At 48.5% G+C, this 110,481-nt stretch overlaps 8 protein-coding genes across 10 annotated transcripts; 2 read left to right on the forward strand and 6 right to left on the reverse strand.

Annotated features, from left to right (window-relative positions):
- Positions 1-11,911: 11,911 nt before the first annotated feature.
- Positions 11,912-16,174, reverse strand: LOC142962625 (transmembrane protein 182-like). Its single transcript, XM_076103211.1, has 5 exons — positions 16,007-16,174; positions 14,600-14,723; positions 14,187-14,285; positions 12,992-13,129; positions 11,912-12,645 (listed from the first exon to the last, which is right to left on the reverse strand). The coding sequence occupies exons 1-5, from the start codon at positions 16,172-16,174 to the stop codon at positions 12,425-12,427; spliced, it is 750 nt and encodes a 249-aa protein (XP_075959326.1). The 3' UTR covers positions 11,912-12,424.
- Positions 16,175-16,848: 674 nt separating this feature from the next.
- Positions 16,849-22,350, reverse strand: LOC142963099 (sodium/hydrogen exchanger 2-like). The gene is made up of 13 exons (XM_076103805.1): positions 22,092-22,350; positions 21,125-21,347; positions 19,932-20,172; positions 19,598-19,848; positions 19,290-19,507; positions 18,976-19,172; positions 18,779-18,868; positions 18,380-18,450; positions 18,047-18,181; positions 17,752-17,848; positions 17,548-17,661; positions 17,248-17,311; positions 16,849-17,045 (listed from the first exon to the last, which is right to left on the reverse strand). Exons 1-13 carry the CDS (start codon positions 22,315-22,317, stop codon positions 16,849-16,851), a joined length of 2,124 nt encoding a protein of 707 aa, XP_075959920.1. The 5' UTR covers positions 22,318-22,350.
- A 28,139-nt stretch (positions 22,351-50,489) lies between these two features.
- On the reverse strand, positions 50,490-52,063 carry LOC142962396 (uncharacterized). The gene is made up of 2 exons (XM_076102843.1): positions 51,782-52,063; positions 50,490-51,580 (listed from the first exon to the last, which is right to left on the reverse strand). Exons 1-2 carry the CDS (start codon positions 51,948-51,950, stop codon positions 50,922-50,924), a joined length of 828 nt encoding a protein of 275 aa, XP_075958958.1. The 5' UTR covers positions 51,951-52,063; the 3' UTR covers positions 50,490-50,921.
- Positions 52,064-53,646: 1,583 nt separating this feature from the next.
- sh3bgrl (SH3 domain binding glutamate-rich protein like) lies at positions 53,647-63,053 on the reverse strand. The gene is made up of 4 exons (XM_076102844.1): positions 62,758-63,053; positions 56,392-56,577; positions 54,886-54,966; positions 53,647-54,501 (listed from the first exon to the last, which is right to left on the reverse strand). The coding sequence occupies exons 1-4, from the start codon at positions 62,800-62,802 to the stop codon at positions 54,466-54,468; spliced, it is 348 nt and encodes a 115-aa protein (XP_075958959.1). The 5' UTR covers positions 62,803-63,053; the 3' UTR covers positions 53,647-54,465.
- A 992-nt stretch (positions 63,054-64,045) lies between these two features.
- Positions 64,046-67,360, forward strand: hmgn6 (high mobility group nucleosome binding domain 6). Of its 3 annotated transcripts, none has more exons than XM_076102846.1 (6): positions 64,046-64,202; positions 65,160-65,192; positions 65,379-65,408; positions 66,056-66,130; positions 66,224-66,343; positions 66,442-67,360. In XM_076102846.1, exons 1-6 carry the CDS (start codon positions 64,188-64,190, stop codon positions 66,487-66,489), a joined length of 321 nt encoding a protein of 106 aa, XP_075958961.1. In that variant the 5' UTR covers positions 64,046-64,187; the 3' UTR covers positions 66,490-67,360. The 3 variants fall into 3 exon arrangements, with proteins under 3 accessions (XP_075958961.1, XP_075958963.1, XP_075958962.1); XM_076102848.1 differs by having other exon boundaries at positions 66,086-66,130; XM_076102847.1 differs by having other exon boundaries at positions 64,047-64,202; positions 66,083-66,130.
- A 2,793-nt stretch (positions 67,361-70,153) lies between these two features.
- On the reverse strand, positions 70,154-82,942 carry tent5d (terminal nucleotidyltransferase 5D). The gene is made up of 5 exons (XM_076103806.1): positions 82,889-82,942; positions 79,112-79,426; positions 78,468-78,767; positions 75,494-75,965; positions 70,154-70,248 (listed from the first exon to the last, which is right to left on the reverse strand). Exons 1-5 carry the CDS (start codon positions 82,940-82,942, stop codon positions 70,154-70,156), a joined length of 1,236 nt encoding a protein of 411 aa, XP_075959921.1.
- A 903-nt stretch (positions 82,943-83,845) lies between these two features.
- On the forward strand, positions 83,846-87,274 carry LOC142962799 (charged multivesicular body protein 1b-like). The gene is made up of 8 exons (XM_076103447.1): positions 83,846-83,970; positions 84,294-84,391; positions 84,509-84,655; positions 85,555-85,623; positions 85,716-85,823; positions 85,929-85,972; positions 86,140-86,212; positions 86,543-87,274. Exons 1-8 carry the CDS (start codon positions 83,955-83,957, stop codon positions 86,588-86,590), a joined length of 603 nt encoding a protein of 200 aa, XP_075959562.1. The 5' UTR covers positions 83,846-83,954; the 3' UTR covers positions 86,591-87,274.
- Positions 87,275-96,302: 9,028 nt separating this feature from the next.
- On the reverse strand, positions 96,303-102,419 carry tbx22 (T-box transcription factor 22). The gene is made up of 8 exons (XM_076103881.1): positions 102,194-102,419; positions 101,525-101,759; positions 100,154-100,255; positions 99,888-100,062; positions 98,203-98,367; positions 97,395-97,459; positions 97,087-97,172; positions 96,303-96,995 (listed from the first exon to the last, which is right to left on the reverse strand). Exons 1-8 carry the CDS (start codon positions 102,417-102,419, stop codon positions 96,454-96,456), a joined length of 1,596 nt encoding a protein of 531 aa, XP_075959996.1. The 3' UTR covers positions 96,303-96,453.
- Positions 102,420-110,481: the final 8,062 nt, after the last annotated feature.

The following is a 110,481-nucleotide window of genomic DNA, read 5'->3' on the forward strand; positions in this document are numbered from 1 at the left end:
CGGATGTTAAGCGGGGCACCTCCGAATGTACGGGGGTTAGCTCAACAGCTCAGACCTCCTGTACTCTTTCATGCGGTGACCTATGCAGACTTTGACCCTGTGTGGGTGAAACAGTCAAAGTCCTCGTGGACCCAGATGTCCCCTTGGCTTTTAAAACCGCACAGTCTCTCCTTTACTTTTTCTCCCCTCCTCTTCCTCGCTCGCTCTCCCTCTGGAGACTCAGTGATAACCAGGGTAGACGGGAGGAGGAAAGGGAGCGGAGGAAAGAGGGATGGAGGGATGGAGGGAGGAGGGGGAGCGGCGTTGAGAAGGAGTTGTGATGTCCCGACTCAGGGATATTTAATCCTCTCTGTGAGGGGCGAGCGTCTCTCTCCCTCTGTTTGGCTTTTGGGAGATCAAAGAGGCAGTTCAGATCCTGGCGAGATCGCTCGCTCTCTCCTCCTGAGTGGACCAGAGACTCACACACACACGCACACACACACACACGCTTAAGTACTCGGGGTGACTGGTCGGTGGTGGTAATGAGGCAGTGATTGATGGGATTTTATGCTTCTTTAAGGCACTGTCTTAAAACCACCAGTGTGTAAGTACGCTCCAAGTAAAATCAAATCTGTGTGCAGAAGAGAAACTTGTCTGGTTGATACAGAGAAGAAGACCCACATTTGGCTTCTATCAACAACGTCATGTGATTTCCTCTCGGGGTGAACTTTAGCTTCATCTCCGCAGAGTTAAATTAGTTTAAAAGTTAACTTCGTGCTCCGGCGTGCTCCCACTGTGACTCACAGGCCTCTTCTTTGGGCATGGACGTGATCAAACAAAGAACACCTGGAGCTGCAGTGAGTGCGTTGGTATTTGCATTCATCTGCAGCATATGAACGCACCAAGTGTAATTTGGTTTAAGGCCACGGACATAATGTTAATGTGGATGCATTTGAAAAAGCCATGCCCTTTGTCCCGCTCTGCCCCTCCACCCACACTATGTTGATAATTCATGCAGCAGAGACAGATCGTTTTGAAAGTGCTCTTTGAAATGAAAGCATTAAAAAAATGATGGCCTCGCATTGTGATGTCTTAGGGGAAAGTTGAGGTCGCATGACTGTTACGTGATTTCAGGCGTCTTATTGTCATGCAGTCCACTTTTGAGAAACCTGACACTCCGGTGCACTCCATTCTTAAGATGTGCCATAAAATAGAGGTGACCCTTTAGCCTGCTGGTCTAAGATGTGTAGCGTGTAATCACCTAATCATATGACTTTAACCTCTGCTCTCCATTTGCTCTCATCCTTGCTGTCTTCCCAGAGCTTCTTGCCTGGCAAAATGGCCTCCCCAAATATTCATAAATGGCATAAAGCTGCTGGACCACGGGCCTGATAGAAGGATTGTTAACATTTTTACATTTCTTGATACCTGCAAAACTAATGACAATCCATTTGGCCTCAGCTTTACTTTACGTTCAGTGCGACTGTTCAGTGCGAATGTTAGCATGCTAACATGCTAAACCAAGATGGTGAACATGGTATGTATGATATCTGCTAAACATCAGCAGGTTAACTTTGTTGTTGTGTGTATGTTAGCATGCTTACGTTCACATTTAGCCATAAGCACGGCCTCACAGAGCTGTAGACTATGAAGGCCAATTCATACTTTACGCTTCCACACGACCGCGAGGGTCCGCTTCGGTCCTAGTGATGTAAATTACGTCAACCGCCCATGTTGTGAGGGTCCGTGTGGTCACCAGGTGGAAACATCTGGTTATACCGATTAAACTTGCATTCTCTCTACTGGCAATCAGGGGGCGACTTTCCTAAGTGGAAGTCCCATGCATGTATGAAGGGAACAGCCTGTTCATTCCTATGAAAGTTGCTCAGTGGCGCATGAAGCAAAACAAATTTGACTTTCAGAGTATAAAATTGAGATACAATTACCCGGATCTTTTCCGGAGATCTTCTTGCATTATAGGCCCCAAAGAGCATGCGCACTAGCCTTTCCTTTAACTCCGCCTCCCAGCCCCCTTTCTCATTCCCATGAACGGAGGAAGGCGAATAACTCTGGAATCGGCTAGCAGTGCATTTTACAACTTTTAAAACTAATAACCAAATCCAGAGTTATTTTCCTTCCTTTGTTCATGTGAATGAGCCCCAGGCTGGACCGAGTGCTGGGAGGCGGAGTTAAGGGAAATGCCAGTGCGCTTACTTTATGGGCCCCATAATACAGAAGATCGCTGGAAGAGGTCTGGCTATACTTTCATCTGAATTCTATATTTAGAGGTCAAACGTTGTTTTTCTTCAAGCGCCACTGAGCAACTTTCATAGGAATGAACGGGGCGCCGCCTCCAAAGTGTAACCAAGGCTTTAGTCTTGTTGAAGCACGAAGGTGTGGTCAAGGCAGAACTCCTTCAGGTGACATCTTTGTAAATGGTCCTCTATGTGTTCTGGTTCCCTGCAACGTAACATTTAGCTTAAACACAATAGGGTGAACTTGTTTTGTTCATTCTAATGTCAAGAATTACACTCTCATGGGAGAACACTTGCTCAGTAATCCAATATGGATGAAGCTCAAAACTGATCAAAGCTGATCAGTTTCATCCATAGGCTGATAGGTGGTGGTCTGTAACGTCAGGTGGTAAATCCTACAGACTTGGCTCAGAATTAAATATGTTAAACAACTCTGTGAACGTACTCATCAGAGGAGCAACGCCTCATTGTCGGATGCAATGAATATTTTTCTCATCTAATGCCTGAAATGAGTTTCACCCCCATTGCAGCCTCGCCATGTGTTTATAATATTACTTAAAAGATATTCTCTGAGTCATGAAGTGCAGTACATTTCAGCGCTTTCTGTTTCATCACCCTGGAGGAGTTTGTTAACAGTGGGAGCTATAAACCGTATAGCAGGCGATAACAAAAGTGATGATTCCAATGTTTCCTTTCTATTTGTATTTTAATTTTACACCAATCCCCTGAAATACACACACACACACACACACACACACACACACACACACACACACACACACACGTGCACTTACACACACACAGACACAAATGTAAACCCACGGCTCCCCTGCCACTCGGCTTCTGAGGTTTGCAGGTCTCAGATAGGAAGCCTCTGAAATGGAAAAGAGATAAGAGTAAATAAACAAACAAATACAATAAAACCGAATTTGTGCTGGTTGAGTGCGCACAGAGGGAGAGGGGGAGAGGGAAGCGGAGGGATGGCGCTCCGCGAGGCCCGACGACGAGCCCCACAAAGACGCATTCTCAGTAAAGCAAAGCAAGGTAAATGCCTAAGTGAATTCGTGCAACTTCCATTTATTCAGTGAAATCTGTTGAGACTGTGCACTGATAGAGAGACACCATTTGGCTCTCTAACAATGGAGCTATCGGTTACTGCCCCTGTGTTCCCCTCGATATGATCTCTGTCCATTTTATACAACTGCATTGCCCGAAGAAGAAAAAAAAAGAAAAGGATTTTGATTTCCATCACAATGGTGTTATATGGTGGTGTCAGCTAATTCTCAATGGCATAACAAGCTTTCTTTCTTTCCTCTATCGATACCTTAGCAGGAGGAGAGGCGCTAAACCAAATGTTGTGAGCAGACAGTGGGCCCTTTAAAGCGGTGCCACGTGCTTTGATGCGCGCTCACACCAACGCGCCACTCCAACGGCCTTTCTTCCTAGATGTTGCTTAATTACACTATCATAGTCTGTTAATTACCTTATCAGTGCCGCATGAATCCCATGGTCAGTGTCTGAACGCCATGTATCAAAGTAAAGTGAGCCTCTTTCATCTGGTTTTTTTGGGAGGGTGGTTGGTGGTGATGGTGGTGGTGGTGGCACACAGAGAGCAGGCCCTTCAACAATGTGTTAGACAGAGATTAAAACCATAGAAATAGTAAAGATTGCTTTGGAAATGGTCCCACGTTAAATCACAGTAGGTGCTATTTTTTAGGTGGTCAAAATAGTCAGTAGCAATCTATAAAAAAAAGTGTATTCTACATAAACTATTAGCATTTTCTTATTTTTCTCAAATACAGATGTGCAATGAGGATTGTCTGTTGATGTTGCTCAATGTCAAGTTTATACTTGATCACGTGACGAGACGATACGACATACTGTTAGTTCAGGCACAAAATCTGTCAAGGCCGACCAGCTGAGCACATCTGCAAGCCCAGCGCTCCGCCATAGCATAAAAATAAAGGACAAAAGAGAAAAGAACAGGAGGGTGGACTATCGTGCACTAGGGCCCCCGACAACATAGCTTGCATTGGGGCCTGTCGTACTTATCTTTCGCCACTGTGTCAGTGTAGCACCTCTGGCTGCAGCGCGGGTTGCCAGATACTGTTTGTTCGCTCAGTACAGTCTTTAGCTTTGGTCTCTGTATGAAACCTAGCGACCGCACAGTGACAACAAGACTAGAGAGAAATAATTACCTCACTAAACAACACAAATGGTCGTTTTGGACTTTTCCTTTTGTGTATTGTTTCCACAATCACATAACAGGCTTATTACTGAGCTTTAGAGCAATTGCTCTATTTTTCATTCAACTCAGCTATCTGCTTTCAGGTCTCCTACTAACCTGGCTAACCCTTTCCTTGCTCCAGATAAGAGATGTATCTTTTTTATAACATATTTCCCAAATTGTATGACTTAAACCGTTTACACAGTCACTGACATTCTGCGATAGATTCCCTGTTGCAAAGCAGCAGAACTAAACAGCGTCCATCCAAGTCAAAGAGCAGAGCAGTCGTAGGCGTTTGTGTGAGAGAATCAACTCCAAGCAAATATAACATCTGAATTCACGGTATCTTCTCAGAAATCCATCACCCTCCTATGGTGGTTTGGAATCACGTGGCGACGGCCAACACGTCTCAACTGGCATCTGTATGTTTACCTTGAGAGCGTCTGATGTGTTGCGTATGTGTGGATTTTTATCTCCACGCACAACTCTGGTCGGATGTGGAGACGATAATTAAGAAATAATTGGAGGGGCTAGCTCGAGAGATGTTTCTCAAGCGTGGAAGATGCCTGCCTAAATGTTAATTCCACTCAGAATATGTTAACGTATGCACAGATGTTAATGTAGACTCCAACGTTGGGGCTGTTGTGTTGTGCACCTCAGTGCTTTTTTTCCCAGCGCGCACGTGTTCTCCCCCCTCAGCTCTGCCAGCAGCCTACTGGATCTGTCTACTTGGGGAAAATTTCCATTTTGCAGCTAACTCCGCAGCCTTTTGATGGATACGTCTTGCCGACTTTTATCTCTCGGTGCGTCTGCAAACTAATTAATATTTTTTTCTCACTCGCTCTCTCTCTCTCTTTCTCTCTCTCTCTCTCTCTCTCTCTCTCTCTCTCTCTCTCTCTCTCTCTCTCCCCCCTTCAGGCAAATATTTGTTTCCTCAGAAGTGAGCGTGGGCAAACCTTCCTCATAGCTCCATATGCTGCCAGCTGCCAATCAAGTGGGCTGGAACCCTGAAACTAATCGCAACCCCCTCCTCTCTCCTCTGTCTCCTCTTCCTCTCCTTCAGCAGAAATGAAAGAAGTTGGGGGGGGGGGGGGGGGTTAAAGGAAAATAAAGACAAACAGTGGAGAAGAAGGAAAGCAATGGTTGAGACACAAGCCCAAAGCAGTGTCTCGAGCCACGCTTCCTGCCTGTCTGCGTGCTAAGCTCTTTGTTTTTATTTTACCTCAAATGGATTGTACTGTATCTGTACTGGATTTGGTTTGTTTGTCAGCTACAAGAGTGAACAGTGCATGTAAACAGTGACTTGTGTGCATGTGTGTGTGTCCTAGCCAGGTATTAGTGTGTGTGTGTGTGTGTGTGTGTGTGTGTGTGTGTGCCACAAACACAGCGACTGGACAAAAACAGCTTTACATCCCCCTACAGATCAGCAGCAGGTTGAATGAACAAAAAAAGATGAATGTTGTGTGCTTTATATCAATTAGGCTGCATTTACTGGAGACATCTCTGCCACAGCCGCTGACCTCTAAACCCCAACACACACATGCGCTCTGTGTTGGCTTGGGGGGGACATTTAATTCCTGTATGCTGACCCTAACTTAGCTGATACATAGTTTTACATAATGTCTGCACTGTGCCAGGGTCGGCTGGGCCAACTGTCACCGTAAGACAACATTTCCAAAACCTCTTTTACCCACTTTTTATAGATGGGCCTTATCTATAATGTGAGACGAGACACTTTGTGCGTAAATAAACTTTCCTGACCATTTTTACTGCCATTTCCACATCACCTTATATTATGTTGAATAGAGAAAGCAGCTATTTCAAAGAGATATACATTTGATAAATCACAACTTTGTTTTACGCATGTGCTATTAAAAACATGATGCACATGTTAAATGCTTAATAAATGAGACCAAATGAATTAATTTAAGTGGAATTAACAGGTTCTCTCAGTGTTTTCATTTCCTCCCATCAGCTAAATGTGCAATGTTCGAGATTTTTGGAGCATTTCTATTGCCTCTGAATGGCTCTCGCAGCTAACGGTGCTAACAACGCTAACAGTGCAAACAACGGCAAAGGTGCTGACAGTGTTTACCTGAGGGGGAAGCGGAGGGCGGCTGCTACGCTTCCACACCGCCGCCGTCAGTTTTGACAGACTTACCAGCTGTAATCGCGCGGAGCTGCGGCCGTGAGCTAGTAAGTGGTGCTGCAACAAAAAGAAGAAGCTTGAATTACAACACGCGCAGAGGGACAGCGTAAACTGCACTCTGTTGCTCTATAATCAATGTAAATATAGCATTAGTGTGTGCAATGGGCTCTTTGTTGGGGAGAACTATTTGTCTATATTAGATAGTGTCCATATATAGAGATATGGGGGACATCACACAACTAACATCTGATCACGAACTGTGGACTCAGGGACCACAAGGTCAGCATCTTAGTCTTCAAACCCTGCAAATCACTTTTCAGGGACTTTTTAGACATGACTAAGTTTTAGGTTAGGTCGACTGCTTGTCCAATTTAGTTTGTTCTCCAAAATGGCTCCAGAGATCAGAGATGTGACACAACATCAACCAGTGAGAGGACCAATGACGCACACTTTGGGACGGTCTCTCCTCAAACGCAGTCCTGGTGTTGTACTCGACTGCACACACCAGAAGGTGTAAACAAAGGTAAAGCAAAACTATGTACTGTTTTAAACAATCATTCAAATAGCAGCACTTACTGTCAGTGCAGTGGGTGCCAATACATCCAAAATGTACAGCAGCACCTTGCCATCGCTGTGGTCCTCTTTGGCACCGCTGCCATCTGAACCTCACCAGTCTATAAAATGTAAAGACGCTGTTTTCATTTACTTTACCTCCAGTATGTATTCTCTCAAGACTGCACAACAGTATATTCTACCTTTCCTGTTTTTCAGATACAACATCTTGTGAATGTGCTTATCTATTCAGTTTGAACAAAGTGGTTGACACACAGGAATGTTTGCACAGAGTAAATTACATAATGTCCTCCACTAATAAGTTGACTATTGTATCATGCTTAGTAGAGCCTGCATGTTGTATATATGGCAACCACTGACACACACACACACACACACACACACATCTTTACCGTTTCCCTCCTGCTATCATCAGACGTGTGTAAGTGATCCTGTCTTTGTGAGGTTAATTGAAGGCAGGAGCTCTGACTGTCTGAGACATAATCTGTCTGCATGAACAGTGTGTGTGTGTGTGTGTGTGTGTGTGTGTTGCGAGGGGGGGTTGGAAGGGAGGGCTGTCTCTAATAAGAGCACACTAGTTATTTATACACAAATAGAAAAAGAAACACACAGAAACTCGTCTTTATCCCTCCACCTGCTCCCTCTCTACCACAACCACCCCAAATACAGATTAGGAGTGTGTGTGTGTGTGTGTGTGTATTCCGGGGGGGTCTTGGGGTCGTTCCTGGGGATTTGGAGTGTACAAAAGACACAAAAAAAGCAAGAGTGATGCCATAAGGCCTGCTATTCTCTCATATCAGCTCTTATTATCAGTCATTTTTTTTGACAGGAGAAAAACCTTTATCTGTGTCCGTCTGGCCGTCTCACACACACACACACACACACACACACACACACACACACATACACACACGCACACACACCATGCTTGGGGCTCACACACAAACACACAGAGCAGGTAATAGGCTCACCAGTAGAGTGAGGGGGTTAGAGAAAGAAAGGAAAGAGCTCTCACCAAGTGTATCCCCCTCTTTGACTGGATTAGAGCCCACCAGTATTCAGGCCAGGTGCTCCGGAGGACACGAGGGGTGAGGGGTCCGCGTAGGGTTAATTTGCCCTACCTAGCGTGAGACCACATCCTGCTGCTTGCCGTCTGACACCTCACATACACGGGACCTTTAGCAAATACTGGAAATTAGCAGCGAATAATGGCGCCATGCCTGGAAATACAGATCTGCGCATTACACATCCAAGCACATACATACGACACGCACTCATTAGCCCTAATCAACAAGACGTATGCTCTTTGGGTTCCTTGGGTCTGTTGGGGTTAATTTGCAAACCATTTATTACTTTATTATCGTGTCATGTCTTTATTGACGTGGCGCTCACGATGCCATATGCATAATATTATAACGCCCGTAATTGCTGACACTTCAACTGCAAGATTATTCCTTCCTTAAATGAAGTGATAGTGTGTTTCCATTGTTGTGGATGACAGGGGAGGAGACATAAGAGTTAATTAACTATGATTAGGAAGAGCCACAGTCACTGAACAAGCCGGGGTTCTAGCTCAATACTCGGCTCAGTAATTGCTTCCTTTCCTTTCCTTCACGTTCCTTTCCTTCTACACTCACATGCTCCCTCGTATTCTTTACCCTTGTGTCCCTCCATGCACGGGAGATGTGCCTTTTTGAAGAGGAGAGCTGGAGAGCCCTCTGCTGGCTGATTGGGGGAATTCGGCCTCAGCCATGAATTAAGTGAAGTGGACCGACTGTTAATCGGGAGCATGTTTGAGAAAAATGCAATTTGCATGGATTAACAGCCATCACAAGCACTTGGTCATCAATCCATCCTCCAGATGTAAGGGCTTTGTGGGTTAGACTCAGCAAAGTTACCCAGAAAACTGAGTAAAGCATGTGTCTTGGAACGGGCCGGGGCCTGGACCGTGACCGTTTTCTGTGACTGGTATCAGGTAATGGCCATGGGCGGATTATGAGACAATGGGCCCCTGGACCTAGATATGCAAAAGGCCCCACCGCCTCTCAGACACAGAGACTTTAAAGATCTTAAAAATGTTGTTGCTGTTTTGGGTCTCTCTGTAGCCATTGTGTGTCTCTTTGTTTGGTGTTTAATGTCTCTTTTTGTTCACTTTGTGTTTCTTTGTTGCTGTGTCATGTCTCTTTGTGGTTGTTTTTATGTTTCTTTGTGGTCAATTTGAGTCTTATCCTGGTTGGTATACGTGTCTCTTTTGAGTGACATTTTGTAGGTGAAGACCAGGGGGCCCCTGACACTTTGGGCCCCTGGGCCTGTGCCCTGTAGGCCTGTTCAGAGAGCCAGCATTGCCTGGCCAGTCGTACACTGATAAACGTCCCATCTCCATTAAAGAGCAACGCACAGCTGCCTCCTTAATCTTTGCAATGGGAAGCGTCGGGGACTGTCAGCCATGCAGCGGATAAGACGGTCCCAAACTAGGCTTGTGAGTTAGGAGGAATGTCAGTGACAAGCACACCACTGGCATCTCATTTACCACTGCTGGCCTATCAGTGGCTATGCGTCATAGGCTTGGACTTAGCTGCTGCCAGTCGCTGTCAGTAGTCTTATTTTGGCACTTGTACGACTTCGTAAAGAAACAAAGCATTAAACAGTAACACCCCCCCCCCCCCCTTTTTTTTACTGTTACACTTCCACTGCCGCCTCACATGCTTTCACAGCTTACATCCCAACTGAAATTTCCAATTCCCTTTTCAGTGTCTCAGCAGCAACTGACACGACAACTCCTTTTAGTGTTGACAATTCAACTGTCACTGAAACTCCTTTTAGTGCTTGTACTCCAACTGACACTTTACATCCTTTGAGGTGTTAACTGTCCCTTTTGTACCAATAAAAGTATAAAACTGTTGTTCAACTGAAGTGAGCTCATATATACTGCAATCAGAAAATGTGGCCTTTTTTCCAATTGCAATTGTTCCGTCTCTTGTTTAAAAAAAAAAAAAAAAAAGAGATCCTAATCTTTGTTACTGTTCAGCCAGAAGATGCTGATAAAAGAAAATGAAAATCACAAAAACTTGTTTTTCTCTTTTAGCAGTATCTAGCCATCAAGATAGTTCAACTTTAGGAGCAGAGGTTTAGAGACACTTCTGTAGTCACCTCAGAACAACAGAGGTCAAAGGGATTGCTTTGGTGGCGTTGAGCAATATGAAAAGCAGTGACGTGATCTTTCCATAAACAATGTTCTGGTTACAGTAATACAGATCTTGCTGTCAACAGATAGGGACACAAATGTTATACTTCAATACTTTAAATGAAAATAGTTTGCAGCGATAAGTAAGCGAGTTATTGGAGGACATGCTGCTGTTGACATATTAAACGTCATTTAAATGAACCACAAACCACATTTCATTTCGCTCCATTGTTTTGAGATCAGAGACAGATAGAGAGAAAATGATCCCTCTCCTTGCAGTTTTTTTTCTGTATCTTTAAATGTAAACAGATTAATCTCTCAATCAACTTGCAAATGTCAGATTTTTCAGGTTGAGTTACAGATGTTATTATTTTTGTCTCTATTTTATCTTTCTACTTGGCAACTTTTTTCCGTTTCTTTCTTTCGGGTTCTTCAGAACAGGAGTGGAGTGTTTTCTCGTGGTTGAAATGCTATTTGATTACAACTGAACTCAAACATTAGAATTCCCAGCTTAAAAGATGAGATGAGAAGTTATTCTTTTAGAGGTTTATAGACATATATTTATTGTTTTGTTTACTGAAACACAAACTATTCAACAAACACAAAAAATGAAAGCACACTTTATCACGAAAGCCTCGTTGAGATTAAAACTGTTCAAGTGTCCAAGCCAAGGAAGGCAGCAATCAAGCTGTGGCAGACAAATGACACGAAATGTTCTATATGTCATATATCTGTCATGCTTATCGTGAATTATCATTACAGACATAAGAAAAACATGCTAACTTACCAACAAACAATCGTGTAAAAGACTACAACGTACCAAAATGAGAGGGTATCGGCTGACATCACAGGTAGACTCAGCTGACCTTTAGCACTTGGTGGCTATGGTGCTACATGACAGCATCGCACTGTGAGGTACACTGTCTCAACATAGGTTAGATCTATTTCAATAATTAACACTGGCGTGTTCAGGACAGTTTGATCACAGCATGTGTGTGTGTCTATGTGATTGAACGTGTGTTTTTATGTGTTTGATCAGTGAGGTCTTTGAAGCACCCCCCCGCCCCCCCCCTTAGCACCTCCTGCTCCACAGTAAAGCAGATGAAAGCTGATATGTGCGATTGAGAGTCCACACGCTTGTTTCCACCCGCTGCCCATTCAGACCAATGAAAAAGCAGGATGATGTAATGGTGTAGCGGTTACGATACAATGACAAGTCTGCGCTTCCTATTTAAGGGCGTGGGTCCATTTGTCTGTGTCAATAGATTATCGTATAAATACCGTAAAGTTTGCGTGAACACGTAGGGTGGGACAGAGAAACAGAACAGAGCAAGCGTCAGGATTTCAATGGGGGACTGAAATGTGATTGGGGTGAAGGAGGCAGGTGGCTGGCCTGCTGTACACCAACCAAAACCCACAAACAGCTGTTCATTTCTCAAAGCCCCCTTGTGCCCCCCTACAAGCACCAATTCTCTCTCTGCCTGCCTGCCCCCCCCCCCCCCTCCATCCTCAATGCAAACCCACCGTTTCTGTCTCCAGTCCATCAGGCCATTCTTCCCTCCCACCTCACTCCGCTGCAGCTAGCCTACTTTGATCGTGTGCCAAAATCAGGACAGGGGACACAGCTGGTTCACTCATACAGCTCTCACCTTGCGCTCTATGGACTCACAATTTGTAGCGTTAATAACAAACAAAAAAACAACAAACGTAAATCTGTTGAATGGCAGTCGGATGCCATTCCATATTGATTAAATAAAAAATAATCTTGGCACATCATTAATTGCTCCTTAATGCCGGTATCACACAAACCTATTGTGATAATATTATTCTATAGCAATTAGTGATTTTTATGGAAATAAAGCAAAGAAAGTTACAGAAAACTGAAAACCAGTGTCTCTGACTGTCTCTCTTCACATCCAAAGGGTGGTGCTGTTATATTGATCGTGGCGTTCCAGCCAGTATTTACATGCCACAAGTGTGCTGCTGAGTCCCAGTGCGGGACACAGAAGAAAAAAAAAAGGTCAGTCCTCTCTTCCCCTACAGGCCAGACGGCACGCTCACTTGCTGGCACACAGCGCCCGGCCCACCAGCATGAAGACCATCCCAGAGACGAGCTCCAGAGGCACGCCGGCAGCCGCCACCATGAACGACAGGCCGTAGAGCACGGAAACCTGCGCGCGGGGACACGCCTCTCCTCGCTCCTGCAGGACGTAGCGCTTCACGTCCATCACCTCCATCCACAGCACGTAGAGCAGCAGCGTGAACAGGAACAGGCAGGCTGGGGAGTGACATGAGGAGTATCAGGGACAGACAGATAGAGGCTATCACTGCTGCCGAGTAACACCAGAGGAATGCAGCTCCGACTCATCTCCACTGTTACCACGGCAGCAGTGTTTGAACCCTGCTGTTGTTATAGCGACACTACTGCGCCGGGACATCTGCTGCCCCGTGTGTCGGGTTTTGTGTGTCATGTGTCATGTGACGGGTACCAACAGCTGACAGCAGCAGTGGCTGCAACATGTGTTGGTGTCTGTGCGATCACCTACTCCCCTGAGAGCCTATTTCCAGCTGCAGATGAATACCGTGGTTCTAAACACCACACATGTACACAGACTATGTCTTACCAGCAGCGATGAGGAAAGCACCGCCCAGCTTGTACAGTTTGTGGCTGAAGAAGGGGACACCGCACACCAAGAGGAAGCCTCCAGTTAGAGCTGCCACCAGGCCGAGGATTATCAGCACGGTCCAGAAACCCCGAAACACTGCAAGCGATACAAACAGGCCGCCATCAGAGCAGTCACAGTTCTTGTTGGTGGATATAGCATGGGGCTTTGGATGCTGGCACATGGTTTTGATGCAAATTTGGGCAACCTAACGGGAGTGACATTCTGCATATAAACACATTGTTGGACATTTTGTGAAAGGTAAAGAGAACCTATCAGACCCTCTAAAGCTCACGAACTAACACATTATATCTCATTCGTTGAACACAGAGGTATATGCCGGACTATTTCTTGGTTGGGTGCGGTGACTTCTTTCAAATCAAACAAACACGATGTAACGTGTTAATTGGTGAGATTTGGAGGTGCTGATGGGTGGATTTTGTCACCTGTGGACAGAGACGGGCCAACTGTGTCTCCGTGCTTGCTGTGTTTTTGCTAAGCTAAGGTTGTAGCTACATATTTATATACATGAGAGTCGTGTCAGTCTTATTATCTAACTCTTGAAAAGAAAGTGAATACTTTTGGTGTACTTCCCAAGATCTCAAACTATTCCTTAAAAACACACGCAGTAGTTTTCTTAACTAGATTCTTATTTTTGGCAGTGTAGAGTCTTTAATTTGGGAATGTGTGCGTGCGTGTGTGTCAGTGTGTGTGTGTGTGTGGGTGGGTGGGGGGGGGGGGGGACTTTGACCCATGACCTCAGTATTTCTAAAATTCTAGCTAAGACCTTGACTTGTAAGGATAAGAAATAGGAAATATGAACACCATTTTATTTACATGCTCTTTGAAGCCATGACGATAAACAGCTTCTCACTGTTACTGTTTAAAGTTTGTGATTTGGGAACTTAAGCTTATTTTACTCTCATTCTTATCCTCACTTTAAACAGCCAAGTGTAAACTGAAAAATTGTGTTAAAACTGTAAGTTAGTCATAAATCTGTAATCAACTTGATAGAGATGTGGTGACTGTGGAGTCCATAGCATCCCTTTCATACCCATCAAACCATTCAGTCAGCCGTCATATATGGAAGTTGTACAGTTTGTTTTCCTTTAGTTTGTCACCTGATTGTAAAGACGTGAGAGAGAGAGAGCATTACCTGCTGAAGCATCATAACTTGGATGAGGAACCTGTCCAAGTGCAACGGGCAGAGGGAAGAGGTACCCATGGATGCACACCTTGGATTCTGGCTGGTTTGCTACATGATGAATAAAAAGGTAAAGAGAAAAGTCTTTTAGGTCTGAGGAAGGAAAAAAATAACAGAGTGAAAAAAAAAACAATGTAGAGAAATTTGGAGAAAAGCCCCAAAAAACACCCCACAAACCGAAATAAACGCTCACACATTCTTCGTGCTCTCCTCTATATTTTCTGTCAAATATCCAAATTATAGGCATTTTTCTTTCCTGCACTTGTTAGTATGACAAGCGGACCACACTGCTAAGTATGAGACATGCGACCGCATTGGACAAACTCCAACGAAAACCCTTTGCCTCCTTGGAAAGGCGTACGTACTGAAGAGAGTGGCCAGCGTTGCGTGCGCTGTGGGCTCCACCTGAAACACACATCGCCAGAAGAAGCCCTCGTGGTGCAGAGTGAGCGATGGAGGAGAAGCAGTGACAGCTTCCACTGACTGGATCTAAATGAGAGAGAGAGAGACACATCAGCACGTAAACAGAGAGAGATGGACACTCAGATGTCTGAAGCTGGAAGAACCTTAAATGTCTGTCAGCTTTGTCAACGCGTGTCTGTTAGCCGCTGTGTGTGTGTGTGTGCGATTCTGTGCGTCAGCTGTGCCACGGCGTCAAACGTGGTTCTGATTATGGCCCGCTCGTCCGTGAGGTTTTTTCGAGGGGGGAACTTATGAAACACGCATGAGCGATACTCTCCATTTGCTTGTCAGAAACATGATTGATGGCGCTGAATAACACAAGGCAGCTTTAATCATCCTCTTTTATTGAAAATAAATTGTGCTGTGTGGCGGGGGGGGGGGGGGGGGGGGGGGGGGATCAGCTTTTATAAATATACCCCTTACTTTGCATTTTGTGAACTTTCTCACAAATGTGGCATGGAAGAATAAACTGGGAAATTGAAGGGGCACTCCACCGAGTCCACACACGAGGATCAACTGACTGGTGGCGTACTACTACTGCCTGTGAAAACAGTTGTATGACGGCTCTTGAGGAGCGTTGTCAAGTCTGAGACATTCACCCCAATGATGTCATCAGACTGACAATCCCATCAGCCTCAGCTGTACTTTGTGTTTTGTGCTAATTAGCAAATGCTACCATGCTAAAACACTAAATTAATATATATCTTCTTAACCTCAGCGTGTTAGCAATTCCGTTGTGAGAATGTTAGCATGCTAATTTAGCATTCCGCTTAAAGCACCCATGTGCCCAATTACAGCCTAATGGAGAAATATAGATGTAAAAGCCTGCATTACAAAACGATGCTTTAAAGACATGGGTGTCTAGCAGACATGGATAAAAAGTTGCTATTGGATGCATTATGGGAAGTGTAGGATCCAGTGTTTTGGGAGCTGGACTGTACTTAAAGTCACTTAAGTCAAACTGAAAGTGACTGTGGGATGCCTTGATCTCTGCTGCATTGATTTGGTCCTTTCTCTTTTAAATCTGTTGCTCTTTGAGTCCTCCAACTTTAAAAAGAAGTTACCGAACTAAATTATTTTGGTACCTCTTTAAATATCCTATAGTGGCATCGCGTGCGGTGCACACAGCGTCTGAACAGATTCCACATTGGTCTTTTCGTGGTTCTCACATGTGATGCTGCGACTATTATTATATGCATTTGTTTAGTTGGACGTCACTGCCCGATTGTGACAGCGGTCAGGTTTGCGTTCACTGCATGGGTTGGTGTTAGTGAATATATACGATATGTGCACACATGTATCTGTCCTACCTCAGTCCCATTGGCATCTTTTGTCAGCGTTGTTTGCGTCGGCCATGTATACGGTCCACAGTCGTCACTGGCCACCAGCCAGTAGTCCGTACCAAAGGCGAGGAAGAAACACAGAGTCCCTACAAGCCCAAATATCCCCCCAGCCAAGGTCGCAGCTCCCACCCTCATAACTCCAGCCTAGAAGCGCCTTCACTGTGCTCTTTCCCCTCAGCTTTCAGTCTGCTTCAGGTCAGTTACTCCTCGGCTCCTCACTGGTGTCCACTCTGCCACTCTCTGCCCAGCCCCAGACCTAAAGAAAACAGTCGGCCTCTCCCAGCCACTCCCTGGCATGCTGGGAGCTGTGGGGGGGGGGGGGAAGAAGCTCCAGTAACCGAGGAGGTCAGGCGGGGGGGGATAGGAGTTATTTTAGGAAGCAGTAAGCCTGTCCTTGTCAAATTACCCGTGGGTGTGCTGTGCATTTATGAAGGAAACGAGGTGAGGAGGGATTGGTTTGTGTGTGTGCTCGTAATGTGGACAGCGAGTATCAGCATTTGTGACTTCGAGGTATTTCTGAGGTGGGTGTTACACTTTTGAGCGCCACTTTGAAAATGAATTAGAGCAGAGATGCAAATGACCCTCCAGCAAAGGTGCTCATGAGGTGAAACACGGAGCCGGCAAACACTCAAAATTATGAAACCAGAAGGGGAATTATTTCGTACATTTCAAAAGTTTTAATTGGAAAATATCCATGAAATTGAAAACTTTTAACAACCCAGTCTTGAAACCCACAACTCTATGGCTAAATGAATATGAGGTACTTATCACTTTTGAAATGACTGAATTCACTGGTTTGCATTTCTCCTTCATTGCTGCTTCTCGCTTTCCAGAACAAAGCTGAGTTGTTTCTTTGCCGTTCTACCCGCAGGGGCTTCTTGATGTTGCGGAGAGATGTGCTCCTCTCTGGCAGCGGGAGATTGTGGATCCACTGGTCTTCTGGTCTGAGCTGAAGGCGCTGGGACCGATGAGTCCAGGGGGACAGGCCTCGGGCTCATGGAGCACACTGCCAAGAGAGGAGAGGCTGCAAGTGAGCTCAAGGCCCACAAGGTGAAAGGTCAGGAGGTAGAGAGAGACGAGAGACGATCTTATGACGTGTCTATCTTCTGAGTGTTTGTAGTGAGTACTGGAAGCCTGAGAGGTGAAACAAAACTGCACATTTTGTCTAATATGTGTTTTTTTTTATGCATTTGTGTCTTTCACTTTACCTGTGTGAGACCTGCTGAGTCCTGCTCTCACTCTGCGTGAGCCGTTGAACTCTCCATCCTCCCCCTGTCACAGAAGTAAGATCACACTGTACGGTAATTGGTTGGTTTTGAAAAGATATCCTAAGACGATTAGAAAACATTTTTGTGAGACATTTCTGAGGATAAAATCATTCATGTTTTATAATTACCTAAAACTGGTAACAATATGGAGCATTTTGAAAGAATTTTTCCCCGTAATTAGTTGAAATGTTTGAGGAAATGAGACTGAATGACTTTTGTTTTCATGGATACGTGACCTACCTGTGTATTATTTGTGCTCCTCTCTCCCAGACTCTGGTGCCTGTGAAGAGGCTTCCTTGTTCTGCCCGCGGTGGCGTCCTGGTGCAAAGTGTGTCTGCTGTAAGCTGGTGTCTGCTGGGGTCACAACAAAGCAGTATAGGTGAAGAGTACTATAGCGCACGTTCACTGATCCCTTTTATCAAAACCCCAACGCTGTCAATTTACCTTGTTGTTGAAGCTTTGTAGGTTTCTGGAGAGAATACGCCTGATGCTGTCCATCTCCTCTGGTAAGAGGGGACGGCTGGGGGAGCGAGGGTCCACTCTAAAAGTGAGGCAAAAACTGTGTCGTAAAAACTGATATCTAATCAGTTTTCAGTGGCATGATTGGGGTTTTAAGTAGGAAGATGCCCTGGAATTAACGGGGTAGGCGGAGATATTCTGTAACATTTGACTTTCAAACAGATGCAGTCAACTCTTACGACGAGAGTCGCTGACACAAGGTAAAAATATATGTTCTCACAGTGGGGGTGCCTCCTCGTCTCCCCTCTGCTCCCTTCTCTCCAGCTCCTGGTGAACTCTGAGGATGCTGGAGTGAGCCTGGTGGTCCTCACGGATCAGGAAACGCCGAAGGTACTTCCTGTTGAACTGCTCAAACCTCACGCACACACAAAATAAATATCATTCATTATTCCTGAGTCCTGACTGGGAAATGATCAGGGACTTTTGCATGTGGTATTTTGCTGCCACCTCCTGGTCATTTCAGGTCCTATTTTTTGTGGGCGTGCAAAAACTTTCAGGATAAAACACATGCACACACACATACAAGGTGAAGAAAATGTGAAGAAAAACTAACTTGTCTTTCCAGTAGTGCTGCCCCCAGTAGCCGACCACGTCCTCTATGCCTGCCAGCAGGTGATCAATGAGCTACGAGGAGACACGATGTGAGCATCAGGCATAGATTTCTCTCGCCTCATATCATTTTAGATAATGTGCAAGTAATAGCAAATCATTTAATCTTGGTTTGTTAAAATGTTTTACATTGTTATACTGAAATGTCATATACAAAAAAATTACTATATTTTATAGTACTTTATTACTATAAAAACAGCTGATGTGTAAGTATGTGGCACCTGAATGATTATTTTGATGTCACCTACAATACAACACACTACTGATGCATTACCAGTGCTGTATTCCTTACGGACCATATTGCAGGCTCAGCACCTCGCTGTACCTCGCTGCCATTTCTCACCCTGCTGTGGATCTCCTCGCTGACAGAAGGCAAAGCTTTCTTCTTCCTCTTCACATCCAGCAGCTCTACTAGAGGCTTAATAGTCATCCCCTGGAAACCAGACAAAAACAACTCAACAAATAAAAGAACAAAAGCTTCTATCTGAAAAAAAAACCTTTGTCTTTCATCAAAATTCACAAGTGAAGTTATTCTCCCACCTGTACGAAGACAGTGAAGAGGATGACCACGATGGTGGTTGTGATGAAGAGTCTTTTCTTCGGGAAGTCGTCAATCAGGAAGACGAGGGAAAAGCAGATTGCCCCTCTCATGCCTCCGTAGGCAATAATGAACTGATCTCGAAAGGTCACGGTGTTCCTCCGGAGCGTGTTCACCACAGCAGTCAGCAGGAGAACACCTACAGAGGAAGTAACATTGGTTGATTCCTCTATCCTGACAACTGATAATCAAGCTTCTGGCCAAAAGCATCATTGGTACAAAAGTGAAATATTCAGCAAAGGTTTATTCATTCTACCTGTGGCCCTCCAGACGAGGCAGAGCAGCAGTGTGGAGCAGACGAAGGGCCAGCTCCACATGTGGACATCCTGTATTGTGGACACGCCCAGAAAGATGAAGATGAGGGTTTCACTCACGCTGCTCCACATCTTCAGGAAGTACTGGATGCTGGTGTTGCTGCGCTCGGACACATTAGCCTCCACATACTGCTTCATGGTCACAGCACAAGTCACAATGCTGCAGGAAAAGATGTAATTAAGATTTCACCAAGCTAAATGTTTTCAAAATCATGTTTTGGGGTGTAAGTTGACACTCGGCAGCACTCACGCCACGATACCGGAGAGGTGAAGCATCTCTGAGGTCAGGTAGGACAAGTAGGAGTAGAGGAAGACAAAGAGCGGGGCAATGACTTGGGCTCTGGAGGTGAACCGTGAGGTGAGGGCCGCCACCAGGCCGAAGAAGAGGCCTACAAACAGGCCCCCGAGGCCCACCACCAAAACCCTGCACCCTCCCAGCAACACATCCAGCCCCGACACTGACGGCAGGCGGAGGAAGGACTCAAACAGCCTGTAGAGCACCTGGGAGGAAGAGAGATGCATCATGCACAGTACAGAAGGTATTCTATTTTCTAGACCACCTGGTAAACCACCTCCGCCCTCACCACAGTAACGGCGTCGTTGAGCAGCGACTCTCCAAACACCAGGATGTGAAGCTGCTCGTTCACATGCATCTCCTGGAAGACGGAGAGCACGGCCACGGGGTCGACGGCAGCGATCAGAGAGCCGAACAGCAGGCAGTGGAGCAGAGAGATGTCTCCCAGAGAGCTCGGGGCCAGCAGACACACGGCGTACAGAGACAGGCCGATGCCCAACACGTTCCACAGGGTTCCCAGCACCGCGTACCTGGAGATGTGGGCACAATCAGCAGCTTCGTAGGAAAAAAGGGAAGGATACCGCTCGGCAAGGCGCTCAAGATAACATCAAAGAAACAACGATGACGAGAGTAGTGAAGACTGAACCGAAAGAGTAAAGCTGTGGGTCATAAAAACCAAAGCAATGATATGAAAGATGCAAAAACACTCCAGAGATAAGAGGAACTCCTGAGCAGAGTGATCATTTCTCTACTGTAAGTCACCCCTTTGGTAATGCTAAATGCTAACATACCCATGATAACCCGCTCACAATGACAATGTTAACATTTTGATGTTGTAAGTTTAGTGTGTTAACATGCCAATATGTGAAAATTAGTGCTAAACAAAAAGTACAGTTGAGGCTGTGAACTTTTATTGCTTTTATGGCTTTTATTGCTTTAAGCTCTCTCTTAAAGCTGGGTCCTCATTTGACGCTTCAAAAATGAAACAAGGTCGGAGTAGAGGCGTTTTTGGTACGTGCTCGGCCATTTAAAACAATAGGTGTACTTCAATACATGCGTGTCAGACACTTTCAGTGCGTTTGGGCCTTTTTTGATGTATAATTGTTGAGTATTGTTGTATAGCGTGTGCCATATACCACAGACTTGTGCCAAAGACAACTTTTAATTTTATGTGTACGATAAAGCATAAATAATCTGAGGCATTTTGACCCGGCAGTGACACTAGATGACAAATCGGGGATCAACAAAGAATTATCCTCTGGGATATTTGAATGTCGACACATTTTATTTTCATCTGCTTCTTTCAGGAATCATTGATGCTTTATTATTCAGATGGAAAATGTGTTGCGCATTCTTTACATATGTTGGATTTTTTTCCTGTACTAAAAAATAAAAAACTCAAATAATGTGTGAAAAAGGTATAAGACAAAGTGTATTCTTCCCATCTTGGAAACAGGCCCAGAACATTGAGTGTGTACCTACCAGAGGATGGTGCCGAGGTTCTCAAAGAACAGCCTCCCTGGCAGGAAGTATCCTGCGTCTAAGACGATGGGCGGGAGCAGAAAGAGGAAGAAAGCGTCAGCGCTGAGAGTCGGGGGAGCAGAGTGGCGAACGCCATAGATCACCCCTCCGACCAGGAGGCCCACCATGATGAGGAGACAGCTCTCTGGCACCACTGCTGGGAGGCGACCCGACCAGTGGAAACCTGGAGGTTAGAGACGGAGAAGATAAAAGGCGTCATGCTAATTGGATTCAACCCTGTTTGATTTTTTTGACTGAAAGCACAGATGTGGAGCTCCACCAAAAGCTAATACACACCATATAATATGCACACAGCGGGGTAGTAATGGGATGCTTAAATTAGCTTTATATATTCTATATATAAAGACGACTTCTGACCTGAATGCTGAATGACTTGGTGGGTTTCCTCCAGTAACTTCTAGGTCAACACAGTGTGCCGTGACCGACATTAAAAGCTATTGTACGAGGGAAAGCCTCGTCTTATATTGGTAGGAGAACAAACAATGATCCCATGTCTCTAGATTAGCTTGGCTATATTTTGTATCCATTGCTTATTAAGTGTTAATAAAAATAAACTGTCCTCTTTGAGCGTACCTTAAAGTAAGAACTCCTACCAGTTCTTTGACGTCTAAATGTGTGCCTGCTACGCACAATGTGCAGAGATTGGCAGGTCTGAGAAGGAGGTTCTCTTTGAGATTCTCTGTTTTTGTTTCCTGTGTGCTTTTATATTGTAAATGTGAAATTAAAAAATGATAATGATGTTGGTAAACCACTTGGATTACTGTACTCATACAGTAGTTGGTAAAGTAACTCCTACATGCCGTCACATAACTGTGAAGCAGCTTCAGACAACATCTAACCTCCTCTTATAGTCATCTTATCTGATGTTGGCTTCTCACGAATGAGCATTAGAGCAGTTGAAGCTCACCCAGCTTGGCCAGTGAGGCCAGCATGATCCACAGCACGATCTCAAAGGGAGCCTGCACGTGGTGATAGTCCACGCTGAAAACCCTGAGAGCCATGGGCAGATCCACGGACAGGCTGCCATCGCTGCCGTTGAAGCCCTGCGAGGGGGGCAGGTTCGTCAGGGCCAAACACGCAGGCCAAAACAGACCGGCGGAGAGCAGCGGAGAGAGAGTCCACAGGGCAGCCATCCTGCAGCCATGCTGGGACAAAAAGGGCGAGAGGGAGACGGGGGTTATGGAGATAGGGGGAGGGAGAGCAGCGTATACACACACACAAAACAAAAACTCCACAACTCATACAGCCGCTAATGTGCACAGGAATCCCTGAGCTAGCAATGATATCCAACCAGCAGAACAGGGCTCTACACGCACACCCGCTTAGGCGGAAACATCACTTCCTGAGTGGTTCAGAAGGACGATACATCGTCAGATTACAAATGTATACATAGTTGTAATCACTACAAAATATTTTGGGTTTACAGAAATGTTTATTTAAGGCCTCCAACAGGAAGGGCGGACTACGGACACACACACACACACACACACACTAAATCTCTATGAATGAAACCTACAGCATTCAGCAATGTATTTCAAACAACTTCTCTCCCTAGACCCTGGATTTGGATATGTAAAAACTCCACAAAGGAAAAAGAGTGGAGTCCTCTCCCAGGACAGACATTAAATAGGTGTTCCATACAGAATGGCAAACATTGTGCATGTGTTTGAACTGTGGGAGGAAGCAGGAGCAAATCCCTGAGGAAACATCCACCGGCACAGGGAAGAGAACACGCAAATTCCACATAGACGACTGTGCTAACCACTGAGTTACTGAGTACAGTTATGTATTTAAACACTCGTGAAATCCCCTGAAAGCAATACACACTCATATAAAGCTGACTGACGCTCAGGCCAAGTTCAGCCGTCCGCTTCTCACAGCGTTCGTCTTCCTTCTGTTTCAGCGCCTCTTTCTGGTTTCTCTGGACTTCCCGGTGAGCGTCCAGAAGTTTCAAAGGCTCGACTCGTTGGTTGAGTCTTGTAGGAAGCTACGCCAGTAGAAGAAGAGACCAGAGGAGAAGAATTATATGGTAGAACAGTAAAGTAGGAGTGTGTTTCACAGGGCAACATGATAGCTTAATGGTTTACTGCAGGGGAATGAAAAAGAATTAAAGCGATAAGAATAATTTTCAGTGGAATTTCTTACTTCTGGTGATGTCATTGCCCGACTGTTTCCTGTACTTTCTGGCGACCTTCCCCATGCAGCAGCTATGGGGTGATGTAGCAATTAATTTACCCAATTCAGAAAGCATCTCCGAATGGTCTCATCTTTTTTTTTGGCTCCTTGAGTTCATCCATCTTCTCCTTGGCAAAAACTGCAATATCTTCAACTTCATCCAGCTCTTCAGTCTGGATGATGTTTGGTCACCTTTTCCGCAGACTTTGCAGTTCCTGCATATGTTCTTCTGTCTCAGTTCCTTCCACCTGTGGCAGCGCTGTGCACATGTGTTTCTGTGCATCACCTCTGATTTCTACTTCTTTCATCTTCCTCTCCCTCTCAGCCTTCCTCACTTTAGAGAGCCCACTGGGTCTGATCATCTTCTCACTGGGGTTCACCCCTTTTGTGGAGACGGCACCACGGCCCTCTGGTCTCGGCCACTAAATGTGTGCTGTGAGAACAAACCTCCCGATTGTCGATGAAGTCGCTGTGTAACAGATCCAATTCATGATGGACTTGTGTGGAAGAATCTCCTGGATTGACTTCCTGGCTGAGCGGCGTTTCTCTTCCTCCTAGATAGAAGATAAAAGAAGTCTCTCTTGTTACCAGACTACTGAACACCAAACTGCAGCATAATGTTAAATACAACAACAATAACTTATTTTCTGATTGTAAATCAAGTTATTCTTGTCTATTGATTCATTAGCTTGTGTATTACTACTCAAGATTTCATTAATGAACGTAGCTTTTGTTATTACATCCCTTTCTTCTTCTTGTTTCTCACTACTTAACTCCAACTCTGTCCATCAAAGTATTTCTAAGGACTCTAAGGACGTTTTTGTTCCTCAGTGTGGTTTGATGCAGATGTGTATATCCAGGTCTCAACGGCTGAGCTCGCTCCCCTGTTCTGCATTCGTTGGGCCTCATTCACTAATATGTGATTCAAAATGTTCCTACTTTGCCCACAAAATAAGTAAATAAGCAAGTAAATAATGTGCGTGTGTCCGTGCGTAGGCTTTTAATCAATCATAATCAATCTAAATTGGCAGGTGTATGCTTATGTGCAATCAGCATACTGCCACGCCTCAATTTTTCTACATAAGGAAATATTTTTTGCTCAAGAGATTGTGAGAAATGCATAAAAATAAATAAACAATTTATACAGCATCTAATAAAAAAGTTGCAAAAGTGCTGTAGATGGTTGAAACGGGAATAAATAACATTTCACGACTTAAGTGTTTGATTTAATTGTCTTTTTATTCATTAAAAGTTCTTATTTTCTAAATTATGAATATAATTATATTATGACAGACATTTTTATAATGCAGTTAGAACTGATAAGAGATTTCTCGTCCATCAGTGTGGACCATATAAATATGGACTTATAGATACTTCCAGCACCTCAGCAAAGATTAAGCCGGGCGTCATCTTGTGTCGTCTAAAATGCCGTAAGAAATGAAAGAATACACCGAGAAGCTCACATGATGTACATATATGCATTAGGAGGAGCTTCCTGTATTAATATGGCAGCCGCCTCGACAGCAACATCGTGGTCAACATGAGGACCAGTATCAGAATAAGGATGCATAATTAACCCCGTCAAAGCAAGAGTCATCGGACGTTTTATTTGTAACCCCTGAGATTCTTCAGTCAAGATGTCTGATGTGAAAAAGATCTATTACTGTAAAGACCTTTACCTGAGTAAAACGTGTGCATATTGTTATTCATAAGGTTATGGCGTTATATTCTCTTTTGATTTGTTCACTGTGTAAGTGTACAGTGAAAAGTCTAGCAGACAGAGATATTTACTGTGTTGATAATAGGTCGACACCACACTTCTTAACATTCAAATCTGAAGCTGTGCTGCCTCTTGAATTGACAGCTTTGTCTGAGGTGGAAGTGCTTCCTGCTTTCCTTCAGCCCAGTCGGAGGTCCGGACACTTAGAAGTTTCAACCGAATACGACCCCGTCTCCATTTCTCCAGCCCCCTGCAAAGATAACATCCTCATCTAGACCCTTGATGTTACGTTCACTTTTTATTGCAAGTGGCAGAACAGCTCTTAGTTGAATGGAATCACTTTTTCTGATGTGGAGTCTCTTTTTCTTGAGTTTCACAAATTGGTTTTAGAAGTCTCGTTTAAAGTCGCGCATTTAAAGATTTGTATTTAAATACACGTCTGTTAGGTTACCATCTTAAGCCGAAGGAGGTAACGCAATGGTGATTGAGCCAATGGTCCACTGATGAACGTATAGTGTGACTCACTCCTGAGTAAGTACACCTCAATCTCTGTGCAGAAGGAGCTAAGTTTGGAGTGCAGTAGCCATACACACAAGTTCAATCAGTTAACTGCAACCATAGTTTGCCTATGAAGAGCAAAACCAATGGAACATTTTCATGGATATGAAAAATTGTAAACTAGGTCCTTTAAACCAAAGATAATTAATAAAAACAAAGAAGTTTAGTTTGGTTACCTGCAATCATTAAGTATATGTATGTGTTCAAAGTCAGTGTCTGATGACTACAAGGAGAATTGATTCAGATGGATTATCTGACATGTCTTCATACAGGATGAAGCTAGTTTCATAGCCTATGAAATTCAGCTAATTCTGCTCTGTTCACACAATGTAAATAACACACAAACATATACTCATTACACACAAATGTTCCCATTTGCCTGTGTCATTAAAAAAATACCACATTATATTAACTTTATGCGACAACTCGGTGGCTAAAGCACCAGTAGGGCTATGCCAAGTCACAGAGCTAGTAACGTTAGCATTCGGCTAATGCCACGTAAGCGTCAGTTACTCTGATGTTCAAAACTCACCAAGACAAGGGGAGAATAAAATGAGACTGATGTTCTCAGGGTCGCTTCAATAGTTGACTGTACTCCCACTTGCTCAAATAGTATGTTTACATCAAGTACAAGTAATATGTTCACTTTCTCTCGCTATGCTCCGGCCCTCCAGCCTGAGTGAAGGAGGCGGGACTTGTGTTGTTTCTCACCTATGGCCTTCAATTAGTCCACCTTGAACAAATAGGATTGTTTGTTGTTACGTTCCTTCCAATAGAACACTCACTGATGCAAAATTAGACATCTGGGCCCAATTCCTCGTACGTGGTTCAGCAAAGTCGATCAAATGTCCTATTAGCCAGCCTAAATTAACGAGATCATTTATGTCAGGCTATGTCGGCTTCTCCAAGGCTGATCCGCTCTCAAACAGTCTCGTTAATTCGACCCAGACGATCAGGATAATTGCGCGTGCCCGTCAAAAGGGGGAAGCGTCGATCACCGAAACCATGATTTTCTAACAGTACAACGTTAAATAAACTCAAAGAAAGAGCCTCTTTTTACTCCGCTGACGAGCAGGAGATGATCATGAACGCATATGAGGAATTCAAGAACATAATCACGGCTAAATCTAACACTGCCACCGCTGCGAGGGCTAGACAAGAAGCACGCAAATATCACAGACAAGTTAAATGCGTAAGTGTTGGGAAATGTATGGCTAATTTTAATGCCTCATCACCCCAATCAATCAGATTATATGTAAGCAGTGAAAATAAATAGTGTGTGATTGTCTCTATTCTTATCATGAATCCACCTTAATCATTTTCTACAATAATGATATGCTGGTGTACTAATAACACTGTCATATAATTATGAGTGCTTTTAACCCCCATGTATGCAACGCAGCCATCAAGACGAAATGGGAGCAAGTAAACACTATAAGCACAAACACATTATTCAGAATGGTGAGTCAATATGTGCCATGGTAATGTATTTGTCACGAGGCATGATAAGGACTCAAGCGCAGACAGTGATGAGTGAAAAATGCGTTTTATTCCACACCAAAAGGAAATAATTACCACACAACAGGGAGTCCAAGCACAAGAGACGAGGGGGGAAATCCAGAGGGAAACGAGGCAGGGGCAGGCAGACGGGGAAAACCGTCGAGGGAGACGGCACTCGACAGTTAGGGGGGGACGAGGGAGACGGCACTCGACAGTTAGGGGGGGACGAGGGAGACGGCACTCGACAGTTGGGGGGGGGACGAGGGAGACGGCACTCGACAGTTAGGGGGGGACGAGGGAGACGGCACTCGACAGTTAGGGGGGGACGAGGGAGACGGGCACTCGACAGTTAGGGGGGGACGAGGGAGACGGGCACCCGACAGTTAGGGGGGGACGAGGGAGACAGTTAGGGGGGGACGGCACTCGACGGCTAGGGGGGGACGAGGGAGGGACACGGGCACCCGACGGCTAGGGGGGGACGAGGGAAGGACACGGACACCCGACAGCTAGGGGGGGACGAGGGAGACAGGCACCCGACAGCTAGGGGGGGACGAGGGAGACAGGCACTCGACAGCTAGGGGGGGACGAGGGGGACAGTTAGGGGGGGACGAGGGGGACAGTTAGGGGGGGACGAGGGAGACGGGCACCCGACAGTTAGGGGGGAACGAGGGAGACAGTTAGGGGGGGACGGCACTCGACGGCTAGGGGGGGACGAGGGAGGGACACGGGCACCCGACGGCTAGGGGGGGACGAGGGAAGGACACGGACACCCGACAGCTAGGGGGGGACGAGGGAGACAGGCACCCGACAGCTAGGGGGGGACGAGGGAGACAGGCACTCGACAGCTAGGGGGGGACGAGGGGGACAGTTAGGGGGGGACGAGGGGGACAGTTAGGGGGGGACGAGGGAGACGGGCACCCGACAGTTAGGGGGGAACGAGGGAGACGGCACTCGACAGTTGGGGGGGGGGACGAGGGAGAGGGAGACAGTTAGGGGGGGACGGCACTCGACGGCTAGGGGGGGACGGCACTCGACGGCTAGGGGGGGACGAGGGAGGGACACGGGCACCCGACAGCTAGGGGGGGACGAGGGAGACGGGCACCCGACAGCTAGGGGGGGACGAGGGAGACAGTTAGGGGGGGACGGCACTCGACGGCTAAGGGGAGACGAGGGAGGGACACGGGCACTCGACGGCTAGGGGGGGACGGCACTCGACGGCTAGGGGGGGACGAGGGAGGGACACGGGCACCCGACAGCTAGGGGGGGACGAGGGAGACGGGCACCCGACAGCTAGGGGATCACGAGGGAGACAGTTAGGGGGGGACGGCACTCGACGGCTAGGGGGGGACGGCACTCGACGGCTAGGGGGGGAAGAGGGAGGGACACGGGCACCCGACAGCTAGGGGGGGACGAGGGAGACGGGCACCCGACAGCTTGGGGGGGACAAGGGAGACGGGCACCCGACAGCTAGGGGGGGACGAGGGAGACAGTTAGGGGGGGACGGCACTCGACGGCTAGGGGGGGACGGCACTCGACGGCTAGGGGGGGACGAGGGAGGGACACGGGCACCCGACAGCTAGGGGGGGACGAGGGAGGGACACGGGCACCCGACAGCTAGGGGGGGACGAGGGAGACGGGCACCCGACAGCTTGGGGGGGACGAGGGAGACGGGCACCCGACAGCTAGGGGGGGACGAGGGAGACAGTTAGGGGGGGACGGCACTCGACGGCTAGGGGGGGACGGCACTCGACGGCTAGGGGGGGACGAGAGAGGGACACGGGCACCCGACAGCTAGGGGGGGACGAGGGAGGGACACGGGCACCCGACAGCTAGGGGGGGACGAGGGAGACGGGCACCCGACAGCTAGGGGGGGACGAGGGAGACGGGCACCCGACAGCTAGGGGGGGACGAGGGAGACAGTTAGGGGGGGACGGCACTCGACGGCTAGGGGGGGACGAGGGAGGGACACAGGCACCCGACAGGTACACAGGCACCCGACGGATGAGGGAGACGAGGGAGACAGTTAGGGGGGGACGGCATTCGACGGCTAGGGGGGGACGGCACCCGACGGCTAGGGGGGGACGAGGGAGACGGGCACCTGACAGCTAGGGGGGGACGAGGGAGAGGGAGACAGTTAGGGGGGGACGGCACTCGACAGCTAGGGGGGGACGAGGGAGGGACACGGGCACCCGTCAGCTAGGGGGGGACGAGAGAGACGGGCACCCGACAGCTAGGGGGGACGAGGGAGACGAGGGAGACAGTTAGGGGGGGACGGCACTCGACGGCTAGGGGGGGACGAGGGAGGGACACGGGCACCCGACAGCTAGGGGGGGACGAGGGAGACAGTTGGGGGGGGACGGCACTCGACGGCTAGGGGGGGACGAGGGAGACGGGCACCCGACAGCTAGGGGGGGACGAGGGAGGGACACGGGCACTCGGCGGCTAGGGGGGGGACGGCACTCGACGGCTAGGGGGGGACGAGGGAGGGACACGGGCACCCGACAGCTAGGGGGGGACGAGGGAGGGACACGAGCACTCTACGGCTAGGGGGGGACGAGGGAGACAGTTAGGGGGGGACGGCACTCGACGGCTAGGGGGGGACGAGGGAGACAGGCACCTGACAGCTAGGGGGGGACGAGGGAGGGACACGGGCACTCGACGGCTAGGGGGGGACGGCACTCGACGGCTAGGGGGGGACGAGGGAGGGACACGGGCACCCGACAGCTAGGGGGGGACGAGGGAGACAGTTAGGGGGGGACGGCACTCGACGGCTAGGGGGGGGACGAGGGAGACGGGCACCCGACAGCTAGGGGGGGACGGCACTCGACGGCTAGGGGGGGACGAGGGAGGGACACGGGCACCCGACAGCTAGGGGGGGACGAGGGAGGGACACGGGCACCCGACAGCTAGGGGGGGACGAGGGAGACGGGCACCCGACAGCTTGGGGGGGACGAGGGAGACGGGCACCCGACAGCTAGGGGGGGACGAGGGAGACAGTTAGGGGGGGACGGCACTCGACGGCTAGGGGGGGACGGCACTCGACGGCTAGGGGGGGACGAGAGAGGGACACGGGCACCCGACAGCTAGGGGGGGACGAGGGAGGGACACGGGCACCCGACAGCTAGGGGGGGACGAGGGAGACGGGCACCCGACAGCTAGGGGGGGACGAGGGAGACGGGCACCCGACAGCTAGGGGGGGACGAGGGAGACAGTTAGGGGGGGACGGCACTCGACGGCTAGGGGGGGACGAGGGAGGGACACAGGCACCCGACAGGTACACAGGCACCCGACGGATGAGGGAGACGAGGGAGACAGTTAGGGGGGGACGGCACTCGACGGCTAGGGGGGGACGGCACCCGACGGCTAGGGGGGGACGAGGGAGACGGGCACCTGACAGCTAGGGGGGGACGAGGGAGAGGGAGACAGTTAGGGGGGGACGGCACTCGACAGCTAGGGGGGGACGAGGGAGGGACACGGGCACCCGTCAGCTAGGGGGGGACGAGAGAGACGGGCACCCGACAGCTAGGGGGGACGAGGGAGACGAGGGAGACAGTTAGGGGGGGACGGCACTCGACGGCTAGGGGGGGACGAGGGAGGGACACGGGCACCCGACAGCTAGGGGGGGACGAGGGAGACAGTTGGGGGGGGACGGCACTCGACGGCTAGGGGGGGACGAGGGAGACGGGCACCCGACAGCTAGGGGGGGACGAGGGAGGGACACGGGCACTCGGCGGCTAGGGGGGGGACGGCACTCGACGGCTAGGGGGGGACGAGGGAGGGACACGGGCACCCGACAGCTAGGGGGGGACGAGGGAGGGACACGAGCACTCTACGGCTAGGGGGGGACGAGGGAGACAGTTAGGGGGGGACGGCACTCGACGGCTAGGGGGGGACGAGGGAGACAGGCACCTGACAGCTAGGGGGGGACGAGGGAGGGACACGGGCACTCGACGGCTAGGGGGGGACGGCACTCGACGGCTAGGGGGGGACGAGGGAGGGACACGGGCACCCGACAGCTAGGGGGGGACGAGGGAGACAGTTAGGGGGGGACGGCACTCGACGGCTAGGGGGGGGACGAGGGAGACGGGCACCCGACAGCTAGGGGGGGACGGCACTCGACGGCTAGGGGGGGACGAGGGAGGGACACGGGCACCCGACAGCTAGGGGGGGACGATGGAGGGAGACGGGCACCCGACAGCTAGGGGGGTAGGAGGGAGGGACACGGGCACCCGACAGCTAGGGGGGGACGAGGGAGACAGTTAGGGGGGGACGGCACTCGACGGCTAGGGGGGGACGAGGGAGACGGGCACCCGACAGCTAGGGGGGGACGAGGGAGGGACACGGGCACCCGACAGCTCGGGGGGAACGAGGGAGACGGGCACTCGGCGGCTAGGGGGGGACGGCACTCGACGGCTAGGGGGGGACGAGGGAGGGACACGGGCACCCGACAGCTCGGGGGGGACGAGGGAGACAGTTAGGTGGGGACGGCACTCGACGGCTAGGGGGGGAACGAGGGAGACAGGCACCTGACAGCTAGGGGGGGACGAGGGAGGGACACGGGACCTCGACGGCTAGGGGGGGACGGCACTCGACGGCTAGGGGGGGACGAGGGAGGGACACGGGCACCCGACAGCTAGGGGGGGACGAGGGAGACAGTTAGGGGGGGACGGCACTCGACGGCTAGGGGGGGGACGAGGGAGACGGGCACCCGACAGCTAGGGGGGGACGAGGGAGGGACACGGGCACTCGACGGCTAGGGGGGGACGGCACTCGACGGCTAGGGGGGGACGAGGGAGGGACACGGGCACCAGACAGCTTGGGGGGGACGATGGAGGGAGACGGGCACCCGACAGCTAGGGGGGTACGAGGGAGGGACACGGGCACCCGACAGCTAGGGGGGGACGAGGGAGACAGTTAGGGGGGGACGGCACTCGACGGCTAGGGGGGGACGAGGGAGACGGGCACCCGACAGCTAGGGGGGGACGAGGGAGGGACACGGACACTCGACGGCTAGGGGGGGACGGCACTCGACGGCTAGGGGGGGACGAGGGAGGGACACGGGCACTCGACGGCTAGGGGGGGACGGCACTCGACAGCTAGGGGGTACGAGGGAGACAGTTAGGGGGGGACGGCACTCGACGGCTAGGGGGGGACGAGTGAGACGGGCACCCGACAGCTAGGGGGGGACGAGGGAGACGGGCACCCGACAGCTAGGGGGGGACGAGGGAGATGTGGGAGACAGTTAGGGGGGGACGGCACTTGACGGCTAGGGGGGGGACGAAGGAGGGACACGGGCACCCGACAGCTAGGGGGGGACGAGGGAGACGGGCACCCGACAGCTAGGGGGGGACGAGGGAGACGGGCACCCGACAGCTAGGGGGGGACGAGGGAGACGGGCACCCGACAGCTAGGGGGGGACAAGGGAGACGGGCACCCGACAGCTAGGGGGGTCGAGGGAGACAGTTAGGGGGGGACGGCACTCGACGGCTAGGGGGGACGAGGGAGGGACACGGGCACCCGACAGCTAGGGGGGGACGAGGGAGACGGGCACCCGACAGCTAGGGGGGGGACGAGGGAGACGGGCACACGACAGCTAGGGGGGGACGAGGGAGGGACACGGGCACTCGACGGCTAGGGGGGGACGGCACTCGACGGCTAGGGGGGGACGAGGGAGGGACACGGGCACCAGACAGCTTGGGGGGGACGATGGAGGGAGACGGGCACCCGACAGCTAGGGGGGTACGAGGGAGGGACACGGGCACCCGACAGCTAGGGGGGGACGAGGGAGACAGTTAGGGGGGGACGGCACTCGACGGCTAGGGGGGGACGAGGGAGACGGGCACCCGACAGCTAGGGGGGGACGAGGGAGGGACACGGACACTCGACGGCTAGGGGGGGACGGCACTCGACGGCTAGGGGGGGACGAGGGAGGGACACGGGCACTCGACGGCTAGGGGGGGACGGCACTCGACAGCTAGGGGGTACGAGGGAGACAGTTAGGGGGGGACAGCACTCGACGGCTAGGGGGGACGAGTGAGACGGGCACCCGACAGCTAGGGGGGGACGAGGGAGACGGGCACCCGACAGCTAGGGGGGGACGAGGGAGACGTGGGAGACAGTTAGGGGGGGACGGCACTTGACGGCTAGGGGGGGGACGAAGGAGGGAGACGGGCACCCGACAGCTAGGGGGGGGACGAGGGAGACGGGCACCCGACAGCTAGGGGGGGGACGAGGGAGACGGGCACCCGACAGCTAGGGGGGGACGAGGGAGACGGGCACCCGACAGCTAGGGGGGGACAAGGGAGACGGGCACCCGACAGCTAGGGGGGTCGAGGGAGACAGTTAGGGGGGGACGGCACTCGACGGCTAGGGGGGGACGAGGGAGGGACACGGGCACCCGACAGCTAGGGGGGGACGAGGGAGACGGGCACCCGACAGCTAGGGGGGGGACGAGGGAGACGGGCACACGACAGCTAGGGGGGGACGAGGGAGACGAGGGAGACAGGGGGGGACGGCACTCGACGGCTAGGGGGGGACGGCACCCGACGGCTAGGGGGGGACGAGGGAGACGGGCACCCGACAGCTAGGGGGGGACGAGGGAGAGGGAGACAGTTAGGGGGGGACGGCACTCGACGGCTAGGGGGGGACGAGGGAGGGACACGGGCACCCGACAGCTAGGGGGAGACGAGGGAGACAGTTAGGGGGGGACGGCAATCGACGGCTAGTGGGGGACGGCACCCGACGGCTAGGGGGGGACGAGGGAGACGGGCACCCGACAGCTAGGGGGGGACGAGGGAGAGGGAGACCGTTAGGGGGGGACGGCACTCGACGGCTAGGGGGGGACGAGGGAGGGACACGGGCACTCGACGGCTAGGGGGGGACGAGGGAGGGACACGGGCACCCGACAGCTAGGGGGGGGGACGAGGGAGGGACACAGGCACCCGACAGCTAGGGGGGGGATGAGGGAGACAGTTAGGGGGGGACGGCACTCGACGGCTAGTGGGGGACGGCACTCGACGGCTAGGGGGGGACGAGGGAGACGGGCACCCGACAGTTAGGGGGGGACGAGGGAGGGACACGGGCACTCGACGGCTAGGGGGGGACGGCACTCGACGGCTAGGGGGGGACGAGGGAGGGAGACGGGCACCCGACAGCTAGGGGGGGACGAGGGAGACAGTTAGGGGGGGACGGCACTCGACGGCTAGGGGGGGACGAGGGAGGGACACGGGCACTCGACAGCTAGGGGGGGGGACGAGGGAGGGACACAGGCACCCGACAGCTAGGGGGGGGGACGAGGGAGGGACACAGGCACCCGACAGCTAGGGGGGGGATGAGGGAGACAGTTAGGGGGGGACGGCACTCGACGGCTAGTGGGGGACGGCACTCGACGGCTAGGGGGGGACGAGGGAGACGGACACCCGGGCTTCAAGAGGAACTCGAGGAAGAAAAGCGAAGTAGAGGAGAGGCCCCTCCTACGGGAAAGGGAGGGCCATACCTGCCTATAAAGGGTGGACTACTGGAGCGCCACAGCCATTGCAGACCCGGGTCCTCAACCAAGAGCCTCAACCTAAAAAGAAGAAAGAAAGGACGGCACTCGACGGCTAGGGGGGGACGAGGGAGACGGGCACCCGACAGTTAGGGGGGGACGAGGGAGGGACACGGGCACTCGACGGCTAGGGGGGGACGGCACTCGACGGCTAGGGGGGGACGAGGGAGGGACACGGGCACCCGACAGCTAGGGGGGGACGAGGGAGGGAGACGGGCACCCGACAGCTAGGGGGGGACGAGGGAGACAGTTAGGGGGGGACGGCACTCGACGGCTAGGGGGGGACGAGGGAGGGACACGGGCACTCGACGGCTAGGGGGGGACGAGGGAGGGACACGGGCACCCGACAGCTAGGGGGGGGACGAGGGAGGGACACAGGCACCCGACAGCTAGGGGGGGACGAGGGAGACAGTTAGGGGGGGACGGCACTCGACGGCTAGGGGGGGACGAGGGAGACAGTTAGGGGGGGACGGCACTCGACGGCTAGGGGGGGACGGCACCCGACGGCTAGGGGGGGACGAGGGAGGGACACAGGCACCCGACAGCTAGGGGGGGACGAGTGAGACAGTTATGGGGGGACGGCACTCGACGGCTAGGGGGGGACGAGGGAGACGGGCACCCGACAGCTAGGGGGGGACGAGGGAGACAGTTAGGGGGGGACGGCACTCGACGGCTAGGGGGGGACGGCACTCGACGGCTTGGGGGGGACGAGGGAGGGACACGGGCACCCGACAGCTAGGGGGGGACGAGGGAGACAGTTAGGGGGGCACGGCACTCGACGGCTAGGGGGGGACGGCACTCGACGGCTAGGGGGGGACGAGGGAGGGACATGGGCACCCGACAGCTAGGTGGGGACGAGGGAGACGGGCACCCGACAGCTAGGGGGGGGTTGAGGGAGACAGTTAGGGGGGGACGGCACTCGACGGCTAGTGGGGGACGAGGGAGGGACACGGGCACCCGACAGCTAGGGGGGGACGAGGGAGGGAGACGGGCACCCGACAGCTAGGGGGGGACGAGGGAGACAGGGGGGGACGGCACTCGACGGCTAGGGGGGGACGAGGGAGGGACACGGGCACTCGACGGCTAGGGGGGGACGAGGGAGGGACACGGGCACCCGACAGCTAGGGGGGGGGGGACGAGGGAGGGACACAGGCACCCGACAGCTAGGGGGGGGATGAGGGAGACAGTTAGGGGGGGACGGCACTCGACGGCTAGTGGGGGACGGCACTCGACGGCTAGGGGGGGACGAGGGAGACGGACACCCGGGCTTCAAGAGGAACTCGAGGAAGAAAAGCGAAGTAGAGGAGAGGCCCCTCCTACGGGAAAGGGAGGGACACGGGCACCCGACAGCTAGGGGGGGACGAGGGAGGGAGACGGGCACCCGACAGCTAGGGTGGGACGAGGGAGGGACACGGGCACTCGACGGCTAGGGGGGGACGGCACTCGACGGCTAGGGGGGGACGAGGGAGGGACACGGGCACTCGACGGCTAGGGGGGGACGAGGGAGGGACACGGGCACCCGACAGCTAGGGGGGGGACGAGGGAGGGACACAGGCACCCGACAGCTAGGGGGGGACGAGGGAGACGAGGGAGACAGTTAGGGGGGGACGGCACTCGACGTCTAGGGGGGGACGAGGGAGACAGTTAGGGGGGGACGGCACTCGACGGCTAGGGGGGGACGGCACCCGACGGCTAGGGGGGGACGAGGGAGGGACACGGGCACCCGTCAGCTAGGGGGGGACGAGGGAGACGGGCACCCGACAGCTAGGGGGGGACGAGGGAGACGAGGGAGACAGTTAGGGGGGGACGGCACTCGACGGCTAGGGGGGGACGAGGGAGGGACACAGGCACCCGACAGCTAGGGGGGGACGAGTGAGACAGTTATGGGGGGACGGCACTCGACGGCTAGGGGGGCACGAGGGAGACGGGCACCCGACAGCTAGGGGGGGACGAGGGAGACAGTTAGGGGGGGACGGCACTCGACGGCTAGGGGGGGACGAGGGAGGGACACGGGCACCCGACAGCTAGGGGGGGGACGAGGGAGGGACACAGGCACCCGACAGCTAGGGGGGGACGAGGGAGACAGTTAGGGGGGGACGGCACTCGACGGCTAGGGGGGGACGAGGGAGACAGTTAGGGGGGGACGGCACTCGACGGCTAGGGGGGGACGGCACCCGACGGCTAGGGGGGGACGAGGGAGGGACACGGGCACCCGTCAGCTAGGGGGGGACGAGGGAGACGGGCACCCGACAGCTAGGGGGGGGTTGAGGGAGACAGTTAGGGGGGGACGGCACTCGACGGCTAGGGGGGGACGAGGGAGGGACACAGGCACCCGACAGCTAGGGGGGGACGAGTGAGACAGTTATGGGGGGACGGCACTCGACGGCTAGGGGGGGACGAGGGAGACGGGCACCCGACAGCTAGGGGGGGACGAGGGAGACAGTTAGGGGGGGAAGGCACTCGACGGCTAGGGGGGGACGGCACTCGACGGCTTGGGGGGGACGAGGGAGGGACACGGGCACCCGACAGCTAGGGGGGGACGAGGGAGACAGTTAGGGGGGCACGGCACTCGACGGCTAGGGGGGGACGGCACCCGACGGCTAGGGGGGGACGAGGGAGGGACACGGGCACCCGTCAGCTAGGGGGGGACGAGGGAGACGGGCACCCGACAGCAAGAGGGAGACGAGGGAGACAGTTAGGGGGGGACGGCACTCGACGGCTAGGGGGGGACGAGGGAGGGACACAGGCACCCGACAGCTAGGGGGGGACGAGTGAGACAGTTATGGGGGGACGGCACTCGACGGCTAGGGGGGGACGAGGGAGACGGGCACCCGACAGCTAGGGGGGGACGAGGGAGACAGTTAGGGGGGGAAGGCACTCGACGGCTAGGGGGGGACGGCACTCGACGGCTTGGGGGGGACGAGGGAGGGACACGGGCACCCGACAGCTAGGGGGGGACGAGGGAGACAGTTAGGGGGGCACGGCACTCGACGGCTAGGGGGGGACGGCACTCGACGGCTAGGGGGGGACGAGGGAGGGACATGGGCACCCGACAGCTAGGTGGGGACGAGGGAGACGGGCACCCGACAGCTAGGGGGGGGTTGAGGGAGACAGTTAGGGGGGGACGGCACTCGACGGCTAGTGGGGGACGGCACTCGACGGCTAGGGGGGGACGAGGGAGACGGACACCCGGGCTTCAAGAGGAACTCGAGGAAGAAAAGCGAAGTAGAGGAGAGGCCCCTCCTACGGGAAAGGGAGGGCCATACCTGCCTATAAAGGGTGGACTACTGGAGTGCCACAGCCATTGCAGACCCAGGTCCTCAACCAAGAGCCTCAACCTAAAAAGAAGAAAGAAAGGACGGCACTCGACGGCTAGGGGGGGACGAGGGAGACGGGCACCCGACAGTTAGGGGGGGACGAGGGAGGGACACGGGCACTCGACGGCTAGGGGGGGACGGCACTCGACGGCTAGGGGGGGACGGCACTCGACGGCTAGGGGGGGACGAGGGAGGGACACGGGCACCCGACAGCTAGGGGGGGACGAGGGAGGGAGACGGGCACTCGACGGCTAGGGGGGGACGGCACTCGACGGCTAGGGGGGGACGGCACTCGACGGCTAGGGGGGGACGAGGGAGGGACACGGGCACCCGACAGCTAGGGGGGGACGAGGGAGGGAGACGGGCACCCAACAGCTAGGGGGGGACGAGGGAGACAGTTAGGGGGGGACGGCACTCGACGGCTAGGGGGGGACGAGGGAGGGACACGGGCACTCGACGGCTAGGGGGGGACGAGGGAGGGACACGGGCACTCGACGGCTAGGGGGGGACGAGGGAGGGACACGGGCACTCGACGGCTAGGGGGGGACGGCACTCGACAACTAGGGGGTACGAGGGAGACAGTTAGGGGGGGACGGCACTCGACGGCTAGGGGGGACGAGGGAGGGACACGGGCACCCGACAGCTAGGGTGGGACGAGGGAGACGGGCACCCGACAGCTAGGGGCGGACGAGGGAGACGGGCACCCGACAGCTAGGGGGGGACGAGGGAGACGAGGGAGACAGTTAGGGGGGTACGAGGGAGACGAGTGAGACAGTTAGGGGGGGACGGCACTCGACGGCTAGGGGGGGACGAGGGAGACGGGCACCCGACAGCTAGGGGGGGACGAGGGAGACGGCACCCGACAGCTAGGGGGGGACGAGGGAGACGAGGGAGACAGTTAGGGGGGGACGAGGGAGACGAGGGAGACGGCTAGGGGGGGACGGCACCCGACGGCTAGGGGGGGACGGCACCCGACGGCTAGGGGGGGACGAGGGAGACGGGCACCCGACAGCTAGGGGGGGACGAGGGAGAGGGAGACAGTTAGGGGGGGACGGCACTCGACGGCTAGGGGGGGACGAGGGAGGGACACGGGCACCCGTCAGCTAGGGGGGGACGAGGGAGACGGGCACCCGACAGCTAGGGGGGGACGAGGGAGACGAGGGAGACAGTTAGGGGGGGACGGCACTCGACGGCTAGGGGGGGACGAGGGAGGGACACAGGCACCTGACAGCTAGGGGGGGACGAGTGAGACAGTTATGGGGGGACGGCACTTGACGGCTAGGGGGGGGACGAGGGAGACGGGCACCCGACAGCTAGGGGGGGACGAGGGAGACAGTTAGGGGGGGACGGCACTCGACGGCTAGGGGGGGACGGCACTCGACAGCTTGGGGGGGACGAGGGAGGGACACGGGCACCCGACAGCTAGGGGGGGACGATGGAGACAGTTAGGGGGGCACGGCACTCGACGGCTAGGGGTGGACGGCACTCGACGGCTAGGGGGGGACGAGGGAGGGACATGGGCACCCGACAGCTAGGTGGGGACGAGGGAGACGAGGGAGACAGTTAGGGGGGGACGGCACTCGACGGCTAGGGGGGGACGAGGGAGGGACACAGGCACCCGACAGCTAGGGGGGGACGAGTGAGACAGTTATGGGGGGACGGCACTCGACGGCTAGGGGGGGGACGAGGGAGACGGGCACCCGACAGCTAGGGGGGGACGAGGGAGACGAGGGAGACAGTTAGGGGGGGACGGCACTCGACGGCTAGGGGGGGACGAGGGAGACAGTTAGGGGGGGACGGCACTCGACGGCTAGGGGGGGACGAGGGAGGGACACGGGCACTCGACGGCTAGGGGGGGGCGAGGGAGGGACACGGGCACCTGACAGCTAGGGGGGGGAGGAGGGAGGGACACAGGCACCCGATAGCTAGGGGGGGACGAGGGAGACGAGGGAGACAGTTAGGGGGGGACGGCACTCGACGGCTAGGGGGGGACGAGGGAGACAGTTAGGGGGGGACGGCACTCGACGGCTAGGGGGGGACGGCACCCGACGGCTAGGGGGGGACGAGGGAGGGACACGGGCACCCGTCAGCTAGGGGGGGACGAGGGAGACGGGCACCCGACAGCTAGGGGGGGACGAGGGAGACGAGGGAGACAGTTAGGGGGGGACGGCACTCGACGGCTAGGGGGGGACGAGGGAGGGACACAGGCACCCGACAGCTAGGGGGGGACGAGTGAGACAGTTATGGGGGGACGGCACTCGACAGTTATGGGGGGACGGCACCCCCCAGTTATGGGGGGACGGCACTCGACGGGGGAGACGGCACTAGGTTGGGGAGCGACTGTCGCCATCAACTGGGCGGGTTCCGAATCATCGATCGCTATAGCAGCATGGCTTATGATGTATGAGGTACTTTTTCCCCGGAGGAACGGACCCGAGAGCCCAGGACAAACACCTCCTATGGCGTTAAGATCTCCATGGCTGATTCACCTGGCTATGAGGCGCTCTATGACGCAGTCCAATGCAAATGGGGGATCTTAAGAAAGAAAATAAGACCACCCCCTGCTAAGCTCGCTAAAGCTAAACGCTTAAAATAGCAATATTAATGAAGTCTTTGTGTTCAATTCATTTCAGGAAGGTGCCGGCTGTATCTGCTGTGGGATCCTCACGGAGCAGACAATGCACCTATGGGAGTTAGGGGGGGACGGCACTCGACGGCTAGGGGGGGACGAGGGAGGGACACGGGCACTCGACGGCTAGGGGGGGACGAGGGAGGGACACGGGCACCCGACAGCTAGGGGGGGGGACGAGGGAGGGACACAGGCACCCGACAGCTAGGGGGGGACGAGGGAGACGAGGGAGACAGTTAGGGGGGGACGGCACTCGACGGCTAGGGGGGGACGAGGGAGACAGTTAGGGGGGGACGGCACTCGACGGCTAGGGGGGGACGGCACCCGACGGCTAGGGGGGGACGAGGGAGGGACACGGGCACCCGTCAGCTAGGGGGGGACGAGGGAGACGGGCACCCGACAGCTAGGGGGGACGAGGGAGACGAGGGAGACAGTTAGGGGGGGACGGCACTCGACGGCTAGGGGGGGACGAGGGAGGGACACAGGCACCCGACAGCTAGGGGGGGACGAGTGAGACAGTTATGGGGGGACGGCACTCGACGGCTAGGGGGGGGACGAGGGAGACGGGCACCCGACAGCTAGGGGGGGACGAGGGAGACAGTTAGGGGGGGACGGCACTCGACGGCTAGGGGGGGACGGCACTCGACAGCTTGGGGGGGGACGAGGGAGGGACACGGGCACCCGACAGCTAGGGGGGGACGATGGAGACAGTTAGGGGGGCACGGCACTCGACGGCTAGGGGGGGACGGCACTCGACGGCTAGGGGGGGACGAGGGAGGGACATGGGCACCCGACAGCTAGGTGGGGACGAGGGAGACGGGCACCCGACAGCTAGGGGGGGGACGGCACTCGACGGCTAGTGGGGGACGGCACTCGACGGCTAGTGGGGGACGGCACTCGACGGCTAGGGGGGGACGAGGGAGACGGACACCCGGGCTTCAAGAGGAACTCGAGGAAGAAAAGCGAAGTAGAGGAGAGGCCCCTCCTACGGGAAAGGGAGGGCCATACCTGCCTATAAAGGGTGGACAACTGGAGCGCCACAGCCATTGCAGACCCGGGTCCTCAACCAAGAGCCTCAACCTAAAAAGAAGAAAGAAATTCAACAGAAACAGCCACGATGACAACTGACATCACCACCACTGACGTCGCCACAACCTCGGCCCCAGGCCTGACCACCTTCGGAGTGAGTCTAACCGAAGCATTCCAGAAGTCCTTGGGGGGGACGAGGGGGACGGCACTCAACGGTTAGGGGGGGCGGGGGCGACGAGGGAGACAGTTAGGGGGGGACGGGGGGGACGAGGGAGACAGTTAAAGGGGGACGGGGTGGGGGGACGAGGGAGACAGTTAGGGGGGGGACGGGGGAGACGGTTAGGGGGGGACGGGGAAGACGGCACTAGGTTGGGGAGCGACTGTCGCCATCAACTGGGCGGGTTCCGAATCATCGATCGCTATAGCAGCATGGCTTATGATGTATGAGCTACTTTTTCCCCGGAGGAACGGACCCGAGAGCCCAGGACAAACACCTCCTATGGCGTTAAGATCTCCATGGCTGAGTCACCTGGCTATGAGGCGCTCCATGACGCAGTCCAATGCAAATGGGGGATCTTAAGAAAGAAAATAAGACCACCCCCTGCTAAGCTCGCTAAAGCTAAACGCTTAAAATAGCAATATTAATGAAGTCTTTGTGTTCAATTCATTTCAGGAAGGTGCCGGCTGTATCTGCTGTGGGATCCTCACGGAGCAGACAATGCACCTATGGGAGGTAACCCCAGCGTTATGGTGCACCCAGTGCTACCTGGGGCATTTCCCAATAGGAGCAGCCAGCGGCATCTTCTGCAAAGGAAGTACCCCTTTTATACCTGCAATGAACGTAGTCGACTGTATGGAAGTAGAAATGAAGGCAAAAGTAATGTGGAGTTCCGCTGTAGGAGGTGTACCCCAGATCCAATTCTACAGCAATGGTATGTACTGTCCAGTATACACCAAATTGTGGGAATTTCCCGATGGCGGCCGGGTATCTACCACCCATCTTGTCAATGGCCGGTTTGTCGTCATTGGCCCGCGCTTGCCACCGGTGCAGTATCGATCACCATCTCCACCTCCCGAGGTCATCAACAACGCTGCGAGCAAGACAGATGTGGAATACCGTGATGTGGGTGTACAGACGGAGACCGCAGGAATAATACCAAACCTGATGGGAATGTGGGGATACGATGAGGAATTGGGGGAGCTGGTAGAGGTTATCCCTGAAGGGCTAGCGGGATATCGTGAGTCTGAAGAACAAACCTTCTGCAGCCCTGTCCCTACCCTGGGTTCCCTCTCTCCAAACACCATACTGGACCAAAACATGTTGGCCCTGGCGCGGGACATGGACGAGCAGCTGAAGGAGGCAGATGATGAGGACGGACTCCTGGGATAACAGCCACCTGGGTTGGAAGGGCTACTGGTGATCGACAGTTGGGAGCGGGGATCGGGACCATCTTCACCAGATGACGACGTACTTGTCGTCACTGCCACGGGCGACGACGACTCCCTGCAAGGATACGACTAGCACGGCGAGGCAGCCTGAGACCTCAAGAAGGGGGTGTCAAAAAAGAGAGTTGAGATCCCAGGAGAGCTGCCTTAAATGAAGGAATACATGTTCGGTATGTGAATCAGGCTAAAGGGACATAAAGGGTATACTTATAGTTAAAAGGATGAAATCTAATAATTATTTTAAAGCAAGTGTGTATAACATAAGAATTATGAAGTGATCTAACAAATGTAAAACTGATAATAATAATGTATTTGTATCTGAGTAAAGTGAAGTCTGTGTGCGTGTGGAAAGAGCTGATGTAAGCAGGGTGGGGGCCTTAAAGGCTGAGATCATAACAGATGTTGGGGTGTTGTCCGAACACATACACGGGTGTAACCTGAAACACGCTCAAACATTGAGGAAGTGAAAACATCCACAGAGGGAAGTTAGGTGTGTCTAGCACACACACACACAGAAAGTTGGGTGTTGTTCGCAGCACACACACATAATCAATGATGTCATCTTAATCACATGCCGAGTGAGGGAGTGTTTGGGGAGGAGGGGGGAGAGAGAGCTCAAAGTGTGATAAAAAGAGAGACTTGCAAACAGCAAGACGGGATTCAACGCGGGAGCCACCCAAGTGCTCCACGGAGGAAACATTGGACCTCGACAGCCGCATCGGAGGACTTCGTCTCTGTTCACGGAAAGAAGACAACCGTTCCTGGACAAAGATTGAAAGACGGAGATTTTCCTCTCCCCCCTGTTTGACAACAGATGGACGCAGCCGCCCTGAAGACTTTGTACTGAGCCTGAGAGATCGCTGAAAGAACTTCGTTGGCCGTGCAGGAGGAGCCGAAGGCCAGGCCAGACCTTCGCTCCTAAAAACCCCAAAAGGACTTTTTATCACATCGTGAATCCAGCTCCACCGAGCCGCCTCGGCATCGAAAATTAATGAGTATAATCTAAGAAGAAATTGTAACCTGATCGAATCAAGTATAGTATTATTATTTTATGTGAGCTGTAGCTGTGCCCCTGCTAATATCCTGCAATAAATATCTAATCTGCATTTAAAGTAAATTTCTCAAGAGAATTCATTTGCTGAAGTAGTAGAAGTTCCTCGTGGCAGTAAAAGGTTAAATCTAATGTATGTTTAAACAAGAGTTCTTAATGGTTATCCTAGTGACCGGTCCACTTAAAACAGTCCCTTACGGTTTTAGTTGTAATCCTAGCCGTTAAAATCTAACCTGGCAATTCACCAAGAGCCCGGATCCAAAAGAGGAAAGCTGCCATAACTGACGTGACTAGGTAGAAGCACCCGGCCAGGGTGGCCCCTCGGCCGAGTGCACGTTACCAGTGGAAGCAGGGTAGACGTCAGGAGTAACGGTAGTTAGCAGAAGCCAGGCGAGTTTCCTCGACAGAACACCAGCTTGCCAATCTTTTAATAGAGAGCTGAGTCAGTAGGTAGCCCCAGTAAAAAAAACCCGGATCTAACACCCGACAGTTAGGGGGGGGACGAGGGAGACAGTTAGGGGGGGGGGGGGGGGACGAGGGAGACAGTTAGGGGGGGGGGGGGACGAGGGAGACAGTTAGGGGGGGACGGACGAGGGAGACAGTTAGGGGGGGGACGGACGAGGGAGACAGTTAGGGGGGGGACGGACGAGGGAGACAGTTAGGGGGGGGACGGACGAGGGAGACAGCTAGGGGGGGGACAGCACCCGATGGCTAGGGGGGGACGAGGGAGACAGTTAGGGGGGGACGGCACTCGACGGCTAGGGGGGGACGAGGGAGGGACACGGGCACCTGACAGCTGCGGCCCAGCGGGAGCGGGGATTCGCTGCGGCCCAGCGGGAGTCTGGCCCTTCCTCTGCCTCTGTTTCCTTCGAGGTTTGGAAGGGATGTCCATTATATCACGGTCTGCCTTCTGGACACTCAGAGGTCCTCCAAAGGCCAGACGGGTTCCCATAAACTGTTGGTACCAGTCGGTGAGACGGCACTCCACCCCGTGGTCTGCTGAGTCCATACGTGGCCAGGTCATTCTGTCACGAGGCATGATAAGGACTCAAGCGCAGACAGTAGATGAGTGAAAAAGTCGTTTTATTCCACACCAAAAGGAAATAATTACCACACAACAGGGAGTCCAAGCACAAGAGACAAGGGGGGAAATCCAGAGGGAAAACGAGGCAGGGGCAGGCAGACGGGGAAACCGGGAACAGGACGAGACAAGCGGGCGGGTAGAACAAACAATGACCTGGCAGTGAGTGAGTGAAAGACAGGGGTTTAAATAGTGACTAGAACAGGTGAGGAGAGTTGTGCTGATGAGGGAGTGCTTGATTACTGATAAGGGACAGGTGAAGGGAGTTAGACTGGTGCTGAGGGAGTGGCTGAGTAGAAGAGTGAGGAGCTACAGAAATACACACACACACAACACATAAGGCAAAGCCCGATTGTGACAGTATTGAACACATCCACAAGTTTATTAAACTGCGGTCAAGTCAGCAGACACTCAGATCTCCGTGGTCAACTCAGCAGACACTTAAATTGTAGTGCACATATACGCTGAAACTTACGGTAAACGGCACAGATCGGGAGCGAGCGAAGAACTTTGCAAAGTTAGCGGAAAGATTAACGTGAGACAACTTCCGGTTTTCTACAGACGAACATCCGGTTTTCAGAATAAGATGGCAACAAAGTATACATATTGCATAATGAAATGAGATTAAATGAATTATATTCACAGTATAAAACATGCTACCTGCATCTCCTGAGTTAAAGGGAAAATACACCTAAATTGTGCGTAAAGTGTCTTTATTCTTTGATTTGAGGGTTGCTGGAAGTTAATAATACCTGACTGACGGTCAATTAAGATATTTTACTAAGCAAAAACTCTGAACTGAATTTGTATCTTCAAATGGCACATTTTTTAAATGTTTAAGGTGCTATAAAAATGTTTTTCTCAATAATTCCACACAACGACTAATGCATATATGTTCAGGACAAAAATGGGTAATATCACAATATTTAAGGTGCTACAAAAATATTTTTCTCAATAATTCCAGACAATGACTGACATGTATGTGTTGAGGACATCGTTGACTCCACCCATACTGAATATTAGACATTTTTACTGTACCAATTAAGAGATATTTCAAATTAAAACTCATACATTTGAATCGAGAAAATATCTAATAAATGGATATTTGAAGTGTAATAAAAACAGTTTTCTCAATAAGTCCAGACAATGACTGATATACATGTGTTGAGGACGTCGTTGACTCCACCCACACTGAAAATTAGACATTTTTACTGTCCCAATTAAGAGATATTTGAAATTAAAACTCATACATTTGAATCGAGAAAAAGTATAACAAATGAATATTTGAAGTGTAATAAAAAGTTTTTTCTCAATAAGTCCAGAAAATGACTGATACGTATGTGTTGAGGACGTCGTTGACTCCACCCACACTGAAAATTTGACATTTTTACTGTCCTAATTAGGAGATATTTCAAATTAAAACTCATACATTTGAACCGAGAAAGCGTATAACTGAATATTTGAGGTGCTATAAAAACTATTTTCTCAATAAGTCCAGACAATGACTGATATGTATGTGTTGAGGACGTCGTTGACTCCACCCACACTGAAAATTTGACATTTTTACTGTCCCAATTAAGAGATATTTCAAATTAAAACTCATACATTTGAACCGAGAAAAAGTATAATAAATGGATATTTGAAGTGTAATACAAAGTTTTTTCTCAATAAGTCCAGACAATGACTGATATACATCTGTTGAGGACGTCGTTGACTCCACCCACACTGAAAATTAGTGGTACATCCCAAGTCTCTTAAGTGCATCCCCGTTTCCCTCACTTGGGTCCTTTCCTTGCGTCTTAGTCCCTCCCACCAGGGATGCATGGAGGAAACCATGCGGAGAGAGGAACGAGGAAATATCTTTTAAGAGACATGAGACGTCCTTTCCTCAGTTGTGTCACGTGAAGCGACGTCTGTTTCTGATGACGGTGCTGATGATCACAGCTGGATCAGCTGTCAGTCGGCTTTAACAGCTGGAGAGACTTTTGATAAGTTTGTGTGTGTTCACATGATCACTGTACTTAATAGTAGTAACTAATAATCCTAATAACTAATAAAGACACACAGTAATCACCATTGTAGAGGTGTTTCTCTCTGTAGTCTGTTAACAAACTGTGTCCTGTGTTCTGTTTATAAGCACAGGATCCATTTCTACAGGCGGAATGCGATCGTCTTATTTATGAATTATTTGCGTCTGTACGTTTTGAAATTCAGATTGTGACCCAGAATATGATTATTGTTTCTCTTAAATGATAAAACTCATCAAACCCGACAATCAGGAATGAACAGCCTCACGTGACTGAATGAAATGATGATAAATGATGTAAAAAGTGATTCGTCTCTCCAGCTCTGTCTCTCTGTCTCTCTCTGTCTCTCTCTCTCTCTCTCTCTCTCTCTCTCTCTCTCTCTCTCTCTCTCTCTCTCTCTCTCTCTCTCTCTCTCTATATATATATATATATATATAAATAAGTGTTTCGTCTCTCCAGTTCTCCAGTGTTTCGTCTCTCCTGACTTTAGTTGTTTCCATAATAAAAGTTCAGATCATGAAAAGACAAATCTTTCTAATAAATGAAGAAAGTTGTTTGTGGTCCTTTTGTTGTTCAGACTACAATGAACATTTATTTAAACCAGATGTTGAATCAGAAAACGAATCAAATATAAATCTTGAGTTTAATCTGTGATCCTTCTTCACTGTTTACATGTTGAAAAAAATCTCATCAGTCCGATCGGCTGCAGCATCCAATCACATGACAGATGAACAATGAGGGGGCGTGTCGGCCGTTAAAAGACTTCCTGTAAATCTGTTCCCGTGGGTCCTCGCTCATGGCTCCTCAGAGATCCCTCCTCTCTCCTCGATCCTCGCTCCTCAGAGCTAAATAAGAGCTTTGGGACGGCCGTCAATATGGCAGCGCAGAACAACTTCCGGTTCAAGCGAGGATCAAGGAGCGAGGAAATGAGAATTAAGAGACTTGGGATGTACCCTTAGCCTGTCCCTGAGCAGGTTCAAGCTTATGGATGTGTTGCCATGGTGATTTTGCCGAACTTGCTTCGCGGAACCGAAAAGCCTGATCTACGTCATCTTATCCTGAAAAGTATCCGGCTAACTAAGTTAGCCACGTACGAGGAACGGGGCCCTGGAGCTCATGTGAAATAATACATTAAATACATAATAAAATAGAGGAGAGTAAAATAAAATATGTGGTTATTAATTAAAAATGATCAGAGGATGGAGATAATGCTAAATGTTACAGTAACTATTTTTCAATGGGTTACGCTACATTTCTTTAAAAAAATGGCTAAAAGATCATTTAATTATCTGTAACGACATGGGAGGAATTCACGTTTTTTCCCTCTTTTAGCAACATGGTGAATATTACTAAGAAACTCACTTTTAACATCAAATACACTTCCCTTGCATCACTTGATATTCACAAACCACAGTAACATGATAGAAAAGGCTTTACATGGAAATAACATTGTAGCTAACACACAACGAAACTAAACAGAACTGAGAAGCTAACGTTAGCTTACCGAAGCGTGTGAAGTGAAACTAATTAAGATTGTGCAGTGAAACAGTTTCTGTCACCTGATAACAGCTCGACTCAAAAAATGTAGTTACTCCGGTTTCTTAACTTTAGTGAAGCTCAACATTGTTACACTGAACAAACTACTTCTAGCTCAACACGGAGACTTGGAGGAACTCTCCAAGTGCACTGCATGACTTCCGGTTAATGTTAGTAAGGGATGCAGATGATAAACATCTGTGATGTGAATGGGTGAAACAAAAGATTTGACTAAGTTATCCATCTAATAACAGAAATGAAAGCAACAAGTTTAACTTAAGTCAGTATTTTAATTGTTTATAACTTAATTCATTTCTATTTTCACCTGTTTTGTTCAGCTGGTTTACAATTGCAATATTTGATAGAGGCTGTATAAATGTAAGAATGACTAAATAGCGTCGACTCAAATCTGTTAATTAGAGAAAACCTTCTATTTTCTATATTTTTCACCGCTCAGTGAATCGGCCTCCACAAAGCCCAGTGTATAAGTGCATGTTGATGGATCACCGTTACCTTCACTGTGAGCCCAACGGTGAGGATTTGTGCTTCACAGGTTACAAATCAACCCTAAGCAGGCAAAAGCACCATAAATCTTCAGCCTGTATTGCTTTGTCAGTTCATGTTGGAGCTCATTGTGAGGTTCAGGTGCCTTTAGGACAACTGAAGACTCCACACTCAGTCAAAGGGTTGGAATGGTGGATATTTAGAGGCTGCCAGGTCTCACTAAAGCACGCCATCATCACAGGTCCTTGGGTGTTTCAGCAGCAACGTATAGGGTAACAACCGTCAATTTGTATGCATTCCCAATCTGAACCGTTTGCAGGGTTTGTATAGTATACTTGCAGTATTACAGTGATGTGGAGACATTGGACCCTGGGAGAGGTCTCTAGTCCTTCACAGTTTTCATACAGACACACCAAGTGATGTGAGCTATGAAGTTGTCAAAGCCTCATATTAAAAAGGGCAGGTAGTACTGGCATCATCATATTGCCTCACATTAAAGGGAAACACAACACCCTGACCCAGAATTGATTTCTTGCTATTGTAATTATACTTGTCAGTGAAGTTAGCATCAGTACACACATGCACAACTGTCATCCTAATTTGGATTTCGGTCAAGTTAGTTTGGAGTTGGTCCATTGAAGTTAAATTTGACTTTCCTGGTAGGTTTATATCATTTTTAATGCTTGTTTTTAAATAAACCTTGTCAGAAGTCGTCTTGGATCTCTTTATTATGGTTTAATGTAATGTACCTCGGGTTTATCTATCATGGGCCGCAGGGAGGCCTTCATTCATCACATAACCACACAGAATCCTGAGTAATGTACTTTTGCCATTGCTCTCTGCACAACATAACCTAGCAAATTGTGTTTCCAAACTTCTACACATTAACCATAATATATCAGAAACACTACAAAACAAGTTACATCCGAAAAAAAGCCCTAAAATGCCTCTTTGACTGTCTCTACTAAAGCCCAATGTTGCCATCTTGTTGTATCACATTGCTCCTGATTTGGAGACATAAAATGAAAAATAAGTATCTACTTCAAGTCCTTAAGAAATCATTTCAAATAGGTAAATGGCATTCATTGTAAATGTAAGTGCCTTAATTGCATCATATTAAAGTAATCATAAAATGTATATATTTAATATATTTGATATATCATTTTAAAAACAAGACATTGTTGAATTATTTTGCCAAATACAGAATACATCTTTATTTACAAGGCATCTTCAATACACAGAATATATCTATAATCTAACACTGGATTATTCTTTGCTTCAAAATAATAAATACCCTACACACACTTATGTATATATCAATACAATGAATTCAAATGTATGTCAGGTAAATACATGATGGTGTGGTTCTCAAACCTAACAGCAGATGGCACATGAGAGCAGGAACATTTGACATGTCATTTCACCAAGCAAGTCAACAAAGACATTGTGTAAATATAGGTAAACAAAAATAAAAGCTTGCATTCATTTACTGGACTGCACTTGTTTTCACATCCCCCTTGCATGTGGGTATGTGTACACTCAGAGTTACAGAAGTGCAGAAGCAAAAGAGCCATAGCTGAGCATCACATTTAATACTTTGGTGTTTGCATGGTTGCCTTTATTGCAGATGAGTATTGTGAGCCTCTGAAATCCTCAGAACAGGGGAGCTGAAGTTGGACGAGCAGGGAACCGAGTTCTGGGTTCTCAGATAACTAATCTTCTTGCCGCTGCCCCCTCCTGATCCCTGTTCCAGACTGGCCTCCAGTGAGTCTGGCCCCCGAGGCTGGCTGCTGCCGGGATGCGGCGGAGGCACCAGGCCGTGCAGGAGGTCGGAGTTACATCGAGCCAAGTTGTCAGTCAGATGCTGCATGTACACCTCCTCCAGCTGCTTCTCCAGCAGCCCATTCAGCAGCGAGTTAGACATAGGCTCCAGCCCAGACTCGGGCACATCCAAGCTGATGTTCACACTGGGCCCCATAACCAGATAACCCTGGTCTGGTATGGACGAGACGGGCTCGCCTTGTGGCCCCTGTTGGGCTGCACATTCTGTCTGACGGTAGGCTTCAGGGCCAGCAGAGTAAAGAGCGTGCTGGGGGATGGTGGCCACCTGCACGTCTGGATACTGTTCCAGGAGGCTGCAGTTGTCCAAGAAAACCATAAAGTCAGGGTCCAGGGTGAGGACCGGTAGACACCCAGGGATTAAGAGGCCTACGGGGCCTTCAGGCACCACTTTCAGTCCCTGGCATTGGGCGGGGTCTAGTTCCACCTGGTTTGGACCTGATAAGCGAAAGTAAACTGCTAATTTAGAATGTTGCGTTGCTATTTGGCACGAAAGCATGAGAGAGATCATATCTGACAAAGGAAGAACATGTTAGCAAAAGGGAAGCAGACTAACTAGACCGTGCAAAGTTACCGTTAGTACCCGTTTGGAAAGTTAAACATCAGATGGTTTGCATATTTTTTTATGAGGCTGTTTACCTGCTTTGGCTGAATCTGTCTGTAGGTCTGTAGAGTTCGGGTCGGAGAGATGGCAGTTGAACTGATCCGCACAACGAGCATGTTCCTGCAATCTCTCGAGGTTGGAAGCAGTGGCAAACTTTCTCTCCTCCCTGTAACACAGCACTCTGAGAAAACCTTCGGCCAACATGGCACAGAACAACTGTCTTCTTCTTTTCTGTCTCTTTTTTCACCCGACGTTGCTCCGTATGATTCTCGCTCTTGAGTGCAAATGGCACAGTGTCGTTGTGTATGTTAAGATGTTAAGTTCTACTAACTTGTTTCACTTCTGCAATTGAAAACTGGCCCCTCCACCCATAACACTTACTTCCTTTATTAAACTGCAAATGAAAATCACAGTTTGGAGAAAAGAGAACAGGACATTTATACAAAAGGCTGAAAAAAACGTATGTAAAAATACCAACACAACATCTAAAAATACTGCGTTATAAGTAAAGGTCCTGCGTTAAAGTTCCTACTTAAATATAAGTACATTGGTATTGTCGAAGGCATTTAAAGTAGCAAAAGTAAAGGCCCCTGTGACTGATATATTATGATCACATTATATTGTTTATACTGATGCAGTGTGTACATTAGCAGGTTAAGTTGGAGCTACTTTATGTACAGTAAGGTAGCTCAACCTAGGGGGCGGGGCCCTCTCCGAAGGGTCAAAAGATAAATCTGAGGGGTCCTGAGATGATTAATGGGGTAGGGAGAGAAGAAAAAGATGTTACGCTACACAAAGAAAGCACATACCTTGGCTTTTTTTGTAAGATATTACAGTTTACATGAAACCAGCTGAGCAGTCTGGAGGGGAAATCCCGTTTTGGTGGAACAAAACAACAAGAGGCCTCCACCAGACCTCGCTGTTTGTAGAGGGTTATAAGTGAAAAACATCAGGAACCACTCATTTAATCATCAATACATTAGAGTACTCATGTGTGTGCATCCAAAAGACCTCAGTGGGATACAAAAAAAATCAATACAAGAAGTAGAGCAATACACTAGAGTCACAGCTCTTATTAATTTCATGAGCAATGTGTTGATCAACTAGTCTTCCTCTTTCAAAGATCTTGCTGAAAGTAGACGTGACAAATGGAGCTGTGATTCAGTGTGCAGCTGCTTTTTGTATTGCAATGTTATTCTTTATAAACGTATAAGCTTATCGTGTTATCTTATGTAAAATCTAGATCTGAAAAGTTGAAGCTGTCACAAAAATGTAATGAAGTAAAAACTATTTCACTGAAATGTGGGGGAGTAAAAATATCATAATTTGGAAATACTAAAGAAGTGTACAAAGGTCTAAAGACTGCTGAGCGGGTGGATGATATTCTGCGGAATAGCTGGCAAACCAGCAACTCAATGAGTGATGACAAATCCTGCTTTCTCTTTCACAATGTTAACACTTTTAAGACAATGAAGTCACAAACACCAACTGTAAATTCATTAATCGTACATAAAATATGTTACAAGAAGGCGGATTTGTTCGACTTTGTCACTTATTTAAGTCATACTGCACTACTACCTCTGTTCCATTGCCATTCTTGTTTATAGGTTTATGTTCATATATATATATATATCCTTTTTTGGATATATGTTTATACTTATATTGTACATATTGTTAAATGTTTATACCTACATCTGTTGTTTTTTTGCTGCCCTTTTTTATTTTATATATATATATTTTTTTTTCTTTTCTTGTTTATTGTAAATTTGTGTTTGTACATCGAGAGCGAAGTGGAAACCGGAGTCAAATTCCATGTATGCGTACGCATACATGGCCAATAAAGCTGATTCTGATTCTGATTATTTCACGAAAACCACCAAGGAGTACTGAGAGTCAGGGGTTTTATTTGCAGTCTTATTTTTATTTAGAAGATTGTGTAACACCGGGATTACCAACACAATATGAAACAGGATGCCGATGGTGAAACCAAACAGCGATCCAACTCCCCTGAAAACACAAACGGCAAATAAAAAAAAAACAACAACTCAATTTCACATCCCTCTGTGTATGCAGACTTGTAATTTTGGCATGTGTGTTATTATTTTAAAACATACATCATCTCGTAGAAAAAAGTTTGCTATTAAAACAGCATTAAGACCGTGGAGAGTAAATAAAAACAGGGAATGGGATTGTGGTAGATCACTTTTACAGAAGGTGCTGCAGGTTTTTGGCGATGACGTAATGGGCAGGAGCAAAAACGTGTTTCCAGGATTCGACAGATGAGACTTGTTCTAATTGAACCCGTCGAGTGAAATGAATGAGGACGATGTATTATGGATGACGTCCTGTTGGCCAAATGATGAATCTGTGGAACAACTTTCAACATGCGTACATTTAGTGGTGTCTGACTTTGTGTTCTCAAAAAGGAAGCTACGCGTTCATGCTTATGGTTGATTGACATGTCGTTAGGCCAATAGGCTTAGCGGGCTGAAGTTAATGAGAGGAAGCAGAGCTGTTTGTAGATACCCATAATGCACTGCTTCAGCACCTCCTTTCACGACAGCTGACAAGGCACAGCTGAACACAGACTAATAGAAAAAAGTAAATCACATATTTATAAGCCGAGTGAAATGTTGCTTGTTTTCATCCTGGATCAGTTCTTGGTCTTCCTGGGTTCAGGTATGGGTTCAGGTCTCAGGTAGAAAACGCCGTAAAGCTGCTACTGCTGTGCTTTCTTCGCCAGAGCCTCGGCCTCCTGCAGAGAGACATGCAGGGGGAGAGAGGAGGAGAAGAGGGAGAGAGTGCTGTAATAAAATGGAGGATAATGGTTTATACATCTCCTGCCACGGAAAACCCCTCTGTTACTATGGTAACTGGCACACCTCCCTGCAGCTCCTGTTGTGGCACAGAGGAGGCGCCAGTGTGCAGGAGAGCGAGAGGAGAAGGAGAAGGAGGCCTGCTTGGGTGTAAGGATATCAGGAACAGATGTATTATCTAATGTGTGTGTGTTTTCTGCATGGACAGCACACTGTGAGGGTAAATATATATTTAGGCTCATAAGCCGGTGTTACGGGAAAATATGGCAGCAGGAATGCAGTTCAATGAAGGGACAGACGACAGCGTGTTCGCCAGCTTATACCTTGGAGCCGGGGGGAGCGGTCAGACCCAGGAACGCATACACAGCGTTGTCCTCTCTGGCATCGAAGAAGGCCTCGTAGTTCTGAGGAAGAGGAAGACACGGAGAGGACTTTAGATGCAGATTGATCAACTCCAACCTGAGGAATGATAATGTGAAACAGGCTTTGGATCAGCACCCGAGGGCGACCGTCTGAATTAGCCGTTGTTAGGGTGGAGTTATTTGTCCAGGGAAAGGCCTCGGTAGTCAGATCTGATAGAAGGGCATTGTGTTTGTAACCCACAAGCAAACACATTCGCCCGTTTAACTGTTGAGTTGCCTGCAGTCGCTCTCATTCTTGATCCCTCGCTCCTTCTCATTCCTTTGTTTTCACTCCTTTTTGCTCCCACACACACACACACACACACACACACACACACACACACACACAAACAGATTCTTGTAAAGAGGCCGTACAGCTGCGAGTATCCTGGTAAATGCTGTTGTCTTTGTCTGTGACATTCAATACAGCCCATCCCGCTTTTGCAGCTTCGCTTCCTGCCATCCGTTAGCCGCACAGCATGACTGAAGGCGTCTGATGGGAGTAAATTAGCATCTGCTAGGAGAGATGATGGCGTTTAAAGGAATAAACAGTTTGACATTTTGAGAAAAAAACAGCTTATTGACTTTCGAGCGAGAGTTAGATGAGATGATCGATACCAGTCTTATCCGTTAAATATGAAGCCGGAGCGAGGTGACGGTTTGTGCTTCACCACAGAGTTAAGCAACAAAGAGCGGGAAGCTGGGGAGAAACAGCTCCCCTGGCTTCGTCCAAAGGTAAAGAAATCTGCCTCCCAGCTCATTAAATAACACTACTGAAAAAGTTGCGGTATATCGAGGGGTTATGTGCGTATAAGTTGTCGCTTTTTCACTTTTGAATATTGTGCAGATATGGTGTGTGCTTCAGTCGGATGTTGTTACTTTTGTACAGAGCCAGGCTAGCTGTTTCTCTCCATTTCCAGTCATTATGCTAAGCTAAGCTTCATATTCAATAGACGGATATCATTGTGATATTGATCTTCGGCTGCTTAAGTGCTGAACCATTCCTTTAAATACTGTAAAGACTTATGCCAGACTAAGTTTAAGGTAGATACATTCCAAGTCATGAATGTGATACTATTAGAAATGTAAAGCAGACATTTCTTTGCCACTTGGGGCAGCGGGACAATCTAACGTTGACACATTGTCACCTTATAGCTAATGTGTTTGTTTCTTTTTCACTCAATTTAGCAGACATAGAGCAACGATATCATTCTGATTCTGTCCACCTGTCAGTAAATCCAGCATCCATTCTCCTTTCAGCTCTGTTTAAGTCTCCACCAACTAAGATTAGATACAGTGTACAGTGGATTCATCAGAATCTGTATTCAAACCCCACCATCGTGATGATGATGATGATGATGATGAGATGAGCTGCAGCTCTGTGTGTGACCCATCAGAGTGGTAGTGTATGTTCATCATGTGCCTCACCCCGCAATATTTGCTTTCGTTGAATATCTGTGGGGGCAGAGGGTTCCCCGTGGTCGGCCTGGCCTCCTCCGGGACATTCTCTCTCATCCACATCCTGTTGCCCTCGTTGGCCGCGATGTCGCACTCCTCGAACGCGATCTTATTGGCCGCCAGGAAGCCCATCACATCCTGCTGCTGCTTTTTAATCTGCGTGCGACAGAGAGAGAGAGGAAGTTGTCAGTTAAGACGTGTGTTAACTTTCAGCACTTATGAGGAAACATAAGGGCCTCGGTTCATCAGTCTGCTGCGAGAACGAGGACACTTCTTCTCTGCTGCGAGACATAACACCACAGTTACTACGTTACCGCTCGTTTGCTGACAAAGAGTGAAACGATGCAATGAGAGGGTGAACTCGGGCAAGGCTAAGCAGGGACGGATTGTGTTTTATCTACGAGAAAGCGAGGAGGACGTCAACTCCCATCGTCCTCCGCACTTAATTGTTTTAAACGGGGCCATTTCAAAAGCATGTGTGACACTTTGCATACTTTTAAATTTGACAAAATGTCAAAGCCTATCTATTTATACAATAAAGTGAGCATGTTTCCCCACACAGGGAGACAGTGTTTGGCAGTCGCGGGAGATGCTGTCTTTCTCACTATCTGGGATTTTCATGCCGATGTGATTGATTTTAAACGACTCCCCGTTCTCACAAAAGGCCGTTCTGTCGCATTTGGCACGGCACCATATTTAACACTTGTCATACCTATGACTCTTCTAAAAATAGTCCATTCTGCTTCATGCAAAACCCACAAGCTTGCCATCTAAGAGGAAGCAGATAACCAACGCTACGACACCAGCAGGAAAGAGAAATGTATCGAGAACGACACCCTGTGGGATCTCGCCTCTTTTCAAAAGTGCACTGGCAACTGTGCTAGCTGCTCTGTTGCACACCGCGAGGTGATAAAGAAGCGACAGAAAGGATAGAAATGTGCTGTTCCTGCTTCTGCCTCCATCTATATGGATGTGTGTGTGGTTTTAGTGTATGAAATTGTGGTCCAATGAGGGCTCAGTGGGTGTGTGTGTGAGAGGGAAGATGGCCCTACAAGGCCAGACGGAAACAAGAGCTCCACTGGGACTCGAGAGGAGGTAACTGGTCAAACACGAGCCAAATAAGGCCTGCTGCAAGGAGACACACACATCCAGCCTCAGCTGCACACACACACACACACACACACACACCTAAAATCAAACTAAGCCAACTTCATGGTAAAAGCACTACAAGGTTCTGTGCATGGTAATCTATTCATCGTCTGGCTGTCAGTACCGACACCTCCCAGCTTCATGGTGTTCAGACGAGACAGGTGGATTATTTGTCTTCCAGCCATCTGCTGAAACAACACTGAGGCATGGAAATGAGGGCGCTGACAACGCTGGTGCAGTTTGAACCATTTAATGGCAGTTGCACTCCCGAGGCCAAAGTCCTAAAACCAGCTCTTTGCCCACCTGCTCTAGAAACCAGCGCGGGAAGAGGCAACGGAGTGGAACGCCATGAGCTCTGCCTCTCTGTGACTCGCTCTGCCTCTGAGCACATGACAATCCTCCGTCTGGTGGAAGAACCTGCCCAGCCGGCTCTTTCTCCTTTTTGACTTACATTGGCATAGTAGACACTTTAAATAAGTAAACTAACTTTATCCTAAGTTGCTAAAATGACGAGTTGAGCACAAGGATCTACTTTCTCCTCTTTTCTCCTTTCCCTTGGTGCACTCTGGCCATCACCCAAGAAGCCCACATTGTGATGTTGCCAAGTGAAATTAATTTGTAGGGCAGACTGGCCTCATGCCATCTGCCCCTAACTCTAATGTGCACAGTGAGAGTTCCCCGCTTTGCCCCTTTTAGTCATTAGTGGGGCTCCTGGTGATTTAAAACAGGAAGAAAACAGGCGGGCCCTGCCTTTGGGTGTGGTAATAAACAACTGCTCTTATCCTGTTGCCCTATCACTCCTTATCTGTCTCTCTGAAATGATAGAGGCTTATTCCTCATAGGATAGACAAGAGAGCGAGTCTGTGTCAGACCTGCAGACAATCAACAGGCAGGGCCGAAGTCTTGGTTATATGCAAATATAAACTGCCATTAAGACAAACAAAATGCAAAAGCGGTTGAGAAGTTGTCTCTGTGTCGTTTCTTTTGTCTAGACGTGGATGTAGGCGGTAACTCTTCCGTGTTTCTAGCATGCTAGCACCATGACTCGCTACACTACTTTGGTCCAGACTGAAATATCTTATGTATATATTGTCATGGAATATAGAACAGACATTCATGGTCCACAGAGGATGAATCCTACTGGGTTTAGTGTTTCCATGACATTTCTTCTAGCACCACCATGAGGCAGACGGAAATATATAATATAAAAAAACTATTGGATGGGTTACACTAAAGTTGTGTACAGACGTTCATGATCCCCAGAGGAGGAATCCTGATAGCGTCACTTATCCTGTGAAATATCTCTACATTCGCTGTACACGATGGAACTGTCACAACCTGGGCGACTACTGGTCTGTTCTTTGGTTTATGACCAAATACCTCCAAAACATATCCCCATCAGCCTCGGTTGAATTTTGCATTTAGAGACATGAGCAATACACCTGTCATGACATAGTCGCATGCATCCCCTGGCGATGCTAAGGTATACGCGTCTTTTAGCTTCAGAAGCTCTCACGGACATCGATGGATAGCGAGCTGTCAGACATGAGTCAGTGTGTCCACAAAAGTCTGAGCTGAGCAAAACTGCATTTGGGTATACATCTAACAATAGAAGTGGTATTTACTATTGAAAATTCAGAGTCCAGAGCTAATCAATCCCTGAAAAAAAAACAAAGCAGGACTCAACAGCTGCCAGACAACGACAGACATTGATTGGAAGCCCTGTATCTAGAAACACAGGCTTGGATCAATGCGATGGAGACTGATTCAATCAGTTATGTCGACTCGGGGCTGGGGGTCAATTCGTGTGCGATGCACTCACACGGAAAGGAACAGACAAGATGGTTGTCAAGCATTCTTCACAGAGAAGACTAAATGACATGTCTAATGGCTCGGGAGTCCAACGTTTGAACGCAGACAAAATCCACTGCCTGGGCTCAAGGAAACTGTGTGTTTGTTAGGGATAAAGGTCTTGATTAGATCACGATTGGACGCTCAGTGGAATTCCAGCAGCAACAGTAGCCTCCACCCAATCTTGAGCTCAGTCAGCATTACAACATCGTTACGGAAAAGAGCCCGACACTGCTGCTCTTGGCTGGGTTCCCTCGCTGCAGCCTGAAGGTGGAACAACAGCGGAAAAGGCCAGAAAACAACCTTTTTTTACGCTGACTAACTCGCTGCAGCAGCCGTCCAACTCAAGCCAGACCTTCAGGTCTTCATGCCAAACCTACGGAGGAAGACGAGCAGGGAATCTGAAGCAGGGAGCAGAAGAGTTGGCCGTGAACCATGCTGCACAAACCAGAAAACAAACCAAGCTCCAACGTGTTACTGACGCTTGGTACATTTATAGTGGCAATGAGGGAATTGTATAATAGTGTGGCTGCAGTGCATGAAGGGAAATGGGGCAGTAAATGTGCTTTGCTGTTGGCTGATGTTTTTGGCTCTTTCCACAGTTTCAGTTGGTGCTCTGCACGCTAGATCCACCGCTACAGGTGTGTATTTACATGTGTGAATTCAATAAGTAAATACTGCTAGTTTGTTATTCAAATGTGGCCTCGCTGTGACCAAAAGGAGCAGGTCAAACGAGAACAAGTGGTACTATTCTCTCAAATATACTGCATGTACAAACATCCCATCCCAACATGAGGTTATTGGTACGTAGCATGACTTCATCCTTTGCAAAGCCACTGGCCACAACAATAGAAGTCTCTCTGGAGGATTGGCAGCACCGTGCTTCAGGTGACTCAAACATGCTGCTTCTCATTACTGGGTGGCAAGACAATGATGTCAGCCCGCATTCAGTCTGCAGGCATACCAGCCTCCACAAGGGAATAGCAGAGGTCAGGGGTCAGGGGAGAGCTAAGCCGGCAATAAGTGCTTTGCTCAGGGACACTCATCCACACTAACTGTGGCAATAAGCAGACCTGAATCAATCCTTTTTTCTAAGTTATTATTTTCCTTTATTCCTGTCAGAAAGGTGTCGATTTCACACATTGATGAGATGCAAACTGTAGTTCATGGCCTTTTGCTAAATAACATTAAATTATAAAAAGGTGTTTATGTTATATTTATCCTCAAAACAGCAGCTTCAAAGCTCCACAAAGAGAGCGTTCTTTCCCAGGACTATTACATTGGGCTGCAATAAGTAGACGCTGGTATGTGGAAGCCAATGGACACACACATTAAATCTTTCATGCAGATGAGGGACGCCGCCTGAGTTCTTCATTGTCTTTTTTCATTTCCATAACGCACTCTATTCCCTATCTGACCTTTGAGGTTGTTCAGTCCATTAAACCTTAAAGCACGTGGTTCTTCAGATGTCTACACAGAACCATTGATGTATAACTTTTGGCTGGTGTAAGGATCAGATTCTGCATGAAATCAATTTGCATTAATATCTATAAATATGCACTGAACAGAACTTTACGTCTGTAGGAAATACACTTGTCTGAATAATGCTGACTGATGTAGCTCGTCCAGCGCTGAATCTGATACATCCCTCCGGCTGATTTTACAGCCTCTCTCTCTGTTTGACCTGCAATCGTTTCCTCAGTGGAGCAAAAGCTTTCAAATAAAATATATATATACATATATATATATATATATATACACTCCTACTAGTCTCTGTGTTTTGGCTGTGGCTCCACTCACATCACATGCTGAACTAGACTGGTGTGATTCATGCAGCAGCAGACGCTGCCGGATGGAGGAATGCAATAACATTGTTTTGTAGTTACCGATGCAATCGAACTGCAGAGCGGAGTCTTTCACCCACAGCTCAGTCACTCAGCAGCTCTTCACTACATTTGTGTTCCGTTAAAGGCAGACGTTGCATAGAGAGATTGCAACACCAATAGTGTATAAATCAGACGTGGAGTCTCCGTTAATGTGACGGCACCTCCCGAGTCTAAATGAATCCAGAGAAGTTGGTTAGCATAGCAAAGATGAAAGCAGACATAAATGTGTTTATGGCACTTTGCTTCAGTCAGCGACACTGTTGTTTTTCTTCCAGCTCCAACAGGAGACGTAGACCCGGAGACAAAGAGTCCGTGCGCCACTTAGGAGGACATAAGCTCGTCCACCTGTTCAAGCAGACTCTACTAAAGGCAGATCGATGACAGGTAATGCATCTTTCCCAGACAGGCTCCAGCACAGCTGGCTCTGCACTCAGACCGCTCTATGGCTGTACAGGAAGCTGCCGTCCTGTAAGAGCTGTCCTGCTGAAATACAAAAGGGAAATGTGCTTCTGCCTCCGTGTGTGAGCTGTGAAGACATGCTGATCAATGAGCAGAAATCATCCTAAATGTGTTAAGGGTCTTTAATTTAAGTAACTTTGGTAAGGGGTTCTGATTCAAAGGCTGTTGTATCTGCACCATCTCCATCACAATGCACTTTCAATTTTGCACCGTGAAATGTTTTTTTAGTGACATCCAGGACTGAGACAAGCAGTAATGTCAGCGATTACGTTGAGACGCATGCAGCAGCTGGAAGCAAACTATATTTGATGAGCCGGAATTGAAGCTTTAGTGCACTTCGGCTAGTAAACGGTGAAATTCCCACAAATCAAGACCACCAATAATTCCTAAACAGAGCACAAGTGTTCCTGGGCTGCAGCTGCAGGTCTGAAAAAAAGGGGCCCCGGAGAATTGCATCATCACCATCATTCCTCTCCACTGTGGAGCAAGAAGGACTCCGGTGGTCCTCTGGGCTGCAGGACAGTGACGGGACTCGAGACCCCTGTCAGACACTCCTGCCTATCCTGGCACCAGGTACCTGAACAGGGCCTTTTTATATACATTTTATTTATTTGTTGCTGCACCCTTTCGTGTTTGTCAGCCTGGTTTCAGCTGCACAAACACTGAGCTGTGAGTTCAGGAAACCCTGTGACAAACCACAGCTGAGAGGCGCGGCGCTCAGTTAGCACCCTTTAAAACTTCCTCTCCGTCTCTTAAAAGCGCGTGAAAAGTTAAAGAGGGTCACTGACAGACTCCGTGCGCGTCTTGAGGAGGATAGAGCAGCGTGTTTATTCATGAGTCAGCATGTTTATTGAGGATGGACATCAGTTAGTGAGTTCAATGAAAGTTCAGCTTGCATTTAGTTTTTAGTTTGTATTGTCTAGCAGGCGATGCTGCGGATGATTCCAGCTAAAAACACCACATGTACACGTTATTTTTTTGTATCACTTACCGAAGTGGATCCGGAGGACGATGCTATGTAGACTTTGATCACCATGTTAAATCCCTGGTGCTGACACGAGTCCGGTACGCAGCGGTTGGTCGACCTGCTTCTTGCAGACTCTTTTGCAGGTCGGATCGCTCGGCAGCGGGACGAGAAGCAACAACGGGGAACTTCTCTCCGTCTACTCTCTCTCTGTCTACTCTCTCTCTCTCTCTCTGTCTACTCTCTCTCTCTCTCTCTCTCTCTCTCTCTCGCTCTCGGCTGACACGCTTGTGCGTCTGTTGAAAGCAGCGCAGACTATCTGCGCAAATGCTCCTGCTCTCGGCACTGGATGGAGGTTTTACATTCCTCCTCCGCCTCTGTGCTCTGCCTCCCCCGCCCCTTCCCTGTCCCCCTCCCTCTCTCTCTGTGTAGAGCACACACACACACACGGAGACACGGTTCACGCGCGCACAGAGGGGGCCATGGGGCCTATTATGATGGCAAGACAACAGGGTGGTATTGTCTGAATATTTTCAGCATCGACCCCCATTGTCTGCAAGCCAGCGATTTGATATTGTCCCCTTTTTTTAACAGTGCACGCGTGCACCGTTGCATGCGTTCTTCTTAATTATGGTAATTTAATGTTAGGTGATTAAAAACAATAATACAAAAATCCGCTGTGATTTTGAACACTTCTGGGCGCTTTTGTATAACAAGCAGCTCGGCCTCGTTCTTTAAGCGCCGTCTCGTGCAGCCGACACCATTAGACGGGCTCTGTGGGCCCCCTGCAGGCGTCTGGGGCAGACGACGCAAGGCTGCTCTGAAATTAATTTAGGAAAACCGACTGACAAAAAAAAAAAAAATATGTCGGAGACGAGTGGGCGCCATATTGGACTCAAACACGAAGTGAATTTATGGTGAATTTTCTCCTCGCTGGCCGCCTCCGACGTGAGCCCGAGGTTGTCAGACGAGTCAGCGGGGATGAGTGGCTCTACACTTGGGGGCATGTTGTCGGGCCCTCCGCGGGGCCTTGTAGAGCGGCGCGTGCAGGGGTGTTTCGGCCGTGCGGGCCTCTTTATTTTTTGCTCTCACTGTAACGCGCTCGCAACGAGGGCAACATGTCCTCGAGCGCAGCCCCTCTCGCTCTCGCAGGCTTTCCTCCCATCTCTCTCTCCCTGCAGAAGGGGGAAGAAGCCATTCGCACAGACCTCAGATCATCACCGGCTCCAAAAAATTCCAAGTGTTCTGCAGCCCCGAATGGCGTCACCCGATTGGCCGGGAGCCTATCAATCATGCCTTTAGCCGCACCCCTCCCCCCATTCAACCACTCGCCTCTCTGTTCCAGTGTGTTTACTACACTGCCGAGCATAAGGGAGACGCTCGTCTTCACATGCACTGAACCCACTGAGAAAAACTGTTTTTAGTTGTATTTGTAAGAACACCTCCAAGAGATCAACATGCCCAAAAGAAAGGTACGTATTCTCAATGATCCAAATAGTTTGAGGAGGATATCGGCTATGTATGCATTGCAAAACGATTGTGAAGACATCCCTCTGAGACATTACTTAATTATAACGTAATGTATAACCGTAATATATCGCTGGTAATTTTTGCCTATTTTCTAGATATAATGTACATTTTTTATGCGTTAGAATGAATATTTTCCCGCTCGGACACGGCCTTTAAATCGCGTTTTCTTGCGCGAGCCGCTGTCCTTTGGGGAGCCAGAAGTCTCTCTCGGTCTCCATGCAGTTAAAGCACAAGCAGCAGCCATGCTTTGCAGCTCTTGTCCACCTTCGTCGCCGACCCTACCGAGAACAAGCGCTCCGTTTATCGCGAGTTCGACACCAAACCGGCGAAAAGTGCCACCAGAAAATGCTTTAGTGCCCCTACTTTGCATTTTGGCCGCAAAAGCGAGCACTCACCGTCTCGTTTCGATAAAATTGTATATTTTCTCTCTTTGTTCGCGGTCCCGAACGGCTGCGGTGGCGCGGCTCTGCCGCCGGGTGGCGCGCGTGAGCGGCAGCAGGTCCCTCCCCCTTCTCAGAGACTCCCGCGCCAGCTTTCAAATCTGAGCTTCATGCAGTGAATGAGAGAAAGAGATGGGGGAGAGAAAGGGAATAACAGGGCCTGGGCCCTCAAAATATGGCTCCAGAGGCCCGCACGGCTGAGCCCTCTTAGCCCATGACTGAAACCGTGCATTACCACGACATTCCTGGGCTGGGAGCCTTTAAAATGACCTGTATGTGACATAAAATTTAGTTTTGGCACGAAAGCAAAAAGTTTTTTCAACAGGTTTATAATTAGTCATAATATGCGCCTGAAGCAATTAACAACTGTTTCTTGTTCGTACAAACACCATTTAAACTCTCAGTAGTGCTATTTGATTTCCCCCCCCCATTTTAACCGTTTGTTTTTGTGTTTTTCAGACAGCAGTAACGGCTGGAGGAGAAAGGGAGGAGGTAAGAGGGTGCACGTTAAGAAACACCACATACATGTGATTAAAACTGAATTGTCATCAGTACGTGGGACCCGCGAGGGCATTATCAATAAACATAAGAGCTATTATTGAATTCTAATGTGTGTTTCCTGAATGTAGCCAAAATCCAGATAAAAGCCCCGTGATAACGGTCTTTGTTCTGTTTCAGCCCCAGAGGAGATCAGCTCGGTTATCATTGGTAAGAAGACACACGCAGAAACTCGGCCAAGTCATTTACATTTACACATTCAGTCAAAAAACTTGTAAATCATGGTAGAACGCTTAAAAGTAGTTGCACACACGTGTCACCAATTAAATAAAGCAATATTTTCCCTTTAGAGAAGGAGAACAGGTATATAAACAGGGTTTCTTCTTATGAAGTACTTCAATTTAATTCCTAGCAATACCAAACTTCAAAACATGTCATTTTTACATTACGAAGCTTAAGAATTAGTTTAGGCAATTCAAGTCTTTAATTAAGTAGTAATTAAGTCATCAGCAGTACTATAAAGATAATATTATGTCTTTATTATTCAAATAAAACATGTTTTAGAAAGGTTTTTGCTATTAAAAAGTACAGAGCTGGTACAATACATATGAAATACCAATAGTGGGCATAATAGAGTGCTTCAGAATTATTACCGTTCAGTATGTTAATATTATATAATAACTTTAATTAACCCAGCTAGGGGTGCAAATAGTTGTTATAACCACTCAGACAATGTCTGTATTAAAGAAGTTTAATAGTTGGGAACATTTAGAGTTGCATTCACCGTCTTTTAAAAACTCTCCCAGTATCGTCAAACTAGTGAAGAACGCAGTAATCCAGGTGTAGCTGTTTCTCAGTCTCTCCCTTTTCCCACTCCGTCACAGAAGCCGGCCCTGCCTAAGCCGGAACCAAAGGCCAAAAAGGCGGCAAAGGTAAGAGACGCTAAACCCCGATTCTGAATCGACGCGCGTCCCAGAGCTAGAGGCGTCCAGTCCGCTAACAGCCTCTTCTTGTGGCCCCCGCAGAAAGAAAAGGCCGTGAACGACAAGAAGGAGGACAAGAAGACCAAGAAGGCGAAGGAGAACGCAGAGGCGGAGGCCAACGAGGAAAACCACTCTGAGAACGGAGACGCCAAGACCAACGAGGTGGGTGGACTCACACGCGATGCCGGTGGTTTCAGGCGCACGCAAAGCGGCAACCACTCAAAAGTTTTTGACCTTGACCTTTCTGCTCTGTCCCACAGGTGGAGGCAGCCCCCGAGGAGGCCAAGGAGGAGGCCAAGTCCGAGTAGCACCACTGCCCAAGCTTCCTCCTCTGCGACCCCCCCCCCCCCCCCGCCCCGCCCCTGAACCCCCAGCCAGCCAACCAGCCCCCCTCCAAGTCTCTCACATGGTTTCCCTCCAAGGCGTATTGTTAACAGAGGAATATTTTTATCAATGATTTTATAAGTATCCGTACAGATTTTTAGCACAAAAAGCAAAGCTGATTATGCAGTGGTCATATCAAGTGTCTGCAAGCAAGATGAACACACTAAAATCTTTTTTAAATGGCATTTCATGATTGTTGAAGGCTTGTTTGGTGTAGAAAGTGCGTCCCCCTCCCCACACCCCCGCCGGATTGGCTATGTCGTGAGTTGTGTATTCCTGTGTTTTTCCTCCTCGCCCCCATCTTTTCCCCTCCTCTCCCTCTTCTTCCTCCACAGATTAGACCTTCCTCCCCCCCCTACAGTTCAGCCTTTATCCATGTTATATTAACGGTTCAGCCATGTTAATGTGGGTGATTCTTTTAGACCTCTAAATGTGCAGTGAGTTCCCTTTTTGCTTCTGTCTCTTTTGTTTTGTTTTTGTTTTTTGTGTTCCATTGAACTCGTGTTTAAAAAAAAAAAAGAAGAAAAAAAAAAAAGCGTGTTGTCCATAAGAAAGAGGAAGACGAACATGTGAAACATTCCGGGAACAGCGATCGCCTCCGACCCGTCTCCTAGACGACCCTGCGTGTGAAACAGCTCCCGCTCCATCCACGCTGTCACGTCAGCTTTTCTAAACACTGGTTTTTTTAAACAATCGAATTTGGAAACCCTCTCTGACAAATTGCAGGTGTCTGGTCCCTCTCTTATGTTCTGAAATTCTCTTAATAAAAACAAGTCCTGGGAATTTTCCTCGATATCGTGTGTACTGAGTTTGTTTCTTGAAGAGAGAGAGAGAGAGAGAGAGAGAGAGCGAGAGATGGAAGTTGGGAGTCTCCACATCAACACCACAATGAGTGAAAGTGAAACGGGTGATTTGCAAGCATTCATTGACAACTGAGGTCAACTTTAGTAACGGCTCAGGGTGCCCGGCCTTCAACTGCCGTGGTCGTTTTGTAATTAAATGCAACAATGCATCCATCTGGCAATGAAAACTTAACGCTCTAATGTTGCCTTTAAACCTGCACTCAACCTCCTTCTAATGCATCCTCCACTATAAATCACACGTGAGAGCTTTTCAGTGTTTCTCTGTATGGAGAAAGATGTAAATTCGGACCTCAAACGCACCTTTACATTCATTTCAGCACATGCAAGGCAGAAAAAATGAGATTCAGACGGCCGCTGTGAACTTGTGACTAAATGAAACCTGTCTGTTGAGTGATGTCACTGTAGACAAATCCAACCGTTCCTCTCAGACGGCTGCTACAGGACACAGTTTTGCTGATCCTCCAAACTCAACTGTAGGTGGCTGCTTGATACCTGAGGTTTCAAACCATTAGGATGGATCCCACAGATCCACGGGAAGGTCAGGGCAACGAAGGGTCAGCGACAGCTGGGACATAACTCCCTGATAAGGAGCGTGTGTCTTACTGGGAGACATGTGCTCCTCCATTCTTCCTCCCTAAAGAATGATTCACCTTTTCTTATGAATCATAGAAGTAAAAGGGACTCAACAAAAGACTAAAGGCCCCGGCTGAAGCCTGCACCTTTTATACGCACCACCGAAGGAGCAGTCCCCCTTTAGGCATCGCACATGCCGATTTTAACTCTACGTGAACTCGAACACGAGCGCCCGTGACCCACATTCACCTCAAACCCCTCAGCAAAATAGCCCGGATTTATCATTCGGCAGCACATCGCATAAGGAGAGCTCCATGTGCACACGAGGCCGCGTGCATCAGTTCACGTTAGGGGTCTGACAGCAGCAGCAGGGATGAGTACACATGCATGTAGTCTATTAAGCAAACACAGTAGGAATGGGTCTACTTTTTCTCAGCTTTGTGTGAGTGCACTTGCACTTGTATTGGCAGTGTGTGAATATTTGCTCAGGCCCAAACCTCACTTGATGTGCATTAAAATATGTTTTTGATGATATAGTTGCAAACTATTTACAATGCCCTCTATGACACAGAAATAATAAATAAGATTTGATTATGACTGCAGCAGGCCTTTCTGATTATGATTATGACGAGCGCCTGTGAGCGCTCTTTTACCCAAGAATCACTGCCGGCATTCTGAACACGACGCTCTGTCGGTTTTCCTTCCGCTCTCCGGGTGCAGCGGTTTGCAGCCCCTCTGACCTGCATTGTCATGGCCGAGCAACGGGCTCCATTTTGTCGATATATTTTGGTTGTGTGTGCAGAGCGCCGTGGCGCCGCGCCACCGCTAGATGGCCGCCTTGCCTCATCTTGACTCCAGTAAACAAACACAGAGGAGCTTCGGTCCCGTCGGGCTCTGATTAACCTCACTTTTTCTTTCTTTTTTTTACAGACCGATACATTAAAAGTGTTATTATTTCCCCCCGGGGCACATTACTTGGGATCAATGAATAATAGGCGATAGATCACAGGCTTCATCATGAAAAGGCTTCTCAAAAGTGGATCCCTCAGGCCTTTAAAATATATAATAAAAAAAATAATTCATCTTTCTTTCACATCTCCCCTCATACTTTCTTTTAATCCTCTGTCAGTATCATCTGTTTGATTTAACCTGTACTCAACCAGACGGTTCGATTAAGAGCCCCTTCTCTACACCGGGGCTGTATGAGCATCCTCCTGCGTGTGAGATCTATTCATGGGGGGTGCAGTGATGCGAGAGGGCGAACTGAAGGAAATATATTATTGATCAGACAGAAAGTTTCTTCGGTGGTCTTTCTTCTGTCATCCGCGCGGCCCTTGTGATATTCTCCTCCATTCATCTTGTCTGATGTGATCAAGCATCTGACTCGTTAAGGGGCTTTGATACCGACATGCAGAGACACGCGCGCGCAGACGTACCCCCCACCGAGGCATTCTGACACCAAAGAGCTAATTACTCTAATATTGTTTTATCTCTCCAGGTGCACGCTTGCGGTTTGAACTGAATGTGTGTCTGCCCGCTTAACTGTCTGTCTGACCGTCTGCCAGTCTGCCCGCTTGTCTGCGCCTCATCCTCATTTTTTTTCTCTCACTGTCTAGTAATCGCAAGGGAGTTGTGCCCCAAAAGCTTTGCGCAACGCCCCCAGTGTGCACACTCCTTCTGTCCTGTCTAACTCTCCGACGGGCTTATGATATATGGACTAAAATAGCCCATCTTCCCTTTTTTAAACACGCATATCCTACTCTGTCATCCCACGCACCCACTGTCTCCTCCCCGCATCCCCTCACCCATTCACATCCCTCATCTCTCCAGTCAGGGTCTGGCTGGCACGCAGGGTGGGGGGAATGAGTGTGTGAGCGACCGTGCGTGTTGGTTTGCACACACACACACACACACACACACACACACACACACACACACACACACACACACACACACACACACACTCACACACCCATGTGTGTTGCGTGTATGAAGATGTGTTTGTGCGCGTGTGTGCGTGTGCGTAAAAGGTGAGGATGACCTTTTTACGGGGAATTGATTTAGATGATGTCCTGTCGTCACCAAGGTTACCAGCTGTGTGAATGCGGATGAGCATTTGTTTCGTGGAAAAGAGCGTCACACTTTGGCACGCTTACCACGCGCGGAGCAATGGGACAAATACGCACACATATGCACGGACACAAGTTGCCAACGGGTACACGTTCGCATCGTTGTGCGGAGAAAAGCCTGAGTTAAAAGTCCTCCCCGCAGACCGGACCTCAGCGATGCTTGAAAAATGAACAGATGTTTGGCGGCAAGGTTCGCTAACACGCCACGCGGAGAGGATGTTGCTGTCTCGCTGTCTTAAACTGTTTGTGTTTTCCGACTTGTTTATCTGCGAGGCTGGCTGCGCCCTACGGGGGTGGGATGTGCGAGAGCGAGTGAATGGGAAGAGGCAGGGTGAGAGGGAGAGGAGGAGAAAGTACCGGGAGGTGAGGAGGAAGAGGGAGGGAGGGAGGGAGGAAGGGAGGGAGTGTGCAGGCAGGGGAGAAGAGCTGGATGCAGATGGGGATCTATTCTCTTCGCCCAGGCAGAAAATATGGAAATGAGTGGGCGTCTGTGACGTCAATCAGTGTACACACACACACACACGCACACACACACGCACACACACCCACACAGACACACACACACACGGTGAAACACTCCCCTCCTCCTGCAGTCCCATGCTAATACATGCTTCACTGCAAACAGCAGCAGTGGCACATGTATCTCACACACACACACACACACACACACACACACACACACACACACACACACACACACACACAGGCATAAACATCAGCAGCACCGCCCCCCCCCCAACTAAACATGAGCATGTAGGCACACACACAGACACGCAGATTTGAGTTTCATCTCTGACCCGGCTGATGATGTCAGGCTCTGGTTTCTGTCATTCATAGCAACAACAACAACACAAAATTACTCATCACAGGAAGAATGAGAATGACGATGTCAAAAGTTTTCAAAAGAGGTAAACATGTAGCATCATTCATAAAGTTAAAGGCCCGAGAGTGCATGTATAACCCCCAGTGGAGGATTCATTTATGAATGTATTTCATTTAACCTTTATTCATTCAGAATAAGATTTTAAATCTCTCACAAGGGGATGTACTCAGAAGTACTCAGATATTTTGCTGTACTCATAAAAGTACCAGTGGGACAGTGTTAAAATACTATATCATGAGAAGTAAAATTCCTATATTAAAAGTCATGCTTGTACAGCTGCTGCCTCAGTCATTTGTGCCCCTCACTCTGCTGTGAATGTGCCTCTCTGTCCGCCTGATTGATCTCTCGTTATGTAAGCTTGTGTCTTTGTCACATGGCCAGCAATATGATCCATTATGCTGCGCTTAGTTTGAACAGTTAACAAAGGAAAGTCCCAGTGACGGGGACGGGGGGGACGGACGGACAGGAGGCATATCCTGCATCACTGCACACTTTTGGATTGATGTGTTAAATGTAATTACGGTTCAGTTTGAGCCTGAAAAAAAAAGCACACAGATGGGTTGAAGTTGTGAGGTGGAATGACAAAGAGGCGTGATCGACAGGTTCAATTCCCTCAAAGGATCGGCGTCTTTGGCAAGTTCGCCTTTAAGAAAAGGATCCATCCACGTCCCCTCGAGTCGTGACGACACACACTTCTATCTAGAGGAATAAAAAACTATTTTTGAAACACTCCACGCACGCCTTCCAAATGTGGCTGTTGAGGATGATTTAGTATCGTGTTTCAGAGTGAAGGTGGTTGGTGAAGGTGGTTGGTGTGTGTGTGTGTGTGTGTGTGTGTGTGTGTGTGTGTAATTCTGATGAGGGGGATTGGAGGTGTGGTGGGTAGGTGGCATCAGAACTAAATATGCAACAGCCTCTTGCCTTTAACTTTTCTATTTCTCTGAGGTAAAATGCTTTTCATTGGCTGTTTATCATGTAGGTTTTTTTTATCCTCTTGTACCCTCAGCTGGAAGAGGACTGAGTCATATGCAGTCAAGGAAGCAGGTGGGTGGGAGGCACACAGTGGGTGGGGGAGGAGAAAGGTGGAGGACGTGGGTGGTTGCGGGTTAAGGAGGGTGAGGAGAAGGTTGTAGTGAATGAAAAAGAAGAACAAGAAGAAAGAAAGAGATGAATGGTGAATACTACGGATCCATTTCAATATGTTCATCGGTCGCATATATCCCGTCTGCAAAGGAGCGTAAAAACCCTCATGAATATGATTCCGGTTTCTATTCTATTAGAGGTGCTTCATAATATCTGGCGCGTCTATCTTGGCATTCAATAAACATGACTCTCTCGTAGGACTTTAAAGGGGCTGGTAATGGACAGAGGAATTAATTTGGACACCCTTTAGAGCAACATGTCATTCTGCTGACAAAACTTGATGCATTCGTTTTCATTTACACTGCGGAGGCTGTGTTATTTATTTTTTGCAGAGGCAGAAATCTGAACAAATAAAAAAGACTTGTTTGCAACTAAACCTGCATGTCGAATGTCATTCTGAGGAGACAATAAAATGTGTTGACCAGGGCACGCGAGAGACAGAAAGAGAGAGAGGGGGGGGCAGATGTGTGGGTGAACATGTTTGTTAAAGGGTGGGCGGGCCATTAGCAAAATTGGTGTGCACGTGGCCCTGTGCATGTGCTCGTACACACATGTGTGCTCTCCAGCATCACTGCTGCCGTCACTGCAGCCACCTCGCAGTGACTCCCCTGTGACTGAAGGCCTGACAACCTCCCACGCTCTCCCCATAAACTCCCCTGCTCCTCTCTCCTCGCTTTATCTATACCCCCTCCCCCTCTCACTCTCTGTCCATTGCTTTATGCCTCCCCCTCAACTCTCTCCATCCACCTCTCTCTCCCTCTCCACTATCTTTCTTTCATTTCACCCACCTCTTTTCTCTCTCTCTCTCTCTCTCTCTCTCTCCATTGTGCTTTGTTTGTTTTTTATCTCTCACCCCCTCATTTCGGTGTGTGGGTCTTCCCTGTCTTCCGTCATGCTCTCCGCCCGCGCTCACCGTGCTTCCCGTCTCTGTCTCTATGGAAACACCCCCCCGAGTGGACAAGAGTGGCTCAGAGGTCTGCGAGACGCTGATACAGACCCTATTAGATCACACGCTCTCCTCCTCGCCCTGTGAGCCACACGCTTGTGTGTGTAAATAGATGATGTGTGACTGTGCCAAGTATACCTGCCATCAAACGAGTCCCCCCCTGCCCATCTGTGGAAAGAGACACCCCCGTCTCCCCTAGTGCCCATGACTTATCAGTGGCTGTGAAGTGGGAGGAAAAGATGGAGGCAGTGTGGGAGTAAGGAGGGAGCCCTATTGTTTCATTATACGAGGCCTCTTCAATTACTCGGCAGAGAAGGGGACCACCTGATGCCGCCTCTACACATATATATTCCCATCTGAAGCGCACGCACGCACAATCACACGCACACGCACACACACACACTCTCCGACCCCCTCCTCCCCCTGGTCTAGCGTTTCAGTCTCACACCTCGCACCCCGTACTCTCCTCACATTTACACGTTGTTGAGGCTGCTGTGTTGCGTAGACCGTGCGTCATTCGGGTCCAAACGCATCTGAAGGACAGTTGATTTGTGATAAGAGGCCTCTCACAGACATCATTTCACAGCTTTTGGGTGGCTCTCATGGGCACCAGCGTGATTTGACGGTCACGCTTAAGTGGATCATTGCAGAGCGCAATCATAGGGAATATACGTAAGCAGGTGTGGGCTGTGTGTGTGTGTGTGTGGTGGTGGTGGTGGTGGGGGGGGGGGGTGGGGGGGGGGGGGGGTCTTTGGAAATAATTCAATTTCTGAAGGTTTGTTGAGTTTCCCCTTTATTTTATCAAAACGTACATGAATAAACTACAACAAAGGACTACATTAAATAAGACATCAAAACGGGCAGCAATAACAGGGGTCAACAACTGAACACACACCCGACCCAGCCCTAGGCCCACCCCATTAACACCCCCAGTGCAGTGAGATAAAGACATGCCAATGATGTCTCACATTGAGGCACTTGATTTCCCTACCGAACCATCTTTGGTCAGAGTTGCTGTTGCGCATCTTTGCACTTAGATTCAAACAGGTCTGAGGAGGATCTGAACTTGTTTGTATGTTGATTCCGACGGCGTGAATTAGAAGATGTCCCGCCAGTTTCAATGCAGTCCCTTCGTTTTAGACAGAGCTGCGTCTGCCATGTTTGGAGATGACCCAAAGATGGTTGTAACCTGACCACCTCCACAGAGTAAACTTCAGCATTAAATAAATCAACACTAGATGGTACAGTACTTCACATGATTACAGAAAGGACTTCACGAGGGGAAAGGAATCAATCACTACATCTTAACACAGTTTACCTGAAAACAATGCAGTGTATCCGCACACGATATACTGTAATCAATACGCTGTACAGTCTATTGCAAAGGCATTGTTGTTGGCATTTTTCTAGGAGCTAACCAGTCTGTTTAGTATTATCTTGGAAAGTCTTGCAAAAATAGATTGATTCTTATTAAATGAAAAGCCTTTGCTTTGACTTCAGGATGTGATCTATATATTTAGCTACTCATGCATTGTCTAACTTTGTGTGCGTACAGTATACAGGGTTTGTATGTGTTGAGCGTACGTGTGTTATGATGAAAGCACAGTACACACTGGTAGACTTGTCCCTCAGTATTTCGTTTTTTTTGTTTTGTTATCAGAATACACCCCTTCAGTAAAGGATTAACAAAGTAAGTTACATGAAACTGTTTAAGAAGCATAGTAGTCACACAGTATTTGGCAGTGAGAGAACAGTCCTAATTTATCCATGCACAATATAAACCACAGGCAAGGTCCACATTCTGAACAAACCCAAGAACAACACAGTAAGAACATGAAAAGAGTGTCCAAGAATTCAAGAACCTGGAAGTGTGAGTGTCATGTGTGTGTGTGTGTGTGTGTGTGTGTGTGTGTGTGTGTGTGTGTGTGTGTGTGTGTGTGTGTGTGTGAGAGAGAATATCATCAGCACAGCTGGTTTCCCGTGGAGACCAAAGGGCTATGACTCATGCAGTGCATAAAGCATTTTCGGGAATTTTAACAATATCAGAAGAATTATTATTTTCCCACAAAGCCCAGATAATTACGTATAATCATATTAGAACCTTACAGAGTACTCGGGGAGTTTACTGTAAAAACCTACTCAATCCCACCCCCATAGGTCTATTATAGACCAAACAGTTTATCCCTGGATTATATTTCCATTCACCAGCTCTTTCCTCGTGAAAAGCACCTTCCCTTTGCTTCGATTGTGTGTTTTGCGTGATTACGTGTGTGTTTTAGACCAGTCCAGTCTGTGTGTGCAGGTGTAAGGGGTACGGTTGGTAAAGCAGAGTTGATCCCCCTTGGGGGATGAAGTAGCTGCAGTAGCTGGGCTCTGCTAAATAGGGGGCACTGGGATCAGCCAGGTACGGGGCTGGCTGGTAGAAGCAGGTCACATGGTCTGTGTTGGGGATAATGTTCTGCTCTCCTAGAACCTTCAGCGCCAGCACCGTGATCATGTTCAGGGTCTGACGCCGCTCGTGTCCCATCAGACACACGGTGCTGTCGTCGACCACGCGACGCAGCGTCATCAGGTACTGGTACTTGCTTCTCTCCTCGCCGATAAAGTGGTTCTTCAAGTAGGACAGGATCTTCCTCTGCTGCTCCTGCACGTCAGGGAAATCGATGAAAAAGCGCGAGCACATGTAGCGCTCCAGTGTCTTTATCTGAGTCTCGCTGGCTGGTCGGTAGTCCCTGACCAACAGGTTGCTGTATTTCAGCAAGCCCCCACCTCGGATCTCCTCGGGGTTCCTGGTGGCGATTAGCCGGTAGCGCAGGTGGTCCATGGCTGCCTCAAAGTCACCATACATGCTCTCTGCCAGGACCTCGACAGCAGGGACCGAGCCAGAAGCCGGAGGAGCAAAGCTCTGTTCAGGCATGACTGCGGTCACCTTGGGGGCCTCTTTGTTCTCAGGCACAGAGCTGGATGCCTCGTCGGCTTTTGGAGGGATCGATTCCCCTGGGCCTTCAGACTGAGAGTGAGGCAGCACATGTGTGGTGGAGCTCGGGATTGTGATTGGAAACGAGACGGGCTCCGCAACCTGAGGCAATGAAGAGATATGATCTTGCTCCTTTTTATCCTCCAACTGTACTTGAGGAATTCCTGGCTGAGGGGAGGACTCTTTAATATGTTCCTCGCTGTCTGTGTTCACTATCAAAGGCTCCATGTCTGAAGATACCTGAGGTACAAGGTCCTCTGACTCCACTGGCGGAGTGAGGCAGAGGAGGGGAGGGCTGAGGCACGGGGAAGGGGGGCTAAGACAGAGCGGAGTAGGGCTGAGGCTAAGCATAGGAGGGGTGAGGTAAGGAGGTGAGCTGAGACCGGATGAGGTCGGGCTGAAACTCAGGGGCGGAGAGCTAATACTGGTAGCAGGGCTGACGGTGTTCAGCAGCGTGGATGAGAGGCAGTGAGGGGGTGGGGTCAGACATTGGGGAGGGCTGAAGCTGGGGGGCGAGGGAGTGAAGCAGGGAGGGGAGAGACTCAGCACAGGAGGGGATAGACAGGAAACAGGGGGGCTCGCACGGTGAGGAGAAGAGGGTGAACTAAGCGTGGTCTCTTGCGGGCTGCCGGTTGGCTGATTCAAGTCCACCGTGTTCCTCCCCAGTTCCCTGTTCTCATCTTCGTCACTGAGCTCAACTTCTGAGGTACGTGCAGGTACTAGGGTGTTTGAGCCGGACGCATCGGTGCGTGGAGCTAACGCGTCCGCAGAGTCAAGAGGCTCTGATTGTTTGGGTGCAGGGACGGTTTCGCTAAGGGGGGGCTGGCTTTGCTCATCACAAACCACATGTGTAGACAGCGTCTCTTTTAGGCTCTGAAGACTTGTCTCACACAAACTCTCCGTGATTAGCTGAGGGGACGAAGGCTCTTGAGATAAACCAGACACGGGATCCACAGCAGAGGTGGAGATCATATCAGGGGCTGGATTAGGAGCTGAGGTAAGGTCTAGGTTACAGGAAGGGGTCGGTTCAGACCCAGGGTTTGTTTTTGCAGAGATACTGAATGTTGGGGCAGTTATAGGGTCTGAACTGGGAGCTGTTGGCTTTGGGTCAAAATCCATCTCAGGTTCAGGGCTCGGGCAGGGGTTTGGATCTAGACAAGGCTCTAGGACAGGTTCGCTTTCAGAGACTGGACTGGGATTGGGGCTTACCTTCCTACACATCCTCCGAGGGGGTTTGGGAGAGGAGTGTTTGAGCACCACCATGCTAGATAGTCTCTCTGAGGCCTTACAGGAGGAAGAGGAGGAGGAGGTTTTTTTGTCAGAAACAAGGCCGGGTGGTGCAGGTAGAATATCCTGAGTATCTGGAGGGCTGACGGCATCAAGTGCGCTAGGGGTTTCATCTGCGTATGATGTGCCGTGAGTCTCCAGTGTATCTTGTATGCCAGCGGGCTCAGTGTTGTAAAGTGTAAGCGACATGGAAGAGGTGGAGCAGGAACAATCGATACCCTGTGTGTCTTCTACATTTTCTGCTTCTGATGCCAAAATCTCTTCTGTCATCTCACTTCTTTCTGTATCATTTTTTCTCTCTGCTTGCTCGCCGATGTCTGTTTCTACTTTTCTTTCATCTGCCAACTGTGTCTCTTTCTTTGAGGATGTGCTAGAGTCTGCAGCAGTCACATGTTGCGTTTTATCTTCCTCATCGCTCCTCTGATCCTCACTGAAACACTCGGAGGAGTCTGCACTGTGACACTCTTCTGGCAGGTTCAGACACTCCGTCTGAGTTTCGTTTGAGGTTTCTGGCGGTTCGGACTGCCCCGTCTGCTCTGTGAGTACTTCCTGTTCATCGGGGGATTTCGTGTGGTTGGATTGTTCTTTCTTGACAGAGAGTGGTTTGTGATCTGAATGTGCCGTCTGTTGGTCATCGTCGGGCTGGGTTTGGTCCGACTGTTCTACCTTTGTCGAGCCTTCGGTCTCGTCCGAGAGCTCCGGCTCGTGTCTGAGCTCGATCTGACTTGGTGGTTCAGCTTTCTCAGAGGTTTCTCTCTCTTCTGACAAAAGGTTTGGAGGTGTCTGGTCAGAGAAGTCTGTCTCACTGAAGGTTTCTTTGTGTTCTGCCGTTTCTTCCAGTTCCACTGGTGTTTTCGCTTGGTTGTCTTTTTCAACTTCGGAGTGTTTTGTCTGGTTTGAATGTTCAGTTTCTTGTGAGAGTTCTGTCTGGGACTCCTTTTCGTGCACCTCATCTCTTTGATGTGTCTGGCTGATATGTGCCCCCTCTTTGCTGGACGAGTCTCTACCAGAGGACTTCTCTGTTTCTGGAGCAGTCGCCTGTTTGATCAGAGAGGGAGAGTCTTTATTCTGATTCTCTGCCGGCTGGCCCTTAAGATCGACAGTGCTATGTTTGTGCTGTGACTCCTGCTGCATGTAGGACTCCAGGAGACGATCCAGAATGATCTGGAAGGAGTCGACGCTGAACTCAAACTGCCGCCTCAGCTTGCTCACAAATTTGAGCTCCAGGTTTTTGCCACTGTTGTTTGAGAGGGAGATGAGGCTCCAGCGGTCGTGCTCGTTGAAGACCTTGACCATCTTCTGGACGTAGGCCTCCTTCATCGTGGAGCTGCTGATCCGCTCCCTGTTGACCCCAGCAGGTAGGCAATCCAGCAAGCAGCCCAGCACTGACTCCTTGATCACCTGTGAGGAGGAAAGGTCAACAACATGACAGCTACAACTAATGACTGCAACCTGAGTGCAATTCTTCCTCGAATCATTGAACTGTTTCTGTATAATGCAGCTAAAAAATATTGTAGCCAGTGCTATTGATTCATCCTAATTGTATAATGTTCTACAATTAAAGTTTGATTAGGAATGCAATAACATCATTATCAATAAAGCAACACACCCTAGAGGTAGTAGAGATCCACTGCTGTGCTCAACAGCAGGATGAATGCTGGTTAATGAAGGTGATTGAACTGATCTGCTCTGCTCTTATTACATCGACCTGTTTCATTCGTCCTACAGCAGTACAGTGGTCATACCTGGAACTCCTCCTGACTGGGCAGCTCCACTCCAAAGATGATGTCCAGGTCCTTGTAGCTCGTTCCGTTGTCTCGGACGAGGACGTGGCTGGCTGTGGAGCCGTTCAGACGGATGTCTCTCACCGCGATCCCCTGCTGCTGCAGCCTGGCCCGCACGGCTATGATGATGTCTCGCGGACGCAGCTCCAACGTGGGGAAGTTCCCGCGGCCGTGGATTGGGACCGCCTCTGATAAAACCTGGTGGAGGACCTCCACCTGCTCAGCGTTCAGACTGTGGAACCGCTGATTGGATTTAGTTTCAGACATGCTGCTGCCCTGGAGGGAGGGAGGGAGGGAGGACGACAAAGAGAGTTTATTACAACTCCCATATAACTGTGCTATGTGTTTAGCTCTTTCTCTTTCTCTCTCTCTCTCTCTCTCACACACACACACACACACACACACACACACACACACACACACACACACACACACTTAGCACTCTCTCACACTCCCTGGCAGTCTGCTGTCTGCAAGTCACAGCTTGGCCGACAGCTTTTCCACAATGCTAATGTAACTGCTGTGTTGACAAGCGGACACATGGAGCGATCCACGTAGATGTGCTTTGCATAAATAGTCTTCCACTGCTCAAACCAGATCACAACAAATTAAGAGGTCGAGTTTCACAAAAATCACAGAATCTGAAACACATTTTATTATTCACCACCCAAGACTTGTATCACATCTCTTGGTGCCTTTCTTTGCGGTCCATCGCAGTCACATCTGATTTGATTCTTTTGAAAAACACACACACGTGATAACAATAAGAAAATGTACTTGTAGTATAAGATTATAATAACAATAATAGTATGTATTGTTAATACACTAACATGATGATAATAAGCATTATAATGACTTGTAAAGGCAGCGTAAATCTTTGTTCATTGATTGTTTCCACCAGAGGAGCAAGGGTTAAGCTGAATGAGTCATCACCAGCAGACTGCATTAATCACACCAACGTCACTAATTAAAGACACACATCTGTTTTTGTGCGTGCGTGCAGCACATGATTTGTATGCATTGCAAACAAAGACACACATTTGCGTGAGTGCACATGGGCGTTTGTATAACACCTTTTGTAAACCGTAAAACAAATTGGAACAAAGTGGGATTTAATATCAGGCAATTATTGTTTGTTTGGCTTTCACATGTGTAATCCTCCTGGCAGTTATACGCATGCAGCCTTCGCCCTCCAGACTCCATCAATCTATCGCCTGCAAACTGGACATATTTTCCAATAAGCCAAACAACATTTGCCTAACCAAGTCAGTCAGAGGAGTCACTGTTCTATGATTGAGCGCGTGTTAGTGGGGCGCATGTAAAAGTGTTTTCAGGTAGTGAGTGCTTGTGCTCCGTGGTTCACAGCAGCCCATTATGATCTATTGTTTGCTTTAATCAATACATGTCAGTCAGTGCTGCAGCTGAATGCTGCTGATTGCTATGATTTGTCAATTCCAGCAGGGTAAACATTGGGAAACTAATGAGCAGTAATGGGATGCTTTCTGGTCGCAGTTTGTCAGACATCAGAGAGATATACTCCGTAATAACCACAAACTATCTATTACAGCGAGTTTTTTAAAATTGTTTTAATCTTCTAATCCATGTCGCACACAATTCAACAACTACTGAAGAGCAGCACTTTACTCTGTAGCATCTGTGAAGCTACAAAACGCAACCAGTCGGGGGGAAATAACTGAGTGTGCTTACCAGAAGACAAAGAAGTTGAGTCTGAGAACACGAAGCTCCTCAAAATGTGTTGTGGATGAGACGTCTCTCAGTGCTACACCTTGTCAAGGTGAACTTCAAGTTGCAAAAAGCAGTACATCATATGTCCAGAGCCAGTAAACACAGTGAGGTGTTGACACATGGTCCTGAAACAATGTGTTGAGGAGGCAGAGAGACACTGCGGGACTGTTTTCCAGCTAGTCCCCCCCCCCCCCCCCCCCCCCCGAACACACACACACCCCTCCCCTTTCGCACTCTTCTGCAAACTTGCAGCCTGAGTGACTCATCCAGGCGTATCGGCTCAGCTCGCACATAATCTATGGCCACTGAGAAGCCAGCACATACGACTACGGAGGGTCTCATATGCGTTGGACTGAAACAAACACAAACACATATGCTCTGTAACATCTTTAAGTATACAGGAAAAACAAATAAGCCTGTCCTGTGTAAAGAAAAGTCCAGATAAAGCCAGAATAGCCTTGTGTCCCTGACTTTTTTTTAAATGTATTTTTTATACAGTGATATTGTGCTATATATCTAAAAAAAAAAAGAATTATTCTCTTCCATTCACTGAAACAGTCATGATCCAATGAACAACAGAAGGCTACTCAGTGTTTGTTGTGGTACAAAATGTAATTGCAATGTCTGCTGACCAGAAATGTTATTTAAAATATGTATGAGTCTAGGTTCTTGTAAAATGTCACAAACCTGTGCCCTGAGAGTGCTGGTATAAAAAATAATGCAAGTTGTTTCCCCATTAAAATAAACACAAGCTGGAGGCTATCGTTGTGTTCTGTTTCACAGTCCACCGCTGCCTACAAACTGTACTGGAACCGATCCAGAGCCCTGGTCCTCACTTTAATCACCTCATCACGCACTTATACTCACTCCTCAGATAGGTGAGGGCAATTAACCGCAATTAAGTGCCCGGCAGGCTGAAGGGCAGACGCGCTTCTGAGCACCAGGATTAAAAACACATTAAACACCGGCGTGTAAACTCCGTGCGGGCACACACACACACACACACACACACACACACACACACACACACACACACACACACACACACACAGAAAGTGACCGATCTAACTTTACGGAGGGTTCTTCTTACCTGTTGCTGTGGCATTAGAGGGAACGACTGGCTCCTGACGTGGCAGCGGAATCGAACCGTGGGTCTCCACCGAGCTTCAGGTCCGTTGAGCGTGGGTCTGTTTTGCTACCCTCTCCGGTTAGACTCGGTGCTGATGCGGCTCTGTCCCTCACGAGGCATGCGAGGCTAGAATCTGTGCGCGAGTTCATCCGGGCGCTGTCCAGGAGCTCGCGTGGTGCTGAAATGAAGACTGAAACGAGTCCTCGCGCTCTTGTTTTCTCTCTCCGGCCGCCCGGAGCGTAACGCAGTTTCCATAGCGACCTGCCGTCATTCAGTCATGACTGGGGAGTGTGTGTGTGTGTGTGTGTGTGTGTGTGTGTGTGTGTGTGTGTGTGTGTGTGTGTGTGTGCCCAGAAGGACACAGAAGGACAACAATTAGGCTATGGGGAAGTTGTGTGTTGTGGTGGTGGCGCAGGGAGCGTTAACAGGTGTATTATTCAAATGTGTGTCAATTTAGGAGTGAGGGAACTTTTGGCTAAAGCCTCAGCTAAAGAACTAAACCGGCCGAATGCACGCGCACCGTGTTGTTTTGGGTCGAAACGGACAAGTTTCACCTTAACGTTACAACATGGGCGGGCTGGGGTTGAGGCCAGGACCTCTATGTTTGTGTTATGTAGCGAGCTCAAACGTGAACGTGCAGGCTACTTTTTTTGGGGAGCGTTTGTAAAAAAAAAACACTTCTCATTCACTTCTTCACTCTGGCTCACGCACACATCCTTCTATCTGGTTCCGTGTCCACTCAGAGTATATATATATATATATATATACACAGTATGACTCATCCATGCTGCTCCCTCCCCCTGACCCAGCCGTTAATCCCCCGCCCCCCCAGCCCCCTTCGGCTAGCCGGTGCACGTACACACCGGAACCTTCTTCTTTCTGGACAACCGATTATCCCTTTTCCCCTCATGCTGCATGTTCTTGCCGTCTGTTTCATCTCTTGCACATCAACTAAACCCCCCCATATGTGTTCCCGTATGTGTTCCCGTCAGCCCGCAGGCCAGTCCAAACAATACTAAATCAAATACAGATGTTACAACCACGTTAATGCATCAAAAGTAAAGTAGAAAATAAACGTTGCATTAAAAGCGTCCAGCCACACAGCAAGTGGCTCGGTAGAAAAGGTAAATTTACTCCCTCACCGAGGAAAAAAAAAGAAGCACAAATTGCGTCACTAGACGTGTACCACAATCTACCGATACCGGGTACAAACTATTTTTAGCCTGGATGGAACTTGTCTGCTTTGGACACGCGCGCCCGTCCACCGCTCAAACGGTCGTGACGTAGGAGGCGCGAGAACGCCATGCAAAATCGTGACCGTGTGACGACGGTGAAAGCAGACAGCGGCGATTGAATTCAAAGAGGAAGGCACATCAAGATGGTTCACGTCTCACGGTGTAGCCACATGTCTATGGGTCCAGCCATCGTTACAGCAAATCGACCCTGTGGTCTACGGACCACAAATCATATCACATATGGACGCATTTTTTTAATAGTGTATTATTTATGTATAATAAACCCATAGGCCAGGTATATTATACAAAACGGATTCATATATGAAGGAATATTCGGGAATAGTTGCTGCGCATGCGTCACTTTCGAGACCCCCCCCCCCCCAATATTCAAACGTTTAATAAGCGGTACACAAATGTGTTTCTTCCCTGAATACATTACAAAAGCTCTCCCGAAGGAAAACATGCTCCAACAACTACGAGACAGTCGTTTTGTCTTCAAGACAAATGCGATAACGTTACTGCCGCTCTGCCCAACTGATTTTAAAGCGAATGCGGAAGTACGGAGAAGTGAAGCCTCTCGCCTCGCTACGGTGGCGAAGATACGATCGCTTGAAAAGACATCAAAACAAACTATTCTGGGTAATAATCTGTGCATAACCAGTCTGAGGGTTTGTCTCAGAGAGAGACCTGCATCATGTCGAAAATGGAGAGTATCCTTTCCTGCGTAGTATCAGATACATACCGTTAGATGTACGGTTGCCTAGCAGTAACGTTAGCTAGCCGAATGTAAAATGGCTTTGACAGCTAATCTTGTTATTCCATAGCGTGCAACATCTGCCCAGTCATTCACTGATGAAGGAAAACATTGGTGTGCTTGCTAGCTCGCCTAACTCATTTCATGACTCTTTGGTTACATATTGAGTTGTTTATAAAAAACAGTTACTCTGGTCTGCACTGATTTGGGTTGAATTAGCTCAATGTCTTGAAGTGATTACCATTACTACAATAAACTACTCCTTGACCAGCCATACAGAACAACTGTTCAACCTCAAGTTTGCTGCCAAGGAGCTGCAACGCAACTCCAAGAAATGTGATAAAGACGAAAGGGCAGAAAAGGCCAAAGTTAAGCAGGTTGGTTTATTACATTGTGCATTTATCAGGGACCACGGATGCAGGGACAAGCTGGGCTAAAGTGCAGCTATACTATATTAAGTTAGTGTATGTTCTCCTACTTCCTTTGATTCTCAGGCTATCCAGAAGGGCAATATGGAGGCAGCCAAGATCCACGCAGAGAATGCCATCCGTCAGAAGCACCAGTCCATTAACTTCTTGAGGATGAGTGCACGTGTGGACGCCGTGGCTTCTAGGGTCCAGACCGCTGTCACGATGAACCAGGTCAGGCTTGCAGGTCAATGGTTTGCGGAAGACTTGCCTTGCTTTGTGATGTTACGTAGCACAGCAGGTAAATGACAACGAGAGAAAAACGCGCCCAGCCCGTTGTAAAGATGTAGAAACTGCATGGCTTTTACCCGATGTTACTTACTGGTGTTTCACTGGTCATGTAGTTTTCAAAGTTTTGAGAACTACATCTTATTTCAGGAGGTGAAGAGCTGCAGAGTAAACCCATATCAGGGTACACAGCCCAAAGTTGTCAAAACAAGTCCCATACAAAGGAGACAGGAGGGAGGGAGAGGGAGCAAAAAGAAGAGGCTCTCAGACATCCGAACAAAAAGCCGACAATTACATAATGTCATTAGATGTGCTTCAGACTTTAGGCTATTAGATTCTTGCTCTTAAGAGAGCCTCATTAAAAGACTCTAATTCAGGTTCACTATATACGACAGGCATCATTTCATAGAATAGGATTTAATAGCGTCTATAGAAATGTGTGAGATGGTGTACAGCTGAAAAACACCTCTCTATGTAGTTGTAATACCGTTGCCTGTCTCATTAGACATGAACACAATAGCACTGATAATAAACCCCTCTACCATAATTTGATCAAGTATTGGCAAATTTGATTTGAGAAGATTTGTCCTTATTCAGGGTTGTCTTTGAGCTATTAGAGATGCTATGAGGAGGAGAGGTAGTCATGATGAGGTGTCTTGGTTAAAAAAAGGTGAAAGTGACACCTAGTGGAAATATAAGGGTACAGCACTTCAAGCTTTGCTATGTCAACAGCTTCTCCCTGTCTGACTTCAAATACCCTGATCCTTTCTTTAATTTATTTTTTATCAAAACCTATTAGGACCAGTGAAAAATGAGACTTTTATTGATGTGTTTTTTTTGCCCAGGTATCTAAATCCATGTCTGGAGTGGTCAAGTCTATGGAGTCCACACTGAAAAGTATGAACTTGGAGAAGGTAAAAAGAGTTGACTCACATACGTGAGCGCAGACAGACAAAAACAAATTGAAACAAAATACGTTGGTTTGAGATCTCCTCTTTCTCCACAGATCTCTGCGTTAATGGACAAGTTTGAGAACCAGTTTGAAACTCTTGACGTGCAGACAGCTCAGATGGAGGACACGATGGGCAACACCACCACTCTGACGACGCCTCAGGTGATGAGCGCCGTCCTCGGGAATACACACACACACACTCACACTCACGTGGCCGCTTGGTGTTAAATCCCTGACTGAAACCTCTTGTTGTTTGCTTGTCCCTAGAATGAAGTGGACACGCTGTTGCATGAGATGGCTGACGAAGCGGGGTGAGTAGACCTCCAAACAGTCTGGAAACTGAAATGACAAGAGCTGTAATATTGATGGAGGAGAAACATAAATGCAGGGAATTAGAAAAAACAAAACTGTACCTACTTGTTAAAATAGACAAATGAACCTTTAAAAAGAGACACTAAATTAATTGCTCTTTTTTAAGGTTGGATCTAAACCTGGAGCTTCCTGCAGGCCAGACTTCCTCCCTGGCTTCATCTGTGGCATCGACAGAGCAGGTAACACATCCACTCTAATTATTATACTATAGTTTAAAAAACAGAACAGAATTCACACATCATCCTTATCCAGACCGTGTGGCAGGAAGTGTTTGAGTTGTTCCTCAAGATGTTTAGACATGTTTCCCATATGACGAGTCACCACTGGAGTCCATTGTAATCAACATGATTCACGCTGACCACGTCCGCTGTTTGTGACGGACATAACTACACACTTCGCCTCTCGAGCCTACAAAAGGTGTTGAGTGACGCTCTGCCTTTTCTAGAGCGCCCCCCCCCCCCCCCCCCCCCCCCCACTGTTCTCACCTGTATGGTTGTCGTCATCAACAGGACGAGCTCTCCCAGAGGCTGTCCAGGCTGCGAGGCCAGGTGTCGTAGTGATGTCGGAAAAAATAACAAGACCGCAGAGGAGGGAGGAGAGCGGGGAGCGACAGAGCGGAGAGTGAACAACAACAAACAAAAGGTGGCATGTGCCTGGAAGCTCCGCGTTCCAGGTTTGTTCTGTCGAGAGGAATAAAGGAAGCCGTCTAACACCAGGGGAAGGGGCCGAGAGGAAGAGGCGGGATGTTTGCAGCCCCGGCACTCGCTGCATCACACGCAGTCCTCCTTCCATAACAATGTTCATTTGCACACTCATATTTAACATTCATTCTGATAATGTATTAGCTCAGCATTAGGACACTATACTGTTCTGCCATGTTTCTTTATTTTTAAGGTGGCACACGTTGGATCTGAATGGGATTTATTTGTTTGTCTCGCAAATTGTTGAGGAAAAACAACACTTGTACTACTTAATAGCTAATACGCCATTCCAAAGTGGGTATACACTGTATATGAAATGTAAGGAGCAATATTTATTTATTTATTTACTGCCCGCTTCACTGACTGACTGATTGCTCAGAGCATACTTGTGTTGTGACTGCTGTGTCCTACCTGACTGAGGATGTGTTGTTTGTTTGTGTTTTGGCTTAAGGCGCTGAAACTCAAACTTCTTTTTATTGTGCGGTGGGGATTATTTGGAGGAAGCTGGAATATGCTTGAGTTTTTCTGCATGTCGCAGTAAACGGCTCTAGCGGCTCACTTGTATGCAAAGACGGAGTCATTAAAAGAGTTTTCAACACGTTTTACTTGTCACGTTTGTTTTTTGTGTCAGTTTATAGCTGTGTTCTGTACAAAGTATGCATCCCAGCATGCCTCTCTTTCCCTCCTTTTTCCATCTCACTGCCCCTCCTCTTTCTGTCCTCCAACAGGGAACAGATGAGAGGTCAAAGGTGTCACCTGTAGAGGAAGCGGCCCTCTGCCGCTCGCATGCCAGTGCCTCATTACACACACACACACACACACACTACACACACACACACACACACTACACACACACACACACACACACAGTTCAGCACATCCCAGGGGGGAAGGCAAGACTCAGCTGGGAGCCATTACAGGTGCTGTCCAAGCACACACACACACACACACACACACACACACACACAGACACATCTATACATGAACAGCCCCGTAGCTGACGGGAGTCCTCCGGAGTGACACTCAGCCACCTCTGACCCCTTTTTTGTGTCCTTCCTAATCATCATCAGCACGCACTTAACTACATTCACAATCATCATCAGCGCCCCCAGACTGACACAAGTCTCTATTACGCACATGCTTCTTCGCGTCCTCGGTCGTTTGGAGTTATCCGAAAAAACACTGACCCCAGGTGATCCAACGGCTGTCGGTCATCTCTGCCAGGAGTTGGATCACCTGAAATTAAAATTCCACGTCCCTCTGCTGTCAGAGCCACAAAATCTATTTGGTAAGTTTGGTTTCAAATCTATTTTTAACCCTTAAGTATGATTAAAGCCGGGATAGTCGGTCGCGGACTATTTTTCTCTCCGCTGTGTGTGCAGAGATGCTTCCTCCAGATGTGCTGGAGTGAACGCTGCTGACGCCTGTGTTTGTATATATATATATATATATATATATATATATATATATATATATATATATATATATATATATATATATATATATATATATATATATATGTGTGTGTGTGTGTGTGTGTGTGTCAGGTGTGGATACCAAGTGGCTTTCCTCCAGTGCCGTCAACACCTCCTGGTCTGGGTTCCTAGAGGAGTGCTACTTGCTGACAGGCAGGGATCCGGTCGGCCGGTGGTCCCGTCCCTCTGTCTGCTTCTGCACGACGGGGGGAGAGCTGCTCACAGCCACACACATACACACACACACACACACACACACGCTGGCTCTGTGAAAAAGCTCTAATTGCAACAAGGGGGATTGGTCACGACGACTACATGATTCACACACAGGAAATTAAACGGTACGTAAAGACAGTTAAGTCATCAGCTGGGATTCAGCAGCAGAAAATACATGTTAAGGCCAAGGTTTCTTTCTTGAGAAAAGAACAGAATATCTGTTTTACAGGTCAGTAATTTCCTGAAAGATTTCCAAGAGGTTTTCTAAAAATAAGTATGTGATGCTATAGTTAAAATAGAGGCTGTTCACCAGGAACACTTATTCTCATTTATAGTGTCTGGCCGGACACGCAGAAATGTGAAATTTGTGTAAAAGGAAGCACACAATTAAACATGCAGTAAATAAAGAGTAAAGTTTCCTATAGTAAATGCATAATGAATGACAGTAGCGTTTTGAGCTGAAACAATACACTAATTAGTGGGCTGACAGAAAAGTCATTGGCAAACTGTTTTGATAATTGAGTCATCGTTTCAGAACATTTTTCAAGCAAAATCGAAAAATTCAATAAAAGCATTTTCCATTCCCAGCTTCTCACATGAGAGGACCCGCTGATATTATTTGTCACATATGATTCTAAACTGAATGAAACAATAGATGTATTGAAAATGAAAATCATTTTCCCTGCAAGTTTTTACCAAATTACATAAACTTTGTTTACTTACCTCCAAAATACACCAGATGTCTTTATGTGTCAAAGATCTTGTTGCTGCATATTTACAGTATGTTATAGGTTCAAACTGTGTTCTTCTAAAAGAGAAACACACATTTATAGTAGCGTATATTTCAAAGGAATATTGTGTATGTTGCATTTTTTTAATTCTTTGTGGGATACCTTTTAAAGTGTTTTTATTGTCACAATTCAACCCGTTTTTTGTTACAGTGGTGAGTGTCGACAGTGAAGAGACTCGCCGTCTATTTTTAATAGAACCCTTTCATAGAATGTGGTCGCACAGGCTCTCTTCCTCCCCTTGTCTTCTCTCTCCTCCTCGGCCTCCCATTTGAGATATTCAATTACGATGCATGAAGGGGTCAGGTCAAACGCAGGAAGCCGAGCTGATTGGTTCTACTCGGATATCGAAGGGCATGTGTGACCAATCGCTGCCGCCCAGGGCTTTCCCCACTTTCCATCTGCTGCTGCAGCGTAGTGTGTGTGTGTGTGTGTCTAATCGTTCCAGCCCGAGGCGTTCCCCAGTTTCCACTCACCTCTTGACCATTGCTTCCTGTCAGATGTGTTAACTCTGCTTTTAATCAGTTTTACTGTCTCACTGCATGCTCACATACACACACACGCGCCTACACAGCTGGCCCCATCCATCCCCGCTTCATTAAGATTTAACCAATCTCCTGCTCACACCCTCTGTCTCACACACACACACACACACACCTGATCCTGCCACCCCTCCACTTGACCCTCACCTCACCCCGTCACCCGCCCTGATATCTCTTACAGTCAAACAACCCGTGAACATGGACATGCAGCCATAGTCCCTTGCTTCTTATTGAGGCTGTCTGCCAAGTCTCTGTGTCGACACACAACGCAGTGTGGACTATGTGCCCCCCTTCATTATTACATTAGGGTTCACCCCCCTCACATAGGCATCAAATGAGAGTTTTCTTTTACTCTGTGTGCTTCAAAACTGTAAAAACATGTCGTGCCCTTTGGTCTTTCCTGGTTTGGCTCTCTGGAGTGCTCGTATTAGCTAAACTAGCCACTCAGCTAAAATGAGTTGCCCCGACAGCTATTCCAGTGACCCCTTTAATATTTAATTTAGCGCCACTATCAGGTCAAATTTTTTAATTGTCCAGTCTACTAAACCCCTCCAAAACCGATGGCATTCCCATCAGCCCCCGCTTATCTTTGCAGCTAATGAGCAAACGTCAGCATGCTAACACACCAAACTAAGGTGGTGAAAATACCTGACAAACATCAGAGTGCTAGCATTGTTAGCATGTTTCTGTGTGTTCTTTGTGATTATTGCATGCTACTTCACAACGATGAAGTATTTCATGTACAATTCATCTTTAACATGTGATATCTTGTTTCATTCACCTTAAAACATTTTTTTAGCTGTATGTTAAAATTCAAATAAGAAATAGTTCAGTCATTGGTGGTCTTAACGTAACCTACAAACGTTCACCCAGTTATTTCAGATGAACGTGCTGTACAGTGAGACTCACTTGGCTGTTTGTGTGAGCTGATCCTGGGTTAGGCAGTGAAGTTGAAGGGGTTAATAAGGTGTCACTCTGTAGTTGTTGACAAGATGGCTGTCCTGATAATGAGAGAAACAGGGGAGAAGAGATCTATTAATAGGATAAATACCTGTGGTATTACATTATTATTATACCAGTGGTTGGAGTGATCTGTTAGGAGTGTGTGTGTGAGTGTGTGTGTGTGTGGTGCATATGGTAAAACACTCTGCGGGCCTGCTGTTAGTCACACTCCTGCGTCTCAAATTGAATTAGAGTTGACAGCGCACAGCGCCAGCCGCGTGTATGTGTGTGTGTACCGGGGGCACTAGCTGTTGGCAAGCTCTGTGTGTGTGTGTGTGTGTGTGTGTGTGTGTGTGTGTGTGTGTGTGTGTGTGTGAAACAGAAGAGAAAAAGGGCCTTCCCCCCTGAAATCAATTTAGGGAGTATAGGTCTGTAGTTGTGGGGCTGAGGTGGGGGGCACATCCTGTGGAGGGCAGCCCAGACAGACAGCACCATCTGGGGCAGCAGGCGGGTCGACCCTGGGTTGAGACATGAAAGAAGCGGGGCAGGGATAAGAGGAGAGGAGAATACAGGCCAGCGCTAAATCACTCTTTCTCCCTCCAGCCACCGTACCCTCGCCCCAGCCCCCTCGCCTGCCATCCGATACATCAGCCACGGAGCATCATTCTCGCTCAATCACCCTCCTTCCCCTTTTTTCCTTATTCTCCACCCCCCCCCCCCTCTCTCTCTCTGTATCTGTCCCAGGAGTGATAACCTGTCATACACAGGAAGCAAAAAGAGGTAAGAACAATCCATCCCTGTCAGAGATAGGGGCAAAGAGAAAAAGAATATCTCACATCTCTTGTTCCAAAAGGGGTTGATTTATAGTTCCATATTTAATAAAAAACAATACCAGAAAGTGCCTCTCTCTCTCTCACACACACACACATACACGCACCTGTAGAAACCCCCTCAGGTCCATCAGACTGGAAGGAATTAGCACACACACACACACACACACACACACTGTTACAGGGGGAGGGATGGGCTCTGTGTGATGGACAGCTAGGGTCAAAGTGTGCGTTGTGTTTGTTGGTCATAGGCTGAGTGCTGACAGCCCTCTTCCAGTCAGCCTGCACTCAAACACACACACACACACACACGCACACACACACGGCTCCATTGATGACAAAACAATGGGCTGAAAAAGACGGGCTGAAGAAAGTTAATGGCATTAAGAGACCGTGGTACGATATGACCCATCATGTGACTATTTATGCAGCACTAAATGCTCAGGTTAGTATGGCAGTGACGGAAGAAGTAATCAGATCCTTTAATAAAGTAAAGGAGCAATACCACAATGTAAAATACTGCATTTCAAGCAAGAGTGTGTCAGTATTCTCATGAAAAATATACCCAACCCAACTAAATCTTTACTGTTCTAACTGTATCATTGGTATATTAGTATATATTATGACTACAGATGTATCACCATGCTAACAGTATTTTAATGTTGCTGGTTGAAGCGAAGCTAATTATAAAACTTTTATAGATACGTTTTTATTTACAACAATGCATCAGATTTGATGTGTTCATTATACGTTCTTAAGACCGCTTCTGCAAAGTAACAGGTAACTATAGTGTAGTAGTATTTAGCTGTAGTACTTTAATTATTTACTTCAGTGAAAGGAACAACACAATGTAGAAATACTCCACCAGGAGTAAAGGTGCAGCAGTATTTGAATCAAAGTCAAAGGAAAATGATCTGACACTAAACACACGTTTTAAAAACCCTTTGGATTATCGAAGAATTCAAGAATGTTTTTAACTGTCCGCGGAAAGTACTCATTATGCAGAACGCCCCCTGCCTGTGGATATTATTATTATATATTATATATATTATTAGATCATTATTGTTGATGCATTAACTTTAATATAGCTGGTTAAAGTAGATCTCTTTTTCACAGTTTTACATACTTGGTTGGTTTCATCTTAAACCAGTGCGTCATATTTTATTAACCAATCATATGTTTTCTATGTAAATTCTGAATTAGAAAAGTAACAAGTGCAACATTTCCCTGAAGTATAAAGCATCATAGCATTGCAAATCCTTCAAACTGTTCTTAAGTACATCAAAGGTGCATATATAGTTACTCCCCCCCCCCCCCCCTTTAGTACGGCAGTGCTTTATTAATTACACACGTCCGAAACGAGTGAAAGTGCAAGAGCTGTTTGGGTCATTAACACTTTCTCTGAAGAATGTCACAGAGTGTGAGGCCCTGATGGAGCACTCAGAGGAAACCCCACAACACACACAAACATGCAGGCCAGGTGCCAGACCACATGTTAAAGCAGTTTGTCCTCCACTCATCTGACCTCTGCTCCCTGGCAGACAGAGGCCTGTCAGGGAGCACATGCCTATGCAACGCCCCAGTGACCCCTGTCTACACACACACACACACACACACTCGTGGACATACTGCAAGCAGTATGTGAACACACACACACACACACACACACACACACACACACACACACACACACACACACACACACACACACTCGTGGACATACTGCAAGCAGTATGTGAACACACACACACACACACACACACACACACACACACACTCGTGGACATACTGCAAGCAGTATGTGAACACACACACACACACACACACACACACACACACACACACACACACACACATATATATACGCAAAAAAAAGATCCACCGAGGCTTCTGGTTCTGGTCCTCTGTCCTGTGATCCAATACTGGGAGACTTCTGATCACAATAGAGGACCGTATTTAAAACGGACATGCATGTTTCCAGCAGAGGATGTCTCTGAGATAAAAGGGAAACAGCGCTGGGAGGAGAGGAGAGGAGAGGAGAGGACTTTCCCTATCCAGGAGGCGAACAGTTTGACAGAGCGGTGCATGCCTGCTTGATAGCGCCGTAGAAGAGCTCTTAATCACTGTTAAACTGGCCTTGCTTTTCACATTACTCACTCTGCCTAATTCAATTTCAGCCACAGCTGGTTTCACTTTCAACTTTACAGCTGAGCTCAAGTCACGTCCCATAATCTGACCTGATAAATAACCAGCTTTTATTGAGTTTGCAGAGAAAACAGCGTCCAGTGTAAACCTTCGCGAGAGACTCGCTGAGCCAGATGCTGGGGGGCACGAAGCTGAACGGGCAAACAACTGTGTGTGTGTGTGTGTGTGTGTCTGTGTGTGTGTATCTGAGTGCTTGTGAGTGAGTGTATGGCAACTATTAATATTAGATAACCTGTGTGTGTGGCTTGTATGTTAATCGAATGAAGGCAGAGTATATTTACACATCCTGACTCTCTGCCGAGCTTCTTCCCGTTTCAGGATGCCATTTCATATGATTGGAAACAAATGACTGCAGGATCAAGTTTCTCCGCCTTCGCTGCCTGTCAATCACCGCGGAACGCTCCAGAAACGTCCCTCCCTGTGTTATTACAAAGTGGAATCGGCACAGTTTCCATGTCGTTTCTGCCGCCACCTTCAAGAGGATTAAGTTGACAAATTATCAGGCAAATTGTCAATGTGGCTGGACGAGCGGCGTGGTTAATCATCGACAGGCTGATAACGGGTTAACGTTTGGGTCTAACAAGTTCTCAAACACAGGTGGAGTTTGATAAGACAAGAAAAGACCACCATTAAATATATAAAAGCTTGTAATATAAGAAATATATCCAAAATGTCCCAAAATACAACTCATTTGAAGCATTAGTTTGTGAAATCCTCGCATTCTTGACAAGAGTTGGGTGAGAGGATTGATACTCTCATATATGGTTGTTGAATATAAAGCTACAGACAGGAGCTGGTTAGCTTAGCTTAGCATTGGCTCTGTCCAACAAAATCTCAAACCTCTCTCAGGCCGGTTTCCCCGTCTCCAGTCTTTATGCTAAGCTAAGCTAAGCTAACTGGCTGTAGCTTCATATTAACGACATAGTACGGTGTCGATCTTCTCATCTAGCTCTCAACAGGGAAGCAAAAATAAAAGAAGCATTTTCCATAATGTCAAACTATTTAGTTTTTTGCTTTTAAAGGCTGTTGTAAGTTGAGTGAACCAAGCACCATTTGTACTGCTGACAAATGTGTGCAAAAGCTAATCTTCCAAACTCTATGTCAGTCACAGCGTAGTCGTATTTACACTCTGTTAATGACAGGTGCTCATGTTATTCTATGTAATGTGTGTTTCTGTGTTACTCTACTGGAGAGCAGCAGGTGCAGAGGTCAACACCCCCCCCCCCCCCCCCCCCCCCCGTATGAAACCAATTAGTCCAATTGAGAGATCAGGAATTAGTTGGGAGTTTAAAATGATTGTCCCGCAAAGCCCAACATGGAAATGACAGACAGTATCAAGTAACCACCACAGATTATGTCCGTCTGCAGACAAAGGGCCGGCTGTTAGATAGCGACGCACCTGACCGCTCGCTGAAACACGGGGGCCATCCCCGGCCTCCAGTTCCTCAATTGACTCCTTCCTGCTATTTCCACGTCCAGCGCAGCATTAGCTCGCCGCCACGCTCGACCCTGACAAGTAAATTGCTGTTTGGTTACGACCGTTTGTCGGGAAACAGGCCATTTCCCCCCGCTTTGCCTAAACCGCTGATCCTCGCTCTGCAGGGAGAGGGGGGGGAGGCAGGCAGGCAGGCGAGGGAGGGCGCAGGGGTTTTGAGTCTGAGCTGAAGGCAGGAATTATCACATCAGCGGCTGAACGGGCGTGCCCCGCTTTGGTATGGACTAAAACACCACCGCATTATGTGGGCCCACAGTAGGTTTTCCCTCTCTGCTCCTCGTGGCACACTGCTGCTCTGAAAAGCCGTCCACATGTCTTCACACATCGGTGTTGATTTACTGTTGATCCTGGAACAATGTTACAACCGTGATTACAGTAATGATGACACGGCTGCGAGGAGCCTTCTGCTGGGCCTAATAAAGGCCTCTGATGAGTAACCCTTTCACCTCCATGCGTCTCTGATTAGCGCCGTTATTGGTAATAAAGTGCAGGAGTGGAAAAATGCTGGCTGAAACCTGGCAGCTGTTGTTCTTCCTCCTAAAATCACAGCGAGACCTGATGAGCTCATGTTATTAGTGAGGGGTGGCCGGGCCTGACACTCAGATACAGCCGAGTTTAGGGCTCGAAGAACACAGAACACGCTTTGTTTTTTCATCATGTGTATCCTGTAGTTGGACCACTGACACTTTTTACATCATTTCTTATTCACTATATTTCTTATTCCTGTTACACAGAAGCATGTGTTTCTGAAAAGGTGTTTCAAAGAACATTTTGAATGCTGGTGTGTGATCTGAACAAACAAATATGACTTTAATAGGCACTTATGGTCAGTTTAACAGTCATTCATTAATATCTATATTACATACCTCAGGTCCTAATGCTGATGCTCTTTGGTAACGCCATTACAGCGAGGGAAGTAGCTAAGGCGGGAAAAGAAGCTGTGCTCTCTGTCCCAAATAAAAATCTGCATCCTGTCTACATTTCTGTTCACTTCGATGTCGGGTGTTTTTGGCACTAGCTGAGTGTCCGCAGTGAAGGGGAGCAGCTCATGATCTGCTTCAGGATCAGTTTTTTTTTTTGGTGCTGGTAAATCCAACACAGCATACGAAAGTTTATCGCTCCTCTGGGTCTCGCTCCAATAGAGAATCAGCCCTCTCGGTTTTGTTGCAGTAAGCTTTGGCTCGTTACACTCAATGGGCCGGAGCCTGAAAAGTGCGGTCCAGCTGTCAGAGGCAGTGGTTGGTGGTCGGGTGCCACGGAGACTGGCGCAGCAGACAGTCTGTGGTGTTTTCGGCTAGTTTGGCATGCCGGGAAATGGCTGCGAGCTGCGGGTTCAGGGGGAAGCTGTAGCGGTACAGACAGTAGGGGCCCGCAGTGTCAGAGAGATGAGGGAGCAGAGAAGGCCCCTGGGGGCTGAGGGGGCCGTGGAAGGGGAAGAGGCAGTGGGAGCTCCCCGGAGACCCGAGAAGACACGGGTCCCTACAGTGGGGGGGTTTCTTTGCCTGCAGCGCCGAGAAGAGCGAGAGGTCTGTTAGCGGAGACAGCGGGGCCAGGCCTCTCAGTCTGTCCGCTCCCAGGGAGGAGAAGGCCCCGCTGGGCAGCGGGGAGCCCGGCGAGGAGGTGGAGGTCTTGCCGTGGAGGGGAAGAGCGAGGGCGTGGAGGGCGGCGTCCTGGCAGGAGAGCGCGGAGATGGAGAACGGGTGAAAGGATGTGGAAGAGGAGAGGGGGAGAAGAGTCTTCACACTGCCGGTCGGCGACCCCGAGCTCCCTGTTGAGAAAAAAAAAAAGACGTCAGAAACTTGAATCACAAAGGCAAAAAAAAAAATGGAGAAAAGTAATAGGAGCTGCAGCACATTTACCTTGGAGCTGTATGGCGAATGGCTTGAAGTCAAAGCTGAGAGGGCCTCTCCAGGGATACGACTCCAACAAGCCATCCAACACTCCCCTGCACACACACACACATAAAGTGTAAAAGCACAAAAAAATGCTGTTTCAGGTATTTAAATATTGGTTCTGAGAGGTGTGAAACTCTGCACTACATATTTCAACTTCATGTGAAGGTTTTATGTGGTGTCAGATGTCAGTGGCTGAGCCTTAAAACCTTCTCGGGTGCTGTAGTGGAGCACTTTCTGAGCTAAAACAAGTGTTTTGGTGAGGTTTGCTGTACCTATTCCTTCCTGGATCTCTGAAGCCCTTGGCGAACGGGTTCCTGTCGATCTTCAGTTTTGTGATCTTGCCCCAGGAGAGAGGAATGGACACCGGTTAGAGTGGACGCGTCAAGCGCGGACGTGTTAAGCTAACAACGAGCTCAGCTTCACGGCAGCGTGGAGACCGGCAGAGCTCTCTCCCTCGGGGACTGCATCTCCCAGCAGCACCCGGGGGCGAGCAGCCACGTCAAACAGGGTTCTCGGAGGTCGCACGGTTTTATTTGGTGCTTTAACGGGCTGCGTGGACTCCAGCGGTCGGCCCACGTCACAGCTCGTTATTGAGTTTCTGTAATAATACGTTCGCTGGTCGTAAAAAATGAGCCCTGATGAAGAGAGCCGCGGTCCCCGCAGACGCCTCTGTTACTGGAGGAGCTGTAGCCAACAGTGGGGTCAGGAACACAAGCACACACGCACACACACACACACACACACACACGCCCCGAGCAACTGAAAAACCAGGACACTGTAATTCATGATTTTGCTGAGACCACAGAAAAGTTGGCCTCGTCACCTCCATGATGTTCAGATTAAAGCATCGATTGGATCACTGAGGAATATTGCAGACGCTGCGTGCATGAGAAGATGTTGGCTTTCTTAATATTTCTGGCACATAAAGCATGTAAATATGCAACATCACATATACAGCGGATTCTAAATTCAGATGTTTGAAAACAGCAGATGACTACACATTTTGAATGTATGGTATTATTCTGTTTCAACAGTCAAATCCATAGTTTGTGATCATGCTACAGAGTATTTGGGTGTTACCTGTTGGTTCTGATAAGCCGTGACTGTGGTGAACTCCGTTTCTGGGAAGGAGAAGCTGTAGACTCCTTCAGCAGGCAGCGACTGGATCTGTGACAAGTCCATGCGCGGGTCGTGCCGGATGACGTGCACACGTGGCTTGTATTTATGCATCGACTGGAGAATAATCTGGACGGAGAGATGAGGAGGACCCGTTATGTTTTACAACAAACGGGCTGCAACTGAGGTTTCAGGTCACTGTCAATAAATATCAAGATGATTTTTTCAGATAACTGATTAATCGTTTGGTAAAATGAAATGTCAGATAATCGTGAATAAGATCCTTCACACTTTCCTGAAGCTCATCAAATTGTTTTTTCTTTGTCCAAAAACCCCAAAATATCCAATTTACTATCACATGAGAGAAAGAGATGAGAGACTGGAATCAAAGAACCTTTAGCTTGGAAAATAAAACCATATTAAACTCTATAAAAATAAAATGATCCGAATAGCTGTTGTAACTTTTCCCTCAATTAACTAGATGTTTAACCGACCAAAATATTAACATTTAAAAACTGTGGGAAATGAGCGAATGAGTTCAGCTACACAAACAATGTGTAATATGATAATAGAACAAAATAAAATGTAATGTATAGGCACCATAGTCTATAACAACACAATGTAAAATAGTATTACAGCAGCTGTTACGTACGTTAAAACTAAAACTAAGAGTTAGCTAAAATGTGCTATTCAATATATAAAACCAACAAATCATCAAATATAATTCAATCAGTGCGCCGTACAAATATCAATCAACTAACCATTTCATGGTAATTGACAGGATTTTTATTTGACATCTCTAAAAAAATGAAACAAAGGAAAAAATTATGACTTATTTATCCCAAAACTGAATTTTGCAGTTTATAGAGTAGCTTTTCTTGTGTTATTATTATTATTATTTTTATAAACAGCCAGAGTAAAATGGTAAATTACATGAATTAACAGTTTGACCGCTGTGTCTAAAACTAAAATGTTCCTTTTTAGCCTGTATGAGCCAAGTAAAAATAATGTAATAAGGTTTCACAAGAAAAATCGGATTCTTTCTAAAATTCACAAAGCAGCTAAACTAACAAATGTATTATGAACAAGACAATCAACACTTCTTATTTAGTGTTCAAAATAAGCATAGGAGTTCCAGACAAGGTGGTAAACTGACCACAACACCATCAGGGATTTCTACATTCCTCCATCGTTTACCAGAATAATGAATTCCCCCAAACACACCAACTCCAGCGTGGTTTTATAAACACGAGGATCAAGTGAAAAGCCACCTACAGCCTCCAGTCACCACATCCGTCACACCTGTATACATCGCTGAACCTTTACAGGATTTCCTCTTCCTTTATCCCTAAAAGGCAGAGGCCCCCAGGCGTTCCTCTCTAAAGGAACGCTCCAGTACGAGACATGGGGTTCAACATGTGTCTGAAGTTGACCCTGCTGCGCCTTTACCATCTACACATATAGAAATTAACAAATATAAATAAAGGAAATAATATATTAAAATAATTTTGGGTTAAAAAAATAATCCTATTGTTAGACATTAAAATCACACATATAAGCTGTGGACCCACTGGTCACTATGTTAGTTGGACAGAGACAGAGAGAGAGAGAGTAAGAGAAGGCAGCGCATGCTCAGATGGGTTACCTACATGCGCCTTATCGTCCATCTCGTTGTTGGTGAGTTTGACTCGGTCAAAGCTGATGACCTGACGCATCCACGTCTCTCCCGCGCACGGTGAGTCCGGGTGCACGTAGAGCCTGGGAGAGATGCACGAGTGGTCCGTGTTTCCGGCCACCATCCACTGCGAGCTGTGGTACACGTACCTGCCGGCCGGGGCGTAGATATATGAGTAAATAAACGCATAGACGCAGCGGGAGTTTAACTACTTTAATACACTCACACACATGCACACACCTGTAGCGTTTCGAGTCCACGGGCATGACGTCCATTGCGATGTAGTACTGCTGGCACGGGTCCAGGTTGCGCACTTTGACGCGCACAGAGGGGAACATTCTCCTGACGAGAGGTGAGAGAAGAAGCGCAGCACGTTCATCTGATATCCGAGTCGTGTTTTATTCTTTTTAAAACCTTTCTGAAAAAATGGAGTCTATCCTAAAACCGCACAGAAGATCAGCTAGCGGTTAAATCCAGAGTCCTCGAGGGGACACGAGGGCATCTTCTCCATCGAGATTTATAGCGCGTGTTCTCCGTATATTGTGGAAACGGAAGCTAGACTTCAGCAGGTAGTTATGTACCGATAACTCATTTCTGGAATTAAAAAAACAAACAGAAGAAGACGCACATGGCCTGCTATTACACAGCACAAAGTAATTTCGTTGAAACTGACAGATACAGTTATTCTAATCGATCTATACCAAAGAACACCCACGTGCCATACGATTATTATGTCATCGATAATCCTGGATCATATTTAATAGGTCTTCTTTTAAATTGTGTCCCGGTAAATAGAGTTTGATTCAGTTCGACTAATAATTCAACAATAATTCTTTTTTTGTTCCAAAGACCAGCTAGACAAAATAAATATACCATCACATTATAAGTATATATGTCCACATGTTAACCCAATCAAAGGACACAGTGAATACTTAACGTCTGGTGTATGGCTTATATATTTGAATAAACTGCTTACATCTGATCGGCTGCAGCGCGTTCAGAGTCGTTCTACACCTGATAAACGGGCACCATGTGACCGCAGGACAGTTCATGTAAATATCATATCATCATATCACTGATAGTGAACTATACAGCTTGTTTTTTATGTATAACTGACACCTGAACACGTAAACGATGATATGACCGAGAATGGAAGATTCAAATTTTTTTAAACAAAAAGTTAGATTTTCCCTATTTGAGTAAGGCCCCATGGGCCTGCTCTTTTTCCATGAGATTAAAGACGATTGCTTGTTTTTATCATACTGAGAGAAAGTATATATTATAAAGTATTTATTTTGTTTAAAGAGTAAAGGATCCCATTCAAAATCTCATCAGGGATTTTGTTTTGTTTTAGCTGCTGTCTGTTTTTACAATAATTAAGTACATATATACACCTAATAATATATATATATCATTATGAATAGACCCAGCCGTTGCCTGTCAGATGTTGTTCCTCTTGTCCCCGGATATGTTGGCCGAATAGGTGTGAACGTTTTGCAGAATAGAAACAAACATAAAGCCTTAAAGCCCAGTTTACAGCAGCGTTGATCCGCTCCATAATATACAGATCACTGTAAAGTCTGTCTCTCTTATCCAGATTTGTTTTTTTACCTGCCAGCTTTGGTGATGATCATCTCGGTGCCGATCTCGTAGAATCTCTTCCACAGCTCGGAGCCCTGCAGCTCTGCCCGGACCTCTCTGTCCGGGCGGCAGTCGCTCTCCTTCGGCTTGCTCTCCTCTCCGCTGGGGTCCGCCTCTTCGGCCCCTGATCCGACGGTCTGTCTCTCCGGGTCACAGCACGTGTCCTCTGCCCTCTTCATCTGGCTGACTGGATGTTCGTTCAGGCCTATACAAGGGGCAAAGACTGGGATCAGTGAGGCGCTGACAGAAAAGAAGCCTGGTACCGTTTTGTTTTCATAAATCATTTAGGCCTACACGTTGCAACTTTTACTTTTTTTATTTAAAGTCTGTAGATATAAATAATGTATAGTATTTTAAAAAGGAACAGGAAGTTGCTGAAATGTTTGTTTGAGTGAAAACAAAACTTTTTTCCCTTTGAAAAATACTTTTATTTGATCATTTTAAGATGATAAAACATTTAAAAAAAAGTTGATTTGTGAAATTGTCAAATGTAGGAAATGGAAGAAATAAAAGGTCTGACGGGGCAAAATAACTTGTAAACTGACGACTGCATTTCCACAGCTTGTGCGTAAAATGCGTGTAGGCCTACATTAAAGCAATGAAGTGATCGTAAAAGCAGCAGTCCTTCTGCCTCCTCACCGGTGAAGATGCTCGTATCGCTGCCGGTGTCTCCAGCTGAACTTGACTCGTGTCCCTCCGACACTTTCATCCTCTTGCAGGGTTTCCCGACCAGCGCCTCCACCGAAAACGCGTGAGCCCGGGAACTCAGACCCTGCATCTTGGCGACAGATCCCGTCTCTCTGCGGGTCCTATATCCGTCTGAACTTTGACTTTGCCCCGCACAAGGTTCGGCGTCCCGGCGCATTCAGGACAGGACGGGGTAGAACAGGCAGCAACAGCAGCAGCACCTCAGGGAGCCCCTCTTCTCTCACGGCGGCTCCGTGACGCTGCGTGATTGATCCGGTGCATTCCCATGTGTTCTCCGAGACGCGCGCCCTCATCCAAAAATCCTTGATTGTTGGCACGCCTCTCCTCTTCACTACAATACTTTCCCTTCTCCCCCTTTATCCGTTTCCGTGTCTCCCCTTTAATTCCGCTCTGCCTCACAGAGGGCTTGTTCCTTTCGTCCCTCTGTGCGCGTCACGGAGATGGGAGGGAAGAGCGCAGCGTGCATTCTTCCACATGAGCATGCGCTGCAAAAAGTGTCCATTCTAACAGCCTCTCAGCCTTAAATATAGTTTCCTGAGACAAAAGAGAAATAAATTCCACCGCTAAAGTCAAATAATATATAGCTATCTCCAAAAACAATCACATTTCTTTCATAGGACTTTGAAACGATGCAAAATGAGGCAGATTACTTCATCAGAAACAGGTGGAACTCCATTCAGTTATGTTCTTTAATTTAGTTTATTTGCAAGGAAACGAGTTACATTGTCTAATCAACTGCCATCTTCTCACTAGCAGAAGAAAACTATTGAGACTGTAAATAACAGAACATGTTTTTTGCAGTGTGCTCGATCTCGGACTCTAGAGCACCCATAACAACCAGAAGCAGCATCTTTACGCGCGGTGCCACTGTGGGGATGATGAAAGGCTGAACGGTCAAACTTGGACATGGTTTGTGGCATAATCCAGTTCAGTTCCATAAAAAAAAAAAAAGTGAGTTGTAGGCCACAAAATAATAATAATAATAATAATAATAAAGGCAGAAAACATGAAGCTGATGAAGTAATATAGGCAGGATGTAAATCTCCAGTGATATATTTGAAATCTGTGAAGCACTTTTTCTCGATTATTTTAGCACACGCCAGCTCTGTGATTGAACACTGTCCGTGTTTCTTCCCTCCATTTAGACATCCGATAGATAAATAGAATGAGCATTTTAGAGCTGGAGGGGGGAGACTATGCACAAATATTTGAGGTTTTTAATTCAGACCATCTGGAAGGTAAAACATCTCCCTGAAACTCGCCGCGTTTGTGTTGAAGCTAACGTTTCCTATATTAATCTGAAGGCTTTGCTTAAAGCGGTCTCTTGTCTCCCGTTCCTCCGGTATAGAAGTATATATATAGGATTTTTTTCTTCTTCTCCCCCTTGACTTTGCGGTTCCCGGTGACGGTGTGCGCCAGTCTGGTTCTCATAAATGCGGAGATCAGATGGAGTTCGGCGCACAGGGGGGGGGGGGGGGAGGGGGGACTGGGCCGTAATGACAGCTCGGGATTATTACATTACTGCTCGACATGAAATAGATCCGCTTAACACAAATAAAAGTCAGCGAAGGTCCTATTTAAAATGTTTTTTAATCACATGATATAATTGCTGTGAGGAGAAAACAAATGAGGGCTGTGTTTACGGCACGGTTGGTTTGGCTGTTGATGGAAATCTCTGACAACAGACGGGAAATGGAGAACTATGACCAACCGGAATCGCATGCTCTCTGTCATCATAACCTGTTTGAGGACTGCGGCCCGCAGGAGTTATGTTTACTCTTTCCCGACTTGTCGTTTTCTCTCAATACTGTAAGTAAAGTGCATCCCAAACACGCGGTCAGGAGGGAGAGAGTGCAACAGAAATAAATCCGTGCGCGCGAGGCCTGCTGCCTCTTTGTTAAATAAAAGACGCAGGGTTCTGATAGAAATAGCCTGCGTCGTTTCCTTCCACTCAAATTCGACAGATTATTTTGTTTTCTTCCCCTGTCGTCTTCAGCAGTCAACTCGTAAATCTTCGTCACGGGATTACGGGATGTCAGCCGAGTGATGCCGGGGCGCTGCTGAACACAACAGGAAGCTGCTTCTAGTTGTTTTCAGGATTCTTAATCCAGTGCAAATCTGCGTTCGTCCCATTCGGGGATGTTTGGCACACGTGTTTCCTCTTATTAGAGGCACAATACGCACGCTTGGCGAAAAAAAAAGAAAAAAAAAAGAGAGACTCAAATCCAATTTAGCACGGGCCTCGGGTTTCCATCAATGCGGAAGTTTGATGACCTTCTGCAATTAGGCCTTCCGATCATTTTGCGCCCGGAGGCCCGCCCGCATGCTGTTGATTTGCGTTATCCACCGCGGCCTAATTAATAATCATTGGTGGATAATTGGTTTGCAATTGGAAACTTACTGGTGGGCCCACAACCAGCAGGCTCGGGTGCAACACTTTAATCTTGACGGTAATTTAAAGTTTGCGAAATTTTTGCTATTTATAAAAATAGATATGATATAAACTGCTCCACTATTTCAATACAAACGCTTTGTTTATGACTCGATGACTGACACTTAGGCTAGTGTGTGTGTGTGTGTGTGTGTGTGTGTGTGTGTGTGTGTGTGTGTCTGAATACTGGTGCCCAAAGAGTAATCACGACCAGCCGAACACTCATGCTAGGCGTCTGTCTGTACTGTATATGTGCACATGCTCACAAATGAATGCATGTGTGTGTTTATAAACAGGCCTGTCTGTCGGTTGCTCAGTGCTGAGTGGATGTGACGGGGCCCCTGATGGTTTGTTTTATGTTGGATCCTGATGCTGAGCAGTTTGCGTGCGTGGTGTGTGTGTGTGTGTGTGTGTGTGAGAGGGCGACTCTGGGCATGGGTTGCTGGAGCGGATGCCCACTCGCTGCCAAACGTCAAACTTCCACCACCCCGTCCGCCGTGACACGTGTAGAGTGTTTGAGTACGGAACGCTGTAAACACTTAGCCTATTGTGGCACTAAAGGGGAGTGAGTTCTCTGGAGCGGAGGCTCACCTGGAAAACGCACTCTATATGCTGAGACGATGATGTGCGAATTGTTTCCAACGCTGCGTTACATGAATGTGAATTTGGATTTCAAGCGGCGTGAGGGCTGTGTGTTATATACTGGTGGTGTTACCGACTGCTTCTACTTCCAACAGGCAGAGCTGAAACACCCTGAGGCGAAGAGGAGGATGGGAGCAGGCAACCAGTCGAAGCTTTTTACAATATGACCAATTACAGTGACAAATTCCTATGACTCTGACATGTCATCAGCTCCATGGTGTGTGTGGTGTCCCATCTGCTACTCATAACCTCCTTCTTGTCCCTGTCTCGGGGGGGGGGGGGGGGGGGGGGGGTGGCACAGCTGTCGGAGGACAGTCGAGTCCCTGCAGGGATCCCCTCTGTGCAGAAACAAAGGCCCTCATGGCTCCTTCTTCTGCAGCAGCTCTAACGGGAGAGTCAGTGAGACGCTGATCACATCCTTCTGTCTATAAGAGCATCAACATTCTCTCTTCCAAATTTACATTTAATCGGATTTGGCTGTATGATGACAAAGAGGAAAAAGAAAAAAAAGTGAGGACCACACGAGAGGCAAGAGTTTAAGATGGTTTGCTGCATCAATTTCCCCGGAATGTTTCTTGCCGCCCATTTCAGCTTCTGCAAATCTGCCTCATCACCACCCTCGACTCTCAAGAAATCAATCAAACAGGAATCTTTCATGCAGGTTAGTGCAGTTTTAAGTACTTTACAGGTAACTGACACGAGAAACAGAAAAGAGGCAATAAACTACTTGGTCAAGATTAGAAAAAACATTGTGGTTTGTGTTAAAATAACGTAGCAACGTAACGTAATGTAAGTAACGTAAATAAATGACAACCATCCTTAGCGGACATACTCGTTATTATACCACGTAACTTTCAATAAAGGCACTGTCACTTGCTCTGAGCGTTGCTTGAATGCAAAAATGTCCGCATTGAAAAAAATGTAAAAAATGTCCACATTCGATGTATCCGTGGTTTTCAGAAACAATGCCAACATTTTTTGCCTGACGCATACACTGACTGCTGTAATACATGTGATACCGGAGGCAACCTCCGGGTCTGAGGAGTGAAGCCAACCTGGGTTCCTGAGACGTGCACTCTTTTTAAGGGCCATCAGGGGAACATTTGGTTGTACTTAACTCCACGTGTCAATTCTGGTTGCAAAAAGCCAAGATGACGACGGCTAAAAACCAAGATGGCGACGGCTTTCAAAACCGTTGTCCACAAACCAGCGGGTGACGTCACAGTGACTGCGTCCACTTCTTACAGACAGTCTATGATATTATTGCACCAAGCCTGCGGCTGAAAATCGTCTCCAACAAATACACTATTTAATCACTTTTGAGTCATGTTTGCTTTCAAGCTACAGTGCCCAGCAGTGATTCATGGGTTTGTTGACTGTCTGAAAAACATAACGAATATCGCCAGCCATATCCATTATCAACGCTAAGCTGCTCTCAGGCAGGCTGTCCAATGTAAACTGGGTGTAATGTGCGCTCTCTTTCTGGTCTTATACCCGGGCAAAACACCTCCGCCAAATGTATAACTTTATTAGCATCACAATAGAGGTAAAAACTGTTCTTTGTGTTTCTGTGTTGCTACCCGGCAGCTCTCTTTTCCCTTCGTGCAGCACCTCTGCACTCTGGGTCTCTGGACCGGCAGTGTTTGAGGAACCTGGGCACGAGGCCTGGTACTACCGCCTTCTCCCTGCCCACAGTGTAGGAAGATTTAATGGCTCATGTGCCACGGCGTCGAGCCTTTACTGGCTCCTTCTGCCTCCGCCCGGCCCCGGCGGGTAACGAGGGATGAGGGCGGGGGGGGGGGGGGGGGGGAAACAGGAGAGGAAAGTAACATGTCGGCCAAGACGCATCCTCCTCCTCCTCTCACCACAAGTGTGTTGTGAATTATTCCCCCCCTCCCTCAGTTTTCCTCTCCTCCTAAGCCTTTAGTTATCCCTTGCTACTCACCCTCTTCCTATTAAACACATATAGATCTTCTTCTGTCCACATTGCTTTCATGAGGCCCGCTGTGAATCCGGCTCTGTGGCACATTCATCTCACTTGTTTAGATAGCTAATTCTTTTTGTTGAAAATTGCCTTTTTTCTCTCTCTCTTTCTCTCTCTCCATATCTCTCTCAGACTGCCAGTAACTGTGTGGTTAATGGCTGCGGTAAAAAGAAACAAAAACAGCCGTAATTGATAATGAGAATCAGACTCGTGTGAGGATCTCAGTCGACGCCTTCTCTCTCTCCTCCAATAACGGGGCAGCTCTGCCAAGCAGGACCCTTCCCAGAAGCATGTCAAAGGGGTGGAAAACCAATCTGTACGGTGTTGGAGAGATATTTCCGAATACCCTGATGTGTAAATTGCACATTATGTTGGACTGCTTGGATAAAATAATGCACAAAAGTGAACAGTGCCAGCACTCAAGCATAAACGTGTTTTCAGGCTGTTGGCGGACTTAAGCGAGAGTTTGAAATATGTTGAGGGCTCCTATTGGTGTTGTTAACATGCATGGTGAGAAGATGTAGTAATTATTTAGGAGGAAACCATCGTTTTGTGTCTGTACAGCATGTGGTGGGAGGTTGTTGAGGACCCCCCCCCCCCCCCCCACAGTCGCACACGTCTTTATCTGTTTTTGTCCCACTGAGCGCAATCACTCCGAACACAAATATCTTTTATCAAAGCTGGCCACAGCGGAGGGGAATTATTTTTAGATTGCTCTGATAAATGAGGGGTTTCATATATCTGGATGTGGTCGGCGGGGATGAAGAGTGAAAATTTAGGAGAAAAGAGATGAAAAAAAAAAAAAGGAAAAATCTGGCAGAGCCACAAAAGCTTTTAAAACAACATGTGAAAAATCTGCAGTTCTTTAACAGTTAGCTTGTCATTTTTATTTGCCTCTTCAGATGGTGGCAGCGGTCGTCTTTCAGGCCGTGCCAGCTGGGATTCGGCTGCTGGCTGGAAGGCGCAGGCCTGGCCCCGGGTAGCACTCTTATTATCATCACCACACACTGTAATTCACATGTCAATCACAGCCCGGAGCAGCGCAGGGCCGAGGGGCTGGTTGGAAAGGGGCCGCCGACTGGGGTGACGGACCGGGCGGGGCGGGGGTGTGCGCGCTGAATACTTCCAGCAGGCCTTAATCGGACCTTTCATTCCCTCATCTCTGCAGAATGGGCCTGGATAGGGGCATGATTGGATGTGCAGGGCCGGCCAAAGCTGAAGCAGTGCTGGACGGGCTGCTGTATGAAGAGGAGTGACCTCCGAGGCCCAAACTGTCAGAGTTTGGGCCGTCTGGCCTGGCTCGAGTTAGGACTGTAGCTGGGGTAGACAGGGGAAAAAACTGTTGATTTTTGCATTAGATGTCCCCTAATTCCAGTGTTTTGTCTCCATGGAAATCATGTTGGTTGCACCATTTATTCGTTATTCAAACTAAGCCTAGTTACAACGAAATGGAGATATGCAAATCATTAAATAAAAACAGGTTGTATAAAACAATTATGTAAACTGTTTTATACAATGTAAACTGAGGATTTACTAAGTAACAACATGTCGAAAATATTTCTGGGGATCCGGTGAAGACAGCGGATATCCGTGCTTTACGAGCAGCACACTTTTCCGTGTGCTGCTCGTTGTTGACACTCCCGATTATAAACTGGAGTTGCGAGACTGGAGTTGGAGATCAGAGACCACGTGCACAACCGGCTTGTTTCACAAGAGACAGTAAGCGAATTCTAAACCCATCTAAATCTAAATCACCGTCAGACAAAAGTCTCTTTTGCAGCGGATAGCATTGGCACACAGACTGTTTACATTCAACCGAAGACTGCTCGAACGTGATTGGTCAATAGTACTCGACTACGATAGAAAAACCAGAACGCTTCCGATACCAAAATCTTTCTCCCGTTGTCTACAGATTATGTTTTAGATTATACTCACTAACTCTTGCATTGTAAAAAAAAATTGGAACACAAGAACAAAGTGGTGAACACCTACTCACTGCCAGGTAACTGCTCCGTAGCTAACTGAAGTAATGTTAGCTAACTGTCATAACTAATGCTAACATTAGCTTGCTAATACAGTATGACTCGTTTAGAATAACCGACCGATCACCTGACACTTCACAATTTCACAAAAATAACACACGTAATTGAACCATAACTGAAATGTAATAAAACATTTTGCTCAATGACTTGGCTAATAATGACAGTTAGATTAGAATAATCTGATATTTCACACTTATTCTAAACTGCTTCTAAACACACACAAACTTAATAATAGTAGCTGATGGGGCCTTGCACTTCCTCTGAACGCCGTCACCAGTGATGCACTGTGACACAACACCTGTGGACATGATAAAATCCACATAGTGGTTTTGACACTGATATCTGTAGAAACCAATTAACCCCGCTGCTGCGCCACAGAAGTCGATCCTTCAGAAGAGAAACCAGCATCTCTTTAGTCGTATCCAGACTGTCCTCACATGTGTAGAAAAACATTTTCCCTTCTCGGACTTTATTCCCACCCCGGGAAACGTTCTGCAGCCCTGTAGAGACACTATAATTTACATGCTGCCGAAATGGGAACTCAAAAGACAACATGCTATTTCAATCAAAAGCCTAGCTCTAGCCCCATCATCCGGCCTGCCAAAGTGTGGTGTAACTCACACACACACACACACACACACACGTACACACATACACACACACAAACATGCAGAGAGCTCGCCTGCCAACGTGTGGTTTGTATTCACGATGCTTTAATGCCTCGTGGTTAGTGCTCTATCAGGGCCATGAGAAATGATTTATTAGTGGCTCCCGCCTGTATTTATAGATAATGAGCCTCCGTCAGTGTTAATAAAGAGATCCATTCACAGTACCTCTTTAAGGGATTACTGTCACTGCTAAACAATAGCTCGTCCTCCAAAGATAGCCGTGTAGCGTGTTTAGTATGGGGAGGGGAGTTAAAATAGGGACTTCTTAACACCGGCTCATTCATCAACGATACACATTGATCTTCACTTCCAGCTTTGTAATTATTGTTGCGTTCAAACATGAGTCTCTCCTTCTCTTCAGGCTCTCCACTGATCCGTTTTTAGAGGGGCTGGTGTTGGAGACGGAGCGAAGCAGCATGAATAAGTGTTTCCCTCGTAGGCCTACTGTACGT

This window comes from Anarhichas minor, unplaced genomic scaffold (genome assembly GCF_050575085.1).
Source record: "Anarhichas minor isolate MPS153535 unplaced genomic scaffold, ASM5057508v1 ptg000028l, whole genome shotgun sequence".
In the NCBI taxonomy this organism is placed as follows: Eukaryota; Metazoa; Chordata; class Actinopteri; order Perciformes; family Anarhichadidae; genus Anarhichas; species Anarhichas minor.

What these genes read in the sequence shown, in the direction of transcription:
- LOC142962625 (XM_076103211.1), bottom strand. Translation starts at nt 16,174, where the DNA reads ATGAGGGTGGGAGCTGCGACCTTGGCTGGGGGGATATTTGGGCTTGTA. An exon ending in AAGATGCCAATGGGACTGAG is followed by an intron (nt 14,724 to 16,006) that starts GTAGGACAGATA and finishes TCTCTCATTTAG; the next exon opens with ATCCAGTCAGTGGAAGCTGT. An exon ending in TGCTTTCCTCATCGCTGCTG is followed by an intron (nt 12,646 to 12,991) that starts GTAAGACATAGT and finishes GTCACTCCCCAG; the next exon opens with CCTGCCTGTTCCTGTTCACG.
- LOC142963099 (XM_076103805.1), bottom strand. Translation starts at nt 22,317, where the DNA reads ATGGCTGCCCTGTGGACTCTCTCTCCGCTGCTCTCCGCCGGTCTGTTT. An exon ending in GCGAGGAGATCCACAGCAGG is followed by an intron (nt 18,451 to 18,778) that starts GTGAGAAATGGC and finishes GTCTCCTCGTAG; the next exon opens with CTCATTGATCACCTGCTGGC. An exon ending in GACGAGGAGGCACCCCCACT is followed by an intron (nt 17,849 to 18,046) that starts GTGAGAACATAT and finishes CCTCACTTTTAG; the next exon opens with AGTGGACCCTCGCTCCCCCA.
- LOC142962396 (XM_076102843.1), bottom strand. Translation starts at nt 51,950, where the DNA reads ATGTTGGCCGAAGGTTTTCTCAGAGTGCTGTGTTACAGGGAGGAGAGA. An exon ending in GACAGATTCAGCCAAAGCAG is followed by an intron (nt 51,581 to 51,781) that starts GTAAACAGCCTC and finishes TTCGCTTATCAG; the next exon opens with GTCCAAACCAGGTGGAACTA.
- sh3bgrl (XM_076102844.1), bottom strand. Translation starts at nt 62,802, where the DNA reads ATGGTGATCAAAGTCTACATAGCATCGTCCTCCGGATCCACTTCG. An exon ending in CGTCCTCCGGATCCACTTCG is followed by an intron (nt 56,578 to 62,757) that starts GTAAGTGATACA and finishes TGTCGCACGCAG; the next exon opens with ATTAAAAAGCAGCAGCAGGA. An exon ending in CCGCTCCCCCCGGCTCCAAG is followed by an intron (nt 54,502 to 54,885) that starts GTATAAGCTGGC and finishes GTCTCTCTGCAG; the next exon opens with GAGGCCGAGGCTCTGGCGAA.
- hmgn6 (XM_076102846.1), top strand. An exon ending in CTGGAGGAGAAAGGGAGGAG is followed by an intron (nt 65,193 to 65,378) that starts GTAAGAGGGTGC and finishes GTTCTGTTTCAG; the next exon opens with CCCCAGAGGAGATCAGCTCG. An exon ending in GAGACGCCAAGACCAACGAG is followed by an intron (nt 66,344 to 66,441) that starts GTGGGTGGACTC and finishes TCTGTCCCACAG; the next exon opens with GTGGAGGCAGCCCCCGAGGA.
- tent5d (XM_076103806.1), bottom strand. Translation starts at nt 82,942, where the DNA reads ATGCAGCATGAGGGGAAAAGGGATAATCGGTTGTCCAGAAAGAAGAAG. An exon ending in CCAGAAAGAAGAAGGTTCCG is followed by an intron (nt 79,427 to 82,888) that starts GTGTGTACGTGC and finishes CCCTCCCTCCAG; the next exon opens with GGCAGCAGCATGTCTGAAAC. An exon ending in CCCGTACCTGGCTGATCCCA is followed by an intron (nt 70,249 to 75,493) that starts GTGCCCCCTATT and finishes CTTTTAACTCAG; the next exon opens with GCTTTTCTCCGCACAACGAT.
- LOC142962799 (XM_076103447.1), top strand. An exon ending in CCGCTGTCACGATGAACCAG is followed by an intron (nt 84,656 to 85,554) that starts GTCAGGCTTGCA and finishes TTTTTTGCCCAG; the next exon opens with GTATCTAAATCCATGTCTGG. An exon ending in CCACTCTGACGACGCCTCAG is followed by an intron (nt 85,824 to 85,928) that starts GTGATGAGCGCC and finishes GCTTGTCCCTAG; the next exon opens with AATGAAGTGGACACGCTGTT.
- tbx22 (XM_076103881.1), bottom strand. Translation starts at nt 102,419, where the DNA reads ATGCGCCGGGACGCCGAACCTTGTGCGGGGCAAAGTCAAAGTTCAGAC. An exon ending in CGATACGAGCATCTTCACCG is followed by an intron (nt 101,760 to 102,193) that starts GTGAGGAGGCAG and finishes CCCCTTGTATAG; the next exon opens with GCCTGAACGAACATCCAGTC. An exon ending in CGGCTTATCAGAACCAACAG is followed by an intron (nt 97,460 to 98,202) that starts GTAACACCCAAA and finishes TCCTGGGGCAAG; the next exon opens with ATCACAAAACTGAAGATCGA.